We start from the raw sequence: 141,593 nt of genomic DNA on the forward strand, positions 1-141,593 counted from the left end.
CACAGTTGGCACTCAATGAATATAGGCTATTATTACTTTTCAGACATGCCATCAGGCAGTAAAACCAAGTATCAAGCATTTAGTGTCAAGTCAGAAAACCATAACTCCAGTTTATCCCTTCCGAATTCAGTTGTGCAGTAGTGGGTGTTATTTTTCATTCACTACATGATTATTACAGCTTATAAGTAGGCATCTCATGGACTGATTGAAAGTGGAATAAAATGGAAAAATCTGGAAGTCCAAAGATAAAGATGATTTAAGGACCTTGGAGCTGCATTTGAACTTAGGAGTTTGGAATGAAGAGGAAAGGATTAACACATGGTAGAAATAGAAAGCCTAGTAAAGGAGGCAGTGATGGAGGGATGGAAGCAGGGGAACAAGGGATGTTGAGAGATAGGAAAGTACAGGGATCTTTGAGCAGTGTGATGCAAGGGTTCAGAGCCAGACTGCCTGGCTCCATCACTGACAATCTGTGTGACCTGTGGAGGTATTTTCCTGCTGTGACTCAGTTCCCTCAACTATACTAACAAATAAGGATAAGTCACTAGTCATCATCACCACGTGGAATTGTTTGGACAGTTAAATAGATTTACACTTGAAGTGCTCAAAACAATACCTGGCACAGTGCAAGTGCAGTGGATGTGTTCACTATTTTTTTTTTCCTAAGACTTGCCTTGCCTTCCTCCATTCTTATTTTTACACTCTAGACTCTCTTTTTGACATTGCTTCATTTAAAAACATTTCTCAGATGAATATGAGGGAAGGCACTAGATAAACTCTAGGTTCTATCAACAATATGTTTTAAGTAGGATAATGTTAAATTGTAAGGAGTGTGAGGGAAGTAGAAAAGAATTCCAAGGAATAGGAATGGAAGGAAAATACCATTGACTGTTTAAAAGCTGTTCAAACTGAAACCATTTGCTTGAATGGATTTAGTCTAGGAGAAAAATCTATATTGTTTCTAATTAGGTGGACGCTAAAAACATGATGATTCCAATATAATCTGATTAATAGTATTTCTTCTATGTTCCAGACATGTTTTCTCATCTTGTATTGTACTAGAAATTCCCAAAGGATGACACCTCTTTTTATATTAGTCTTGCTTTTCCTGTAGTATCCAGCAGAGAGCAATCAGACACCCAACAAATACTTGTTGATTCATTGATTAGATCTATGACTCTGGGTAGACACAATAAAAGTGTCTCCTTCATCTTCCTCTCTGATTTCTGTTTGTATTATTTCAGTGATTCGTTTATATACACAATAAATAGCTGAACTTTCCTGGTGGCACAGTGGATAAGAATTTGCCTGCCAATGCAGGAGACACAGGTTCAATCCCTGATCCGAGGAGATTCCACATGTGCCGGGGTCCAGCCCCAGCAGGATCCAGGGGTACCCTCAGGATGATGGCATCAGCGATAAGGAAAGTAAAAAAAAGGGGAGAGAAAGAGGCTTGATCTTCCTTGGTTTACACAGAAAGCCAATAAAGCTCCTGGCACAGAACTTGCTTTGTTCACGGAGGCTGTAGGTGCCCTCTCGGTGGGGTGAGGATGCAGGATGCCCCCTCCCTGGTGAAGACGCAGGGTGCCTTCCCGATTGGGTCTTAGAAGCCCAGGCAAAAAAGTGAATTCAGAGAGCCCCTGTGCCCCAAGGAGTCATCCTGAAAGAAGAACAGAGGGAGAAAGAAAGAAAAGGAAAGAAAGAATGACACGGGGAGACCAAGCTTCAGTAAGTGAGGCCCATAACTTTATTTTCAAAAGGAACTTTTATACCTTGACTTGTACATAGAGGGAAATGAAAGATGCAAAGTCATGCAGAATCAGCCCAAACATTACATCTGTTTTGTCTTTATTGAAAACAGGATTTTTTCTGCATACCTTTCCCATAAACAATGTTGTGTACATTATCTTCTGGCTTTGGAGGCCTGCGGACATTTTATGACCCTTTTTTGATAAGGGCTGCTCAATCAGAAAACTTATTTTCCCTCAAGTGTTTTTTCTTTATATTTCTAATCTATGTCAGCCTCAGAAAGTGCTAAACAGAGTTATATTCTCACGGAGCAAAGGCGCAGTGAGTTACAACAAAGAAAGAACCAATTAGCTCAAAGGTCTGATGTGGTTAATTCCAAGGCTACCACTTGTTTTTCTTACATTCCAACTATGTTAACTAATGCACTCCCAGGTGCACAATGGATAAGAGATATGGGCACTTAGCAGCAAGCATTGGCTCAACAATGAAATCTTACACCAGCACTACTCTAACAGTTTTTAACTCTTCGGAAGGCTCTATATTTTTAGAATGTTTTAAGCTTCCCATGTCTCTCATGGTTGGGAGGCTGTGAACAATCACATGTGTAGCTGCAAGAGTCTGGATAAACCTATCAGGCAAGCTAGAAAGCCATCAGAGGGATTTGAATTGAAACACTCCTATCATGCCCAGGAGACTTATTAACTAAAGCCCTAAGTTGACTTTTTCCAGAGAAAGGTGGTTGGGGATAACCCCCCTGTTAATGTCAGAAGAGTTGGTGAAAGGCACAAAATAGTAAGACAGACAGATTCTGGTTTTGGGGTAGATGCTCAAGCAGATTCAGGGGGTCCCTCGAGTTCTGATCTGCCTTGCTCGTCAGATCTCTTCCACATGACCTTGTCATGGGTGGGGTCTCCCGTGATGGCTCCCGGCACACATGCTGCCAAGCAACTAAGCCTGTGTTCCACAACTACTGAGCCTGCAGTCTAGAGACTGTGCCCTGAAACAAGAGAAACTGCTGCAATGAGAAGTGCATGCACTGAAAGGAAGAGTAGACCTTGCTTGCCACAAATAGAGAAAGCCTGTGCAAAGTAACAAAGACCCAGCACAGCCATAAAATTAAAAAAAAAAAAAACAACCCTCAAATCCTGGATACATCAGGAATATACCTTAAGACACAGAAGTGCATGCAGGACACCAGCTGAGAGCAGACAGGAGTACCTGACCAGCAGAAAAAAGAATATATAGACCCATGCAAAACTCGAGATCAAGCCCTGAGCCTTTGGAGTGGAAGCACTGACTCCAAGACCCTAGAATACCAGAGAACTAACCCTAGGGAGTATCAAATAGTGAGAATTCACACAAAGGAAACCTCTTGAATACAAGACGTGGCATCACCCAACCACCAATAGCACCCTGTGCAGGACACTGCATCTAAACAACAAACAAACCAAAATACACACCCAATCATCAGCAGACAGGATTAGCATCTCACTCACCTTGCCCATCACAGGAAAAACAAACAGAAACAGAAAAGCTCAGCACAAATCTCACCCTAGACAAAGCTTACACAAACCACTGGACCAACCTTAGAGGGCAGAAACTAAAAGGAAGAATGAATTCAGCCTTGAAGCCTGGAAATAGGAGACCTCAAATACAATAAGTTAAAAAAAAAAAAGTGAAAAGGCAGAGAAATACTACACAAATGAAGGAACAAATCAGAAACACAGAAGTCCAAATAAATGAAGAGGAAATAGGCAAACTACCTGAAAAAGAATTCAGAATAATGATAGTAAAGATCATCAAAAACCTTGAAAACAAAATGGATAAAATGCAAGAATCGATTAAAAAGACAAAAAGAATTAAAGAATAAACATACAGAGACACATAACACAATTATGGAAATTAAAAATACTCTAGAAGGAATCAATAGCAGAATATCTAAAGCAGAAGAATGAATCATTGATCTGGAAGATAAAATGGTGGAAATAACTTCTGAAGTGCAGAATAAAGTAAAATGAATAAAGTAAAAAGAACTGAGGATAGTCTCAGAGACCTCTGGGACAATATCAAAGGCACCAGTATTCAAATTATAGGAGTCCAGAAGAAGATGCGAAAAAGAAAGGGAATGAGAAAATATTTGAAGAGATTATCATTGAAAATTTCCCCAACATGGAAAAGGAAATAGTCATTCAAGTCCCAGAGGCACAGAGTCCCATACAGGGTAAGCCCAAGGAGAAACACACCAAGACACATACTGATCAAACTAACAAAGACTAAATACAAGGAAAGAATATTAAAAGCAGCAAGGGAGAAGCAACAAGTAACATTCAAGGGAAATCCCATACACTTAACAGGTGATCTTTCAGCAGAAACTCTGCAGGCCAGAAGGGAATGACAGGATATATTTAAAGTACTGAAAGGCAAAAATCTACAACCAAGATTACTGTACCTGGCAAAGACCTCATTCAAAATTGATAGAGAAATCAATCAATTTTGTTTCTCAGATGAGCAAAAGTTAAGAGAATTCAGTACCACCAAACCAGCTTTACAACAAATGTTAAAGGGACTTATATAGTCAAGAAACACAAGAGAAGAAAACAGATCTACAAAATCAACCCCAAACAATGAAGAAAATGGGAATAGAAACAGATATGTCAATAATTACTTTAAATGTAAATGGACTAAATGCTTCAACCAAAAGACACAGACTGGCTGAGCGGATACAAAAACAAGACCCATATACATGCTATCTACAAGAAACCCACTTCAGACCTCAAGACACATATAGACTGAAAGTGAGAGGATGGAAAAAGATATTCCATGAAAATGGGAAGCAAAAGAAAGCTGGAGTAGCAATCCTCATATCAGACAAAATAGACCTTAAAATAAAGAATATAACAAGAGATAAGGAAGGTCACTACATGATGATCAAGGAATCAATCCAAGAGGAAGACACAACAATTGTAAATGTCTGTGCACCCAACATAGGAGCACCTCAATACATAAGACAAACACTAACAGACATAAAAGGAGAAGTTGACAGTAACACCATTATAGTAGGAGACTTTGACACTCCACTCACACCAATGTACTGATCATCAAAACAGAAAATTAATAAGGAAACACAAATCTTAAATGATACATTAGATGAGATGTCTCATCGACATCTTCAGGACATTCCATCCAAATGCAGGAGAATGCACCTTCTTCTCAAGTGCACATGGAACATTCTCTAGGATAGACCATATCTTGGGGTCACAAATCAAGCCTCAGTAAATTTAAGAAAATTGAAATCATATCAAGCATCTTCTCCAACCACAATGCTATGAGACTAGATATCAATTACAAGAAAAAAAAACTGTAAGAAACACAAACACATAGAGATTAAACAACATGTTTCTAAATAACCAACAGGTTACTGAAGAAATCAAAAGGGAAATTAAAAAATTTCTAGAAACAAATGACATGAAAACACAACTCAAAACCTAAGGGATGCAGGAAAACAGTTTTAAGAGGAAAGTTTATAGCAATACAATTCTACCTCAAGAAACAAGAAAAACATGGAATAGACAACCTAACTTTACACCTAAAACAACTGGAAAAAGAAGAATGAAAAACCCCTGAAATTAGCAGAAGGAAAGAAATCATAAAGATCTGAGCAGAAATAAATGAAAAAGAAATGAAATAAGCAATAGTAAAGATTAATAAAACTAAAAGCTGGTTCTTTGAGAAGATAAACAAAATTGATAAAGCTTTATCCAGACTCATCAAGAAAAAGAGAGAAGAATCAAATCAACAAAATTAGAAATGAAAAAGGAGAGGTTACAGCAGACAATGCAGAAATACAAAGGATTGTAAGAGATTATTATGAACAACTATATGGCAATAAAATGGATAACCTGGAAGAAATGGACATATTATTAGAAAAGTTTAATCTTCCAAGACTGAACCAGGAAGAAATAGAAATTATGAACAACCCAATTATACATACTGAAATCGAAGCTGTGATCAAAAAATCTCCCAAAAACCAAAATCACAGGACCAGATGGCTTCACGGGAGAATTCTATCAAACATTTAGAGAAGAGCTAATGCCTATCCTTCTAAAACTCTTTCAAAAAATTGCAGAGGAAGGAACACTTCCAAACTCATTCTATGAGGCCACCATCACTCCAATATCAAAACCAAAGAAAACCCCAAAAAAGAAAACTACAGGCCAATATCACTGATGAACATATATGCAAAAATCCTCAACTAAATTTTAGCAAACAGAATTCAGCAACACATCAAAAAGTTCATACACTATGATCAAGTTGGGTTTATTCCAGGAAGGCAAAGATTCTTCCATATAAGCAAATCAATCAATGTGATATACCATATTAACAAATTGAAAGATTAAAACCATATGATCATCTCAATAGATGCAGAAAAAGCCTTTGACAAAATTCAGCACCCATTTATGATTAAAACTCTTCAAAAAATGGGCATATAAAGAACCTACCTCAACACAGTAAAAGCCATATATGATAATCCTACAGCAAACATTATTCTGGATGGTGAGAAACTGAATGCATTCCCCCTAAGATTAGGAACAAGACGAGGGTGTCCACTTTCACCACTGTTATTCGACATAGTTCTGGAAATCCTAGCTATAGCCATCAGAGAAGAAAAAGACATAAAAGGAATCCATATTGGAAAAGAAGAAGTATGCTGTCACTGTTTGCAGATGACATGATATTGCCCATAGAAAACCCTAAAGATAGTATCAGAAAATTACTATGGCTAATCAGTGAATTTGGCCACCTCATGCAAAGAGTTGACTCATTGGAAAAGACTCTGATGCTGGGAGGGATTGGGGGCAGGAGGAGAAGGGGATGACAAAGGATGAGATGGCTGGATGGCATCATTGACTTGATGGACGTGAGTCTGAGTGAACTCCAGGAGTTGGTGATGGACAGGGAGGCCTGGCGTGCTGCAATTCATGGGGTCGCAAAAAGTCGGACACTACTGAGCGACTAAACTGAACTGAATCACTGAATTTAGCAAAGTCACAGGATACAAGATCAACACACAGAAATCACTTGCATTTCTATATATTAACAATGAAAAATCAGAAAACAATGTTAAGAAATCAATCCCATTCTTCATTGCAACAAAAAGAATTGAATATCAAGGAATAAATTTACCTAAGGACACAAAAGAACTGTAAACAGAAAATTATAAGACACCAATGAAAGAAATCAAAGACAACATAAACAGATGGAGAGATTCCATGTTCCTGGGTAGGAAGAATCAATACTGTGAAAATGACTATACTACCAAATGCAATCTACGGATTCAATGCGATCTCTATCAAATTACCAAAGGCATTTTTCACAGAAGTAGAACAAAAAAATTTCACAAATCATATGGAAACACAAAAGACCCTGAATAACCAAAGCAGTCCTGAGAAAGAAGAATGGAGCTGGAGGAATCAACCCTCCTGACTTCAGATTATACTAAAAAGCTACAGTCATCAAGACAGTATGGTACTGGCACAAAAACAGAAATATACACCAATGAAACAAGATAGAAAGGCCAGAAATAAACCCATGCACCTATGGGTACCTTCTTTTTGACAAGGGAGGCAAGAATATACAAAGGGGCAAAGACAGCCTTTTCAGTAAATGGTGCTGGGAAAACTGGACAGCTACATGTAAAAGAATGAAATTAGAACACTTCTTAACACCATACACAAGATAAACTCAAAATGGATTAAAAACCTAAATGTAAGACCAGAAACTATAAAACTCTTGGAGGAAAACATAGGCAGAACACTTGATGACATAAATCAAAGCAAGATCCTCTAGGACCCACCTCCTAGAGTAGTGGAAATAAAAACAGAAGTAAACAAATGGGACCTGATTAAACTTAAAAGCTTTTGCACAGCAAAGGAAACTATAAGCAAGGTGAAAAGACAACCCTCAGAATGGGAGAAAACAATAGCAACTGAAACAACTGACAAATGATTAATTTCAAAATATACAAGCAGCTCATACAACTCAATGCCAGAAAAACAAACAACCCAATCAAAAAGTGGGAATAAAGTGGGAATATGATCTAAACAGACATTTCTCCAAAGAAGACATACAGATGGCTAACAAACATATGAAAAGATGCTGAACATTGTTCATTATTTAAGAAATGCAAATCAAAACAACAATGAGATATTGCCTCACACTGGTCAGAATGGCCATCATCAAAAAGTCTACAAACAGTAAATGCTGGAGAGGGTGTGGAGAAAAGGGAATGTAAATTGATACAGCCATTATAGAAGACAGTATGGAGATTCCTTTAAAAACTAGGAATAAAACCACCATATGACCCAGCAGTCCCACTCCTAGGCATATACCTGGAGGAAACAAGGGTTGAAAAAAGACACATGTATCCCATTGTTCATTGCAGCGCTATTTACAATAGCTAGAACATGGAAGCAACCTAGATGTCCATCGACAGATGAATGGATAAAGAAGTTGTGGTACATAAGTACAATGGGATATTACTCAGCCATAAAGAGGAATGCATTTGAGTCAGTTCTGATGAGGTGGATGAACCTAGAACCTATTATACAGAGTGAAGTGAGTCAGAAAGAGAAAGAATAATATCATATTCTAATGCACATATATAGAATCTAGAAAAATGGTTCTGAAGAATTTATCTACAGGGCAGCAATGGAGAAACAGACAGAGAAAATAGACTTGTGGACATGGGGAGAGGAGAGGAGAGGGTGAGATGTATGGAAAGAGTAACATGGAAATTTACATCGCCATATGTAAAATAGATAGTCAACGGGAATTTGCTGTATGGCTCAGGAAACTCAAACAGGGGCTCTGTATCAACCTAGAGGGGTGGGATGGGGAGGGAGATGGGAGGGAGTTTCAAAAGGGAGGGGATATATGTATACCTATGGGTGATTCATGTTGAGATTTGACAGAAAACAACAAAATTCTATAAAGCAATTATCCTTCAATAAAAAATAAATAAATTTTTTTAAAAGGGAGGGGATATATGTATCCCTGTGGCTGATTCATGTTGATGTTGACAGAAAAAAAACAAAATTCTGTAAAGCAATTATCGTTCATTAAAAATATATATAAAACTAAAAAAGTTAAAAGGCTCAAATCCAAGAGTTCCAATGAATTTATTTAAAAAGAAAGAAAGAAAGAAATGTTTATGCTCCTTCAGGCATTGTGCTAACACTAGGGTTTCAGTAATGAGTAGAGTGCTCATGGAGCAAAGTTGTTTTATTTGGGTCGTGGGCATTAAATATTAGATTAAAATCACACAGTTAATGAAGGAAGAAAAAAAAGTATGATGTGGAAAGAACATTCGGGCCCAGTTGAGGCTTGGAGCAGCCTGGGAGCTACCAGACAAGCACAGTGGCTGGACGGTGGTGAAGGAGGCTGGGGACTTATGGAGCACCCACACCATGCCAGATCTCACAGGCCATGTTAAAGTTGTATCATCGTGTGTAGCATCTGTCATTGGGTCAAGCAGAAGACAGTTAATTCCTCAGGGAAGTTCCACCTGCACAGCTAGTCCTCTGCACAGAGAAGGGTCCTTTCTACAGAATAGTCCATAGGATGACAAGTTAGAACTTCAAAAAAAACATATAACTTTTCCCTCTTTTGGTTAATATAATACATGTTTGTTGTAAAGAAAAGCATGGAGAAGGGAAAAATATCCAAAATACTGTCAGCTGTGGAATTGGAATCACACTGTGTATTCGGCACAGTGCTTTTTTTCATTTGATAATATATCATACTCTTTTTTGATGTAATATTTTTTCTCTAGTTACAACTGGAAAAAAAAAAAAAAAAAAACCTACATGTCTGTTACTCCCCTGATGGCTGGCGCAGTCATGGTCCAAGATGTTATCTCTCCCCACATAGTTTTCGAAAGATATCCGACACACATTTCATGAACTGCTAACTCTTCCTGCTGAAGTTCTATTTAAATTGGTCTGTGGTATTCTTAGTATTTCGTGTCTCTATCTTGCTCTCCAGTTTTTGAAAGGGAAGGAAAGGCAAAGGAATCAGTTATCTGGGCAAAGGTCTCAAACAGCAAACATGAATGTTCATAAAACTGTCTACCCACATAACCTTAAATAAAAGTCAGAGTCTCAGGACACACTCCACATTGCCCTATTTACACCTACTTAGCCCCATCCAGGGTTTCATTTATTTGTTCTACACATTTTTATAGGGTCTATTCTGTGCTATCATATAAGCTACTCTCTGGAGACATACAGATAAATAAGATACAGTTCTGGACTTCTCTGGTGATCCAGTGGTTAGTAATCCTCCTGCCAATGTGGGGGGCATGGATTTGATCATTGGTCCAGGAAGATTCCACATACCAAGGGCCAGCTAAGCCCATGTACCACAAGAGAAGCCACTGCAATGAGAAGCCCATGCTTTGAAACTATAAAATTGCTGCTCACCATAACTAGAGAAAGCCCACACACAGCAACAAAGACTCAGAGCAGCCAAAAAAGAAAATAAAAAAAGAAGCCGTATTAAAAAAAAAAATGCAGTCTTGGTCCTGATGGAACTCAAAGACCAAGTGAAGAGATAAATATAGAAATTTAATTGTAACGATATGGAGGAGACTATGTATACACATGTGCGAATCCCACAAAAGGATATCTACCTCAGTCTGATGGTGGCAGTGGACAGGTAATTGGAAAGGATGCTTAGAGAAGGTGACCCTTGAGCTGAGTAAAATAAGTCAGATTCTTTTGTGCAAGCTCAGTGGTTGGACATGCATGCACAAAAATACTCTAAACTCAGCAGATGAATTAGGAAGTGGTTTTTGTATTAAAAGTATTTTTATCCTTCGAGGAGCATATGTGTCTGGGGCCCTTTGATTACCAGAAGGCTGTGATAACCACAGAAGGGTTATCACCCTACAGTTGAACACTAAAAACCCAATTAAATGGGTGACCTTTTTGTACATGAATACCATGGATAGTCTCTCAAAGTTGCTGAGGAAGTGAAACAGAGATATTGTTACATTTTTAGTTATTATTATGGAGCCCCTGTTTTAAAGCCTGTGTATCATTGAATTCCCATAACAGTCTTCTGGGTTAGTTCCATCTGAACAGCTGGCTCATCTACTCAGATATTATTATGATATACATTTTGTTAAAAAGTAAATTGCAACTTGGAGGATTATAGCATGCCAGAGCTGATAAATGAAGAAGAGGGGGTTCAAACTCAAGTTTAGCTGAAATGACCATACTAAAATGTGGGTTTTCCATTAAATTCATTAAAAAGCACTTTCTGGAAAAAGAAGAAGTGGTCCTTCTGACCCCCTTCTCTTGATTTTCTGGTGAATATTCCATGCATGAACTCTGGTAATTAAAGATGAATCAAGAGAGAAACTAAATCAAGCTACTTCTTGTATCAAGACTAATAACAGCTTCACACATTCTCCAGGTTGATTTCCCCTACAATATTCTAGAGTCAAGAGCACCAAACACAGAATAAAAATACAAATTTAGCATTCAAAATACCACCTGTAGTTCAGAAAAGTACTCCTTCCAGTTAATTAAGCTTTTTATTTAAGGATTAAGCAATTTGTGCAGTCAGGCCTCTTAGACCAATATCCAGCTATGTAATAGCATTCCCATCAACAACCATTTATTGAATGTCTGTTACATGTAGAACATTGTTCTAGGACTTGGGACTTCACAAAGTTATGACACTTGGTCTGCTAAGTCTGCATGGAACAATGCCTCTAGGACCTTTCAATCTAGTTGGAGATATAAGCCAGACGCAAATAAAGGAGAAAAGCCTAAATGAAAGAATGCATGCCCAGGAGGATAATTAGGGCCACCAGGGTTCAGGAGAGAGCAGCTATGAGCTAGGGCGCATGAAGGGTACAGAACTGGAGGTGCATCTTGTGGTTTCTGCTCCAAACCCACAAGTCAGGGCGAGGTCAGCCTCATGTGGCTCACACAAACAGACAGCTTGTTCTATCACATTTGACTCTGAACAACATCAAAGTATTAATTCATGTTACATGTGTAATTTACCATTGGCTCTTGGTATCTATGGTCCTTCCACATTCGGTTGGGGATTCAGCCAACAACAGTCCATGTAACACTGTAGTATTTACTACTGAAAAATATCTGCATATAAGAGGATCCAGCCAGTTCAAATGTATATTATTCAAGGGTCAAGTGTATTTCTTAAAGTGCTAATATTTATTGGGTTTTAGAAATTTAACAACTTCAGATTAAGAAGAGAAGAATTGCAGGGGAGAAATGTATTCTACATTTCCAACACAGATACAGACAAACACACACACATATGTACACACACTGTACATACACTTTTTTTTTTTAAGAGTGTTATTTTTAACTATGGGAGCTTCCCACATGGCTTAGTGGTAAATAATCTGCATGCCAATGCAGGAGACGTAGGAGACATGGGTTCCATCCCTGAATCGGGAAGACCCCTTAGCCAGGGAAATGACAACCCCCTCCAGTATTGTTGCCTGGAGGATCTGATAGTCAGAGGAACCTGTTGGGTTACAGTCCATAGGGTCACAAAGAGTCAGACACGACTGAAGTGAATGAGCACACACATACACACATTTTTTTTACTGTAATGAATGTATGAATCTGGTGAATATACAAGTTTTCCTTTTTCTTTATTGCTTGCCCCTATTATAAGTTCCTAAAGTCAGATTCAAATGTATGTCCTTCTTTGAGACCCTAGACTTGCACTGGCAGGAACAGTCTGAACACTATTAAGGGGCCAGTATCAGGCCAATTTCAGCTTAGGGCTGAGTCCATGGAGACTGAATGAGGGAAACCCTAGGGGCCAGTGATTGGGGAGTCCGGGACCAAATCCTGAAGGAGATCAGGAGCCAAAACCCTGAGGCTACAAACAGCATCAAGGCTAAATCGTAGGCGAGGAGGCCAAGGGAGACTGGGCAGACAGACTAGAATGCAAGAGAGGAGCCTACAGTCTTTCTTGGTTGGCTTAAGTCCAGGAAGGTCAGAATGGTCAGGAAGGTCAAGGAAGGTAAACACCCTCTGCTTCACTCTAAAAGGAAAGTTTCACAAAGGATTTGGAGAATGGGAGTGATTCTGGTTTGGCATCAGCAGTAACTCTTCAAGTACTTGAAGGACTGCTGTGTGGAAAAGGATCTATATTTTCTGTGACACCTGATGTGGTCGGCATGGGACCAGCACACAGCTAAAGGCTGTACAGGCAGCGGCAGGCTCTGTAAGAAAAGCAAGGCTGTGGCCTTTCATCTGAGTGCCAGGTACTCTGGCCAACCATAAGTACCTCCTCTGCTGGTTGGGCCTGAACCCCACGCTCCCTTAGAAGACTGTACATTTCTCCAGTGCAGGCACTCTGTCTTAGGCACTTTTGTAACCTCTGGCTCTTAGTGTACTTACTAAAAACCTATTCAAGTCACATCAGATTCCTGGCATCTGAGAAGTTTTCTCTCTCAGCCAGCCATCTATTCAGAGCAGTGATACTGTCTTTGCCTGTAACACTCAATGCTCTTCCATAGCCCTGGTTGGACTGGCACCCTCTCCACAGCCTGCGTTAGCCCATAGCTCACAGAATGTTCTTGCATTCAGAGCCATGAACCCCTTGTCCTCTTCCACCACATGCTTTTCAGTTGAACAAAAATGTATAGAATTGAAGGAAGTACTAGGTCTTTTTTCTTTAACAGATAGATTGTGTGTGTGCGTGTTCAGGTGCTAAGTTGTGTCTGACTCTTTGTGAGCCTGTGGACTGCAGCACACTGGTATTGTGGGAAATGACTCCCTGAACAGTGTCTCTGCTCTGAAACTGGGACTCAGAAGAGCCTGCTTATGCAGTCTGACCAAGCGAGTTCTTACACAGAGGATGTAGAGTTCCCAGGCATAATTAGAACAAATGCAGCTTTAATTGTGGCTTCTACTGGCCTGAGGGTAACCCTGAGTGAGTCCTACAAGGATAGGTAATTTTGAATTATGCTTCAAAATTATTTGCATGTAAATTTAAAAATTGCTTCCTTTCCTTGTGAATATCTTTGTTATAAAAATGTGCAATTTATTGAAATACATGTAAATTCTGGCCATGGCATTAAACAATAGATTATCATAACATAGAGAAATGGGAAAATGGCAGCTGTATAAAACCACTTAGCTGGAAGTAATCAAATCAAGCCCAAATTTTTAATCTTCAAATAATTCCATGTTCCTGGCTCCTGATAAAAGGGAATTGTCTTACCAAGAGTTATAATAGTCTCCTAGGGATTTGCTCTCTTTTAACAATAAAGAGACAGGAAAAGGTGTAATTTGAGGTTTTAATTTGGCTTACTCATTCATGAGTAAACTATGTGTACCAAATGTTCTCTTTCTATAGCTAAAGTTTGTTGTTTTACTCTGTTATTACAGTAAAATTATGATTTTTAGCTCTTCTGTCAATGTAATTAATAAAACTTTCCACAGGAAGTCTTTTGCTGAAATGAAAATATAAAAGTAATATATTCTCTTATAAAGGATCCCTACCCATACAGAAAGTTTAAAAGAAAAGTGAAAATCATCCATTATATCACCTCACCCAAAGATAACCACTATTAACTTGGTAGGCTTTCAGAATTTTTTAATTCATATATTCAGAAAAATTTTTTCGACAAAACTAGATTACAGTTTTATTTTTATATTTTGGTTCTTAAAACTAAACCATATATTAAGGACATCTTTTCTTATTAATAAATATATACCTACATCAGCCTTCATAAGGGCTGCATAATATTCCATTATATAATATGCCATAACTTATTTAAAATATCCCATATTGATAAAAATCTTGCTATCATAAATAATACTGCAAAACATTGTAGGATATTTATATTTGCCTATATCTGTCCTATAATTTCTCTAGGAAAATTACTAGAAGTGGATTTACTAGGGCAAAACCTATGTGCATTTAAAATGTTGACAGAAACTATTTCATCGTTCTCCAGATAAAAATATAAATTTGAATTCTATCACTAGTAGGGTATGAAAGTGTTCATTTCTTCAGTTTTGCTCTAATGCTCACTTTATCAATTTTATAACTTAAGAAACTTGGCCAAACTGATAAATAACTACCAATTTAAGAAGCTTCACCAAACTGGTAAATAACTGCAACAAAAATTTCCTTTCTCTAATTTTTATGAAAAATTTTAAAATTTTCTAAATTTTATTAATTTTTCTCATTTTTATTTTAGATTACTAGAGTTTACCTAATCTGTAATATTTTGAGACTATAACACAAAAAACTGGGATACTTTCCACTTAACAAGCTTGGGGACTTTGGTACAGTCACTGGCAGTGAGGTATGAATGGTGGCAGGCTCAACAGAGGTGAAAAACGACAGAAAATATAGATGTCCAAGACATAAACATGAACTGCTCCATGGGTTTTTGGCTGCTGCTTTTGTAGTTATTCAGTTCTTGCCCATTTTTAAAAGATTATGTTATTTCTGGGGACTGCATTGTTAGACTTAAAGAGGAGAATTCAGATAAACATGTGAACCTGAATAATAAAAAAAAACCAAAACTCCATAAATACTCTGGAATACTTGGCACCCAAGTATCTTGGTTATCAAAATGAGTCATTGAACAAAATACATATTAACTCCAGCTGTGACATTAAACAATAGATCAAAATATAATAAAGAACTGGAAAAACAGCAACTATATAAAGTCACTTAGCTGAAAGTAATCACATCAAGTCTGAGTTTTTGAGGCTCAAATAATTCTATGGATTCTGGCCCTTGATAAGATGGAATTGTTTTTCTCAGAGATTTCTCAGAGGTTATGAGATGATGGGGACCCTGCATAACTCTAAATGAAACATTGGGGTCCTACTACTGCAAGGCAAGTTTAGGACTAGATGTTATTATCCAAGGGACGGAGTGGTTCTTTCTGAACAAAGTGGTCTGCTGGTAATCACTAAACGCCTTTTAGGTCGAATCCATTTTTTTCCAGTCTACTTTACTCAGAATGTCGAGCTTTCAGTAGTTGGTTTTTAACAAGTACCTGAGTTGTGTGGCCTTGGGAAAGTGGCTTATATTCCCTTAGTTCAACTTTCCTTATGTGAACTATGTAAACAATGAAGAGGTTGCATAATGTACCATGACCAATTGGGATTTGCCCCAGGAAGGCAAAATTGTTTTAACATTAGAAAATCAGTTATGTAATTCTCCATATTAAGAGAGTAAAGAAGAAAAGCATGTAAACTTCTCAATATACACAAAAAATGTTCAGTGAAATTCAACATCCATTTATTTAAAAACAATTAGAATGTTAGGAAACTTCTGTAATGTAATGTGTTATCTAAAAGAAAATCTTTATTAAGCATTATACTGAGTAGTGAAACACTGTAAACGTTCCCTTTAAGATCAGTAGTCAGACAAGATCCCACTGTTCCCGCTATTCAGTATTGCACTAGATGTCTTAGACAAGAAATAAAAAACAAAGATTACTCTAATTTCATTCTTTTACATGTAGCTGCCCAGTTTTTACAATACCACTTACTGAAGACACTGTCTTTTCATCATTGTATATTCTTGCCTCTTATGTTGCAGATTGACCATAAATACATGGGCTTCTTTCTGGGCTCTCTGTTCTGTCCCATTGATCTATGTGACTGTTTTTCTGTCAGTACCGTACTGTTTTGATTACTAGAGTTTTGTATTATAGTCTGAAGTCAGGAAGCATGATTCCTCAGGCTCTGTTTTTCTTTCTCAAAAATTTTTCCTATTCAGAGTCTTTTTGTTTCCATACAAATTTTAAAGTTAGTTCTGTGAAAAATGTCATTGGTCTTTTGGTAGGGATTGCACTGAATGTAGATTGCCTTGAATAATAAGGTCTTTTGGCAATATTAATTCTCCCTATCCAAGAACATGGTATATCTTTCCATCTGTTTGTATCATCTTAAGTTTCTTTCATCAGTGTCTTGCAGTTTACCAAGTATAGGCCTTTTACCTCCTCAGGTAGGTTTATTCCTAGATATTGTATTCTTTTTGACCCAATGGTAAATGAGATTGTTTTCTTAATTTCTTTTCCTGAGAGTTTGTTGTTAGTGTATAGAAATGTAGATTTCTATATATTAATTTTTTAATTTTTTTCTTGAAGGATAATTGCTTTACAGAATTTTGTTGGTTTCTGTCAAACCTCAATATGAATCAGCCATAGGTATATATATATCCTCTCCCTTTTGAACTTCCACCCATCTCCCTCTCCATCCCACCCCTCTAGGTTGATACAAAGCCCCTGTTTGAGTTTCCTGAGCCATACAGAAAATTCCCATTGGCTATCTATTTTACATATGCTAATGTAAGTTTCCATGTTACTGTTTCCATACATCTCACCCTCTCCTCCCCTCTCCCCATGTCCATAAGTCTATTTTCTCTGTCTGTTTCTCCATTGAGCTCTGTAAATAAGTTCTTCAGTAACACTCTTCTAGATTCCGTATATATGTATTAGAATATGATATTATTCTTTCTCTTTCTGATTCACTTCACTCTGTATAACAAGTTCTAGGTTCATCCACCTCATCAGAACTGACTCAAATGCATTCCTTTTTATGGCTGAGTAATATTCCATTGTGCATATGTACAACAACTTCTTTATCCATTCCATCTGTTGGTGGATATCTAGGTTGCGTCCATGTTCTAGCTATTGTAAATAGTGCTGCAGTGAACAATGGGATATATGTGTCTTTTTCAACCCTGGTTTCCTCAGGGTATATGCCTAGGAGTGGGATTGCTGGGTCATATGGTAGTTTTATTCCTAGTTTTTAAGGAATCTCCATACCATCTTCCATAGTGGCTGTATCAATTTACATTCCCACCAACAGTGTAAGAGCACTCCCTCTTCTCCACACCCTCTCCAGAATTTATTGTTTGTAGACATTTTGATGATGACCATTCTGACCACTGTGAGGTGATATCTCATTGTGGTTTTTATTTGCATTTCTCTAATAATGAATAATGTTCAGCATCTTTTCATGTGCTTGTTAGCCATCTGTATGTCTGTTTAGGTCTTTTCCCCACTTTTTGATTGGATTGTTTGTTTTCCTGGTATTGATTTGTATGAGCTGCTTGTACATTTTGGAAATTAATCCTCTGTCAGTTGCTTCAGTTGCTATTATTTTCTCCCATTCTGAGGGTTGTCTTTTCATCTTCCTTATACTTTCCTTTACTATACAAAAGCTTTTAAGTTTAATGAGGTCCCACTTGTTTACTTTTATTTTTATTTCTGCTACTCTAGGAGGTAGTCCCTAGAGGATCTTGCTTTGATTTATGTCATCAAGTGTTCTGCCTATCTTTTCTCTGAGAGTTTTATAGTTTCTGGTCTTACATTTAGGTCTTTAATCCATTTTGAGTTTATCTTTGTGTATGGTGTTAGGAAGTGTTCTAATTTCATTCTTTTACATATAGCTCCACCAGTTATCCCAGCACCATTTATTGAAGAGCCTGTCTTAGCCCCATTGTATATTCTTGCCTCCTTTGTCAAAAATAAGTCACCCATAGGTTCATGGGTTTATTTCTGGCCTTTCTATCTTGTTCCATTGGTGCATATTTTTATATTTGTTCCAGTACCATACTGGCTTGATGACTGTAACTTTGTAATATAATCTGAAGTCAGGAGGGTTGATTCCTCTAGCTCCATTCTTCTTTCTCAGGACTGCTTTGGTTATTCAGGGTCTTTTGTGTTTCCATATAAATTGCGAAATTTTTTTGTTCTAGTTCTGTGAAAAATGCCTTTGGTAATTTGATAGGATTGCATTGAATCTGTAGATTGCGTTTGGTAGTATAGTCATTTTCACAATATTGATTCTTCCTACCCAGGAACATGGAATATCTCTCCATCTGTTTATGTCATCTTTGATTCTTTCATTGGTGTCTTATCATTTTCTGTGTACAGTTCTTTTGTGTCCTTAGGTAAGTTTATTCCTAGATATTTAATTCTTTTTGTTGCAATGGTGAATGCAATTGATTCCTTAATTTCTCTTTCTGATTTTTCATTGTTAGTATATAGAAATGCAAGTGATTTGTGTATATTGATTTTGTATCCTGAGACTTTGCTAAATTCTCTGATTAGCCCTAGGAATTTTCTGATGCTCTCTTTAGGGTTTTCTATGGGCAGTATCATGTCATCTGCAAACAGTGAGAGCTTTACTTCTTCTTTTCTGATCTGCATTCCTTTTCTTTCTTTTTCTTCTCTGATTGCTGAGCTAGGACTTCCAGAACTATGTTGAATAATAGTGGTGAAAGTGGACACCCTAGTCTTGTTCCTAATATTAGGGGGAATGCATTCTGTTTCTCACCATTGAGAATAATGTTTGCTTTAGGATTATCATAGTAGGCCTTTACTATATTGAGGTAGGTTCCTTCTATGCCCATTTTTTGGAAGAATTTTAATCATCAATGGGTGCCGAATTTTGTCAAAGGCTTTTTCTGCATTTATTGAGATGATCATATGGTTTTTATCTTTCAATTTGATAATATGGTGTATCACATTGATTGATTTGTGTATATTGAAGAATTCTTGCATCTCTGGAATAAACCCAACTTGATCATGGTGTATGAGCTTTTTTATGTGTTGCTGAATTCTGTTTGCTAAAACTTTGTTGAGGACTTTTGCATCTATGTTCATCAGAGTCATTGGCCTGTAGTTGTGTGTGTGTGTGTGTGTGTGTTGTCTTTGTCTGGTTTGGTATCAGGGTGATGGTGGCCTCATAGAAAGAGTTTGGAAGTGTTCCTTCCTCTGCAATTTTTTGAAAGAGTTTTAGAAGGATAGGCATTAGCTCTTCTCTAAATGTTTGATAGAATTCTCCTGTGAAGCCATCTGGTCCTGCAATTTTGGTTTTTGGGAGATTTTTGATCAAAGCTTCAATTTCAGTACTTGTAATTGGCTTGTTCATAATTTCTATTTCTTCCTTGTTCAGTATTGGAAGTTTGAACTTTTATAAGAATCTGTCCATTTCCTCCAGGTTATCTATTTTATTGCCATATAGTTGTTCATAATAATCTCTTATAATCCTTTGTATTTCTGCATTGTCTGTTGTAACCTCTCCTTTTTCATTTCTAATTCTGTCGATTTGATTCTTCTCTCTGTTTTTCTTGATAAGTCTGCATAAAGTTTTATCAATTTTGTTTATCTTCTCAAAGAACCAGCTTTTAGTTTTATTAATCTTTACTATTACTTATTTCATTTCTTTTTCATTTATTTCTGCTCCGATCTTTATGATTTCTTTCCTTCTGCTAATTTTGGGGCTTTTTTGTTCTTTTTCCAGTTGTTTTATGTGTAAAGTTAGGTTGTCTATTTGATGCTTTTCTTGTTTCTTGAGGTAGGATTGTATTGCTATAAACTTTCCTCTTAAAACTGTTTTCCTGCATCCCTTAGATTTTGAGTTGTGTTTTCATTGTCATTTGTTTCTAGAATTTTTTTATTTCTTCAGTAAACTGATGGTTATTTGGAAACATGTTGTTTAATCAACACGTGTTTGTGTTTCTTACAGTATTTTTCTTGTAATTGATATGTAGTCTCATAGTGTTGTGGTCGGAGAAGATGCTTGATATGATTTCAATTTTCTTAAATTTACTGAGGTTTGATTTGTGACCCCAAGATATGGTCTATCCTGGAGAATGTTCCATGTGCACTTGAGAAGAAGGTGTATTCTCCTGCATTTGGATGGAATGTCCTGAAGATGTTGATGAGATCCATCTCATCTAATGTATCATTTAAGACTTGTGTTTCCTTATTAATTTTCTGTTTTGATGATCTGTCCATTGGTGTGAGTGGAGTGTCAAAGTCTCCTACTATAATTGTGTTACCGCCAACTTCTTTTTTGTCTGTTAGTGTTTGTCTTATGTATTGAGGTGCTCCTATGTTGGGTGCACAGACATTTACAATTGTTGTGTCTTCCTCTTGGAATGACCTCTTGATTATTATGTACTGTCCTTCCTTATCTCTTGTAATCTTCTTTATTTTAAGGTCTATTTTGTCTGATATGAGGATTGCTACTCCAGCTTTCTTTTGCTTCCCATTTTCATGGAATATCTTTTTCCATCCTCTCACTTTCAGTCTATATGTGTCTTGAGGTCTGAAGAGGGTTTCTTGTAGAGAGCATGTATATGGGTCTTGTTTTTGTATCCGCTCAGCCAGTCTGTGTCTTTTGGTTGAAGCATTTAGTCCATTTACATTTAAAGTAATTATTGACATATCTGTTTCTATTCCCATTTTCTTCATTGTTTGGGGTTGATTTTGTAGATCTGTTTTCTTCTCTTGTGTTTCTTGACTATATAAGTCCCTTTAACATTTGTTGTAAAGCTGGTTTGGTGGTACTGAATTCTCTTAACTTTTGCTCATCTGAGAAACAAAATTGATTGATTTCTCTATCAATTTTGAATGAGGTCTTTGCCAGGTACAGTAATCTTGGTTGTAGATTTTTGCCTTTCAGTACTTTAAATATATCCTGTCATTCCCTTCTGGCCTGCAGAGTTTCTGCTGAAAGATCACCTGTTAAGTGTATGGGATTTCCCTTGAATGTTACTTGTTGCTTCTCCCTTGCTGCTTTTAATATTCTTTCCTTGTATTTAGTCTTTGTTAGTTTGATCAGTATGTGTCTTGGTGTGTTTCTCCTTGGGCTTACCCTGTATGGGACTCTGTGCCTCTGGGACTTGAATGACTATTTCCTTTTCCATGTTGGGGAAATTTTCAATGATAATCTCTTCAAATATTTTCTCATTCCCTTTCTTTTTCGCATCTTCTTCTGGACTCCTATAATTTGAATACTGGTGCCTTTGATATTGTCCCAGAGGTCTCTGAGACTATCCTCAGTTCTTTTTACTTTATTCATTTTACTTTATTCTGCACTTCAGAAGTTATTTCCACCATTTTATCTTCCAGATCAATGATTCATTCTTCTGCTTTAGATATTCTGCTATTGATTCCTTCTAGAGTATTTTTAATTTCAGTAATTGTGTTATGTGTCTCTGTATGTTTATTCTTTAATTCTTTTTGTCTTTTTAATCGATTCTTGCATTTTATCCATTTTGTTTTCAAGGTTTTTGATGATCTTTACTATCATTATTCTGAATTCTTTTTCAGGTAGTTTGCCTATTTCCTCTTCATTTATTTGGACTTCTGTGTTTCTGATTTGTTCCTTCATTTGTGTAGTATTTCTCTGCCTTTTCACTTTTTTTTTTTAACTTATTGTATTTGAGGTCTCCTATTCCCAGGCTTCAAGGTTGAATTCTTTCTTCTTTTTAGTTTCTGCTTTCTAAGGTTGGTCCAGTGGTTTGTGTAAGCTTTGTCTAGGGTGAGATTTGTGCTGAGCTTTTCTGTTTCTGTTTGTTTGTTTTTCCTCTGATGGGCAAGACTGAGTGAGATGGTAATCCTGTCTGCTGATGATTGGGTGTGTATTTTTTTGCTTGTTGTTTAGATGAGGCATCCAGCACAGGGTGCTACTGGTTGGGTGATGCCGGGTCTTTTTTTACAGTGGCTTCCTTTGTGTGAATTCTCACTATTAGATACTACCTGGGGTGAATTCTCTGGGAGTCTAGGATCTTGTAGTCAGTGCTCCCACTCCAAAGGCTCTGGGCTTGATTTCTGGTCAGAAATGAAGATTCCACAAGTGGTTCATTATGGCATTAAGTGAGATTAAAACAAATATCAAAAACAAGAAACCAAAGGTGAACCACAAACAAATGACAGTTACAAAATCAGGTAAATAATAAGTAAAATAATGCTGTTGCTGCTAAGTCACTTCAGTCGTGTCCAACTCTGTGTGACCCCATAGAGGGCAGCCCACCAGGCTCCTCCATCCCCAGGATTCTCCCAGAAAGAACACTGGAGTGGGTTGCCATTTCCTTCTCCAGTGCATGAAAGAAAACTGAAAGTGAAGTTGCTCAGTCGTGTCTGACTCTTTGCGACCCTATGGACTGTAGCCTGCCAGGCTCCTCCATCCATGGGATTTTCCAGGCAAGAGTACTGGAGTGGGTTGCCATTTCCTTCTCCAATTAAAATAATGGAACATACACATATACATATACACCCATGAGCAAAGTCAAAACAGTCCAACAAAAATAAAGTACAGTAGATTGACCCAGTAAACAAAGGAAATCAAAGTTTATATTTACCAGTTAACAAAACTAACTAAAGTACAAACTGGAAAACAAAACTAAAGCAAGGTGCAAAGTAGGGAATAAGACAATGAAAACAAAACTAACAAACATGTTGAAAGAAAGAAAAGAAAGAATAGATATGCAAAGTTAAATAGAGGTAGATAAAGAAGAGTTATATGCATTAAAGATTAACTGCAAGGAGAAAAGAACAGTAGGAAAGGCAAACAAAGAAATAAATGTAGAAAAAATACAATAGGTTTTAAAAAATTAAAATTATAAAATAGAAAAAAGAAGGAAAAAGAAAGAAAAAAGAAGGAAAACTCCACAGAACTGCAGAAGCCCAACGTAGAGGCAGAGGTTTATAACAACAATAAAAAGTGTTACTGAATACACACATATATATATAAATGCCCATAAGGAAAATCAAAACAGTCCAACAAAAATAAAATACAGTAGGTTGAGCTGGTGAACAAAGAAAACCAAAAATTATACCTATCAGAACAAAACTAACTAAAGCACAAACTGGAAAACAAAACTAAAGCAAGGTGCCAATTGGGAAGTAAAGCAATGAAAATAAAACTAGTAAATATGTTAAGAGGAAAGGAAAGAAAGAATAGATATGAAAATTTAAATAGAGGTAGATAAGGAAGTACTGCACTTCGGACTCTTTTGTTGCCATGATGGCTACTCCATTTCTTCTAAGGGATTCCTGCCCACAGTAGTAGATATAATGGTCCTCTGAGTTAAATTCACCCATTCCAGTCCATTTTAGTTCGCTGATTCCTAGAATGTCGATGTTCACTCTTGCCATCTCCTGTCCCTGCTTATTTAACTTATATGTAGAGTACATCATGAGAAACGCTGGGCTGGAAGAAGCACAAGCTGGAATCAAGATTGCTGGGAGAAATATCAGTAACCTCAGATATGCAGATGACACCACCCTTATGGCAGAAAGTGAAGAGGAACTAAAGACTCTCTTGATGAAAGTGAAGAAGAGAGTGAAAATGTTGACCTAAAGCTCAACATTCAGAAAACTAAGATCATGGCATCTGGTCCCATCACTTCATGGGAAATAGATGGGGAAACAGTAGAAACAGTGTCAGACCTTACTTTGTGGGGCTCCAAAATCACTGCAGATGGTGACTGCAGCCATGAAATTAAAAGACGCTTACTCCTTGGAAGGAAAGTTATGACCAACCTAGATAGCATATTGAAAAGCAGAGATATTACTTTGCCAACAAAGGTCCATCTAGTCAAGGCTGTGGTTTTTCCAGTGGTCATGTATGGATGTGAGAGTTGGACTGTGAAGAAAGCTGAGCACCAAAGAGTTGATGCTTTTGAACTGTGGTGTTGGAGAAGACTCTTGAGAGTCCCTTGGACTGCAAGGACATCCAACCAGTCCATTCTAAAGGAGATCAGTCCTGAGTGTTCTTTGGAAGGACTGATGCTAAAGCTGAAACTCCAGTACTTTGGCCACCTCATGCAAAGAGTTGACTCATTGGAAAAGACTCTGATGCTGGCAGGGATTGGGGGCAGGAGGAGAAGGGGATGACAGAGGATGAGATGGCTGGATGGCATCACTCGATGGACATGAGTTTGAGTAAACTCCAGGAGTTGGTGATGGACAGGGAGGCCTGGTGTGCTGTGATTCATGGGGTTGCAAAGAGTTGGACACTACTGAGTGACTGAACTGAACTGAAGATAAGGAAGATTTATATACATTAAAGATTAACTGCAAGGAGAAAAGAACCATAAGAAAAGCAAACAGAGGAATAAATGTAGAAAAAATAGTAATAGGTTTTAAAAAAGAGAAAAGAAGGCGGGGGGAAGGAAAACTCCACAGAACTACAAAAGCCCAACATAGAGGCAGAGATTTATAACATCATGTGACTGGAGAAAAAAAAATGTGACTGAGAAAAAATATCTCAAAAGTTTAATTAGATTTAATAGTGCCAAGAAAATTGACAACTACAACAGAGGGAGGAAAGGGGGGTGGGGAAGAAAAATATCCAAAAGAATCTACAGAACAACTCAAAGCATAAGAATAATCAATGTTTTTCTTGAGTCACTGCTGTCAGGGTCCTTTCCCTTGCTGGGAGTCAAGTCCACCTCACCTCCCTAGGATGCCCTCCAACACTGTGCTGGTGGTCTCTGTACCTGCTGTGGGAACAGCTCAGATTCTAATCTGGTCCTACTCCTGTGTGTTCTTGCCTCCACACACAACTATCAGAACTAGTGTGTTTTCCTTTGTGGGAGCTCACGATGTGCTTTTATATATTCCATAGACACAGTCTGCCTAGTTGATAGTGTGGATTGAATCTGCAGCCTGAATAGCTTGTGGGAAGGTTTTGGGTCTTCTTCCTTAGCCACACTGCCCCTGGGTTTCAAGTGTGGTTTTATTTCCACCTCTGCATGTGGGTAGTCCACTGGGGTTTGCTCCTGAGGCTTCCCTGGAGGACTTGGGTCTGCCCCAGTGAGGGCCAGATGTGGAGGTGGTGCATCTGCTTGGGTCGCAGAGGTTCTGGTAGCACGAGGTACTCAGGGGAGTTGGCAGCTAGGGCAGCAGGAACTATAGTGCTCTAGAAGGGTATGGCAACCAGTATTTGCCAATACACTCCAGTATTCTTGCCTGGAGAACCCCCCCTCCCTGACAGAGAAGCCAGGCAGGCCACAGTGTACAGGGTCTCAAAGAGTCAGATACTACCGAAGCGACCCTGTGAGTATAGATGCAAGACTTTTTTTGCCTGTGGCATCTCTGCCCTAGTGAGCTTGAAAGTAGCACAGCTGCTTGACTTGCCAGGACCCTGGCAGCGCCAAGTGTGCAGGGACACAGACCGCCTCTGCCGCAGGAGTTATGGCTCTATCAGAGTCTTTTTTCAACCCTCTTGTAGCTGGCGATAAGAAGGTCTCTTTGGCCAATCTTTCTCCATAGCTCCGCCTGTTCAGGCACTTAGAAGGCTCCCTTGCCTGGGGTCCTTTTCTGTGGTTCAGTACATCAGTCACTTAAAGGAGCACCCTTTCAGGGCAGACACTTAAAGGGCACCCTGGGTCAGACACTTAAAGGGCACCCTGGGTGGGGTCCTACTCTGTAGTTCAGTGCGGTCAGGCGTTTGATGGGCCAGCCTCTCTATTTTTCGGCCGCGGATGCTGGCGTGTGGAGACAGAGAGGCTGTGGTGATGGCTCCATCCCCTACGTGTGACTCAGCAGTATTGCCTTGCTTCCATGGCTGCCCAACTTTCCTCTACAGGCATTTCCCACCACAGTCTCCTCCCTCACATCCCCTCTATCCGTCTTTCCACAGTCAACAGCAGCCCTTGCCCTGGGATTGCTCCACAATCCCTAAACTCCAGCTCCCAGCTGCTGCACCTTCCAGGGGACCTGTGTCCCTGTCTGGGGTATGTATAGCTGCGACAAGTACTGTCTGATTCTCATTCCATTTAGGCTGCTACAGATCAGCTGTTTCACTTTCAGCCTTAAATGTTTCTCCTCTGACTCAGACAATCGCCCCAGTGTTGGGATTGGACCCCTGCTTCAGTTCCCCCACCAGTGGAGAGCAGGTCCAGTCCTACTAACACTCCTGTTTTCCCCCTACTTCTTTCATCCTACTGAGTTTTCCATGAGTCTATATATTCTTTCCCACTCGTCAGGTACTCCTGTCTGCTCTCATCTGGTATTCTGCATGCACTTCTGTGTCTGCAGGTGTATTCCTGTATTCCATGTATCCGTGAAGAGAGATGCATTCCACGTCCAACTGCTCCTCCACCATCTTGTTCTCTCTTCTTTATATTAATTTTGTATCCTACAACTTTACTGAATTCATTTGTAAGCTCTAATAGTTTTCTGGTGGCATCTTTAGAATTTTCTATGTGTCATATCAAATCATCTGCAAATAGTGACAATTTTACTTCTTTTCCAATTAGAATTCCATTCATTTCTTTTTCTTCTCTGATTGCTATAGCTAGGACTTCCAATACTGCCTTGAATAAAAATGGCAAGTGTGAACATCATAGTCTTATTCCTGATCTTAAAGGAAATGCCTTTAACTTTTCACCATTGAGTATATTAACTGTGGGTTTGTCATGCATGACCTTTATCTTGTTGAAGTATGTTCTCTCTATACCCACTTTCTGGACACTTTTTATCATAAATGGATGCTTAATTTTATCAAAAGCATTTTCTTTATCTATTGAGGTGATCATATATGATTGCTATTCTTCAGTTTGTTAATGTGATCTGCTATTTGCAACAATGTCAATGGACCTGGAGGGTATGGTGCAAAGTGAAGTCAGGCAGAGAAAGACAAATACTGTATGATATCACTTACATGTGAAATATTAAAAAAGTACAATAAACTAGTGGATGTAACAAAAAAGAAACAGACTCACAGATATAAAAAACAAATTAGTGTTTACCAGTGGGGAGAGCAAAGAGGGGAGGGACAACATGGAGCTAGGGGGTTAAAAGTACAAACTACTAGGTATCAAATAACTTGCAAGGATATATTGTACAACACAGGGAATATAGGCAATATTTTATAATTATAAATGGAGTATAATCTTTAAAAATTGTGAGTCAATATATAATAACTATAACTATATAATATTGTACATTAACTATAGTTTTAAAAAAAGACAGGGAATAAAAGGAAAAAAGATATAAGGACTGGAGAGTGAGAAACAAAATCATCTTTATTTGCAAATGATATAATTGAGTAGAAAACCTCAGTGAAATTACAGATAAGTTATTAGGACTAAGGACAATTTTAAGAGGTGACTCAATAATCAAATAATATACAAAGTTAAGCTGCAATTCTAAGCATCAACACAAAGAACCAGAAAATGTGATGTTTTTCTAAAAAGGCTTTACAATATTATAAAAATTTTGGATACCTAGGAATAAACCTAACAAAAGATGTGTGGAGCCTTATAGCAAAAAATTATAAAGCTTTATTGAAAAAATTACAGAAAACATAAAAGTATATTTATGAATCATAAAATATAAATACTCCTAAAATTAATCTAATCCTATATAACTCTAATTTTAATAAAAATCTCAGTGGATTTTTTTGTTATATGTATTTTTTTATTTTTATAGTTATTAACTTAATAACTGTTTACTGATTACCTAGTCCTTGCCAGATGCTGTACTAGGCATGATAGAACATAGCAATGAGCATGATGTATCCTTATCTTTATGGACCATCATCTAGAGGGAAAAACTGACTTAAAATGAGCCAACATTAGTATGCGATATTGATTATAGGCTGTGTGCAGGACATTTTGCTGATGATAAAATTGAAGCTTAAGCACATTAGTTGCCTTGTTCAGGATTGTAGAGCTGATACCAGACCCTCTTCTTAAATCAAAGTCATGAAGTCTGACTTCAAAGATCCAGGCCTCCTCATGTCACCATACAGGTTTCCAAGATCCCCTTTGGCCAAAAGTTCAGCCACTGCATATTCTTCTGTATATCTTTATGGAGCCACAGATGCTTCTGAAACATCCACAGAGTATACATGACCTGGACACAAAGCTGCGTAAGAGTTGCAGCAGCGACAAAGTGCCTGCAGTGTTCACTATGCCGGCGCCACTGGGCTCTGTGTTTAGACATAGTTGGCAGCTGCTGTGATGTGATTTCAAGGATGTTTCTCTAAAAGCTCTCCTTCCTGGACTATCTCAGTTTTTGAAAAATTCCACAATTAGAGAGTCAGGCTCCAGGATTTCTAGGAAGATTGTGCAATAAGGGAAAATGTCAGCAACCTTCTTGTCTCCAATGCTGTTACTTTAGTGGGGCTTTTTTTTTTTTTTTCCAGCGACTATGGTAATAATGACACAAAGGCTCAACCTTATATCATAACTAAGATTTTTCCACAGCCTGGCTTTATCTCCTGTAACTTGCCTAACCTTAGTACCCAAATGCATTGTGAAGGGAACATCCTTGCATAAACATGCTTCGGAAATGGGATCTGAGACCTGTTCCCCCAGTCCTAACTAATGAAACCCTACAACTCACCTGGCTGGAGTCCTGGGCTAACTACCCCATCTCACCTTCTGCCTTGACCTTGCTGTAGGAAGCTTCAGTAGGTAATTTAAGGCAAATGCTTAAAATTCTCTTTTCAGGTTTCTGAATGACAGTGAACACCAATAAGTCAAACTGATGGAGACTAAATAGGAAGGAGAAGAAATGCTTCTAATAAATAGGAATCAAGCCAAGAGCTGAGAAAAGCCTTTCTCTAGAGAGTGTTTTAATTCATAAACCTGAAAAATCAGGAGATTATTTTAAACAACTGGTTGTTTATTATGTCCAGTGAGAAAAAAAGAGAATATGGCATCAGGGACAGGTGTGAGAAAAAAACAAGCTCAGCAATATGTGGTGGAGCAAAGAAAATAATGGCTGTAAACTGTAAAACTTTAAAAAGCAGAATTGTTACTGCAGAAAAGCAAATCCAAAGGGTAATGTCTACGTTGTAATGATCAAGAACTTGTCTCTTCAATCAGATGGGTTTGGCTTTAATTGAATTGCAATTTGGCTTTAATTGAATTACAGTTCTGCCACTTGTCAGCTGTCTGACCTTCCGAAATTTATTAGGGCTCCACACATCATTCATAAAATAACAATAATGGAGGATTAAATAAGATAATGCATTTAGAGTGCTTCATGTAGTACCCAGCACATAGCAAATGCTCAAAAAACTAATGCCTATTATTATTTTTATTCTAACGGGTAAAGTTGACATTTATTCTTTGGATTTAGGCATTCAGGATCCACTGCTAAAATGATAATATCCCTGGGAAAGGTAGGTATTATTATTATTGTTGAGCATCTGCTTTGTACAAGGCAAGTTTATCAAATAACTAACTAAAAAGGAGGAAGAAACACCAGTATTTTGAAGACCTGTACCAGGCAGCCCGGGACTCCCACCAGGTGAGCTGCAGGGTTTCATTAGCCTGGAGTAGGGGTACCAGGGTAAGGTGTGTTTCCCTGATGTGACCATGGTAACATCAGGTCAAGGGAGATACAGGAAGAACACCAGTTTTCTCGCTCTTCCATGACCATGCACATGACTGACCTCACCATTGTGGAAGAATGCTGATGGTATTAGCAGACCACACTCTTTCGTGTGGAATTACAAATTTTTTTCCATTGCCTATAGAAGATTCATAGTCTCACTAGGGTTTCCTTTATATCACTAGGTTTGTCAACTCATATTCCCCTCCTTGGTGGTGGTGGTTTAGTCACTTAGTTGTGTCCGACTCTTGTGACCCCATGGACTGTAGCCTGCCAGGCTTCTCTGTCCATGAGATTCTCCAGGCAAGAATACTGGAGTGGGTTGCCATTTCCTTCTCCAATCCTTCTCCTTAGGAGATACTTAACCTCCAAGTATCTCTGACAGAAAGACACAATTTCCCATGAAAGGTCATAGCATCGTCTGGGAAAATTGCCTTATTCATACTAGCTCTAAGATCCCAACTGGGTTGATAAGTGATGGAGAAATAGTGGGAAATGACTGAGTTAAGTCATTTTTAGGTGGTGTGTATCTACTGATAAAGAAGAGGGCCATAATCCCAGGCATCTCAGTGAGCAATAGGAGACTGCAGATGATGATAAGGAGACTGGGGCAGGACTAGAAGCCAATTTAAACCATGTCACACCTGGGCCTGGTTCCAACTTTCTTTGGAGCAGCGAGATGGCAGCATCTTTTCCTGTCTTCAAGTACCTAGGGACTTAAACAGGAAGTTAGTTACACTGGCCTGGCAATCTTGGATGACAAAGAGTGGATTTGCTGTGTTTCCCACACAATGTTATATTTCCCCTGCTAACATCTCCCATTGTGGAAAACTACAAACAAATGAAAATTAACGGGAATCCAACATTTTCCTTCCTATAGTGAAAAGTTTCCTTAATAAACTCCTTTAGGAAACTCTATGTCAAGGGGTTAGGGAATTGGAGAAAGACAGCCTGAACACCACTGCAAAATTATTTTTCGCTCTATGTGTTGAAAATGAATATATAATGAAAAACTGTTGTGCATACAACAGGTTGCCTATAAAGCAATGATGATAAGCAATCTATACACCACAATACAGATGAGTCTCATAGATGAAATGCTGAGTGAAAGAAACCAACTGAAAAAGAGAACATATTGAAAGATCCTATAGATAGAAATAAAAAACATGTTGGACCAATATGTGCTGTTAGAAGTTGGGAGAGGGTTTACCTTGAGGAGGTTACCTTTGACTCTTAAGAGGTAATGAAGGGAAGATGCTCGGGTCTGGTAATGATGTTTCTTGATCTGGGTGCTAACTACAGGGATGTGTTCAGTTGGTGAAAATTCACCAAGCGGTACATTCTTGGGTGTGCATGTGTGCTAAGTTGCTTCAGTGGTGTCCTGAAGCAACACTATGGGCTGGGGCCTGCCAGGCTCCTCTGTCCATGGGATTCTCCAGGAGGGTTGCTGTGCCCTCTTTGGTACATTCTTGACATGTACCCATTGTCATGTGTATTTTATACTTTGAAAAAGTTCAAACAGTAATTAGCAGTCAAAACTACCTAAGTTAGCCTCAGCATTCTGGCTTGATCATGGTTTCATCTTTCTAAAAGAGAAACCATCAATCACTTTAAGAATGGGCAAATTTAGGGGGATATCAGAAGAGGAAGTTTTCAGAATTTAGGTTTATTGGATCATTTATTGAGTCATTAGGTTTATAGGTTTATTTTCCACAGATTATAGCAACATGGGTGTATTCCTCTATGCCAGCCCTTAAGGAATCAGAGCACTTTGTCTTTTTCTTCTGAAAAACAACCTCTGTTTCTATTACCTGAAAAAGCATTTAACCACAATTGGTAGACAGGTAAGGGCTTCCCTGGTAGCTCAGCTAGTAAAGAATCCTGGTAACTCAGCTGGTAAAGAATCCACCTGCAATGTGGGAGACCTGGCCTGGGTTGGGAAGAAGCCCTGGAAAAGGGAAAGGCTACCCACTCCAGTGTTCTGGCCTGAAGAATTCCATGTATAGTCCATGGGGTCACAGATTCAGACACGACTGAGCAATTTTCACTTCTGAATGGTTACAAGGCTTTGGCTTTTCCTTGTAACAAACCTCCCATGAAGATAGGTGTTTACTGCTGTTTATCTTATTTGATCTAAATCAAACTTTTTGAATTAAAAAATTTGAGTGTAATGTGAGATCTTTTGAAGCCAGAGGACTCATTCAATATTTAGTTGAAAAATTTAGTGGTTTTTAATGTATTTTCACACAGAGGTGAATCATGGAAAGATTTTTTTCACTGTGAATTTTTTTTCCCCTTGGACATTAGGTTCTCCCCACTACTGCCCCCCAAAGCCCCACTGAAGGATAATTTCTTAATCAAAGCCCAGTTTTTATAGTATTTTCCCAAGATTAAAAGGGTACTAGCATTTTTTATAATGATAAAATTAATAGATGATTCTTTAAAAAAAATTATATATTACAAAAAATCACAATAATAAAAATTTTAAAGTTGCTTGAACTCCTAGAAAATAGTGGTTAAGAATTTGATATAAAATAAATATGCATACATATTCTTAAAATTCTTTCCCTTTAAAATGCATGTATGGATTTTAATAAAAAGTGAGAGTCTAATGCCATTTGAATAAATAAATACATTACATGCTTTCACACCATGCCTTTCTTTTATACCCTTTATTATAGCAGTCATAAAATAGTGATTTACCTCATCATTAGTGTTGCTGGTAGTTAAGTGCCCTTTAGAGCTAGACTTCCTGGTTGTTACTCCCAGATCTGTCATTGACCAGAAATGTCATCCTGGACAAATTATTCTTGCGCATCAGCTTCTTCATCTGTAAAACAGAAAAGTAATATCTACCTCACAGGATTAGTGTGAGTATACCAAGGGAATATTTCATGCAAAGATGGACTTAATAAAGGACAGAAATGGTATGGACCTAAAAGAAGCAGAAGATATTAAAAAGAGATGGCAAGAATACACAGAAGAACTGTACAAAAAAGATCTTCATGACCCAGATAATCACAATGGTGTGATCACTCTCCTAGAGTCAGACATCCTGGAATGTGAAGTCAAGTGGGCCTTAGAAAGCATCACTACGAACAAAGCTAGTGGAGGTGATGGAATTCCAGTTGAGCTATTTCAAATCCTGAAAGATGATGCTGTGAAAGTGCCGCACTCAATATGCCAGCAAATTTGGAAAACTCAAAAGGTCAGTTTTCATTCCAATCGCAAAGAAAGGCAATGCCAAAGAATGCTCACACTACCGCACGATTGCACTCATCTCACACGCTACTAAAATAATGCTCAAAATTCTCCAAGCCAGGCTTCAACAATACGTGAACTGTGAACTTCCAGATGTTCAAGCTGGTTTTAGAAAAGGCAGAGGAACCAGAGGTCAAATTGCCAACATCTGCTGGATCATTGAAAAAGGAAGAGAGTTCCAGAAAAACATCTATTTCTGCTTTATTGACATGCCAAAGCCTTTGACTGTGTGGATCACAATAAACTGTGGAAAATTCTGAAAGAGATGGGAATACCAGACCACCTGACCTGCCTCTTGAGAAATCGGTATGCAGGTCAGGAAGCAACAGTTAGAACTGGACATGGAACGACAGACTGGTTCCAAATAGGAAAAGGAGTATGTCAAGGCTGTATATTGTCACCCTGCTTATTTAACTTATATGCAGAGTACGTCATGAGAAACGCTGGGCTGGAAGAAGCACAAGCTGGAATCAAGACTGCCGGGAGAAATATCAATAACCTCAGATATGCAGATGCCACCACCCTTATGGCAGCAAGTGAAGAGGAACTAAAAAGCCTCTTGATGAAAGTGAAAGAGGAGAGTGAAAAAGTGGGCTTAAAGCTCAACATTCAGAAAACTAAGATCATGGCAGCTGGTCCCATCACTTCATGGCAAATAGATGGGGAAACAGTGGAAACAGTGTCAGACTTTATTTTTCTGGGCTTCAAAATCACTGCAGATGGTGACTGCAGCCATGAAATTAAAAGACGCTTACTCCTTGGAAGGAAAGTTATGACCAACCTAGATAGCATATTCAAAAGCAGAGACATTTCTTTGCCAACAAAGGTCCGTCTAGTCCAGGCTATGGTTTTTCCAATAGTCATGTATGGATGTGAGAGTTGGTCTATAAAGAAAGCTGAGCGCTGAAGAGTTGATGCTTTTGAACTGTGGTTGGAGAAGACTCCTGAGAGTCCCTTGGACTGCAAGGAGATCCAACCAGCCCATCCTAAAGGAAATCAGTCCTGAATGTTCATTGGAAGGACTGATATTGAAGCTGAAACTCCAATACTTTGGGCACCTCATGCAAAGAGCTGACTTATTTGAAAAGACCCTGATGCAAGGAAAGATTGAGGGCAGAAGGAGAAGGGGAAGACAGAGTATGAGATGGTTGGATGGCATCACCGACTCGATGGACATGGGTTTGGGTGGACTCCGGGAGTTGGTGATGGACAGGGAGGCCTGATATGCTGCAGTTCATGGGGTCTCAAAGAGTCAGACACAACTGAGTGACTGAACTGAACAGAACTGAACCCTGACTTCCCACTTATAAAATGGAAATGGTAATTTCTTCTTGCAACATTGCTACATGGATTTGAGACAATTCTGTTAACTTATCAACAAAGAGTAACTATTTCTTGTACAAATATTACATTTTAGTGTCCAAAGTATTATACTGCGTATAACCCAAAGGGGCACAATTCATGTTGAATACATCAGAAATGGTGTTCTCTGGAATATGCACTGCAGGAGGTATCATAATATACTTTACAGTTGATAAGAATAACAAAATGGCCCTGTATTAGAGTTTCTCAGGGTAAGATATTTTGGGTGTCCAACAGCAATCCCACTGCTGGGCATATACCCCCAGGAAACCAGAACTGAAAAAACCTATGTAGCCCAATGCTCATTGTAGCACTATTTACATTAGCTAGGACATGGAAACAACCTTGATGTCAATCAGCAGATAAATGGATAAGGAAGTTGTGGTACATATACGTGTGAAATATTACTGAGCTACAAAAAGGAACCCATTTAAGTCAGTTCTAATGAGGTAGATGAAACTGGAGACTATTATACAGAGTGAAGTAAGTCAGAAAGAGAAAGAGAAAGAGAAATACTGCATATTAATGTGTATACATGGAATTTAGACGGATGGTACCAATGATCCTACTTGTAGGGCAGCAAAGGAGACATAGATATAAAGAACAGACTTTTGGACTCAGTGGGAGAAGGCAAAGCGTGGGATGATTTGAGAGAATAGCATTGAAACATATACATTACCATATGTAAAATAGATGACTAGTGAAAGTTTGTTGCATGAAGCAGGGCACTCAAAGCTGGTGCTCTGGGACAACCCAAGGGGTGAGGTGGAAAGAGAGGTGTGGGGGGTAGGGGTTCAGACTAGGAGAGACACATGTATACCTGTGGCCGATTCATGTTGATGTAAGGCAAAAGCTATCACAGTATTGTAAAATAATTATCTTCCAATTAAATTAAAAAAAATTTAAAAACCCACAATTTAGGGTTAACATTAGCTTCAGAGACCTTCTCTGACTATATATGCCCGCAATGCAGGAGACCAGGGTTCAATTCCTGGATCAGGAAGATCCCCTGGGGAAGGAAATGGCAATCCACTCTAGCACTCTTGCCTGGAAAATCCCATGGACGGAGGAGCCTGATAGGCTACAGTCCATGGGGTCGCAAAGAGTCGGACACGACTGAGCCACTTCACTTCACTTCAGAGACCATCTGAAGGTGATATTTCCATTTCCATGGAAAATAAAGGCATAGCTATAAATTCAGGCATACATGCATGCTCATTCATGTCCAACTCTTTGCAACCCCATGAACCAAAGCCCACCAGACTCCTCTGTCCTTGGTATTTTCCCAGCAAGAATACTGGGGCAGGTTGCCATTTCCTCCTCCTCAAGGGGATTTTCCTGACCCAGGGTTAGAACCTGCCTCTCCTGCATTGGCAGGTGGGTTCTTTACCACTGAGCCACAAGGGAAGCCCAGGACCTGGGGTTATGTTCAAGCCCTTTAAATTCCAAGTTCACTATTTTCTAAAACCTAATAAATACAGAGACATTTAACACTCTGTAACAGAGAACAAATGGCAAAAAAAAAAAAAAAAAAAAAAAAAAAACACCTGAATGGGGTTTCCCTGGTGGCTCAGTAGTAAAGAATCCACCTAATAATGCAGGATTCAGGAGTTAGATCCCTGATCTGGAAAGATCCCCCATGCTGTGGAGCAACTAAGCTGGCGAGAAACAACTACTCAAGCCTGCATGCCCAAAGCCCATGCTCTACAACAAGAGAATCCACCACAGTGAGAAGCAACTGGAGTTCAGTTCAGTTCAGTCGCTCAGTCGTGTCCGACTCTTTGCGACCCCATGAATCACAGCACACCAGGCCTTGCTGTCCATCACCAACTCCCAGAGTTCACTCAAACTCATGTCCATCGAGTCGGTAATGCCATCCAGCCATCTCATTCTTTGTCGTCCCCTTCTCCTCCTGCCCCCAATCCCTGCCAGCATCAGAGTCTTTTCCAATGAGTCAACTCTTCGCATGAGGTGGCCAAAGTATTGGAGTTTCAGCTTTAGCATCAGTCCTTCCAAAGAACACCCAGGACTGATCTCCTTTAGAATGGACTGGTTGGATCTTCTGGCAGTCCAAGGGACTCTCATGAGTCTTCTCCAACCACAGTTCAAAAGCAGTTCAAAATTCTTCGGTGCTCAGCTTTCTTCATAGTCCAACTCTCACACCCATACATCACCACTGGAAAAACCATAGCATTGACTAGACGGACCTTTGTTGGCAAAGAAATGTCTCTGATTTTTAATATGCTATCTAGGTTGGTCATAACTTTCCTTCCAAGGAGTAAGTGTCTTCTAATTTCATGGCTGCAGTCACCATCTGCAGTGATTTTGAAGCCCAGAAAAATAAAGTCTGACACTGTTTCCACTGTTTCCCCATCTATTTGCCATGAAGTGATGGGACCAGCTGCTATGATCTTAGTTTTCTGAATGTTGAGCTTTAAGCCCACTTTTTCACTCTCCTCTTTCACTTTCATCAAGAGGCTTTTTAGTTCCTCTTCACTTGCTGCCATAAGGGTGGTGGCATCTGCATATCTGAGGTTATTGATATTTCTCCCGGCAGTCTTGATTCCAGCTTGTGCTTCTTCCAGCCCAGCGTTTCTCATGACGTACTCTGCATATAAGTTAAATAAGCAGGGTGACAATATACAGCCTTGACATACTCCTTTTCCTATTTGGAACCAGTCTGTCGTTCCATGTCCAGTTCTAACTGTTGCTTCCTGACCTGCATACCGATTTCTCAAGAGGCAGGTCAGGTGGTCTGGTATTCCCATCTCTTTCAGAATTTTCCACAGTTTATTGTGATCCACACAGTCAAAGGCTTTGGCATGTCAATAAAGCAGAAATAGATGTTTTTCTGGAACTCTCTTCCTTTTTCAATGATCCAGCAGATGTTGGCAATTTGACCTCTGGTTCCTCTGCCTTTTTTAAAACCAGCTTGAACATCTGGAAGTTCACAGTTCACGTATTGTTGAAGCCTGGCTTGGAGAATTTTGAGCATTATTTTAGTAGCGTGTGAGATGAGTGCAATCGTGCGGTAGTGTGAGCATTCTTTGGCATTGCCTTTCTTTGCGATTGGAATGAAAACTGACCTTTTGAGTTTTCCAAATTTGCTGGCATATTGAATGCGGCACTTTCACAGCATCATCTTTCAGGATTTGAAATAGCTCAACTGGAATTCCATCACCTCCACTAGCTTTGTTCGTAGTGATGCTTTCTAAGGCCCACTTGACTTCACATTCCAGGATGTCTGACTCTAGGAGAGTGATCACACCATTGTGATTATCTGGGTCATGAAGATCTTTTTTGTACAGTTCTTCTGTGTATTCTTGCCATCTCTTTTTAATATCTTCTGCTTCTTTTAGGTCCATACCATTTCTATTCTTTATTGAGCCCATCTTTGGATGAAATGTTCACTTGATATCTCTAATTTTCTTGAAGAGATCTCTAGTCTTTCCCATTCTGTTGTTTTCCTCTATTTCTTTGCATTGGTCGCTGAGAAAGGCTTTCTTATCTCTTCTTGGTAGTATTTGGAACTCTGCATTCAGATGCTTATATCTTTCATTTTCTCCTTTGCTTTTCACTTCTCTTCCTTTCACAGGTATTTGTAAGGCCTCCCCAGACAGCCATTTTGGTTTTCTGCATTTCTTTTCCATGGGGATGGTCTTGATCCCTGTCTCCTGTACAATGTCACGAACCTCATTCCATAGTTCATCAGGCACTCTATCTATCAGATCTAGGCCCTTAAATCTATTTCTCACTTCCACTGTATAATCATAAGGGATTTGATTAGGTCATACCTGAATGGTCTAGTGGTTTTCCCTACTTTCTTCAATTTAAGTCTGAATTTGGCAATAAGGAGTTCATGATCTAAGCCACAGTCAACTCCTGGTCTTGTTTTTGCTGACTGTATAGAGCTTCTCCATCTTTGGCTGCAAAGAATATAAACAGTCTGATTTTGGTGTTGACCATCTGGTGATGTCCATGTGTAGAGTCTTCTCTTGTGTTGTTGGAAGACGGTGTTTGCTATGACCAGTGCATTCTCTTGGCAAAACTCTATTAGCCTTTGCCCTGCTTCATTCCGTACTCCAAGGTCAAATTTGCCTGTTACCCTAGGTGTTTCTTGACTTTCTACTTTTGCATTCCTGTCCCCTATAATGAAAAGGACATCTTTTTTGGGTGTTAGTTCTAAAAGGTCTTGTAGATCTTCATAGAACCATTCAACTTTAGCTTCTTCAGTGTTACTGGTTGGGGCATAGACTTGGATTACTCTGATATTGCATGGTTTGCCTTGGAAATGAACAGAGATCATTCTGTCGTTTTTGAGATTGCATCCAAGTACTGCATTTTGGACTCTTTTGTTGACCATGATGGCTACTCCATTTCTTCTAAGGGATTCCTGCCCACAATAGTACATATAATGGTCATCTAAGTTAAATTCACCCATTCCAGTCCATTTTAGTTAGCTGATTCCTAGAATATCGACGTTCACTCTTACCATTTCCTGTTTGACCACTTACAATTTGCCTTGATTCATGGACCTAACATTCCAGGTTCCTATGCAGTATTGTTCTTTACAGCATTGGACCTTGCTTCTATCAACAGTCACATCCACAACTGGATATTGTTTTTGCTTTGGCTCCATCCCTTCATTCTTTCTGGAGTATTTCTCCACTGATCTCCAGTAGCATATTGGGCACCTACTGACCTGGGGAGTTCCTTTCAGTATCCTATCATTTTGCCTTTTCATACTGTTCATGGGGTTCTCAAGGCAAGAATACTGAAGTGGTTTGCCATTCCCTTCTCCAGTGGACCACATTCTTTCAGACCTCTCCACCAAGACCCGCCTGTATTGGGTGGCCCCACATGGCATGGCTTAGTTGCATTGAGTTAGACAAGGCTGTGGTACGTGTGAGTAGATTGACTAGTTTTCTGTGATTATGGTTTCAATGTGTCTGCCCTCTGATGCCCTCTCGCAACACCTACCATCTTACTTGGGTTTCTCTTACCTTGGACAAGGGGTATCTCTTCACTGCCACCCCTCCTGACCTTGAACGTGGAGTAGCTCCTCTCGGCCCTCCTGTGCCAGAGAGTAGCCCCCATTTGCCACAACTAGAGAAAAGCCTGTGCATCAGTGAATAGGTTGTCCAGCACAGCCAAAAATAAATAAATTTTTAAAATTATTCTAAATCTCACATTTGTCTTTTTAAAAATCAAAATGAATAAAGTAGTGTCAATGTTTGTGCTAACTGCTGGTTTATCATTCAACATCGATCAGATGCTCCAGAGCAAAAGAACATCAACTCAATTCTACACCCCCATATCTGTCCTGCATCCTGGGGTAGATTCTGTTCAACTGATATTTGCAGTCAGGACAGAGTCTCAGAATACAAAGAGAATCTCCTATTCAATCAGATGAACAGGATATTTGGCAATAACAAGCTGCTTCTGAGGAAAAGTGAGTTTCTTGGCATGTTCCTTGTCACTATTACAAAGCTGAAAGTTAAATTTCTCTTCACTTATAGCAGCACACCCTGTTGCCTCAACATCTCGGTCATTTGCCTCTGCTATTGTTGCTGGGGGGTGGGGGGCATGAATCAGGACTTCAGCCCCCAGGTTTTCCCAGGACTTTCCTATAGGCAAAATCTAAAACTGATGAGTAGTCACAGGCTGACACACAAAAGGGCCAGCCTGGGGGCTGGAGAGCACTTGCTCAGGGAGTCCTCAGCAGAGCCCCAGGAATTCCATTTCAATAGAGCAGGAAGGGGAAGTGGTGGCCTATAACCTCAGGGAATATTTCCAGATGACCCACCCAATATTTCTCCTGCCTTGAGGAAGTGGCTTAGCCCAGAACAGCACCACCCATGAGAGAAATGCAAATCCTAACTAGGAGAAGCAGACCCTTACTGGGGTGGGAATAATTCAGGGTCATCACCAGATGCTGTTACAATTTTTAAAAGCACTCAAGTGTTGGCAAGAATAAATGATCTTGGGTTAACTGTAACTACAATATTGGCTTCCTCTGTATGGAAGTTTCAGTTCCCCCAAAGAACAGAAATACACTGAGGTTACAACAAGAGGAATTTAAGCAAGATATAAAGGAGAGCTTCCTGAATACTAGTTTAATTACATTTGGAACTTTTTTTTTTTCTAGAGAACTGTTCAGAGTCCTTCCTGAAGAAGGAATGTTAGAATGATCTTGTAGTTAACCGGACCTCTGCAAGGATTGGATCTGTTAGGTAGTTAGAATAGGAAACAAGAGTCCAAAATGGTGGAGGCTAAAAGACAAGGAAGGGAAAAGCCCACAAAAATAGAACAAACGAAGGTCAAAGAAAGGTCCGAGGACCAGAGTGAGGACTTCAGGTAGAACAAACAGCACTCCTGGCTGGCCCAATTTGCATAGGGCAGGCCCAGGGGGAGGAAAAAACATAAAAGGAGCCAAAGCGCTCTCTCTTTCTCTCTTCCCCGCATGTGTGCGCTCTTCTTCTCCACCCACCACCTGCAATGTGCGTGTGTTGTTTCTCTTTCTCTCTCTCTCTCTCCCGCCCGCGCTGGGGCACTCTTCGTGTCTTTGGGTCGACATGCCCTCACACCTGGAGGATGGATTCTCCTGCCATTTTCTAAATAAAATAGAGCTGTAACACTGATTTGTCTAAGAGCTATAACACGGTTTGTCCAAGACCCGAGAGCTGTGATGTGCTGATGGCTTTAATGTCTGTCGCTCCAAATCTTTGTTGTGATGAGACAGAACTGAGGAGCATACATTCGCCTGACAGATCCATGCTGATATGTACTCTGTTATTCCTGTAATTGGGACTTCTCTGATGGCTCAGTGGTAAAAAATTTGAATGTGATGCAGGAGACCACCTGCAGTTCAGGAGCTGTGGGTTCCTTCTCCAGGGATCTTCCCCACACAGGGACTTTCAATGAATATCCAGGACTGATTTTCTTTAGGATTGACTGCTTTGATCTCCTTGCTGTCCAAGGGATTCTCAAGAGTCTTCTCCAGCATCACAGTTCAAAAGCATCAATTCTTCAGCACTCAGCCTTCTTTATAGTCCAACTCTCATATCCATACATGACTACTGGAAAAACCATAGCTTTGACTGGCCAGACCTTTGTCAGCAAAGTGGTGTCTCTACTTTTTAATACACTGTCTAGGTTTGTCATGGAGAAGGCAATGGCACCCCACTCCAGTACTCTTGCTTGGAAAATCCCATGGACAGAGGAGCCTGTTAGGCTGCAGTCCATGGGGTCACTAAGAGTCGGACACGACTGAGCAACTTCACTTTCACTTTTCACTTTCATGCATTGGAGAAGGAAATGGCAGCCCACTCCAGTGTTCTTGCCTGGAGAATCCCAGGGACGGGGGAGCCTGGTGGGCTGCCGTCTATGGGGTCGCACAGAGTCGGACACGACTGAAGTGACTTAGCATAGGTTTGTCATAGCTTTTCTTCCATCTTTTAATTTCATGGCTGCAGTCACCATCTGCAGTGATTTTGGAACCCAAGAAAATGAAATCTGACAATGTTTCCACTTTTTCCCCATCTATTTGCCATGAAGTGATGGGACCAGCTGCCATGATCTTAGTTTTCTGAATGTTGAGCTTTAAGCCAACTTTTTCACTCTCCTCTTTCACTTTTATCAAGAGGCTGTTTAGTTCCTCTTCACTTTCTGTCATAAGGGTGGTGTCATCCGCATATCTGAAGTTATCAATATTTTTCCCAGAAGTCTTGATTCCAGCCTGTGTTTCATCTAGTCCAGCATTTATCATGATATACTCTACATATAGGCTAAATAAGCAGGGTGACAATATACAGCCTTAACGTACTCCTTTCCCAATTTTGAACTAGTCAGTTGTTCCATATTCAGTTCTATTCATCTGGTTTTTAAATCAAGGATATTTGGGGGATAGCTCTTCTTGTCATCTCCCTAGAAAAGGTTGAATATATTTGGAAAAAGTCTGATTTTTTTTTAATTGATAGAACACATCTGTAAAATTATTTGAGCCTGATATTTACTTTGTGGGAAAAGTTTTAACTCCAGATTCAAATTCTTTATTGATTATAGGAGACCATTCAGGTTTTTTAATTCTTTAGGAGTAAATAGAAACTCTGGCAAGTATATTTTTTCCAGCAAATTTGTTAGACTCTTACAAAATATATTTTTATTATTGAGTGGTTTAGTGTCACAAAGAAAATCATCCTTGATGCCACTAGATATATATCTTTTTGCTACTCCTAATTTTATGTATTTGTAGCATTTTTCTTTTTTTTTTTTTTTTGCTTGATCAGTTTGTCTACTTTTGGATCCTCTTTGTTTCTCTACTTCAATGCTGTGAAAGTGCCACACTTAATATGCCAGCAAATTTGGGAAACTCAGCAGTGGCCACGGGACTGGAAAAGGTCAGTTTTCATTCCAGTCCCAAAGAAAAGCAATGTCAAAGAATGTTCAAACTATGGCACAGTTTCACTCATCTCCCACACTAGCAAAGTAATGCTCAAAATTCTTCAAGCTAGGCTTCAAAGGTACATGAACTGAGAGCTTCAGATGTTCAAGCTGGATTTAGAAAAGCCAGAGGAACCAGAGATCAAATTGTCAACACCCATTGGATCATAGAAAAAGCAAGAGAGTTCCAGAAAAATATCTACATCTGCTTTATTGACTATGCTAAAGCCTTTAACTATGTGGATCACAACAAACTGTGGAAAATTCTTAAAGAGATGGGAATGCCAGACCACCTTACCTGCCTCCTGAGAAATCTGAATGCAGGTCAAGAAGCTACAGTTAGAACCAGACATGGAACAACATTGTTCACATGTTGCATTCAGGAATGAGAAGCTGCCACCACCAAAACAACCCCTAACCCATGACAAGGGACAGGAAAATTTTTAAGATAAGTAATGAGATTTTCACTTTCCTTTGGCCTTAGTCTTGTCTATCTAGTGACATTTGACATTTCATGAGATACAGACTTCCCTGTGTGACTCTGAAAGGTTTCAATGGAACTATGGTTTATTCCTAGACAGTATATTAAAAGACCGAGACATTACTTTGCTTACAAAGGTCTGCATAGTCAAAGCTGTGGTTTTTCCAGTAGTCATGTATAGATGTGAGAGTTGGACCATAAAGAAGGCTGAGGGCCAAAGAATTGATGCTTTTTGAACTGTGGTGTTGGAGAACTCTTGAGAGTCCCTTGGACTGTGAGGAGATCCAACCAGTCAATCCCAAAGGAAATCAGTCCTCCTGAATGTTCACTGGAAGGACTGATGCTGAAGCTGAAGCTCCAATACTTTGGCCACCTGATGTGAAAAGCCGACTGATTAGAAAAGACCCTGATGCTGGGAAAGATTGACCTCAGGGGAGAAGAGGATGACAGAGGATGAGATGGTTAGATGGCATCACTGACTCAATGGACATGAGTTTGAGCCAGCTCTGGGAGATGGTGAGGGACAGGGAAGCCTGGTGTGCTGCAATCCACAGGGTTGAAAAGAGTTGGACACCATTGAGTGACTGAATAGCAACAACAAAGGTTTACTCAACATCTTGGTATGAAGCTTGTTCCAAGTATCAGATCAAGTTGTAGTATGTCCAATACAAACAGTTCCAACAGCAACAGTAGTCATGATGGTGATACTAGCAGAATAACAGATTCTTTTCTTTAAGTTTATCATTTTAAACTTATTTTACTTGCATCCAATTATCTTATGTGGCATCCAAATCAAAATTGGGGAAAAAAAAAAAAAAACAAAACTCTTTTCTTAGGAATCCTCTAAGGCTGAAGGTGAGACCCTTCAGATTCAGACTCAGTGTTGGCAGAAACTTGAGCAGTAGTAATATGTAATGAGGCTGCTGTGCATAAAAAACAATGCAGGGAAGTTAGTTTTCTTTGCTCCTGTGAGAGTGTGACAAGGAAAAAGAGAAAGGTAATGAAGATAGAGAGGAATGAAAACAGAAAAGTTGTGAGAAGCAAGAACTCTGTAGGAGCATCCCAGCCTGTTAAGATCAATATAAATATTAAATGGTATGATTCCCCCAGCATTACACAAACCTGTAATCATGCTGGGGTTTCCCTGGTGGCTCATATGGTGAAGAATCCACTTGCAATGAGGGAGACCCAGTTTCAATCCCTATGTTGGGAAGATCCCCTGAAGAAAGGAATGGCGACCCACTCTAGTATTCTTGCCTGGAGAATCCCATGGATTCTGGAGCCTGGTGGGCTATAGTCAATGGAGTAGCAGAATCAGACACGACTGAGTGACTCTCACTGTCACTGTCACTGCAAACATTCTACTGCAAACATAGACCCGTATTCAGGTTGCTTTGAAGGAGGGGTTTAAGGTGAAGGGGCTGCTTCCTTAGTTTGGGAAAACAGCAGTTATGAAAAAATGGCCACAAAAAGCAAAGCTGGATCAAATATTTTGGCAGGGACTTCACTGGCAGTCTAGTTGTTGAGACTTCACCTTCCAATGCAGGGGATTCATGTTTGACTCCTGGTTGGTGAGCTAAGATCTCACATGCCTTGTGGCCAAAAATCCAAAACATAAAATGGGAGCAATTTCTAACAAATTAAATAAAGACTTTTTAATTTGATGGCCCACATTTAAAAAATCTTTTAAAAAATTACTTTGGCAGAAGCAAAATATTTAGAAGAAAAATAAGGGAATTTTAAGAAGTTTCAGAGAGGGTTTTGGGCTTCCACAATAAGTATTTTGATGCATTGTATAATCTATTAATGATAATCCATAAAATCCATTAATAATTGGGATTTTCAGGGGCAGAGAGACCCTACTTGACACCTGGGTTACACTCCTCATAGAATTTAGTCCTCAGCCACAGCTTTTATTATGACTATTTCAAATTTTAGGAAATTGAGACTTAAAGATGATAAATAACTTTAGTCCACACGACTAGTGTCTGTTTAACAGGAAAGGAAAGGTGATATTAAAAAGAGCTGGTGGGACTTTGCTGCTGGTCCAGTGGTTAAGAATCCACCTGCCAATTCAAGGAACATGAGTTCAATCTCTGGTCCTGGAAGATCCCACATGCCATGGTGCAACTAAGCCCATGCACCACAACTACTGAAGCCCACGAGCCCTAGAGCCTGTGCTCCACAATAAGAGAAGCCACTTCAATGAGAAGCCTGCACATCGCAACAAGAGAGTAGCCCGCCCTCACCACAACTAAAGAAAGCCCATGCTCAGTAGCGAAGACCCAGCACAACCAAGAATAAATACATATATATTTTTAAAAAAATAGCTGTGTGTGACAAGGACTTAATTTCCAAAATATACAAATAGCTCAAACAACTCAATACCAAAAACAAACAACACAATTTTAAAAATGGACAGAAGACCTAAATAGACATTTCTCCAAAGACAAACCGATGTCTAATAGCCACCTGAAAAGATGCTCAACACTACTAATTATCAGAGAAATACAAATCAAAACTACAATGAGGTATCACCCCATACCAGTCAGAATGGCCATCACTAAAAAGTCCACAAACAGTAAATGCTGGAGATGGTGTGAAGAACCGGAACATCCCTCCACTGTTGGTGGGAATGTAAATCGGTGCAGTCACTATGGAAAACAGAATGGAGGTTCCTTAAAAAAACTAAAAATAGAAGTGCCATATGATCCTGAGCATACATCCAGAGAAAACTCTAATTTGAAAAGATATGTGCACCCCAGAGTTCATAGAAGTACTATTTACAAGAGCCAAGGCATCAACCTGAATGTACATTGACAGAATGGACAAAGAAGATGTGATATATATATATATATATATATATATATATATATATATATATACACATATATACTCAGTAGAATTACTCAGCCATGAAAAGAATGAAATAATGCCATTTGCAGCAACATGGATAGAACTAGAGATTATATTAAGTAAAGTAAATCAGGCAGAGAAAGACAAATATCATATATCACTTACACATGAAATTTAAAGTATGATACAAATGGATTTATTTACAAAACAGAAACAGACTCACAGACACAGAAGACAAAGGGGGAAGGATAAATTAGGTTTTGGGGATTAGCAGATACAAACTACTATATAAAAAATAAACAAGAAGGTCCTACTGTATAGCATAGGGAGCTATATTCAATATCTTATAATGAAAAAAAATATATATATATACATATATATGTATAACTGAATCACTTTGCTGTACAGCAGAAACTAACACATTTAAAATAAATAATATAAAAAATAATACATTAAACTAACATTTAAAATAAATAAAATAAATTTTAAAATAAATAAAAGGAGCTATGTGTCCAATGTTGAAGAAAAAAGGTAATAAAAATTACTTAAAATAGATTTAACTTTAAGCACTAATGCTGAGCTGCTTGGGTAGGCTGAAAGAATGTGGCCATTCCCCAGTTCATGCCAAAATCACCCAAGAAAGTGACCTTGAGAGGCCAGGCTGTGTCTCTTTATCTCAGCATCCTTAGAACACACCCCATTATATGGAGGATGACAGATGCTCAATGTGGTTGCTTTTTTAATTTTAGTTACATGGGCATGTTTAGGGTAAAGAGCAGCCAGCAGCATAAGATTGTGGTCTTTAATTAACTGATAAATGTCTACTGAAAAGTCACTATTGTAAAAAATGTTACCAGGGGCCAAGTCCTGCCCTGAGGAACCCAGCATCTGGAGGGGAAGGAGAAGAACACCTCTAACTGCTTGTGGAGGCAGTGTGAACTCTGGCATGCCAAGTGTGCAAGCCCAGAGGTACTGCAGATCAGAAGAGAGAGGGGCCACTTGACAAAGGGCAGCAGAATTTACAGATAAAATAAATCTTGAGTGAGGTCTAGTTAGGAACCGGAGCTATCTAAGACAAAGATATGGAAGTCAGGGATATCAGACAGGCATACGGGCTTAGCAGAGAATCAGCAATGAATAGGCACAGAATATCTTTAAACTCCAGACTAACACATGTGAAGTTTACTTGGTAGTTTCTGGGAAAGGTTGAGCAAGAGAGGATAGAATTACAGTGATATTCTGGGAAGATTAGCGCTCTTAGGGGTTTAGGAGTGGAAAGAAACGGAAGCAGGGAGACAGGTCAGTAAATGTAATCATTCAAGCATGATAATGAGGGTGGAGCCAGGAAGATTCCAAAGTGAAACAGAATTAGGTTTTGGTCTCCGACTAGCTGGGGTCCAGGGACAGAAAGGGAAATGCAAGGGAGTATAACAAAGCATTCAGAAAGGAAAGACACAAAGACGCTGGTTAAAAATGGTTTATGCAAATATTCTTTTTTTTTTCAAAGATCTTGTAGGAAAGTCCCTCCTTTGTTATATTTCCTCTACATGAACATTTCTCCTTTATTCTTAATTTAGGACTAAGTCAAGGATATGACAAAATGACTTTGGATTCACGAAGGCAAGTGGAGCCTTCGTGGAGTCTGAGAATGGAAAAAGTCCCCAGACTAAAGAGCTCTTAGAGAGAGAGAAACATGGGTTTGAATCAATTCTGAACCCTTAAGGGAAGTGAAGTCACTCCATCGTGTCCGACTCTTTGAGACTTCATGTACTGTAGCCTGCCAAGCTCCTCCATCCATGGGATTTTTCCAGGCAAGAATACTAGAATGGGTTGCCATTTCCTTCTCCAAGGGATCTTCCTAACCCAGGGATCAAAACCAGGTCTCCTTCATTCCAGGCAGACTCTTTACCCTCTAAGCCACCAGGGAATCCTTAACTGAAAGCAATCTGTGTTTAGTTTCCACAAAGCAGTTTTGACAGAAACCCTCATGCAGACTGGCCTCCCATCTTGGTGTGCTGGGACCTGTCCATTGGGTTCACCTTTGATTACATGGTCAGTTTCATATGGATTTAGAGTGAACAGGCAGGAGGCAAGTTTGATGATATACGTGACACATGCACAATTGTGCTAATTACTTCTGAAGCACTGTGTGAATGTTCTCGAGAAATCAGTATATCTTTAGAAAGCATATACCCGAGGAGTAGTTTCCAAACTTTTTTGTTATAAGGAACATTCATTAATGTTTAAAAACTGCAGGATGGTAGTTATTTTCACTATCCACTAATTGAAAAAAATACAGATGTATATATGGATGTAAAAAATAAGGAACATTCATTAATGTTTAAAAACTGCAGAATGGTAGTTATTTTCACTATCCACTAGTTGAAAAAAATACAGATGCATATATGGATGTAAAAAATAAAAGTTCCTTACTCAGAAGGAATTTAAGGCCCAGAAGTTAGAAACTACTGTTTGTTCCTATACTGCAATGTGTTTAAAGAGCCCAACTTTATAGATATCAGGCCTCTCATCTTCATCAAAGAGTATACTCAACCACAGTCCTCATGCAAAAACACCTAAGTATGATTTCATGGACCTGTATAGAATACAACAATTGATCAATTCTATTACACATGGAACATGTATAGAAATAGATCATAGAATATAAAGCAAGTGTTAATAAGTTTTGAAAAATTAGAATTATACAGAAAAAAGCCTTTTCAAAGTTAAGAAGAAAAACTTTTAAAATCCCAGTATGCTTAATAATGTGAAAGTATTTAAACAACTCAAGTCAAAAAAAATCTCAAAGAGAATTTTGAATTATTATTAATTGAATAATATTTAAGATACTACATATTGATATTTCTGGGTATAGCAAAAGAAATGTCAAGGAAATTTTATCATTTTATTGTTTATTTATTTTTTAAAATCTTGAATGCATTTTATTTTTATATTATTTTTTTTTTTAGTTTACAATATTGTATTGGTTCTGCCACACATCAACATGAATCTGCCACGGGCGTACACATGTTCCCCATCCTGACCCCCCCTCCCACTTTCCTCTCTGTACCATCCCTCCGGGTCATCCCAGTGCTCCAGCCCCAAGGATCCTGTATCGAACCTGGACTGGCAATTCATTTCTTATATGATATTATACATGTTTCCAGGCCATTCCCCCAAATCATCCCACCCTCTCCCTCTCCCACAGAGTCCAAAAGACTGTTCTATACATCTGTGTCTCTTTTGCTGTCTCGCATACAGGGTTATTGTTACCATCTTTCTAAATTCCATATATATGTGTTGGTATACTGTATTGGTGTTTTTCTTTCTGGCTTACTTCACTTTGCATAATAGGCTCCAGTTTAATCCACCTCATTAGAACTGATTCAAATGTATTCTTTTTAATGGCTGAGTAATACTCCATTGTGTATATGTACCACAGCTTTCTTATCCATTCATCTGCTGATGGACATCTAGGTTGCTTCCATGTCCTGGCTATTATAAACAGTGCTGCGATGAACATTGGGGTACACGTGTCTCTTTCCCTTCTGGTTTCCTCAGTGTGTATGCCCAGCAGTGGGATTGCTGGATCATAAGGCAGTTCTATTTCCAGTTTTTTAAGGAATCTCCACACTGTTCTCCATAGTGGCTGTACTAGTTTGCATTCCCACCAACAGTGTAAGAGGGTTCCCTTTTCTCCACACCCTCTCCAGCATTTATTGCTTGTAGACTTTTAGATAGCAGTCATTCTGACTGGTGTGAACTAATCTCAAAAAAATACAAGCAACTCCTCCAGCTCAATTCCATAAAAATAAATGACCCAATCAAAAAATGAGCCAAAGAACTAAACAGACATTTCTCCAAAGAAGACATACAGATGGCTAACAAACACATGAAAAGATGCTCAACATCACTCATTATCAGAGAAAGGCAAATCAAAACCACAATGAGGTACCATTTCATGCCAGTCAGAATGGCTGCGATCCAAAAGTCTATTGTTTATTTTAGAAAAGTAAAATGACAAAAATTAAACACTTAAGAGTTAGAGGGAAAAATTATATTCAATAGAATAAGCCATAAGAAAGTAAAAAAGGAAAATAATAAATTTGAGAAAAAATTAACATATAGAAAAAAGAACAATAGAGAATCAGTTCAGTTTAGCTGCTCAGTCATGTCCAAGTCTTTGCAACCCCATGGACTGCAGCATACCAGCCTTCCCTGTCCCTTACCAACTCCCGGAGCTCACTCAAACTCATGTCTTTTGAGTCAGTGATGCCATCCAACCATCTCATCCTCTGTCATCCCCTTCTCCTCCTGCCTTCAGTCTTTCCCAGCATCAGGGTCTTTTCCAATGAGTCAGTTCTTCATATCAGGTGGCCAAAGTATTGGAGCTTCAGCTTCAGCATCAGTCCTTCCAGTGAACATTCAGGACTGATTTCCTTTGGGATTGACTGGTTGGATCTCCTTGCAGTCCAAGGAATTCTCAAGAGTCTTCTCCAACACCACAATTCAAAAAGCATCAATTCTTCAGCCTTCAGTCTTCTTTATGGTCCAACTCTCACATCTATACATAAGAACTAAAGAGCCTCTTGATGAAAGTGAAAGAGGAGAGTGAAAAAGTTGGCTTAAAGCTCAACATTCAGAAAACTAAGATCATGGCTTCCTTCCCATCACTTCACGGCAAATAGATGGGGAAACAGTGGATGACTTTATTTGGGGGGGCTCCAAAATCACTGCAGATGGTGATTGCAGCCATGAAATTAAAAGACGCTTACTCTTTGGAAGGAAAGTTATGACCAACCTAGATAGCATATTCAAATGCAGAGACATTAAGGTCCGTCTAGTCAAGGCTATGGTTTTTCCAGTGGTCATGTATGGATGTGAGAGTTGGACTATAAGGAAAGCTGAGTGCAGAAGAATTGATGCTTTTGAACTGTGGTGTTGGAGAAGACTCTTGAGAGTCCCTTGGACTGCAAGGAGATCCAACCAGTCCTTCCTAAAGGATATCAGTCCTGGGTGTTCATTGGAAGGACTGATGTTGAAGCTGAAACTCCAATACTTTGGCCACCTGATGCAAAGAGCTGACTCATTTGAAAAGATCCTGATGCTGGGAAAGATTGAGGGCAGGAGGAGAAGGGGATGACAGAGGATGAGATGGCTGGATGGCATCACTGACTCAATGGACATGAGTTTGGGTAAACTCCAGGAGCTGGTGATGGACAGGAAGGCCTGGCATGCTGTGGTTCATGGTTGCAAAGAGTCAGACACAATTGAAGACTGAACTGGAACTGGAACTGGAAAAATCACAGCTTTGACTATATGAACCTTTGTCAGCAAAGTAATGTCTTTGCTTTTTAATACACTGTCTAGGAATAAACCTTAGTTCCATTGAAACCTTTCAGAGTCACACAGGGAAGGCTCTTTATCATGAAATACCAAATGTCACTAGGTAGAGAAGACTATGGGCAAAGGAAAGTGAAAATCTCATTACTTACCCTAAAAATTTTCATATCCCTTGTCATGGGTTAGGGGTTGTTTTGGTGGTGATTCTTTCCTGAATGCAACATGTGAACAGAAGGAAGAACCAAATTGCTAGAGTCAGGAGAAGGGTAATTGCAGAACTTTGCACAAAAGGGGAAGTAAAGAGTTGAGTCAGCTGGCAGAGAATAGGAACCTTGATGGGGAAGAACATAGATGTCTAGAGGATAACTTTATTAATTTTCCACAGTATGACTTCAATATAAAACCTTTTCCTTGCTTCATCTCTTTCTCATTAACCTATTATGGAGTTAGATCTGTTTCAGATGTGTGACAAGAACACAGCACAGTCTTAGGGAGGCCAAGGGGTGGTGGGTAACACTCAGGGGACAGATTTATCAGAGCTAAAGTCATAAGATTAAACCTTACTTTAATAAAATATTTCTTGAGGAAACTAAAATAATATAGCACAGGTCCTCCAAGCTCTGGCAAACAAATCCAGAGGAAAGGATCATTCTATGTCCCTTGGATTCTATCAGTTTCATGAAGGCTGGTATTCTGGGTTATGGGAGAAATGGGTTATTTCATTTAATCTGGAGCATAACTGTGTGAGGAAGATGATGATATCCCTATTTCAAACTAAATCTGAAATTCAGAGAGGTTAATGACTTACAGGGTCACCCAATAGAGGTAGAGACTGGATCCCAACAAAGAGGGTCTGATTCTCCAACCCATCCCCTCCCATCTGACCCCAGCAAGGGCACAGGTAGTAGAGCTGACCTGTGGGGAAAATCCGAGCACTGGGTTGTGAGTGGGGCACAAGTAAAGGATCCCCTCTGGTTTCTAATCTCAGGAGAAGACCTCAGATCTGCTTGTGTTCAAGCTCTTGCTTAAGGCCAGAATCCTACACTACTGAATGCATGTAAGACAAGATTTGGGTGGAAAAAAAAAGTCTACATTTAAGGTTCAGTTCACAGAGCAATTTCATACCCAATCAGTGTAATAACCCTGTGAGGTAAGCAAGGCATACTTCATTCTTATACTAAGTCTTAGGGACGTTAAACCCAAGGTCTTTGAGGAATTTATTTTGTGAATCTTTATTTATGAACCTTCATGAAATGTCATGTGACATAATTCCTAAGATCATACAGTAGCCTCAGGGCTTAAACATAGGACTGTGTTTTTAAGTCTATATATCTTACCCCTAAGTAGCCACTTCTACTTGTGTTCTTTGATCTTGATATCTTAGTTGAATAAGCTCTTGCAATCAGGACTGCCCTGTGAGTCTGTGCAGGCTGTACCCTGCACAACTTTGAAGGATTTATTCTAAGCTACATGAATGTGAATGGCACATCCTCAATCTATGGTGCACGTCATGCAGAATTGTTTGCAACAGCCCTGACATAACGCAGAATCTGAAGTGGCTTTGACAAAGGAAAATGTAATCATTATGAAAAAATGATTCTCATAATGTGTACAAGTTTGTATGAAAGATGTATAGGCCATGGTGCAAGGAGTATTTCCAATGAGTTTTTAAACAGGAGCCTATTCTCTTATAAGAATTAAGCCCTTGACATTAGATGAGTATCTGTATGGGTCATAACATGCCATGGAGAAAGAGTTTGCTGCAACTGATTTTCACAGTACACTGTATTCTCTTTCTGATTTATTTGAATGCACATTTACTAAGCATCAAGTTATGAATTAGACATTCCAGGGACATGGCACAGTGTCTGCCTAAAAGGGGGTTAGAAATTCCCTGGGGAGAAAACACACTTAGGATTTAACTTAAAAAATAACAAACTAGGTAATATTTTATTTAAAAAATTGTATTTAAGTACAAAAAATGCATGTTACTAATCTTGCAGTAGGAGGCCAGGAAGGGGAGATTTCCAGTTTGGACTAGTTAAGGATTAGTTATGAAAACAGTGGTAAGGGTGGGGGATGCCTGAGATGAATCAGAAAGAGTAGATAGAATCAAGGTGGATACATAAGAGGATTGAGGGTGAGGAAGGAGGGGCATTTCAACCATGAGTCAAGACATCTCTTTCCTCTTGCTTTAGCTCTTCTGTATGACATCAAAGAGATGCCTGCAGCTGCCATTCTAGTGATGAGTGGTCATAAGAGAAACATCTGGATGGGGCTAATAAAAAAGAAACATTAAAAGCCCGATCCAAAAATAATAAAAAAAAATAAAACCAACAGTGCAGGCTTTTTCTTCTCTTCTTTTGTTTGGTGCTCATGAGCTGCTATATGTGGAAATGAGCCAACTGAAGAGAGATGGCTGAAGAAGGCAGGCGACTGGAGGCAGTTAAATGGGACGGCCTCTAATTATAGAGGCTGGGGCTACACTGCAAATAGGACTTTTCCTAGTTGGAGTAGATTCCCAGTACTACTCGAGCTGGAAAGCAAGGATAACACCATTTTATGAACTGCCCCCACAGTACACTGGAAGGACTAGGGAGATAAAGTGTGTTCTATAACAAAAGTGAGCCTATAGTTGCATATGTATCAAATTTTCACTATATTTAAAAGTATATGTCATCAGGTACAGCATGGAATTGAAGCTGGAAGCCAGAATCAAGAGAGAGAATGAAATCAGTGCATTTATATTCCATAGTAATCCTTTTTCCTGTGGTCTTGGTAGTCCATGGGAAAAAAGAATGAAAGGCTGAGCTATTAAACTCGCTGCTGCAGGCTGAAAGTTGAGGGATGGGAGAGGGAACAAAGCGGGAACAGAAGGAGCAGCTGGTCATGTTGAAAACTCTTCAGATATGCTGGGAGAGACACACTTCCTCTTCAGTGTAGAAGATGCCACCAGCAAAACTTCATGAGGGGATTTGAAGGATCCACTGACACTTTCATATCCGAAGAATTTTCTTTCAGAGCAGGTTGTTTAATATGCATCAACCGTGCTGAATGAAAAACCAGAGAAAATAAACTCAGAAACTGAAAAACTGAAAAACTTAAAGTGTTGGTGGTAAAGATAAATTGTCACTAAAGGTCAGAAGTAAAGGAACTCCATATTTCAGATGAGTTACAAGATGCAAGACATTCAATGAGGCACAGGAACGAGAAGTCAACCCCAAAGCCACGCTTCTCATCATTTCAGGTGCTTACCACCCAGACATGGTGCTAAAACACAGACCCTGTTCAGGTCTGGGGGGACCTGAGATTCTGCGTTTCTAACGAGTTCTTGGGTAATGCTCAAAGCAGCCAGACCTCAGAACCCACACGGAGAGAAATTTCGACGATATAGACTTTGTCTTCAGATCTAATGAACATGAAGGGCATTTTGATAGAATTTGAACAGTGGAAAGTCAGAAACGTAGAATAAGACATGTTTCAATGGAAAGAAAAATCAGAGAGAATCGAAACTCATGAAAGGTAGTACAATAGTGATTCTGAGGTCCTGATGCTGGTGGGATATGGTTTGAGGAGGTGATTAGTTTTGTGAGAAAAAAAACTGACACTTGTGTAGGTGTGAAACAATTGTCTTATTCTTGGAAAGAACAAGGGAGAACCAAATAGGGTAAGTCTTAATAACACCCTTCAAAAGAAGAACCAGATTCCGAGACTCTGCTCTCATGATGAACTGCCAGGGTAAACCACAGTTCAGCAGCTGCAAGCATGCTTGCCAATTACAGAGATAAAAATGTTTCTGAAAACAAAATTTCACGTATCCCCCCCCACCCCAACCCCCCACCTCTGAGGTTGGCATCGTATCTTCCTGTGTATCTTGGGTGTAGCTTTTACCAGGCAGAATTTAGACACTAGAAACCAAATGAGGTGATAAACAGAGCCAGTTTGCAGAAGAGTCAAAATAACCCAGCAAGAATTGAAACCACAAATGCCCTAAGAGTCAGTCATTCACCAACCAAATGCTAATAGGGATTGGCACAAAGGACTATGCAGGTTAGCTCAAGGACTTAAAACTGATATGCGGTGTTGTGTGTGATAGTGTTCACTTCACCTTTGGCTTGTTTTAGAAACACATCCTACCTCTGCCACCCCACCCTTCCTCAGTGTCATCACACAATGATTTCAGTGCAAAAAACTTACAACACTGGGGGAGGAGGGTATCTGGGACTTATTGTGTTGGTCAGAAAGTTCGCTTAGGTTTTTCCATAAGAACTTTTTATGGAAAAACCCAAACAAACTTTTTAACCAACCCAATACAACTCCAACCTGGGTGTCAAGAGACCTGAGTTCTAGAAGAACAGATGTTAAGATCTTCGGATCATGATGGGTGACCTAGATCATGGTCTTTAGATCTAGATGGGTGCAAATCTCAGCTCTGCCATTTATTAAGTGACCTCAGGTAGTTAAGTTCATTGGCCCACCACTTTAAAGTGGAAATATTAATAGTACCTACATTCACAGGCTTGTAGGCAATCTTTAATGATGTAAGACATATAAGACACTCAGAACAATGCACAGCATGGAATTAATGGTTGATAAATGTCTGTTATTATTGTAACTAACTCTGTCACTAATTCAGGCATTGTAAGAAAGATATTTAATAAAAAGGGAAATAAAAAATTCTAGAAACAAATGACAATGAAAACATGATGACCGAAAGCCTCTGGAATGCAGCAAAAGCAGTTCTAAGGGGGAAGTTTATAGCAATACAACCCTACCTCAAGAAAAAAACAACAACAACAAAAAACGTCAAATAGAACCTAACTTAACACCTAAAACAACTGGATAAAGAAGAACAAAGAAACCCCAAAGTTAGTAGAAGGACAGAAATCATAAAGATCAGAGCAGAAATAAATGAAAAAGAAAGTTAATTAGCTCAATTATCAAGAGAGTATGAACATCAAAATCCTTTCCATAACTAAAACTCTATGATTGTATGGTCACTCCGGGAGTTGGTGATGGACAGGGAGGCCTGGCATGCTGCGATTCATGGGGTCGCAAAGAGTCGGACACGACTGAGCGACTGAACTGAACTGAACTGATGGTCACTTTGGCCAATAAATTTGAAACATCCCAAGGTATCTGGGCAAATAATTCTTCTCTGCTAGGTCCTTCTGGAATGTCTGGTAAAGCATTCAAGACCTGTGTTGATGGAGCAAACCTTTCCTTCCAACTTCTGTTCACTGCTCCTGTTCACAGCCCACACTGTGGGCTCCAGGCAGCTCTACTCACTGGCCCCTGAAGGTGCTTCCAGAGTCCCAGGACCATGCCATTTACATCAGTTCCTCTCCAGACTGCCTTCCCTGCTTTCTGTCCATACCCCTAAATCCTATCTTTCAAAAACTAACCCAGGTTCCAGCTTCTCTATAAGGCTTTCTGCAATCACCATACTTCTGTATTGAAGAAGTCTTGTCTTCAATATAGAGTTAATTGACTATTACCATATTCTGCCTTCATTCTTCTGATTTTTTTTCCCTATATTTGTTAACTTTCTCAACCCACTCCAGTATTTTTGCCTGGAGAGTTCTATGAACAGAGGAACCTGGCAGGCTATAGTACATGGGGTGGCAAAGTCAGACACGACTGAGCTGTCACTCCTTCGCGTTTCAACTGGATAATAAACTCCCTGAGGTCATGCATAAGGATTTACTCCTCTTGGTACCTCAGTCAAGGCTAGTATTTCCCCAGCACACAGGTGTTTTAATAAACAGCTATTGATTGGTTTGTTGTAAAAACCTGTGAAGCACTTAATATGGCAATTAGCTTAATATGGAACTTCACTTAATGCTAATACTCTTTCTGCCAGCATCTCTTTCTGCCCCTCAAAGACATCTGAAAAATCGATCTGCTTCCATCTAGTGGCAATTAAAACACAGGTGGTTCCTGTGGCCAGAAAAGACTTTCACTCATGGGTGTGAGCATGAAAAAAATCTTTCTATCTTGTGGATTTCCTGCCCACGGAGATAGGGAGGTCAGCCTAGAGAAGGGTCAAGGACTCCCATCTACATTATCTAACGGGAGACAAGGAGGGCAATAAAAGAAACTTCATGGACCCTATGTCCCCATCCAGTTACCCCTCCTGACTCTCTCATCTCATCTCCTTCCAGCCAAGTTTTATAAAAGAGATGATGTATATATTCTGCCTCTACGTTTTCATCCCCACTGATTCCTCAACCCCTGGCTATAGGACTTGCATCATGAGCTCAACATTGAAAACAATTTCCCCACTGATACCCTTATATTATATCTAGTAGAAACTTACTGGTTCTCCTTGCAGTATTTGAAATCATTTTCATTTCCTGCTTTCCTTAGGATCATGACCCCATACTCTCCTCATTTTCCTTCTACCTTTCTGGCCACCTCTCCCTGTTCTCCTTTACCTTAGCTGACGTGTTGATATTGACCTTCCTCTGGCTCCTATCCTCTCTCCCCTATCCTCTCTCCCACATCCTCTTCCATCTCACACTGTACATACTCCCTTCCATTCTCACAGTGTACATACTCCTTTGGTGACTGTACGTGTTCCTAAGATATGGTTACCTCCTATAATGTGAGGACCTCCAGATCCATTTCTTCTGCCCCAAGGTAGCCCCTTTGGGGCAGATAGAACCAACGGACTGTGGTTGAACCACAGACACCTAAACCTTAACAGGTACAAAACTGAACTCGTGATCATCACCTCCAAAACTTCTCATTCTTTTGTGTACCCATCTCAGTAAATAATAAAACAGAGATGGTAACCATCCACCAGATCCCAGATCAGAACCATGGCAACTTATTTGAGTCTTCTCTCTCTCTCTCAGTCAATTAATAATCATAGTCAGTTGCTTCTACCACCAGTTATCTCACAAGCTCATCCTCATTGCTATTGCCCTAGACAGGCATCATTGGCTTTAACCTAATAACTTCTAATGCCTCCAAAACAGTTCTTTGCCCTCAGACTCACTCATCTCCCATGTTTACAAACTTTTATGGATAGTGATCCTCCCAAGATGCAAATTTCAGCATGACATTCACCTGCTTCAACGCCCTGTTAGTAACAACTCAATGACCTCAGGATTAAGTCCATACTCCTTTGTATGGCTTATAAATTACTTTATAATAGCCTCTGTTGCCTTCTGTCTCCCCAGGTTTTCTTTTGTACCCTAAGCTACAGCTCAGTAAACTACTAAGAACTTCTCAATAACAATCTGTGGTTCGTAGGGTGGTTGCCTGAACAAGAAACCAGCCTCCTCAGGGACCATCTTGCTTCATTTCCTCCAGCATTTGAAAAGGAGCCCAGTTGTCTGGCTTGGCACCTAGTCTGTCACCAAAGTCTCATCTCTGTTGTTCGTTTGACTTATACTTTCCTTCCTAAAACTTCAAAGTAAGTCACCAAACCCTGAAACTGAGAAATGTTTTGTTGTCTTCATTTCTGCCAGGTGGGGCCTTGTATTTTCATATGTGTGTGTTTTTGCAATTGAAGAAATCTGAGATTCAAGACCAAATCAAACAACTTCCCCTTCTTTGGGGGAAGCTGTAGGTAGAATTAATGCTCCCCACCTTTCCCACATTTCTGAAGGTCAGTGCTTATCAGAGGTCTTTTACCCTCTTGTGCTAGGTGCTGCAGGCTCAGGGTCTGGAATTATACCATTTTCTTAGAACCTGGGATTCATTAGTTTTTCAATAAATAAATCCTTGTTGACTTGATTGTTCACTGAATACTATATTTACCATTGCCCTCATGTTCAGTTGGGATAAGAAGAAAAAAAACCATAATACTTCCAATCCACAAAGAAAATTCTGAAGCAATCAGAAAAAGCTGTCTTTACATAAACTGTCCCTTCTTAATAGGTTATTACTTGTTCATTCATTCAGCTCCATTAGCACTGAAAAACCTGACAGCTATTAAGGAAGGTTAGCAGATTTATTACTTTGTCTGGAAACTTCATTTGGATGAGATCCCATGTAAATAACTGTGTGCTTGCGTGCTCAGTTGCTCAGTCATGTCCGACTCTTTGCAAAGCCACAGACTGCAGTCCATCCGGCTCCTCTATGTTAGTTTTCAGACAAGAATACTAGAGTGGGTTGCCATTTCCTCCTCCAGGGGCTCTTCCCTACCCAGGGACCAAACCCACGTCTCTTGCGTCTACGTCTCTCACATTGGCAAGAGCATTCATTATCACCGAGCCACCTGTGAAACCCATGTGAATAACTACTAAGGAGTTAATGTTTCTAGCTATAACAGGAAGTATCTTACAGAGGTAGAGAACAGATCAACAGATGTAGAAACTTCTTTCTGATCAAACTTACCTTCTCCGAGACTTTTTGCCTAAAAATAGAAGAGAAAAATGGTATCAGCAGAAATAGGCAATTTCACTATTTTTCACTTAGAAGAGAAGGGAGATTCCCTGTCTCAAAACAGTTTTTTGAAGAGTCTTATGTTAGGTGGACCTCATCGGTATCTAAGGGGATTTGAGGTCCTGGCTTAATGTTCTCATTTGAGCTTTGGTAGTTACTCATTCGGAACAGACCGATTAATGCAGATGCTTCTTAGAGCACCATTTCATCCTTGGTGCTGCTCATAAAGACAGAAGGCTAGTCTGAACTGTCTGATGATCAAGGCCCCATGTACCCATTCTTGTGTTTACCCATTCTGATCTGCCATCCCATCCTACCTACACAGTCTTCCCTAAGAGAGACAGCTGCAAATACTGTAAGAATATGTATCATTACACCTCATGTCATCTTCCCTGTGAGAATAAGCAAGAAAAATTTCACTCAGGTCTCAATAGTATGAACTACACACCTCATCTGTGTAACCATTGTGTTCTTATCTTACAAACATACTGAATAGCATTACTGCTTATGTGTCCTTCTTTGGCTGGCTGCAGGAAAACAGGTGTATCTGAAACCTCTTTGTCCCTGGCTCTAACTTATTTGTGGTATTCTAAACCTTGACCTCCTTTTTCTTATTTTTAAACTAATTTTAATTTGCTGTGTTGAATGCATTTGAGAAATTATCTTATATTCTTTTTGAAAAAAGGAGAGTATAAATAAGTGAATGAAACTGCAGGGTTAGGCTCCAGAGGAAACAAAAGCAAAAAATGCTTTTTGAGGAGGAAAAATATCACTAGGAGGCAATGTATTTCTGTGACTGTTAAGCTGGAACATGATGAAATCTGAGTCTGGGTCCCTTTTTGCCAACTTAAGTGTATCTTTGAATAACTAGTTATTCTCTCTAAGTTACCATTTCTTTATCTGTGAAAGAGGCCGATAATTGTTTTCCTCATTGAGTTGATAAAATGTACTCAAAATATTTAAGCCAGGGCCTAGAGCATAGACAGTGCTCAATTCTTGTTTTAAACTTTTAATTAGTTCTTCCAAAATTTAGCCTGCCAGTGACATGAGCCAAAAGCATTTGAGCAGGGAGAAATAAATGAGTGAATTTCAGATTCTGTTCATTTTCATACAAATATATTTTTCTCTCAGGAACAATGAAACACATAACAATACATGAGCAAGAAGCTGTTCCTATTGAGAGAGTTTCTTTTTCAAGAAAAAGGGAACTAAGGGGCATCTGTTCAGTTTTGTGCCCAATTCTCAGCCTGTGTGTTGGTTCAGGTGGAAAATTCTTCTGTTGGGGGGCGGAGGAGGAGAAAAATAGAGCCTCATTAATCTGAAGACCAGTGGTTTTAAGGGGCATATTTTGATGGAAGTCTGATCTCTGACCCTGGCCCCTGCTGATATGAAATTTTAGAGATATAGTCTAAAACAGCATTGCCTCAGTTTCCTCATTTACTGAATAGGGCCAGTGATGCTGACTAATCAGAAAATGATGACGCTAGGAGAAAATATATATATATTTCTCGACAAGCCCATACACAGGGAAGCATGTTTCTGGAGCCCACCTTTACTCCTTTCTTAGGAAAAAAATAAAGGAGCTGAAGTCTGAATATTAAGAAAACTCAGGCAGGGGCCAAAGTACAGGTTCAGAAGATCTATCTGACGACAGGATGGGGGTCAAGACTCTGGTCATTTTATTGTCTACTCTGCTCAAAATATTCACTTGTCCCTTTTTTCCAGCTTTCAGAACCCCGAAAGCCTATATACAATTCTCAGATTGATGAATACTGGATGCAGGCAGATTTATTGGCTTTGACCTTTCTTATACAGGCATCAGCTCTATTGTTTTAGAAAAGCTCTAGGGGCTTAACCTGGAAATCTATCCATCATTTATAATCATTGTCTCTAGAGGAAAAACATTTCTTTTTCCAATAACTAACAGCTAAAAATTTTTAGAAGATAAAGTCCCTTGAGAGTTAGCGATATCAGAAGGCATTTCACCAATGAGGACGACTGAGTGTGAGACTAAAGATGCCCTGACTTCCCTACAAAGTCAATGATCTCACAGGGCTTCTGTTCACTTATGCTTTTTGTTGGCATAACTGTAACTAGCCTAACTGCCCGTTATCTATTTCCTGTTTGCCCCACACTGATTCCCACAGTGGGGGCACGAAGTTTTCAAGGTATCAGTTTGAGATCTTGTACAGAAATGACTCCAAGGTTAAAAAAAAAAAAATTAAAAGCAACCCCACTGCTTTCTCACCACCGGTTAGAACACAGCCTTGGGTAGAACCTGCCTCCTGCACCCCACTACTAAATACACACTTCAATTCTGTTTTTTTTTTTATTCCACTAGCACTTATTGAAATATTTAGTCATTTGGGAATATCTCCTTACTAAGGAAGCTTCCAGCCCCACTGTCCTTAGTGGTTATTTAAATAATAGCCCTCTTATCCCAGAGGGCAGAGCTTAACTACCCCATCTATTCTCTACCACCTCACTTCTGCCAATGTCATCCAAGGAAGGAGGAAAGAAAGGATGTTTGTGCGACTGGCTTTCAGTCTTAAGGGAAAGGATAATCAACAGTAGGAGAAAAATCTCATTCTTCTCTTGCCTTAGTGTAATATTTAAGTAAATATCATAGTACTATAAGATGATGGGATACAGTCTCAGCTGAAGTTGCAAAAGCAGGAGCAGAGACCCTTTAACTGCTCAGGACTCTTCACTTTACAGTTAACGAAGTTCTTGCACATCAGGAGCACCCCCTTCCATTATGTTTCTGGGTTGGTTATAAAACTGATCTAGTACCCTTGGTCTGGGCTTCCCAGGTGGTGCTAGTGGTAAAGAACCCACCTGTCAATGCAGGAGATGCAGGAAATGCAGGTTTGATCTCTGAGTTGGGAAGGTCCCCCAGATAAGGGCATGGCAACCCACTCCAGTATTCTTGCCTGGAGAATCCAATGGACAGAGGAGCCTGGCGGGCTACAGTCCATGGGGTCGGGTCACAAGGAGTCAGACACGACTGAAGCAACTTAGCACACAGGCACCCTTAGTCTTCAATTTTGAATGAAAGATCAGATCATACCAGAAGACCACTAGGGATTGGCAGATAATATTCCTGCAATTTCCAGTGAGAATGGGTGGTGTAGCACTCTTTACATACTATATTCATGGAATATAATATATCCTAATTAATTTGATGGAAGTGAAATTAAAATGTCACTCAATTGACCCCATAGAGGTAACACAGAGAAGTTGGTTAGCCATTGTTCTGAGGTCCTTGATGGCCCCTGAAGTTGAAGCAAGGTTATCTTTAAATCTGCCTAATGTCTATATTCGTCATAATCTTGAATGTTTCTGCCTGATGACTTTGGCCAAATGTGGAAGCACATACCCAAGGCTTGCCTGACTATGGGCCTATAACCAGCAGGTTGGTTCCACTTAAGGGTTTGGACACACTCAGAAGGGCAGTGAGGGGAATGATGCTTCTGTTCTTCACTGATGGTGTTTTGCCTACTATGCTAAGCAACAGACACTAACTTCTTGAGGCAGCCCTCCTTATTATCTTTTCTTTTCCAGTCCAGAGTGGAGGGGAAGCATAAGTATGGGGTGCATTTGGTTAAACCTGTGACCTTGGTGAATAGACACAGGGAAGAAAATGTGGGGACTTCCCTAAGGGACAATGCAAAACTCCCACACATTAGGAGCCAGACAGGTGTCTGCCTCTTGACAAAGTTAGGTATATGGGAACAGTGCTTTGAAAACATTGTGTGCATGCTCAGTCGTGTCCGACTCTTTGCAACCGCATGCACTGTATCCCACCGGGCTCCTCTGTCCATGAGATTCTCCAGGCAAGAACGCTGGAGTGCATTGCCATTGCCTACTTCAGGGGATCTTCCCTATCTAGGGATCAGACCTGCATCTGCTCCATCTTTGGTGGATTCTTTACCACTGCACCACCTGGTAAACCCTGTGGGACATTAAATTCACTTCCTAGTAGAATTGCACTGAAATCAAAAGCATGTGGGCTCTTTTAGGACCAGTTCACACAATTCTTTTTTTTTTAAGAATTAAATAATAGCAAAGAACCATTACAATTTCTCATTTGTCTGTTAATACCCTAGCAAGATGTTCAGGTAGTAACAGGTGCTTGAAGATAGTAGGCATTTTAAAAAGACTTGTCAGATGAAAAGGAAAAATAAGCCAACTTATTGTAATGAAAGTGTATACTGGGCTGCTTCATGCATTTCTAGGGACTGATGTTTATAGAACCCAGAACTTGGTATTCTGCTTTAGTCAAAGCTCTCATACTTAATTTTCTGTGGGTTTGCACATTTTCTTCCACTTGAAAGTTGTATTATTTTTACATGAAGGTAAACTCACGTACTTTTTTTTTTTAATCTCCTTGCCAGCCAAATGATAAATGCCAACCCAGAGAACGCGGTAACCATGACTGCCACCGGGATGAAGAGGGGGTTATAATCACTCTCTTCGTTTATTGAGATAGTCCTGTTTATTTCTGAAAGAGAAATCAGTAAAGCATTTAGATGAGGCCACAAGCATTATTTCCTTAGTGCCTTTTCAAAACATTGAACTTTCTTCCTCCTTATATCTTCTAATAATTGTCCATTTGATGCTATTAGACAGATGAGAAAACTGGCCTGGGAAAACCCATGATGAGTGTATAGCAGAAGCAAAGACTAAACTAGGTTTTCTGGCTCAATGCCTACAGAATCTCAATCCTCAGATTTGTGAGTCATAGAATTCCTGGGAGATGTACCTAAATATTTTGGTAAAAAGTGGTCATCATTGTATTTAGCTCCATGATCTTGTTCACTGCCTAGGACTCAAACACAGAGAAGAACTAAAAAGTCTAGTACGACTACAGAAAAAATAAAACCAGTGATCTGAACCAGGTAACTTTTCAATCAAAGCAAAGTGTTAAGGCTTTGAAGCAGCTGTGCAAACACAGGCACATAAAATTACATGCCAAGGACTTGCACTAATTTGTCTTTCAAATGCTGTAGTTGTACCATTTCCCTCTACTTTCTTCACAAATAAATAAAAGGATACATCTATATATCCTCTCATAAGGGTGAACTAAGTTCATGTGGGGAACTTTATTGAAAAAATACTGATACGAAAAAATTTATCTTCTGATACCACCAGTTGAAGAAACTTACTTTTGCATATTGGCACAGGGTCTGACTGTCCCTTATTCTTCACATCACTTTGATGAATCCTTTCAAGGTGTTTTCATCCCCGCACCCAAATGTATAATGGAAAGGAGGTGCAATTGCCAGAGGGTTGTACCTATGGACTGTAGGAGGTTAAGGAGGCAGACACTAGCCCAGCCCTTAAAGGTAATGCCCCATAAGCCTGATGTACAGTCCTCCTCTAAAGACCCCATGCCACCTCCCCAACTCCCTACCCTACTTCCTGGCCCCAGACCACAGAGAGATCAGCTTCTCTGTGAGCTTCTACAGATCCTGCCACTTAAGGACTGCTGACATGGGATGAATTGGGAGAGTAGCACTGACATATTTACACTACCACGTGTGAATAGATAGCTAGTGGGAAGATGCTGTATAGCACAGGGAGCTCAGCTCAGTGCTCCGTGATGACCTAGAGGGTGGGATGGGGGTGGTTCAAGGGAGGCTGAGAGGGAGGGGATATGCGTATACTTAGAGTTGATTCATGTTGTTGTAAAGCAGAAGCTAACACAACATTGTAAAACATTTACACTCCAATAAAAATAGAGCCTTTAAAAAAGACAAAAATAAAGAATTCTTTCATTGGTGTAGTCTTGGGGCAGACGTGGGTAACTATTCTGTCAAATGCTAATTGAACATGGATTAATATAGCACCTATTGCCAGGCGCTGTGTCATGGGGAGGGTATACAGAGATGAGGAAGACACAGTTCTTCTTATGCACAGACAGATTTGGGAGGAATCAACCTTGTGATCATGGAGAAGTATCCGTTACTTTGAGAATTAGGTGATCATTGGTGACTTTTGTGGAGACATTTTAGTAGACTAACAGAGAAGTGAGATTGTACTGGAGTAGAAAAATGGATAAGAAATAAGTCAGTAGAGACAGTGAGTTTAGATGTTAAGGGAGGAGGAGTTGAGAACTGGCTGGAAAAAAAAGCAATAACTGTCATTGAAGGAAGAGGAAAGAGCAGCCAAGGATTTTATGGTAAATCAATGTGTATGAATTTATTTTTAAGCTACATATGTCTTAGCAACAAAACTTAAAAGTTTAATTTTTTTCCCACCATCTGCTTATTCATCAAATACCTCTTTAAGTCTTGAACAAAGTGGGCCAGACTTACTCACTTTGACATCTTGGACTAGGGCTGGACCAATTTCCAGACGATCCACAGATAGTTTTTTTCTCCCCAGTTAACTCAGCTTCTTCTGAACAACTGAAGGTGCATGTGGAGGAAAAGCCAAAGTCGACAAAGGGGTGATTACAGTCCATGGTTCCCAAATCGGGTTCTGTTAGAGGCTCACATTGAATCACTTCAATGAAAAAGAAAAAAAAATCAGTATTTCTGAGCAGAGACCCTCTGTGAGGAACAGCTTTTAGACAAACTGCCTAACTTAACTGGGGAACCATTGACATGAATCTGCTGCTGCTGCTGTTGCTGTTAAGTCGCGTCAGTTGTGTCCGACTCTGTGCGACCCCATAGACAACAGCCCAACAGGCTCCTCTCTCTGTCCCTGGAATTCTCCAGGCAAGAACACTGGAGTGGGTTGCCATTTCCTTCTCCAATCATGAAAGTGAAAAGTGAAAGTGAAGTCGCTCAGTCGTGTCCGACTCTTAGCAACCCCATGGACTGCAGCCTACCAGGCTCCTCCGTCCATGGGATTTTCCAAGCAAGAGTACTGGAGTGGGGTGCCATTGCCTTCTCCGGACATGAATCTAGACATTTCTAATTTCTAGAAATTACTTCTGATGATGCTTCCAGGCTTTCTTGTCTTGAGAATAATGGAGAGTGGTGAGTCAGAGGTAGAATGAGGAGAACCCAGAACGCCCATGGTGGGAGAGGAGCAGGGGGATTGGGGAGAGAAGGGGAGAGCTGGCTGTTCCATGTTGCTTCCCCAGCCCTGGCAACTCTCTAGCTCTTCCAGAAGCACCATGCTATGTGGCCTTGGCCTCAAGAGCTCTTATGGTGCATTATCAACGAAGACAGAGAATTTCCTGCCTTTTACCTGTTCTAACATCAATCCAAGAAGTTTTGAGAAACACCCCCATTCTCTGAAGCAAGTCCCTCAAATTTTGTAAAATTTAGCAGGTTGGTCAATTAGTTCTATGATTTCAAAAATGATTGAATAGTGCTTTTGGGAATTAAACCACTTAAACTAGTGAGTCAAAAGCATAAAGGTTGAATATGTAACCAAAACTTCACAAGTTTAGGTACCACCAGTTTTTTTCCCCTAAAGAGATGATCTTGACAGTAAATATGAAAAAAAAAAAAAAAGAAAAAAACCCCACAATGTTTCAAATGAAAAAAAAAATCAAGAGATTGTATGTTTGTTTTTCACAGAATTTGGTATTGTCCTGAGAGTTCATGGAAGAGGAAAGGTAAAACATGATTCTAAGAATAAACCAAATAAAACAATCAATAAAGACCTCTAACCCCACCACCCTGCAATAAGGAAATTGTTTGGTGTCAAGCGGGACACCACACAGAGAAGGCAATGGCACCCCATTCCGGTACTCTTGCCTGGAAAATCCCATGGACAGAGGAGCCTGGTCGCTGCAGTCCATGGGGTCGCTAGGAGTCGGACACGACTGAGCGACTTCACTTTCACTTTTCACTTTTATGCACTGGAGAAGGAAATGGCAACCCACTCCAGTGTTCTTGCCTGGAGAATCCCAGGGATGGCGGAGCCTGTTGGGCTGCTGTCTATGGGGTCGCACAGAGTCAGACACGACTGAAGTGACTTAGCAGCAGCAGCAGCAGAACACCACATAAAATCAGTGTTATTGAAAGGGGAGAACAACCAAAATTCAACAGCAGTTCAGCAAGACTAATTATTCCATAGCAATGAGAAAAATAAAAATAAAATAAAAAATACAGTATAACCACACTGTTCTGCTGAAAATTATATGTGCATGTGTGTATATATATATATATATATATATATATATATAGTGACGTAGTCACAGAGATAGTTGGTTGTTATTTTTTGTTTGTGGTTTTTCTTTTAAATTAGAAAAATAACACCTTTGAAAAGTATCACGGTAAAATCTAAGTTAGGTTAAATTATGTTTCAAAAGAGGATATAGAATTCTTAGTAAGGCTCCACCACATTTTCTTAGTTTATAAATCCAGGATTCCCACGATAAAGCCTCTGGTATGAACACAGGCTCACCTTGACAGGTTGGTTCTGGAGATGACCAATTTCCAAATGGTCCACAAGTGGTTTCTTCAACCCCAATTATGTCTGTTCCCTTAGAGCAGTTGAAGGCACACTGCGACATGAAGCTGAAGTTTCCCAAAGGGTGAGTACAGGCCATGGTACCCAGCCTTGGGGCCTCCAAAGGCACACACTGAGTCACTTCAATGAGAAAAGAAACAACACTCAACAGAGTTAAGAGGACCTGATGACCGGGTTTGAATCTTAGCTCTGATACTTGAAAACCAAGTATCTTTAAGCAAGGTGATTTAATCCTTCCAGCTTTAGGTTCTTTATCTATAAAAGAGGGATAATGATAAATGTATTGACTTCTCAGAGTTTGGTAATTAAATAATTTAATGCAAGTCAAGGATTTATTTATTTTGTGTGTGTGTGTGTGGTGTTTGCTTCCTTTTTCCAAGGAGAGAAAATACTGATAATCTGTAAAGGAAAATTTCTATACTTATGTTGAACCTGCTTTACATTTCCTAATCTTCTAAGATTAAATAATTATTAATAGAATTCAGATTTTCTTATATGTGCCTTTATATTCTTGCTCCTAAGTCTAGTGCCCTCTCTGCAGTTCTCTTCTCCTTTAACACTTGGATCAAATAGCTTCTTCCCCAAAACCTCTCCCCAAATTGCATTTCCTTTCTAGGATTTCAGTAGCCCTTTGTTTTACTACATTTTTTTTTAATTTTATTTTATTTTTAAACTTTACATAATTGTATTAGTTTTGCCAAATATCAAAATGAATCCGCCACAGGTATACATGTGTTCCCCATCCTGAACCCTCCTCCCTCCTCCCTCCCCATTCCATCCCTCTGGGTCGTCCCAGTGCACCAGCCCCAAACATCCAGTATCGTGCATCGAACCTGGACTGGCAACTTGTTTAATACATGATATTTTACATGTTTCAATGCCATTCTCCCAAATCTTCCCACCCTCTCCCTCTCTCTCAGAGTCCATAAGACTGTTCTATACATCAGTGTCTCTTTTGCTGTCTCGTACACAGGGTTATTGTTACCATCTTTCTAAATTCCATATATATGCGTTAGTATACTATATTGGTGTTTTTCTTTCTGGCTTACTTCACTCTGTATAATAGGCTCCAGTTTAATCCACCTCATTAGAACTGATTCAAATGTATTCTTTTTAATGGCTGAGTAATACTCCATTGTGTATATGTACCACAGCTTTCTTATCCATTCATCTGCTGATGGACATCTAGGTTGCTTCCATGTCCTGGCTATTATAAACAGTGCTGTGATGAACATTGGGGTACATGTGTCTGTTTCCCTTCTGGTTTCCTCAGTGTGTATGCCCAGCAGTGGGATTGCTGGATCATAAGGCAGTTTTTTTAGGAATTCCAGTTTTTTAAGGAATCTCCACACTGTTCTCCATAGTGGCTGTACTAGTTTGCATTCCCACCAACAGTGTAAGAGGATTCCCTTTTCTCCACACCCTCTCCAGCATTTATTACTTGTAGACTTTTGGATCGCAGCCATTCTGACTGGTGTGAAATGGTACCTCATAGTGGTTTTGATTTGCATTTCTCTGATAATGAGTGATGTTGAGCATCTTTTCATGTGTGTGTTAGCCATCTGTATGTCTTCTTTGGAGAAATGTCTATTTAGTTCTTTGGCCCATTTTTTGATTGGGTCATTTATTTTTCTGGAGTTGAGCTGTAGGAGTTGCTTGTATATTCTCGAGATTAGTTGTTTGTCAGTTGCTTCATTTGCTATTATCTTCTCCCATTCTGAAGGCTGTCTTTTCACCTTGCTAATAGTTTCTTTGATGTGCAGAAGCTTTTAAGGTTAATTAGGTCCCATTTGTTTATTTTTGCTTTTATTTCCAATATTCTGGGGGGTGGGTCATAGAGGATCCTGCTGTGATGTATGTCAGAGAATGTTTTGCCTATGTCCTCCTCTAGGAGTTTTATAGTTTCTGGTCTTATTAATCCATTTTGAGTTTATTTTTGTGTATGGTGTTAGAAAGTGTTCTAGTTTCATTCTTTTACAAGTGGTTGACCAGTTTTCCCAGCACCACTTGTTAAAGAGATTGTCTTTAATCCATTATATATTCTTGCCTCCTTTGTCAAAGATAAGGTGTCCATATGTGCGTGGATTTATCTCTGGGCTTTCTATTTTGTTCCATTGATCTATATTTCTAACTTTGTGCCAGTACCATACTGTCTTGATAACTGTGGTTTTGTAGTAGAGCCTGAAGTCAGGTAGGTTGATTCCTCCAGTTTCATTCTTCTTTCTCAAGATCGCTTTGGCTATTCGAGGTTTTTTGTATTTCCATACAAATTGTGAAATTATTTGTTCTAGCTCTGTGAAGAATACTGTTGGTAGCTTGATAGGGATTGCATTGAATCTATAAATTGCTTTGGGTAGTATACTCATTTTCACTATATTGATTCTTCCAATCCATGAACATGGTATATTTCTCCATCTGTTAGTGTCCTCTCAAGTCAAGGATTTAAAGTCTGGCTCATAGGACACTTTTAATGAAATATTAGCTAATCTGCATGGAAACAATCTTATTATCTTTGGCATTACCTGGACAGAGAACTTTCAAATGTAGACAGGTTTAAGTGGGAATGACCAGCTCAGTTTGGAAACAGTTGCCACATTAGAGACCCTAAGTATGCTAGAGTGTTGGAAGTAGGAGGTTCAGAGAAACACTGGGTATCCATAACTGTCTTCTTTACAATGGGGGAAGATAAAAGCTTTCAGTTCAGATCAATTCAGTTCAGTCGCTCAGTTGTGTCCGACTCTTTGCGGACACATGAATTGCAGCACGCCTGGCCTCCCTGTCCATCACCAACTCCCGGAGTTCACTCAGACTTACGTCCATCGAGTCAGTGATGCCATTCAGCCATCTCATTCTTTGTCATCCCCTTCTCCTCCTGCCCCCAATCCCTCCCAGCATCAGGGTCTTTTCCAATGAGTCAATTCTTTGCATGAGGTGGCCAAAGTATTAGAGTTTCAGCTTCAGCATCAGTCCTTCCAATGAACACCCAGGACTGATCTCCTTTAGGATGGACTTGTTGGATCTCCTTGCAGTCCAAGGGATTCTCAAGAGTCTTCTCCAACACCACACTTCAAAAGCAGCAATTCTTCAGTGCTCAGCTTTCTTCACAGTCCAACTCTCACATCCATACATGATCACTGGAAAAACCATAGCCTTGACTAGATGGACCTTTGTTGGCAAAGTAGTGTCTCTGCATTTGAATATGCTATCTAGGTTAGTCATAACTTTCCTTCCAAGGAGTAAGCGTCTTTTAATTTCTTGGCTACAGTCACCATCTGAAGTGATTTTGGAGCCCCCAAAAATAAAGTCTGACACTGTTTCCACTGTTTCCCCATCTATTTCCCATGAAATGATAGGACCAGATGCCATGATCTTAGTTTTCTGAATGTTGAACTTTAAGCCAACTTTTTCACTCTCCTCTTTCACTTTCAAGAGGCTTTTGAGTTCCTCTTCACTTTCTGCCATAAGGGTGGTGGCATCTGCATATCTGAGGTTATTGATATTTCTCCTGGCAATCTTGATTCCAGCTTGTGCTTCTTCCAGCCCAGTGTTTCTTGTGATGTACTCTGCATATAAGTTAAATAAGCAGGGTGACAATATACAGCCCTGACATTCTACTTTTCCTATTTGGAACCAGCCTGTCATTCCATGTCCAGTTCTAACTGTTGCTTCCTGACCTGCATACAGGTTTCTCAAGAGGCAGGTCAGGTGGTCTGGTATTCCCATCTCTTTCAGAATTTTCCACAGTTTATTGTGATCCACACAGTCAAAGGCTTTGGCATAGTCAATAAAGCAGAAATAGATGTTTTTCCAGAACTCTCTTGCTTTTTCCATGATCCAGCAGATGTTGGCAATTTGATCTCTGGTTCCTCTGCCTTTTCTAAAACCAGCTTGAACATCTGGAAGTTCACAGTTCACGTATTGCTGAAGCCTGGCTTGGAGAATTTTGAGCATCACTTTACCAGTGTGTGAGATGAGTGCAATTGTGCAGTAGTTTGAGCATTCTTTGGCATTGCCTTTCTTTGCGATTGGAATGAAAACTGACCTTTTCCAGTCCTATGGCCACTGCTGAGTTTTCCAAATTTGCTGGCATATTGAGTGCAGCACTTTCACAGCATCATCTTTCAGGATTTGGAATAGCTCCACTGGAATTCCATCACCTCCACTAGCTTTGTTCGTAGTGATGCTTTCTAAGGCCCACTTGACTTCACATTCCAGGATGTCTGGCTCTAGGTGAGTGATCACACCATCGTGATTATCTGGGTCATGAAGATCTTTTTTGTACAGTTCTTCTGTGTATTCTTGCCACCTCTTCTTAATAGCTTCTGCTTCTGTTAGATCCATACCATTTCTGTCCTTTATCAAGCCCATCTTTGCATGAAATGTTCCCTTGGTATCTCTAATTTTCTTGAAGAGATCTCTAGTCTTTCCCATTCTGTCGTTTTCCTCTATTTCTTTGCACTGATAGCTGAGGAAGGCTTTCTTATCTCTCCTTGCTATTCTTTGGAACTCTGCATTAAGATGCTTATATTTTTCCTTTTCTCTTTTGCTTTTCACTTCTCTTCTTTTCACAGTTATTTGTAAGGCGTCTCTAGACAGTCATTTTGCTTTTTTGCATTTCTTTTCCATGGGGATGGTCTTGATCCCTGTCTCCTGTACAATGTCACAAACCTCATTCCATAGTTCATCAAGTACTCTATCAGATCTAGTCCCTTAAATCTATTTCTCACTTCCACTTTATAAGGGATTTGATTTAGGTCATACCTGAATGGTCTAGTGGTTTTCCCTACTTTCTTCAATTTAAGTCTGAATTTGGCAATAAGGAGTTCATGATCTGAGCCACAGTCAGCTCCCGGTCTTGTTTTTGCTGACTGTATAGAGCTTCTCCATCTTTGGCTGCAAAGAATATAATCAATCTGATTTCAGTGTTGACCATCTGGTGATGTTCATGTGTAGAGTCTTCTCTTGTGTTGTTGGAAGAGGGTGTTTGCTATGACCAGTGCCTTCTCTTGGCAAAACTCTATTAGCCTTTGCCCTGCTTCATTCCGTACTCCAAGGCCAAATTTGCCTGTTACTCCAGGTGTTTCTTGACATTCTACTTTTGCATTCCAGTCCTCTATAATGAAAAGGACATCTTTTTTGGGTCTTAGTTCTAAAAGGTCTTGTAGGTCTTCATAGAACTGTTCAACTTCAGCTTCTTCAGCATTACTGGTGGGGCATAGGCTTTAGGAAGCATCTAAGCCTGGATTCTGTCTTCACTATCTCTAGCTCAGTTCCAGAACTTTAGTTCTTCTGATTTTGACAGTCCTCTGTAGAAAGTATGTCTACTTCCTTTCTCTGACCAGTGGCATAATAGATTAAATTAAGACTTGGAATTCAGTCTTCATATTTTAAGTCCTGCCACATCATTTAGGCAAATATTGAAACTCTTGTGTCTTATTCCTTATCAAATGTGAGCCATCAGTTTAACCTTGTTCTTAAGAGATCAATGAAGAATTGAAGGATTAATTCAAGAAATTAGAAGAATTTTAATATTTTCCATCTACAGTACAAGTCCAAATGAAAGTCACTTATTTGTCCAATTCAGTTCATGCCCACAAGCAGGTGCCTAAGTCTCAATCTTACAGATACAGTGATAAATAAAATACTGACTGATCTCAAGTTTCTGTCAGTCTGCTGAGGCATACAGACAACTAAATGGATGATTTCAACAAATGTCAGATAAATAAGAAACAAATATGTGGAGCTATTGGAACACAGAATAGGGATGCTTAGCCTGTCTTGGCATCCAAAGAAAACTTCTGGATAGAAATGGTCCCTGAACTGTTATCTTCCAGTTGAATAGGTATTTTATCCATGTGCAAAATGTGGAAGCCATGAGCAAGTCAATGAGCTACAAAGAAATATGGTAAGTGTGGAAGACTACAAGCATTTTAATGTTAAAACTAGGAGGAAAGAGGAGGCAGGGGATGATGTGAGATGAGATTAGATAGAAAGACAGGTGCTAAGGCAAAATGCCCCTATCTTTTCATCAGTTTAATGAGTATCTACTATATATCAAGCATTATTCTATGCCTTGAGGATTTCAGAGTTCAAATTTCATCCTATAGGACAAATGATAGGTAGAAATTAAATGGTGGGTGGCCACATATGTGTGATGTTTACTTGATTTTTTAAATTGATCAGACTGCCTATAGTATGAATAATATATTTGAGGGGAGCTAATTTAAAGATGTGGAACTCAGCTCAGAAATTATTGCAATAATCTAGGAAGAAGATAATGAAGGCAATAGTGTAGAGTTAACAAGTAGAAGACAAGTTGGAGAAACATTAAGTTATAAAAATGAGTAGTGTGTTACTTTGCATAAATGTAGGAGGAGGTGAGAGAGTTTTATACCAGGGTACCCATATAAATGGTGGTACCACACACTGAGATAAGGAATACAAAAAGGAAAGCTGGCTGGGGAAAATTGATTTTTCAATATTTGGGGCATACCAAAGATTATGCTTAGCATATTTGGAGTTCAGGGCTGGAAACAGATTTGTCTGTCCAAAGCTCACATAGATGTGTGCTTCCACAGACGTTTCTAGGTTTGACCAAAGGGGACATGTAAAGTGAGAAGAGCAATGGATGAAAGATGGAAGATAAGAAATAGCAATAAATATATGGGCTTGAGTAAGTGCCCATGAAGAAACCCAAGGAGAAACAATCATAGGTAGAAAGAAAACCAAGGAAGAGTTGTATGATGGAAACCAAGACAGAAAAAAAAAAAAAAAAAAGAATAAAATGTTCAAAAAGGAGTGAAATGGGCATGTTGATGATAAAATAATTTTTAAAAATTTAGAAATGGAGTGAATATAAAGTATTGGATAGAAGTCAGGGCTTAGGAATTGAGTGAAATGAGCCAGATCTGTTCCAGTTGGTTGATCATTTAAATTTGTTTGGCTTTAATTCCTTATTAATTGCAAACACTGCTCTTTTCTTATTATAATTTTCTATTTTATTCACCAGATACTTCAAATGTAGTTTTGAAACTCCACCAATATCAATCAAAGGACTTGAAGTTTTCTTTCAGTAGTGAGTTGACTAGGTCAAAGACTCCATGTCTTTCAATCTATGTATTCTTTCCTTTCTGTTTCTACCACCACGACTCAGAATGATTTCAGTGGACTCCTAATGATGCTTTCCATCATCACATCTTCTCTCTTTTTTGTTTTCCAGTCCATCTTATGCACTGCTTCTAAGATAATTGCCCTAAATGCTGGTGTTCAGATACTAAGTGGTTTCTCACTATCAAATAAAGGCTAGAGACTTTTATTAGGCAGTTTTCAGTCTTCCCAGGCTTCCTCCAGCATATCTGGCTTTCCATCAGATTAAATTATAAGCATGTGTAATTTCCACTGTGTGCATGCTCAGTTGCTAAGTCATATTTGACTCTCTATGACCCCATGGACTCTAGCCTGCCAGGCTCCCCTGTCCATGGGATTTCCCAGAGAAGAATACAGGAGTGCGTTGCCATTTTCTCTTCCAGGGTATCAAACCCCCGTCTCATTTCCTGCATTGGCAGGCAGATTCTCTACTGCTGAGCCATCAGGGAAACCCATAATTTCCACTAGTTAACTGTAAATCCTTTAAAGTAAGAATCTGTAATAGATTTATCCTCATCCCCTAAAATGCCAGCCAATGTATTGAATTTATTATTATATTTTCTGACAGATACTATATATCATTATGTGAATTTTTATTTTTGGTCTTGCCTTTGTCATGATCTTGAGGATAATGTAAAACGTAAGATGGGTGACTCAGCCTCCTAATGATAAATGGTATTGTTTCTTTCAGATTCAGAGTTCTAATGAATCCAACAAGCTCACTAGCTTATCCATTCCTTAACAGCCGGAATCTATCAGGCCTGATTCATGATTGTAATCCTTACAGCTTTTATTCCAATGCCAATGCTCTTGTGGCATTCAAAAGGACTTGTTGAGAAGTGAATTGAAACTTCATGCTGACTTATGAAATCTTTACGGAAAAGTAACAATATTGTGCAAGCATGGCCTACTGATCAAAACTTCTCATTTCTCAGAATGGCTAGTATCATTTTCCCCCATAACTTCCATAAACTATAATACTTTACATAGGAAGAAACAAAGAAACAAAAGCAGCTTACCGAATTGACACTCGGACCCGTAGTACCCCAAATCACAGTTGCAGGTGTAATTATTGATGACTTCCACACATTGTCCATGGCCGCTGCATGACCAGGGCTTACAAGAAGCTTTAAAGGGGTCAGAAATTATTTTTAGATGGGTACTTTTTTAATACTCCTAGTCATTTCTTTAAATATACACAACTTTTTGGCTGTGACTATTTTAACAAACAGGGAAAAGTATATTTGTACATTCATACCATTTTTGCATAAAAACCATATCCTAAAATTTTTATTTATACAATATAGTTGTCATACAGCCATAGACATTTGTTTTTAGAATGAACTTACTGAAGCTGATACTCTATAACATTCAGGGGAAACAGCGATATACATTGAAACTCTTAAAATTTCTTTTTGTTTTGTTTTTGAGGCAGTAAGTGGATTAAATGATAACCTGACCCCAATCACTTCCGTAGTATGCTTGGCAATCCCTTTCATCATAGAAAGTACTGAACAAAAATTAGAGTCTGAACTTACTGAATTAGTACGCACATGCGTGCTCAGTCGTGTTAAACTCTGTGAGCCTACGGACTGTAGCCCATGAGGCTCTTCTGTCCATGGAATTTTCCAGGCAAGAATAGTGGAGTGGGTTGCCATTACCTACTCCAAGGGATCTTCCCGACCCAAGGATTGAACCCGAGTCTCCTGTGTATTCTCCACTGGCAGGCAGATTCTTTACCACTGAACCTCCTGGGAAGAAGCCCTGCTAAATTGGTAGAGAGTCCAAGTGAACAAGAGATTGAATGAATGTTTCACTGTTAAAAATAACTTGGAAAAATACTGATTACTTTTGAACTGTCACCATTGTCTCTACAGAAATTTTCACATACCACAGATAATGAAACACTGCAAAGTTTCATTACATAGAATTCTGTAAGATTAGGACTCCCCAGATGACTCAGTGGTAAAGACTCTGCCTGCCAATGCAAGAGATGCCAGAGACGGGGGTTCGATCCTTGGGTCAGGAAGATCCCCTGGAGGAGGAAATGGTAACCACTCCAATATTCTTGCTTGGATAAGCCCATGGACAGAGGAACCTAATGGGCTGTATAGTCCATAGGGTCACAAAGAATGGGACATGACTGAGCACTATAAGATTAGGCCAAAAAGGAAACATGTAGCATCAAGTCGCCTACTTCATGAGGGAGGAAACAAGTGATGTGAGCATCAGCTCTTGGCCCTCTGCTTCCGCTTCCCTGCCTTATTATCAGGGACACTCACTGTCTAGCTCTTCCTCTTTACTTTCCACATGGATTTGTCATCTTAATGTAAACTGATTCAGGCATAAGGATTTTGGGCATAGGGCCTAGTCTCACCCACCAAATATGCTTAGAAGTGACATGATTCAAGCTTGTTTAGAGGACTGGCCTATTTCAGAATGCCCTAGCAGCTGCTCTGTGGTCCCAGGTTCCCATGGGGTTAGCACGTTCATTCTCTGCACTCTGCCCTCCCTGAGCAGTGCAGCAGTCTGGTCAGTCCCTACCTGTGTAGCAGAGGGCTGTCTTTGCTTTGTGGCAGGCATCATCATTCCATTTCCCCGAGTCTTTGATCCTCTTGATATAGATTTCCACACAGTCCTCCTTACTCTTCCTGTTGTTGGGCTCCCCTTCACCCCAGTTCTTTGCTTCTTCAGTGAGAGATTTGTTGGTTCCCACCCAAGTCCACACCCCTTCTACTTTCCGGATTCCAATCCAGTAGTAAGTACGGCTGAAGGGAAGCGTCTTATTCAGGTATTCGATCTCTCCCTTGTTTTGTATGGCAACTAAATCTGTGTAATTTCCCCTGCAGAATGCTCTAGCCTTTTCCCAGGGCATGGGTCTTTTAGAATAATGGTAAGTCCAGCAATCGGTGCCACGATGAGCAAAGAAATCTGAAAGACATCAGTGTGAATTGTGTAGCTGCATGGTTATAGCTGAAAAGAACCTAGAACTAATTCAAGCTGAGCCTGACATTTAGAGACGAGGAAGCTGACACCTCAGGAGGGTAAGCTACCTGCTTGAGGCTGTGGAATTAGTCATCTGCATATCTGAAGTAGAACCTAGAACTTCTAGTCCTAATCACTTTTCACCATAATATGGAATACTTTTGCTCATAGCTCTATTTTAGATGAATTTGGTGGCTTTCTAGATTTATTTTCATAAACTAGTTTTTCTCAAAAATTATTTCCAGTAAAATTTAACCAACATATTTTAGAAATTCATATTTCTTAGTGGCTCTCAGTCATTTAAAGTTAATTTCATTATAATATCATATAACTCTAAAATTTACTGCCTACTCTTTTATTCTGGGATAATTTCCTAAAGACCAATATTTATGTTTCTAAAGGTGAAGTAAAATAAGAACAGAAATAATGGCACACTTTGAAGTAATCTCTTTTATATAAAAAAGATAATGTTTTACCATAAAAGAGCTGCTTCTGGGAAAACAGACAGTCCAAGCCTTATATACAAAATAGAAAAAGGACAATTTACAAAACCAGATGAGGTAGGATTATGAAACTGATTTTAGATTTTGTTATACACACAAAGATACTCAACTGATGGTGTTTAATAATCACATGGGTGCTTCAAATATGAGGGCTTTGAAGAAATCAAAACAAACACATAATTACACAATGACACTATAGTAATACATGCCATTCTAAGCATGGTGTGATCTAAGTGAAACGCTATTATAGCACAAGGTTCAAGTTTTCGCGGCCATCACCATTTGCTGAGTTTTCACTGTGTAGGGCAAATACTATGGAGAAATACCAAAGAAAACACAGATTCAATTTTTACAGTTTTCTAAGGACTCTGAGCAAGGAATAACAGATGCAAAGAATACATAATTAATCTTGATCAAATGAAACATATATAAAATGTACAGAGAACTGGGAAACAGTTATGATTAAGGAATAAATAATGTCATAAAATAAACCCTGCAGCAAAGGTTGGGTCAAGGCTAGGAGTTCTCTGGGGAAGGAAATATTAAAGGTGAAAGGAAGAAAAGAGATGTTTGCAGAAAGGGTAGAATTAGCAGCTATCTACCTAATACTTTTACCTGCCACTTTACCTATGTACACTCAGTAGATACGTACCCAAAACTGAACATATGTTTTTTTAAAAGTTCAGCAATTTATAAAAATCATAACATACCACAACAGAGCATAATCCAGACCCACAGTTTAAAGACATTCCATAAGCCGCTCTGAGCATTTTGACATTTCCATGGACGTAGCTGCAAATAGAATACAAAATTTTACTCAGATTTATACTCTAAATCACCATTTTACAGGTACCTTGAAGAGGTACTTATCACTTTCTCAAAGTTCAAAGTGTAACACATATGCGTACTAACCTTGTCTGAGGTAAGAGATTTCTCAGACATGGGTGAACAGGTAGAATTAAATTTGCCTCAAAACTGGTGTATAGTTGGGTTTTTTTTTTTTCTCCTATTCTAGCCTCAAGTTGCTATTGCTGCCGTTCTGATATTTTTTTTCTACATTTCAGTAACTTTTTGCATCTACTTATCTGCTGAGCTGTCAGATAAAGCTATGTGATAGTACATATATTTTTTAAGTGTTCTTTGGTCCTTAATTGGAGAAGAAAATGGCAACCCACTCCAGTATTCTTGCCTGGAGAATCCCATGGACAGAGGAGCCTGGCAGGCTGCAGTCCATGGGGTTGCAAAGAGTTCCACACGATTGAGCAGCTAACACTTACATACTTAGTCCTTAATGAACTATTAGTGTCTAGATTTAATATTAAAATCTCACACTTAACTATGATGGGTCAGTACTCCAAATTCCTAAAAGAATAAGGTAACCAAACAGACACTACTGAAAGAAAGGAGTTCATTTTTTCTCAACTAAACAGAAATACATTTTGAGCAACTCAAATGACAAGACCATAAAGTTTCTTCACATCTTTACATCATATTTTCTGAAATGTTTCAATTCTCAGATAGTGCCAGTGTTCAGGCACAAGAGTGCCAATTTCTGCAAGATAGTGGTACTTCTTCAGGAACCCTCAGTAGAGACAAGTCAAGGAGAAGAAATCAGCACACGTGAGAAGAGAGATTCTAGGAACACTTTTTAATTTAGACTCAGCAATTTTAGTTTTGGATTTTTTAAACCAAAAAGTAAATGTGCTGCTTCTTGTCCTTTGCCACCTGCCTCTGCATCCCAAGACGAGGTTCTGTCTGAGCATCTGACATATTTTAGGCTGAAAAGCTTACCATGGCTTTGCTCCGTCCTTTTGTAGTCCTTCAGCCTCTCAGCTCAGCACCACAGGTCTGTGGATCCTTGCCCAAGGCTGGGTGTGCAGGGAGACTGCACTCACTGTCCCCAGAAAGGCTTACTTTCTTTCATATCTCTAACCAAGGCTCACACCCTCCCCTTCCCCTTCTTCCTCCCCTTACCCCACCTCTCTGCACCTCTTTCTCCACCCCTTTCCTAGTCTGCACTCTAACACCAACCCTAAGAGAAAAAGAACTGCTGACCCAAGACATGAGTGCTGGATTTTCCCTTCTTCTCTCCTTTGCTCCTTCCCTCTTTCCTTTCTCCCTTCCTTCCAACCTCCTCCCCACCTTCTTCTCCCCCTTCTTCTTCTTCCTCTCCTCCTCCTTTCTCTGTCTCTCTCTCCTTTCTTTTTGTAAGCATTAGACTAGCTCCTGGCTATCCATGGTAGAGAGCCCTGATAGTTTCAAGCACCACACACTCAAAACATTATTATTATTTTGGCCAGATTTGTAGTCTCAAACCTCAGCGTTTGTGTGCTCAATTGTATCCGACTCTTTTCGATCCCATGGACTGTAGCCCGCCAGGCTCCTCTGTCCTTGGAATTTTACCAGCAAGCATGTCCTTGCATTGGCAGATGGATTCTTTACCCCTGAGCTACTACATGCGGTGAAGTGAGTGAAGTTGCTCAGTCGTGTCGACTCTGCGACCCCATGGACTGTAGCCTATCACGCTCCTTCGTCCATGAGATTTTCCAGGCAAGAGGAGTACTGGAGTGGGGTGCCATTTCCTTCTCCAGAGGATCTTCCCAACCGCGGAGGCCCTGTTAAACTCCAGTGGAGCTAACCCAACAGACTGGATTAATGGTAACTCTTTCTCCTCCCTCTTTCCTTGCTCACCCCCTAGTGGACGTTCTTATTAATGGCACCTCCTGAAGATAGGCGACTCTAGCTTTTTGCCCCGGAGAAGGCAATGGCACCCCACTCCAGTACTCTTGCTTGAAAATCCCATGGACGGAGGAGCCTGGTGGGTTGCAGTCCATGGGATCGCGAAGAGTCGGACACGACTGAGCGACTTCACTTTCACTTTTCACTCCCATGCATTGGAGAAGGAAATGGCAACCCACTCCAGTGTTCTTGCCTGGAGAATCCCAGGGACGGGGGAGCCTGGCGGGCTGCCGTCTATGGGGTCGCACAGAGTCAGACACGACTGAAGTGACTTAGCAGCAGCAGCAGCAGCTTTTTGCCCTAGCGGGTATCAGGGCCTACAGGTACCTTTGTATTTCTAGACCTAAGATGTAAAGGAGATAGACTGCATATAAAATTAGGACCCATATGGTGGAGGGCAATGTAAAGGAAGAGTTACTGACATAGTCAGATTAACATTTTTAAAAAGACAGTACAAAAATTGTGTAGCGCTCAACACTCCATATTTATCACCTTATTTAACCTTTATAAAGCTTAATATCACTGCTCTCCAGTAATTATATTAATATATTACTTCTTTAATATTGTAATTATATTAAATAGTACTGCTTAAAATTATTATATTTAAGCAGTAATATTAAAACAATAATCCAGTAATTATATTAAATATTACTGCTCTCCAGTGGATGTAATTATTATCCCCATTTTTAAAAGTCTCAGAGAGGTTAAAAAAGTTGCTTCAGTCACAACGGTAGTAAGAGACAGGGCTGGGGTTTTGAACCAGGGTCAGTCAGTTCTGGAAACCATGCTGTTGACAGTTAAGCTGCAATTCTGGAAGGAACCCAGAAGACATGTTGAAGTGGGAACCAACCTGGGAGCTAAGAAGACCAAGAAGTGCCAGTGCTCCTGTTATATATACCCCAAAGACATGTCTAGACCTGTGTTTCTAAGTCCTTCCTTTTAATTCTCTGAACCCTTGTCCATCCAACCAGGCTTCCAACCACACACATCCCCAGACACAGCTCTTGCTGAGGTCCTTCACTTCACTGAAGCCAAAAGCCAGTTATCTGTCCTCATCTTATTTGACCAATCAGCTCCGGGATTTCACTTCCCTAGTGACTCAGCAGTAAAGAATCCACCTGCCAATGGAGGAAACTCAGGTTTGATCCCAGATTTGGGAAGATCTGCTGGAGGAGGAAATGGCAACCCACCCCAATATTCTTACCTGGGAAATCCCATGGACAGAGGACCCTGGTGTGCTACAGTTCATGGGGTCGCAAAGAGTTGGACATGACTGACCAATGGTGCACACATGCACTCCTGAGTTTCCTCCTACTTCCCTGACTAGTCCTTCTCTATTTCATTTGTTGATTCTCCCTCATCTCTCCAACCACCAGACCTTTGGAGTGCTCCACTGCTCACTGCTTTTTTTCTTCTTATTTACCTTCATGGACTTGACAATCCAATCCAGTCTCTACACTTTGATGACAGCTAGATGCTGATGACTTTCAAATTTATATTTCCAGCCAGGCCATCCTCGTGCCCTAGGAATGTTCCCCATTCCTAGCTAAATGCCTCCTTGATATTGCCATTTAGTTCCTCAATAAGCCTCTCAAATTGTGCATGTACTGAATTGAACTTCTGAACTTCCTCCATACCTGGTGGCTTCTTCCCACAGCCTTTCCCATTTCAGTAAATTATAACCCCCATCCTTCCAATTACTTAAGCCAAAGCTTTGGAGTTAATTGGGACACCTCTCTTTTTCTCACGACTCATATCCAATATGTCACCATCTTTTGTCTTTCTCATGAAAATATTTTCAGCATTCAATCACTTCTATTTTATTATGAATCCAAACCATCATCATCTCTCACCTATATTATTGTTGCAAAAGCCTCCCATCTGGACTCCATGTTTCTACTCTTTTCCTCTTATGGCCTGTTTTCAACAAAATAGTTTTAAGTGATTCAGTTAAAATGAGTTTCATTCAGGGGCCCATCCAGAAACAAAGCTGGCCCCAGATGAATGAATTCTTCCCCCACTGAAGAGCCTTTAATGGAGGGGCCACTTGCAACAGGTGAACAACAAGGTTAAGAAAACAAACAAGAGAAAATGAGTATCCAGAGACTGGCAATACAGGAAGCTATTACATCCTTGGGACTGAAAACTCAAGGAGAGGACATAATGTATCAGTGAGGACTAGGACCCTGGGGAGAAGTCCCCCATCAGAAGATGTAGTAGAGGAAGGAGGCAGCTGCTTCCAGAAATAGCACCAAAAAGGGAAAAGAGTGAGTAGGAAATAAACTGACCACTCTCTCTTCTCATTTTCTGGTCTCCTTTTGTTGTTGTTTAGTCATTCAATCATGTCCAACTCTGCAAACCCATGGACTGTAGCCCGCCAGGCTCTTCTGTCCATGGAAAATTCTCCAGGCAAGAAAAGTAGAGTGGGTTGCCAGTTCTTTCTCCAAGGGATCTTCCCTGACCCAGGGATTGAACCTTCATCTCCTCCATTGACAGGTGGGTTCTTTACCACTGAGCCACCAGGGAAGCCCACTGCATTGCCTCTTAATCCTACCTTATGGAATCTCTAGGCTTGCTGCATAACTGGATTTAAAATTTTTGCCTTCTGAGACAACTCATTCCATTTGTGAAAAGCAGTCCTGCTTCTTAGGATGAGCCCAAATCTGCTTTCGTTCATCCACTTATTTATTCATTCATTCCATAAATATTTGTTGAGTATCTACCATGTTTCAGGAATAGGCCAGGTTCTAAGATTTTAGCAATGAATAAGGTAATAAGTTCCTACTCCTAAGAAACAGAATCTAGTGGGGAAGACAGATGTTAAACAAATAATTATTTAATACCAATCAAAGAAAAGAAGAATATGGGCTCTGAGAACATTAAAGAGGGGACCTGGTCCAAGGCGTCAATTGTCATGAAGGGAAATTTAAGCAGAGAACCTGAAAGATGAGGAGGAATCAGGGACACAAAGAGTAGGGGCTTTCTAGATGGGGAAGGGGAGTAACTGCAGACAGAAGAAGTTAATGTCTCCAAGGCAGGCAGAAAAACTTCTCCATTGTGGATGGAGTACAATTCCTGAAGTGCTGGAGTGAAATGTGTTTGGGAAGTGAGCAAAGACTAGATTTGTGTGCTGGCTGTGTCAATGACTTGAAACCATAGTGCATCCTAACAGCCAACTGAGAACCTAGAAACTAATGAGTTTGTGGGGATTTTATCAAGTAGTCCAGGGGTGGTAATAAAGACCCATTCTGAGGGCTCTCAGTGGGAATCAGTTGATGAAAGTTATTAAAATAGCTATTGATAGGATTTTGCACCATTGGGAGATCAAGGAAAAGAAAACATCTCCTTGATTTTAGACTTTAATCTTATAAACCAGCAGCCTGACTACATATGTGCATAACTGAAGAGAGCAATATTTTAATTTCTCTTGGCTTAGAATCTTTTGGGAGAAGGCAGTTAAAGTTTTAAGGTACAAACTATATTTTTTCGAACTGAAAGAGGACCATGAGCTCTTCCTGTTTAGGTAGATTTTTGTTTTCTTTCGTTAAAAACTTCTTTTCTAATCTTTTAATCTGCTGACACCAAGAATTGTTCCACTTGGCAATACTGTATGCGCTCTACTTGTCTACATCCGTTTGACTTGGGTATCTTCTGAATACATTTAATTTGTTCAGTTTTCTCTTTGGGGGAACCTGGGAAAGCTAATATTCCTGCTTCCTCTGCATTTCTAGCTGAAGTCTCAAGTGTGTACCCATTTCAGTCCTACATGAAAACATCCCTAATTAGCAGGATCTATACTGTTTTTCGCCTTTTCTTTAACTTTATCTTTAGTACTTTGAGCTAAGAAGAAGTATAAAATCAAAGTGAAAAAAACTTTTAGCCTGTAACAATGTTATAGCCACTTTTTTTTTTTTTTTTTAGTCTGGCTAACCAAGCCAAACATTAAACCCTGTTTTCTTAGGAATTTTAGATATTCCAATTATTTGATAACAATGAGATTCACAAGGTGGTTTTTAGCTGGGTACACACAAGGCATTTTGCGTTGACACTATTTTAGCAAAGAGAAGGCACACGTTCTCTGTAGGAAAAACTAGTGTCTCTAACCCTGGAGAATAACTGAGTCTGGAGGATAAAACAAGGTGAATTGGTTGACTTGAGTAACCTAGAATTGAAGCTAGCATGATGCACAGACTCCAGAAGTCTTTGTTTCATTGTGCTTAATGATTGTTTTTAGATTATTAATATTTTTCCAACAACTGTACAGTCTTGAAGCCAAAACCCATATGTATACTATTTCATACACACTAGAGTGGTGATAATCAAAATGACAGGCAATAATAAGTACTGAAAAGAATGTAGAGAAATAGGAACCTTCACACATTGCAGGTGGGATTGTGAAAGGGTACTGCCCTTTTGGGAAACAATTTGGCAATTCCACAAAACGTGAAGCATGAAGTTACCATATGACCCAACAATTCCTCTTCTGGGTATATGACCAAGAGAACTGAAAATATAAGTCTACTCTAAAACTTGAACATGAATGTTCATAGCAGTGTTAGTCACAATAGTCAAGAAACAGAAACAATCCAAATGTCCATCATTTGATGAATGGAAAAAGAACATGAGGCATATTCAAACAGTAGAGTATTATTCAGTAATGAAAAGGAATGGAGTACTGATACATGATAGAAAAAAATGGCTGAATCTTGAAAGTTCAGTTCAGTTCAGTCATTCAGTCATGTCCAACTCTTTGTGACCCCATGAATTGCAGCACACCAGGCCTCCCTGTCCATCACCAACTCCCGGAGTTCACCCAAACTCATATCCATCAAGTCAGTGATGCCATCCAGCCATCTCATCCTCTGTCCTCCCCTTCTCCTCCTGCCCCCAATCCCTCTGAGCATCAAAGTCTTTTCCAATGAGTCAACTCTTCGCATAAGGTGGCCAAAGTATTGGAGTTTCAGCTTTAGAATCAGTCCTTCCAAAGAACACCCAGGACTGATCTCCTTTAGGAAGGACTGGTTGGATCTCCTTGCAGTCCAAGGGACTCTCAAGAGTCTTCTCCAACACCACAGTTCAAAAGCATCAATTCTTCAGTGCTCAGCTTTCTTCACAGTCTAACTTTCACATCCATACATGGTCACTGGAAAAACCATAGCCTTGACTAGATGGACCTTTGTTGGCAAAGTAATGTCTCTGCTTTTGAATATGCTATCTAGGTTGGTCATAACTTTCCTTCCAAGGAGAGAGCGTCTTTTAATTTCATGGCTGCAATCACCATCTGCAGTGATTTTGGAACCCAAAAAATATTATGCTAAACAAAAGATGCTGGACATAACAGGCCACATATTGTAGGATGATTCTATTTTTATGAAATGTCCAGAAAGGTAAATTTATAGAAGGAAAAAGTAGGTAAGTAGTTATCAGGGACTGGGGAAGATGGAGAGTGACTACTGTTGGGTCCTGTGTTTCTTTTGAGGGGTGATAGAAATGTTCCAGAGTTAGATAGCAGTGAAGGTCACAGGATCTTGTGAATATACCGAAATCCATTGGATTTTATATTTATAAACAGTGAATTTTATGGTATGTGATTTTTACCTAAATAAAATAGATTTTTAAGAGCCATTACACAGGATAAATATAAACATGTTTATTATCAAACTTTACAGTGCCATGTTACATACAATAGTTGTGATTGTAGACATTTGTTGTTTAGTCACTAAGTTATGTCCGACTGTTTTACAACCCCATGGACTATATATAGCCCACCAGGCTTATCTGTCCATGGGATTCTCCATGCAAGAATTCTAGAGTGGGTTGCCATTTGCTTTTCCAGGGGATCTTCCTATCTCAGGGATCGAACCCACATCTCCTGCTTGGGAGATGGATTCTTTACCACTGAGCCACCTGGTAAGCCCAGGTATGACATTAGCTTAATAAATACGTACATAAAACATTTAAAATAATAACTTAAAATACTTGTACTGAATTAAGACTTAAGGCATTTATACTATATTCAATGCAAGCAAAAAGAACACAACCTCTAAAAGCACATTAGTGCTTAGTTGCTCAGTCGTGTCCAACTCTGTGACCCCATGGACTGTAGCCTGCCAGGCTCCTCTGTCTATGGGATTTCCCAGGCAAGAATACTGGAGTGGGTTGCCATTTCCTTCTCCAAGGAATCTTCCCTACAAAGGTATTGAACCCACGTCTCTTGCATCTCCTGCAGTGGAGGCGGATTCTTTACCGCTGTGTCACCGGGAAGGTAAAAACACTTTAAAAAACACCAAATCCCACAAGGATCAAAGTGACTGAGACTGTACTTGCTGTGCTAAATAGAATTTTCACTATTAACAACTTTTCACATGTCATCACCCTGTGGCATTAAACTTTTGTCATTTTCCCCCAAGTCTATTAATAGAATATCTATGACCAATTAGTTTCCTCTAAATTCTTGACAATTATTCATCCCCATAACAGCAACTACAGAGTCAGCAGCTGAAACACCATGAGGGACAAAAGAAAGAAACAGTGCCACTAAATATTGTATTACCCCCACAAGATTTCAAAGTGAGTGAAGGGTGAGTTAGGAAAGGAATCCTGAGATTCTAGAGCCTTAGTCTCTTTGCTTTTGCATGGACAAGAATATCCTTCCCTTCCAGGAGCCATCCTTCCCTTCCAGTAGCCAGCGCTGGAAAGGAGAGAATTGAGTCTTTTTTGGTGGCAGACTGGACTTGCTCGTTGGATTTTGTCCACTGAAGTCCTCATGGGTACCATGGCCCCACCTGTAAATGTAGCCAGTGGATGCAGTAGGAGAGAAGAGCTGGAGACCCAAGCAGACCTCTCTGTCTCTGCCATCTTCAGGGTATTGCTCTAGTTCCCTAATTTGCTTGTGCTCCTGCAATGAGAGTGCATAACATCAGGATCCTTAATATTTTGCATACTAACAGCAACAACAAAATTCCCCTTCTAGCACAGACAGCTGTGTGTACTCTCACGAGGCTAGTCCAAATATGAACAGCAAATAGGAACGCTATCCTATTCAGTTGGGATAGTGAAACGATTCTGTACGATACTGTAATGATGGATACATGTCATTATATATTTGTCAAAACCCACAGAATGTACAGAACCAGGATTGAACCCTAATGTAAACTTTGGGATTTAGTTAATAATGATGTATCAAAACTGGCCCATCAATTTTAACAAAATACCATACTAATGTAAGATGTCAATGATAGAGGAAATCAGAGGGTATGAGGGAGGGATGTTGGAACTCTGTTCTTTCTACCAATTTTTTTCTGTAAACCTAAAACTGCATACATAAAAATGTCTATTAATTTAAAAAAAAATCTATTCAGAGGCAACTTGAACCTTCAAAATTCTCACAAAGCAAAGTAGAGTGTTTTTAAGAATACAGATTTTAGAGCCAGACCGCCTGAGTATGATTCCTGACTATACAACTTAATAGTTTTGAGATTTTAGCCATTACTCAACTTCCCTGTGCCTCATTTTCTTCATATATATAATAATAAATACAATAGCCCTTATCTCATAGAATTCCTAGCTTAGAGTGGTTCCTAGAATATAGTAAGTGCCATAGAATGGTTAACTATCATTATTATCATTAATGTTCATAAATGAAATTATTCATTGAAGGCAAGATTCTTGTTCCTTTCCTCTCCTACAAAAAAAAAAAAAAAAAGAAACAACTTTCCATAAAATAACACCAAGGTGGTGATATCCCCCCTAGAAACTAGCAGGTTTGGAGGGTTCAAGAAACAATAGAATATGTGGAGAAGATGTCTTTTTTCAAAACCATATGTGATTTTCAAATCTTACCTGATTCCTTTGGACTTAAATTAACTTGGAAGGTGTTGAGTAGCATCCATCTGATTTCAGGCTTGAGCAGCTGCTGTGGAACACATGAGAACACCAAGGTAAAGCACTGGTTTCCAACATGAAGAGAAAAATGTGTAAAATGTTCAATGGCATGCTTTACAATTAGGTTGGTACAAAAGTATTTGTAGTTTCAGACTGTGAATTTTAAATAATAACTAGGCTTCAAACACATCGTTAGCAATCAAAATAGGAACGTTACAATCAACACGTTTTTACCAATGAGAAATAAGTTGCTCTATTCCTGTAGCATAAAAATTTGTGCTTTGGTATTCAGTGAACTCTTGGCAAGGATTTTCTGCCTCAGGCTGGTTGTAGAAGCATTTTCCCTGCAAAAAGTTGTAAAGCTGCTTAATGAAGTGCTAGTTGGTTGGCAAGAGGTCAGCTGAATATGGTGAATGAAGCAAAACTTCATAGCCCAATGTGTTCAACTTTTGAAGCATTGGTTGTGTGATGCATGGTCCAGCATCATGGAGAAGAACTGGGCCCGTTCTGTTGACTAATGCTGGCTGCAGACATTGCAGTTTTGGGTGCATCTCATCAATTTGCTGAGTATACTTCTCAGATGTAATGGTTTCACTGGGATTCAGAAAGTTGTAGTGGATCAGACAGGCACCAGACCACCAAACAGTGACCATGACCTTTTTTTGTGCAAGTCTGGCTTTTGAAAGTGCTTTGGAGCTTCTTCCTCAGTCCAGCCACTGAGCTGGTTGTCATATAAAATCCACTTTTCATTGCATGTCACAATCTGATTGAGAAATGGTTTGTTGTTGTTGTGTAGAATAATAGAAGACAACAGTTTAAATTGATGTGTTTTTTTTGATTTGTGGTTAGCTCACTTATTGAGCCTTTTCACCTTTCCAATTTGCTTCAAATGCCAAATGACCATAGAATGGTCGACATTGAGTTCTTTGGCAGCTTTTCACGTAGTTAGTTGTTAGAGGATCAGCTTTGGTGACGCTGTCAATTGGTCATTGTCAACTTCCGATGGCAGGCCACTATGCTTCTCAGCTTCAAGGCTGCCTTCTTTGCAAAACGTCTTGAACCACCACCGCACTGTGTGTTCATTAGCAGTTTCTGGGCCAAATGTGTTGATGTTGCAAGTTGTCTCCGCTGCTTTACAATCCATTTTGAACTTGAATTAAAAAATCACTTTAATTTGAGTTTTGCCTAACATCATTTCTGTAGTCCAAAATAGCAAGTTTGATGCATGAAGCAGGGCACTCAAAGCTGGTGCTCTGAATAGGGGGATTCAGGATGCGGGGACACATGTGCACCTGTGGGTGATTCATGTTGATGTATGGCAAAAACCACCACAATATTGTAGAGAAATTATCCTCTAATTAAAATAAATTAATTAATTTAAAAAAAGAGCAAATAGCAACAGAGTAGCAAACTATTGCTGTTCATTATAAATAAATAAATAAATAGCAAGTAATGCCATTAGCAGGGCTTTCCTAGGGGGCACTAGTGGTAAAGAACCTGTCTGTCAATGCAGAAGACATAAGAGACTCAGGTTAGATCCCTGGGTTGGAAATATCTCCTCCAGTATTTTTGCCTGGAGAATCCCATGGATAGAGGAGCCTGGTGGACTATTGTTCATAGGGCTCCAAAGAGTCAGACACAATTGTGGTGACTTAGCACACACAATGTCATTAGCAAAAACACATAAATGAGAGAAATGTGAGAAATGTGCATTAAAATAATGTATAACATAACCACATTTATTTAAGAATGTATTCCAATATCAAACAGCAAATTTCAACAGTGCAAAACCACAATTACTTTTGCACCAACCTAAATTCAAGAATGCAGCTTACCTGGCAGGAGAAAATTTTTTTGCTGCAAGAGAAAGAGAACTATTAATTTGGGCTAAGTGACTTTCAGGGACATTTTAAATCCTGAAGCAATATGACTCTATTTATCAGGGATTGCAAACTCAAGGCCTTCAAGGCCCCTATAATTATCAGAACACAAACATATCTTGGTGACAACAGGGCAGGGTGAATGCAAAGTGTACATTCATGCAAAGAGGACAGCAGCTTCCTAAGGCAGGCAGATAGTCTATAGGCTCCACCTGCCAAGTTTGTCTGTCTTCCAGTTGGTCATGAGAAATCTCAAATCAGATTTGATATGAAATTTCCTATTTCATAAATGTCAGAGTTTAGTTCGAAAAAATTTCAAGACTCTGTAGGCCAAACAGATCAAGAGTGTAGTGAGATGTGTTTGCATATTCTCTGTGTGTGCTTAGTTGCTCCATCATATCCAACTGTTTGTGACCCTGTGGACTGTAGCCCACCAGACTCCTCTATCTATGATTTTTTCCTGGCAAGAATACTGCATATTTCCTGAGATGCTCCCAAATTTAAGCCTGTATTCCAAATACAATTTTTGGAAACATTTTCTTCATTTTCCCAGGAACACTAATTATGGCAGCCTCAGTGCAGCAACTCCTCGGACCACAGAGTTCAAAGTGAATAGCACCCCCTGGAGCTGTACAATGTTAGCACGCTAACATTTGTATTAAAACTCTTTTCCTAAGATTTCTGCTTCTTTATCCTGCAGTTTATTCATGTTTATCATTAAATGACTAATGATTTGATTCTGATTACTTTTTAACCTGTGAGAGACAACATGACTCATCAATGAGAAAAAAAATTTTTTTCACAAAACCTTTTTGGAGTACATTCATAAATGCGCTCACCTTTCTTCTGAAGGCGTTTCAGAAGCCAGAAGAGAAATGATGGTATTGTCACAAGGGAGACTCCAGCAGTAGAAAGTCCAACTGCCAAGGGAGTTTGGGACACAGTGGGAGCTAAGGAAACGGGGTAAACAGTCATGAGAAGAAATTAAATTTAAAGTCTTCCTGTTCTGTCCATTTGCCCTTTTCTTTGTACACTGGTTATAATGTGCAAAGCAGAAGAGTCATCTAGTCCAATACATGAGGCAGAGACATGGTACTAAGGGCCTTTCAGATCAGCCCAAATCTCTTTGTGAGCTTATCTCCCAGCACGGTCAGACAGAGCTCTAACTTGCCAAGCTTCTACAGCACACCTTGGTTAACTTCTGTCTCTCTTTCTCTCTTTTTCACTCATTTTCCTTTCCCCTCCAATTTCTCGCACTAGCTCTCCTTTCTCCAATTATCAAAATTCCATCAGCATGTCACTCCTGTTTTCTCTCTTCCCCATAGAATGAAATATCCATCCCTTAAATGTTAACCTGGGTAACCTTTCTGACCTTCCTGGTTTGGATATACTGGATAGTTCATTACTGTAGCCAGATAGCTTCCTTTCTTTGCTCGCTTTCTTCTCTCTGATTCTCCCGCCCCAGACAACCACCATCACTCAGTGCTTCACCTTCACAGGTTGGCAGCATCCCAGACCAGTGTCCTGTAGCACCGCAGGTCAGCACTACAGAGCCATTGAGCGTCCATCTTTCAGGACATGCAAACGTACACTCAGTGCCAAGCATGGGCTCCCCACTGCAGTTCATGCTGAGCTTTCCAGAAACGTCCAGACGTGAACATCGTACCACTGAAAATGAGAGCATATGGGTAGCAGTTAAGAAAAATCGACTGGAAGACTTCTGAAACTGACAGAAAGTCACCAATAAGTTTAAGTACTACATAGTTTTCAGCATGTAGGAAATTAGAATCAAGTCCTTTGGGGCAATCTGCAAAGCAAATAAATTGTATGTGGCTGCCTCTTCATTGGGCTTCCCTAGTGACTCGGTTGGTAAAGAAACTGCCCTCGGTTCAGGAGATCCAGGTTCGATCCCCGGGTCAGGAAGATCCCCTGGAGAAGGAAAAGGCAACCCACTCCAGTATTCTTGCATGGAGAATTCCATGGACAGAGGAGCAAGGCAGGCTTCAGTCCATGGGATTGCAAAGAGTCGGACACAACTGTGCCTCTTCATTAGTCCCTGGACAAATGGGAAAATGGCCGTTGTTTTCTTTTTTTTTTTTTATTCCAGTGCCTCTGTTGATAATGGTACTAGACAGCCTTTTACAGGACCAATGGCTCCTGAGCTCTGTTCTGACATGTGATGAAGTTAGGGTCAGGAGAAATATTTTAGGTAGCCAGAGAGCAACTTATGAGTCTTGAGTACTTACAGATGAGGCCAAAAAGAAAGGAAGATAAGAAGGCAGCCACATCAAATTTATCTGCTTTACAGTTTGGTTTTTGTCTTGTGGTTTTTTGCAACTAGAAATAACTCTGTGCTGTATTTGGCTACAAAAATGTTAGTACCTGATAGTGAAACTTGCTTGTTTTCAGTATTCTCGCTCTTGCTTTATTAAACTAAACTTCAGTGCTTATGTATGTTTTAAGGGTGTTTCTTTAGATGAGACCATACTTGAAACATTTTCCTCACTGCTAGTTATAAGCAGTTTCAGAAGAAGGGCATGACAAGAGTTTTAGAGTCAAATGATAAGGAGAAGGGGGTGGCAGAGGATGAGTTGGTTAGATAGCATCACCAACTCAATGGACATGAATTTGAGCAAACTCCGGGAGATAGTGAAGGACAGGGAAGCCTGGAGTGCTGCAGTCCATGGGGTCTCAAAGAGTCAGACACGTCTTAGCAGCTGAACAACAACAACAACAGCATGTTCTCATAATTCTATTTTGTAAATTTTCTAATGTGATTTCCCTTTAGATTAAGCTTTCTGCTTACCGATGCCAATGTTTATGTGGGCTCAGTCCCTGGGTTGGGAAGATCCCCAGGAGGAGGGCATGGCAACCCACCTCAGTATTCTTGCCTGGGAAATCCCATGGACAGAAGAGCCTGGCGGGCTACAGTCTGTGGAGTTGCAAAGTTATATTAGCCCAGGACAATTAAGAAACCAGCAAAGCATCCACTCTTATTCCTGGACAAGCATCAGTTCTTTTATATGCATCTCAAAAACATAAGATGATTGTTGCCCATCAGATCTGGTTATTATAGTTAATGTAGGCAGCTGGTTTCATTTTAAGTGCCCACATGTGCAGACTGCTGTTCTTTGAGAAAGGAGACTCTCAGGCTTACCTTCACAAGCTGGGACCTGCTGTGTCCATTGTCCCTGGGCAGTGCATTCAACCTGAGTTGGCCCCTGCAACGTGAAGCCCTCTGCACAGGTGAAGTGGCAGGATGACTTGAAGGCAAAATCTCCAACCAAGGAGTGGCTACAGTTCACAGTGCCGTTCTGAGGATGGCTGATGGCTGCACAGGTTACAGCTGCAACACATGTCCCAATTTATATTAGCAGGTCAGACTTGCCCATTTGGAGAATAGGTTGAGATGTTACAGTAAATCTTGATGTGGAGCCACCTTACCTTTACATGTTGGCTGCTTGTTGTCCCAAATCCCAGAGGAGGTACACTGTAGGTGCTGGGGTCCAGTGAGTTTATATCCTTCCTGACACTCAAACGTACAGGTGGTGTTCCATGGGAGGCTTCCATGGTTTGGGGAACAGTTTACAACTCCGTTGTCCGGATTTGACAAAGCATCACACTTAACCACTAGGGATTTGAAAGAACACCATGAAATTTTAAAGAAGAGTAAGATATTCACTTCTTCTTGAACTGGAGTTTATAACACAGTAAGGAAACTACCTTCAGAGGGTAGAACTCAAAGCCCGAGGTTAACTTCTGGGGACACGCACACCACAATAAAGTTGTTATGTTTTTTTTCTTGATATCTTCATCCTCTCTGATTGACTTTGACTATGCTAAGTGGTTCCTGATCATTTTACCTGGCTTATTTTACAACAGGCAAAAACAAAGAAAAGTAGCAGATTCTAGATCAGGATTTATGACTAGTTGTGATAAAAAAAAAAAAAAAAATCCAAGCATACACAGAACATTCATTTATTTTAGCCCAGCAAGACCTGGAGAATGGAGAAGGAAATGGCAACCCACTCCAGTATTCTTGCCTGGGAAATCCCACAGACAGAGGAGCTACAGTCTATGGGGTCACAAAAGAGTCGGACATGACTTGGCAGCTAAACAATAAGACCTGGAGGAAAGAGTTTTTCTGTCTTTGACCTAGGAAGATAAAACAGAGAGAAAAGGATATATTGAGGGTGCTTGGTTATCATGATCTTCAATGGTCCAATTGCATGGATGAAATTAAACAGAGAAAGGAGAGAGGAAGTCATTCAGATTTTGAGGGGGCAGTTCCACAGTTCTGTGTTCCCTTACATATCATGAGAGCCTCAGAAACACTCATGTCAAAAACAGGATCAAAACTTTTCTCAAAGCCAGCTGGTACCATATTGGCCCTATATACACTGGCTGAGAGAACAAGTTGAATTAGAACTTGTTTAATTAGGATAAGTTTAGAAGGAACTTTCCCTGAAGTGCTGAAAATGGCACAGTGAAGTGAAGTGAAGTGAAGTGGCTCAGTCGTGTCTGACTCTTTGTGATCCTATGGACTATAGCCTACAAAGCTCCCCTGTCCATGGAATTTTCCAAGCAAGAGTACTGGAGTGGGTTGCCATTTCCTTCTCCAGGGGATCTTCCCCACCCAGGGATCAAACCCGGGTCTCCTGCATTGCAGGCAGACGCTTTACTGTCTGAGCCACCAGGGAACCAAGGGGGTGAGAGATGAATTGAAGAATGCTCTATGCTTTCTGAGAGAAACTTACCATTGCATTTTGGGAGAGGAGTGCTCCATTCTCCAGAGGACATGCACCAAGTGGCCTCTGTGCTGCTTGGGAGGTAGCCATCTGCACAGCTGATGGAGCAGGAAGAGTTGTAGGTGAATTTCCCCAAAGGGTTGCAAACCAGATGTCCATGCTCAGGATGTTTCTGTGCTGGACAGGTCACAACTGAAAAAGGAAAACAAATCAGTTCTGCTCCTCTCTCACCCTGTAGCATGTGGGAAGAACCCTGGAAACCAGAACTACTATTTATCAAACGTCAGGCACCAGGCTTCCCAGGTGGCACTAGTGGTAAAGAACCTGCCTGCCAATGCAGGAGACAAAAGAGACCTGGGTTCGATCCCTGGGTTGGGAAGTTCCCCTGGAGGAAGGCACAGCAACCCATTCCAGTATTCTTGCCTGGAGAACCCCATGGACAGAGGAACCTGGCAGGCTACAGTCCATGGAGTCGCAGAGAGTCATACATGGCTAAAGGGATTCAGCAAAGAACAGGCACCATGAAAATGTCGTGTCTGCATTTGTTCACATCATCCAAACCATAAGCCTATGAAGTTGGTACTCTACTGTCCTCGTTTTACAATGAGAAACCTGGGACTTGAGAGTTTTCCTCCCTGTTATCAAGGTGCCATAACTACTAAGTGGTGGATCTGGGATTCAAACGCAGGAGAAAAGATTTCACAGCTTCAGCTCTTAACCTCCTTCTGACTCCATATGCTCCAGGGAAGGCAAAGCATGCAGACCTGACGCCAAAACCAGCTGGGACATAAAATGCTCCTACAATTTCAAGTGAAGGAAAAGCTGAGACCACGCCTTACCTTGCTCACATTTGAGGCCCTTGAAGCCAGGGTGGCACTGGCAAGTGTAGTTGTTGATGGTCTCTACACATTCACCATGGCTGCCGCAGGGTGTGGGGTTACAGGCGGCTGTGGAAAAGACAATCCGTGATGACTCTTGTTGTTATGCTTCAACGGAGTTTCTTTGAATTTGGGATCAATGATGTGTAACAGGGATGTCACCAATGATACAGAGTGTCAGAGATTTTAATGGAGGTGCTTGATGAAATGCCCAAGATGAGTCTTAAGCTTAAACATTTCAAACCCTGATGTTAATATCAGAGGTAGAGCTGTAACTGGCACCCAAAATAGAAAATTCACTTTATCACCAATTCTGAACAGAATTCTCCTACTGCGAATAAATAACAAGTAACTAAAAAGTGTGTTATATGTGTGCATACACACTGTATATAAGTATGTGGTGGTTTAGTCGCTAAGTCATGTCTGACTCTTTGAGACTCCATGGACTGTAACCTGCCAGGCTCCTCTGTCCATGGGATTCTCTAGGCAAGAATACTCGAGTGGGTTGCCATTTCCTTCTCCAGGGGATCTTCTGCACCCAGAGATTGAACCTGAGTCTCCTGCATTGCAGGTGGTTTCTTTACCAACTGAGTCACTGGGGAAGCCTATATTTATATATACATATATGCATATATTTAGGTCTATACTTATATATGGCTTCCCTGGTGGCTCAGTAGGTAAAGAATCTGCCTGCAATGCAAGAGACTCAGGTTCAATCCCTGGATGGGGAAGACCCCTGGAGGAGGAAATGGCAACCCACTCCAGTATTCTTGCCTGGGAAATCCCATGAACAGAGAAGTCTTGTGGGCTACAGTCCATGGGGCACAAGAGTCAGACACAACTTAGCAACTAAATCACCACCATACATAAATACATTCTTAACTACATTCACACAAAGAAACAAAAAGAGGCAAATTTCAGGTGTTTAAACATTTCAAATAGACTGTTTAAAAACTGTATCTTTTTAGAACATAAAATCCACACAATAGAGATCAGTTTTTGTATACAGTCAACAATCTGTCAAGATGCTCACACACAACATCTCCCTCCCACTGCTGCCGCAGACTCCTTACCTTTGTAACACAAAGCGAGTTTCTGTTTGGTGCATTTCTCATCATTCCACTTGCCTGAGTCCTTTTCTCTCTTAATGTAGATCTCTACACAGTCCTCATCACTTTGCTTATTGTTTGGTTCACCTGGAGCCCAGTTTGTGGCTTCTTTGGTCAAAGACTTATTGGTCCCTATCCAGGTCCATGTACCATTGATCTTTCTGATTCCAATCCAGTAGTAACTTGGTGAATAGCTGAATGTGGAGTTCAGGTATTCAATCTCTTCCTGGTTTTGAATTGCAACTAGAGCTGTGTAAGTTTTCTGGCAATAATCTCTGGCCTCCTCAAAAGTCATGATTTCCATGGATGCATGGTAAGACCAGGTTCTACTTTCTTTAAACAGGAGAAGCACTAAGGGGGAAAACATGAAAGGAATGGGAAAGTTTAGCCCTGCTGTGGTTTGAGTCTGTTAGGTGAATCTTTTGTTGTCATATTTTTGGCATCTAGCAGCCTTTGTGTGTGTGCCTGCTCAGTGGCTTCAGTCGCGTCTGACTCTTTGCGGCCCCATGGACCGTAGCCCGCCAGTCTCCTGTCCATGAGATTCTCCAGGCAAGAATACTGGAGTGGGTCGCCATGCGCTTCTCCAGGGGATCTTCCTGACCCAGGGATCGAACCCACGTCTCCTGCATTGCGGGTGGATTCTTTACTGCTGAGCCACCAGGGAAGCCTCCTAGTGGCCTTTGGGATGATTCAATTGTTTTTCCAAAGTAAGAATTTCTTGGAAAAATTTTTTCCAAAGTAAAAATGGGTACGAATGGAGACACTACCATTTACTGTATTTCTCTTTTGTAATTGACCTTCCACTTGGTGCTTACCCACTATAACCTATCAATACACCTACCTAATAGTAGAATAATAGAATAACTAAGCTTTTTTGAGCACTAAATATGCACCATCAAGCACTGTCTGAGGCACTTCACATGAGCCATGATATTGAATCCTCAAAAGGCCTCTGGGAAATAGATAATTTATGATCACTCTTTATACCTAAGGGATCTGAGACACAAAGAGGTAAATGGCTCCTAGCCCAGGGTACAACACATTATGAGGAGGAGCCCAGGATGCTGCTAAACAACCTACATTACACTTGGAAGCCCACCCCAAGGAAGACTTATCTGGTCCAAAATGCCAGTAGTGCTAAGGATAAGAAATTTTAGTCTATCAACTGACATTGACTTACCGAAAGTGAGAGCAGAGAGATACTGTGACACAATCATGACTTCAAGAGTTCTTTTGATCCAAAGATTAGACTTGAAAATGCTTTTCTGGGGGGAAGGGAGGGAGGTACAAAATTAATTCTAGAATGAATTCCCAGGCTACCAGATACCCAGATCATTCTACAATGATGTGTAAAGTGGCATCATAAGATGTTTAGATTAAAGGATTATAATCTTTTGCCACAAGGTTTATTTCAAAGAAGTTTGCCCAAAGGAATAAATACAGAAGTTAAGATTTTCATCATTTCAGTCAAAAAGAAAAGCCAGGTTTTAAGCAGTCTGAATACAATAAGAGCTTGCACAGATCTTCTATGGAAGGAGTTTTGCGTATCTGTTCATATTCATGATCTGTGCTTCATGGTCAAGACTGCTCTTGTAAAGATTTCTTGCACTTACTGTTCAGTATCAGATTCCTCCCGTGTTGCTGCTGCTTCTGTTTTGTGCCACTCCTGCAGGTTTGATGTGAAGTCAGCCAAGAACAGTGGAGCCCTGCTCCTGCTGGAACCATCCTTTATAAGATGCTCACTTCCTGTGAGTAATACAAAGATATGTCCAAACCCAGTAAAGAGGAATTCCCAGCAATTCCACAGTGCTAAAAATTACAATGATGTCAACATGAATTCTCCTTTTTAATGTGCCTTTCTATTTTAGATGAATTCTATTAATATGACATAAATGCACGGTTTTAATTCTATTAACATAAAATCCATGTCTTTAGAAAGTTTTAAAACGTGGCTTATTAGCAGTTCCTTTTCTGAAATTGTGGTAGTAATCAGAATTTTATCAACTGAAGTGAACTAAGAATAGTTTTGTCATCTATGGGCTATTACTCTTGATTTTCTTACTACATACCAGTCAATAATGGGTTTTCTCTTTCTCACCTTCCAACTCAACTCATTTTAAGGTACACTGTCTCACAGAGGTAATGTTAATCACGAAAAAATGTTAATCCTCAGATTCTATGCATAGTTTTGGCTAAATTACTAGAAATAGTATCTCCCGCTTACATGTCTGAAATAATTCCTTGTTTCTTAAATATAAGAAAAATGAGAAACAGATATTCCATCTGGAAAGTGTTCATGATTTATTCAGTGAGAAAATAAAGATGAAAACTATACATATTTGTATTTAATTGAACCAAATTTGGTTTGAAAAAATTTAAATGTGAATTGCAAAAAAAAAAAAAAAAAAAAAATTTTTAAATGTATCAAAATGTCAACAGTAATTTCTAGAGGACAGAATTTAGGGGTTATTTTTATAAGCTTCATGATTATTTTCAGCATTTTGCAGTTTTTGCAATGACCCTCTATTACTTTTATAGTAAAATGAACACAGTTTAAAGAATTCTGTATCAAATATAACTATATATATAGTTACCACCTTCATATATGTATATATAATATCACTGATTCCTGCTCTTTATATTGGCATTTCTTTGGGGGGATTATATACAATATAATCACCATTCCCCATCTCTGCATCCCATCTAATTCAAATGGTAGAGACAGTAAATGGGAATCTTTTAATTTCCATATTCTGTAGAGATCAAGTGAAGCTAATATTCTATAGTTACAGCTTTTAAAAATAAGACAGCTAACAATGTACTCTCAGCAGACATGAAGTAGTAGTGAGGGGATTGAGGGGGACATAACAGGTTTATTTCTTGCATTACTTGTTAGTGCCCTGGTTCTTTCTGTGTACATAAAGACCCAAACCAAACAGAAAAAGAGAAGAAAAATTCCAATAAATACAACTGACTTAAAAAGTAAATGTATAATCCAGTTAGCTAATTTAATTCCTAAATATGCCCAAATTTAACAGAGAATATATACCATCCACCCTCCAACTGTCCTATATTTTCCAGATGTTAGCATTATTTTAACTTTTTATCAAACTTTACTTTTGTAAATGTGGTTGCTGTTGCTCAGTAAATGTGGAAAGTAATCAGCCACAAGTGTTTGTTTAGATTTTAGAGAAAGATGTGAAGCTGGGTTAATATTAATATTGTTAATCTATATGCATATTAATTTTCAATAAGTTGTGAACACATGATTTGTCACTTAAAAATGTGTACTGTAGGCAGATCTTTATCTGACACAATAATAAAGTACCTAATAATTATTTTGAAAATAGTAGTTAGTCATAACAGCCCAAGATAACTACATTTACTATTATGATTTTTTCATAACTAAATTAAGTTTGTCTTTTTCCTTTCTCATTAGTTCACAAATATCTAAAAATACCTCCAATGGTGGTACAGTCCCTATTTCATTGACTATATATGTCCTGGATGCCCCAGTTATAATCTGTAACATATATTGAACCTTCATCTTGTGCCAGGCCCTGTTCTAAGTTTTTTACATATTCATCTACATATGTATTTAATTCTTACAATAGCCTATGAAATAGGTGCTCTTATGATCCCCACAACACAGATGAAGAAATTGAGGAACAAGGATTTTACGGGTCTCAACTAAAAGCACAGAGCTAAGGAGTTGAAACCTGGGCAGTCAGTCTCCGGAGCCAGCTTTCTTAACTGCTATATTCCAGTCTGTGGTTTCTCTTGTTATTTTGCTCCACAATGAGCCTCCCTATTCTTCCCAAGTCTCCAGTCTTCCCTTGCCGTCTTCTTCCCAAGCCTCCAATCTCTTTCTTCTTCCCAAGAGCAGTGTGATAGTCCCAGCTCTCCCTCAGAGAGGCTCTGTCCTGCGTTCTGAGACGTGAAGGCAGGAAGGGAACTAGGGGGCAGTAAGCAGTAGACAGAAGATACAGTGAAAGTAGACTCTAGGTTCTCCGCTGTGGTGGGGAAGTGGATGAAGGGACAAGCAAGGCAGGCTGAGCTACACCAGGGAAAGTTTTGATCCCTGTATCACACTTTCCAGGAGATCCTGATTTTAAAGCAGATTCTCTCTATGGCTAAAGGGTGCAGGGACATACCCCAATACCAAAAAAAAGGGATATGAAAAATAAGGAATAGAAGCGACTGTGAGTAAAGATAACTTATTGTTATTACCACCAGAAGTATAATATTCCAAACTCACTCACCCTTACAGTTATCCTGCATTCTCCCAGAATATTTTCCACACGCCTGTCATCTGAGGTTGGGACCACAAATCAAGTACCTGGCCACTAAGAGTGGAGGGGCTTTATTTTGACTGTAGAGTTGCTGAAAGAGGCCATAGACAGACCTCATTTGCCTCTCATAGAGAGAGGCCAGCATAGTGAGGGCCAGGAGTGGGCTGACAGCTGGACTGTAGCTTCTTCACCTGCTTTTTTTGTACCAGAATCTGATGAGGGGGGCACCCTCACTTGGAGGATAGGAGAATGAGTTGAAGAGGAAATCAGGTGAGCACTGAATAGCTGGGAGTGTTGAATATTATCTCCCCTTCCCCAAATGAACCTAATGCCCCCACATAGCAGGCTGATTAGAGGTGCCTCGAGGCCACATGGAATCTCCCAAGCTCAGAAGATGCAGGCTCCATTTTCAACCCTGGCCTCATATGGACACCCCCTCACAATCTCCAGCTTGGGGAGGCAAGGAGAAAAAGAAAGAAGATAATCCAAACACGGGCAGCCCTCAGGCTCTGTCCACCACCAGGGCTATTTTGTCTGAGGTGCCGCCCTTCCTGGCATTATCATCACTTTCCTGAAAGTGCCCTGCCTGGCATCTCCACATCCTGTCATGGGGCACCAAGGACTTTAAACACTTTTGCTGCTGCCCCCCAGGCAAACTCATTCTCATCTTTATGGTGAAGGGACATCCCTGAGGGAGTGAGGGAGAGCCGGAAAGAGGATGTCAAGGTTCCCAAGGCAAATGTTACAGTTTTACTCGAGGCCATCCAGTTCATCTTCCATAGCAAGGGACAATAAAAGCTATGGACAGGAGATTGTTGGGTTGAATGGGAAGTAGCATGGGCCGTAAGTACATATGGCAAGACCACCTGTTAAAGTGTGAATTTAGCTTTGGTTCCTCAGTTCCCTCAGCTGAAAGGAACTATGATCCATGGGCAGTAGCCTTCCTGAGGTTCTGGGTTCCCTCACCTCTGGGCAGTGTTGCAAGATGCTTCTTTTTGAAAGCCTTGGTAACTTGCCCCCAAATTTGACTCTGCTAACATCTAAAGTACTTCTGTAGAGTCTAAGGTAGGGAGTGCGTGTGTGCTAAGTTGTTTCAGTCATGTCCAGTTCTTTGCGACCCTTTGGACTATAGCTCACCAGGCTTCCCTGCCCTTGGGATTCTCCAGGCAAGAATACTGGAGTGGGTTTCCATGCCCTCCTCCAAGGGATCTTCCCGACCCAGGGATCGAACCTGGGTTCGATGTCACCTGCTTTGGCAGGCAGGTTCCTTACCACTAGTGCCACCTGGGAAGCCCAAGGTAGGGAGGGGAAATCCTAATAAAGATTCAATCCTACTTGGAGTATACAAATATGATATTTCTTGCACACTCAAAATTGTAAAGTTAAATTAATCAACAGTGCTCCATCATGGAGTAGAATGGCATTTCTTGCATGATTGAAACATGAGTATATTTGATAGAAAATGAGTCTGGTTCCCTCTAAATTCATTCTGCAGAAAGGCATGTTCACTTCTTTGGGATGTGTAGCCATCTCAAAACACCTGGGTCAGGTAGGAGCCTTGGGCTCTCAATCTGCACTCCCAATCCTAGGGAGAAGTGGAGTTTTCAGACCTCTCATATGAAGAAGACTCACCTGAGCAGCTCATTTAAAATGTGTATGTGGGGTTTCCCTGGTGGGTCAGTGGTAAAGACCTCTCCTACCAATGCAAGAGACAGGGGTTTGGTCCCTGCTCTGGGAAGATCCCATGTGCCACTGAACGGCTGAGCCTGTGTACCACAACTGCCGGGCCTGTGCTCTAGGACCTGGGAGCTGCTACTGTTGAGCCCACATGCTGCAACTACTGAAGCCTGCACATCTAGAGCCTGTGCTCTGCAACAAGAGAAATCACCTCTATGAGAAGCCAATGCACCATAACCAGAGAGAAGCTCCACTCATCACAGCTAGAGAAAGCCTGAATGCAGCAATGAAGACCCAGTGCAACAACAACAACAAAACTAATGTCTTTTAAAAAATAAAATGTGTATCTTGGGCTTCCCTGGTGGTCCAGTGGTTAAAAGTCTGCCTTACAATACTGGACACATGGGTTCAATCCCTAGACTGGGAAGATCCCACATGCCATGGAGCAGCTAAGCTTGTGTACCGCAACTATTGAAGCCTGCAACCCTAGCAACCAGAGCTGGTGCTCTGCAACAAGAGAAACCATGGCAGAGAGAAGCCCGTACACTGAAACTAGAGAGTAGCCTCCACTCACCGCAACTAGAGAAAGTCCGAGTGCAGCAATGAACACCCAGGGCAACCAAAAAATAAATAAGCAAAATAAAATAAAGTGCATTATCTTCAAGCCCAACACTTAGAGACTCTGACTCAGTAGGTTTAGGGTTGGGACCAGGAATCTGTAGTTTAAATGAATATTCAGGTGATTCTTATACAAATGCCCCAGTTCTACCATGCTTTGAGATATGTTGGTCCAGTGTCACCTGATTTGGGAAAGAATACCAAGAAGACCCTGTGGCTGGTGCTCAGCTCTCAGTAGAATTTTGACCCAAATGTCAGTACAGTTACTGACACCCTCTCTACTGGAAGACTAGAGGCACCATTGGTAACAGTGCTGGGCAAATACAGAAAATAAGTAGGATGAGTTGTTTTGATTTCTCATACATGGAAAGTAATTTTTTTTAATTTTTAATTGGAAGATAATTGCGTGATAATGTTGTGTTGGTTTTTGCCATACAATAGCATTAATCAGCCATAAGTATATATGTATCCCCTCTCTCTTAAACCTCCCTCCTACCCCTCACCCCATCCCACCCCTCTAGATTGTCACAGAGCACGGGGTTGAGCTCTCTGTGTTATACAGCAACTTTCCACTAGCTATCTATTTTACATATGGTAATGTATATGTTTCAATGCTACTCTCTCCATTTCCCCTGCTGTGTCTACAAGTCTGTTCTCTATGTCTGCTTCTCTATTCCTGCCCTACAAATAAACTACTTAGGAGTAAACCTACCTAAGGAGACAAAAAAACATGTACACAGAAAAGTATAAGACACTCATGAAACAAATCAAAGACAACATAAACAGATGGAGAGATATATCATGTTCTTGGGTTGGAAGAATCAATATTGTAAAAATGACTATACTACTCAAAGGTATATACAGATTCAGTGCAATCCCTATCAAATAACCAATGGCATTTTTCACAGAACTTGAACAAAATATTTCACAATTTGCATGGAAACACAAAAGACCCCAAATAGCCAAAGCAATATTGAGAAAGAAAAATGGAGCTGGAGGAATCAACCTTGCTGACTTCAAACTATACTACAAAGCTATAGTCATCAAGACAGTGTGTTACTGGCACAAAAACAGAAATATTGACCAATGGAACAAGATACAAAACTGAGAGATAAACCCATGCACCTATGGGCACCTTATCTTTGACAAAGGAGGCAAGCGTATACAATGGAGAATAGACAGTCTCTTCAGTAAGTGGTGCTGGACAGCTATGTGTAAAAGAATGAAATTAGAACACTTCTTAACACCATACACAAAAGTAAAATCAAAATGGAATAAAGACCTACAGGTAAGGCCAGAAACTATAAAACTCTTAGAGGAAAACATAGGCAGAACACTCTGACATGAACCACAGCAAGATCTTCTATGACCCATCTGCTAGAGTAATGGAAATAAAAATAAACAAATGGGACCTAATTAAAGTTAAAAGCTTTTGCACGGCAAAGGAAACCATAAACAAGATGAAAAAACAACCCGCAGAATGGAAGAAAATAATTGCAAGTGAAGAAACTGACAAAGGATTAAGCTCCAGAATATATAAGCAGCTCATGCAGTTCAATATTAGGAAAACAAACTGCCCCATCAAAAAATGGGCAGAAGACCTAAACAGACATTTCTCCAAAGAAGTAAATGGTTTTTAACCAAAGAAAGCAAGTTGCTTTAAAGAAGTACCATAAGTATGTATATATTTATTCTCCTTTCTCCTCTGATTCAAGAGGACTCAGTAATTCCACTAATTTCCCTTTTTAAACTTCTAACATGATTCTGAGATTTCAATTCTAATGTGTTTCCTTGCGTCCTGCTTGGCAGCACCTTATCTTTTTATTGTTCAGTCGCTAAGTCATGTCCAAATCTTTGCAGCCTCATGAACTGCAGCACACCACGTCCTTCACTATCTCCTGGAGTTTGCTCAAACTCATGTCTGTTAAGTCGGTGATGCCATCCAACCATCTCATCCTCTGTCATCCCCTTCTCCTCCTGCCCTCAATCTTTCCCAGCAACAGGGCCTTTTCCAGTGACCCTTCAGTTCTTCGCATCAGTTGGCCAAAGTATTAGAGTTTCAATTTCAGCATTAGTCCTTCCAATTTAGGGTTGATCTCCTTTAAGATTGACTGGTTTGATCTCCTTGCAGTCCAAGGGACTCTCAAGAGTCTTCTCCAGCACCACAATTCGAAAGCATCAGTTCTTGGCTCTCAGCCTTCATTGTGGTCCAACTGTCACATACATGACACTGAAAAAACTGTAGCTTTAAATATGTGAACCTTTGTCTCCAAAGTGATGTCTCATACACTATCTAGGTTTGTCATAGCTTTCCTTCCAAGGAACAAGCGTCTTTTAATTTCATGGCTGCAGTCACCATCGACAGGGATTTGGGAGCCCAAATAAATAAAATTGGTCACTGTTTCCCTTTCTGTTTTCCATGGAGTTATGGGACCGGATGCCATGAACTTAGTTTTAAGTTTAATGTTGAGTTTTAAGCCAGCTTTTTCACTCTCCTCTTTCACCCTCATCAAGAGGCTCTTAAGTTCCTCTTCTTGTTCTTGATGATACCATTAGAGTGGTATCATCTGCATATCTGAGGTTGTTTATAGTTCCCAGCAATCTTGAAGCTCCATTTTCCATTTTGGAATCTAAGAAAAAACTAGTGGGAATATCTTCAAAATGAGCCAAGCCCAGTGAGTTCCCAAAGCAGAAGAAATACAGGCGGATGGGCTGATAGATTGACAGAATCCTTCCTGAATGTAGCCAGGCTGTTTGCCGTCTGTCATTAACAAAGAAGGGAAAATCCTCCTGGATTTTAGAAAACTTTCTTTGCTTGTTTTCCTTGGCCATTGTGCTGCTGGTTTTGTAATCAGAAATTTCCTAAATAATTATTATTAGCTTTGCTCTCAGAGCCCTACATCAGGAGAAAAACCTGGCTTTGTCACTTTTGGAATAAAAAGATCAACTCTGTTTCCCTTGTATATTGTTATAATTTTTGAGCATGTGAACGTACTATCAAAAAAAAAAGAAAAAACCATCTGCTGTTTTACACCATCACTGTGACTTGGAGCAAGCTTCTTATCCTATTTAAGTCTCAGATCTCTCATCTAGAACTAAAGGTGTTTGACCCCAGTCCCTGCCAGCTGTAATATATTATGATATAACATAAATACAGGAAGAAACTCTAAATCCAAGTATTCCTCATTTTTCCTTGCTGTGATGTTTATAGCTAATGATTAATAATGATATCATGTACTATTGGCATACATGTGTGCCTAGTGTGTGCCAAGCACTTTACCTGCATTACTTCATGCAAATTTCACAAAATGAAAAGTAGATATTATTAATTCCATTTACAGAGGATGAAACACAGACCTCAAAAAGTTAAGTAACCAGCCTGTTTTTTCAGCTAATATGTGGTCAAGCAGGGAATCAAATCCCTGTTTTTATTATTCCAAAGCCCATCTTTGTGTTGATTCCATGCCTGCTCAGATTGAAACCTTAGAAGGAAAATATACTTTAGTTTTTGCATTAAAAAAATGTTATAGCAACTTCCTTGGCTTCCTGTACCTCCAACCAGCCCTGTAAGTTCAGTGTCTTAGATTGAGTTCCTTCTGAAGCAGACCCAGCCACAAGCGTGTAGGTGTAAGTCAATTATTTGCGAGGTGATCCCAGGAAGTACTAGTAGGGGAGTGAGAAAGTGAGACAAGCAAAGGAAGGAATCTAGTAAAGTGTGTGCTAATCAGCAGGTAACCACTGTGGAAACCAGGATTCAGCCCCACTAGAGTACTGGGAGATACCTCAAAGTATTCTCAAGGAAGGGCAAGGGAGCTGAGGGATGTACCTATTAATTCCAGTCATCATTGGCTAGAGGCTGATCCTAGCGGGAGGGAGGGCATGGTTAATTCTCCTGCTCTTCCAAGTGGATTCCTGAGGCCAGAGAGAGCCCTCCACAAAGAGATGCAGGTGTTTGTGGTTGGAAATGACATGATTTGACCTGGGTTTTATAAACTGTGAAAGTGAAGTGAAGTTGCTCAGTCGTGTCCGACTCTTTGCAACCCCATGGACTGTAGCCTACCAGGGTCCTCCCTCCATGGGATTCTCCAAGCAAGCGTACTGGAGTGGGTTGCCATTTCCTTCTCCAGGGGATCTTCCCGACCCAGGGATCGAATCCTGGTCTCCCGCATTCCAGGCAGACGCTTTAACCTCTGAGCCACCAGGGAAGCGGACATAATAGGCATGTTAGTTTTCTATCACTGCTTTAACAGAATACTACAAATCTAGTGGGTGAAAACAACCCCAATTGATTATTTCATTGTTTCTGTAGGGCAAAAGTATGGGATGCTCTGCTCTGGGTTTCACATTGCCAAAGTCATGAAGTCAGCCAGCTGGGCTTTTCTTGGGGGAGTCTGGGGAAAATATACTTCCAAGATCATCCAACTTGTTGGTAGAATCTAGTTCCTTGTGGTTGTCAGACTGGGATCCCCATTTTCTTGCTGGCTGTCAGGAGTCACTTTCAGCTGCTGCTACTAAGTCGCTTCAGTCGTGTCCGACTCTATGCGACCCCAGAGACTAGCGGCAATTTGCATTCCTTGGTTTCTGGCTCTCTTCACTGTCCAAAATGGCAGTTTGTCCTCCTCTCTTCAAATCTCTCCAACTTCCCCTTCTGCTTCATCACTTGTTGGCCTACAATTTCTGCCACATATCTCTGCCTTATTCTTCTGCCACCACTTTACTACTAAGGGTTCATGTGATTACACTGGGCTCACTCAAATTATCCAGGATAATCTCCCTATTTTAAAGTCAATACATTAATAACTGAATTCCACCTGCAAATCCCTTCCCGACAGTACCTAGATTTGATTGGATAATCAAAATATTTGATTAGATAATCAAAGAGGAGAAGGGAATTTGTTGGGATGGAAGAAGACATCTTTAGCATTTTGCCTATCAGAATAGGGACTTGGTCACAGGGATGCAGTACAGGAACCAGGTAAATGGCTAGCTTAAATTAGTGCTGCTGTGCTAAGGCCAATTCTGTTGTGATGTTTTCTCCTCTATAGTAAGTCCCCTATATACAAATAAGTTCCATTCTGAGAGCATGTTCATTAAGTCCAATTTGTTTGAAAGTCAACCAAGTTAGCCAAAGTACCCAACTAACACAGTTGCCTATCTAGTATTGTATTGTAACATGTTTATAATACTTTTCATACAACTAATACAAAAAAAAAACTAAAAATAAAGAAAACATTTTAAATCTTATTTTAACTTTGAAAAGTACAGTAGTACCAGCTACATCGAGTGAGTGAGTGAGTGAAGTCACTCAGTCGGGTCTGACTCTTTGTGACCCCGTGGACTGTAGCTCCCCAGGCTCCTCCGTCCATGGGATTCTCCAGGCAAGAATACTGGAGTGGGTTGCCATTTCTTTCTCCAGGGAACATTACCAGCTACATTACCACTGCTTTTACGCTTGCTTCTGGACTTGCTGAGCTTGAAATAATAAAGATACTGTACTACTGTACTCGATACATTACTGTACAGTAAAAGACACAAACGTGCAACCACTTATAGAGGATGCACACACTTGACAGTGTACACCATACACATGAACTAACTTACGTGATTGGTCATGAGAATACACTCTGAATCTTTGAAAGTTCTCATGTAGGAGACTTACTGTACTTAGAACTGGGACTAATTCCCTGAATCCAAGAATGTTACAGACCTTTAAGTGGGGATTAAATATACATAGAGATTTATAGCTTGTAGAATCCAGGACTGGCTCACCTCAGACCAAACAATTAAGAGGAAGGGAGCACAGCCCCATCCATCAGCAGACAATTGGATTAAAGATTTACTGAGCATAGCCCTTCCCACCAGACCAAGACCCAGTTTTCCTCACAGCCAATCTCTCCCATCAGGAAGCTTGCACAAGCCTCTTATCCTCATCCATCAGAGGGCAGACAGAAGAGACAAGAACTACAGCCTCCAGAACAAAAACCACAATCACAGAAAGCCAACCAATATGATCATAGGGATCACAGCCCTATCGTGGTGAAGGTGCTTACATAACTCACTGAAGCTATGAGACGTGTGGTGCAGAGCCAGTGAAGACAGATGGGTCATGGTGGAGAGTTCTGACAAAAAGTGGTCCGCTGGAGAAGGGAATGACAAACCACTCCAGTATTCTTGCCTCAAGAACCCCATAAACAGTACGAAAAGGCAAAAAGATATGACAAGGGAAGATTAGTCCCCCAGGTCTGTAGATATCCAATATGCCACTCAGAAAGAACAGAGAAATAGCTCCAGAAAGAATAAAGAGGCTGGGCCCAAACGGAAATGATACTCATTTGTGGATGTGTCTGGTGGTGAAAGTAAAGTCCAATGCTATAAAGAACAATATTGTGTAGGAACCTGGAATGTTAGGTCCATGAATCAAGGTAAATTGGACATGGTCAAGCAGGAGATGGCAAGAGTGAATATCTACATTTTAGGTATCAGGGAGCTAAAATGGATGGGAATGGGCTAAATTAATTTAATTCAGATTACCGTTGTATCTACTACTTGTAGATTCTTGTGGGCAAGAATCCCTTAAGAGAAATGGAGTAGCCCTCATAGTCAACAAGAGTCCGAAATGTGGTAATTGGGTGCAATCTCAAAAATGACAGAATGATCTCAGTTTGATTCCAAGGCAAACCATTCAATGTCACAGTAATTGAAGTCTATGCCCCCAACCACTAATGTCGAAGAAGTTGAGGTTGAATAGTTGTATGAAGACATACAAGACCTTCTAGAACTAACACCAAAAAATGATGTTCTTTTCATCATAAGGAATTAGAATGCAAATATAGGAAGTCAGGAGATACCTGTAGTAGCAGGAAAGTTTGGCCTCGGAGTACAAAATGAAGCAAGGCAAAGTCTAACAGAGTTTTGCCAAGAGAATGCACTGGTCATAGCAAACACCCTCTTCCAACAGCATAAGAGACCACTCTACACATGGACATCACCAGATGGACATCTGATGGAAATCAGATTGTGGAGGTGAAACAATCAACAGTTACTTATTGAATGAATAAATGAAGTCACTTGAAACATGTAAAACATTTGTTAATGTGTCCTACTCATGAGTTTTAGAAAAGTTGGCATCCTAATAAAAGTGCATGTGCTATTCTGTCCACTTTAATTTTTTGTGATTGTAAAAACAGAAAAGCATCTGGGAAAAGCTGTCAGCCTCAGTGTCTCCTAAAAACAAAATGAGTGCTTGAGTGAGAGGGTTGCTGAGCCTCACCCACATGCCTCACCATGCTGAGAGCCCTGTGGGTAGTCAGATCACAGGAGATCAGAGGGCACCCCTCCAGGGGCACAGTTCCACACTGAAAATAATTAGGCTCAAATATTAGATGCATGGGGCTTCCCTGGTAACTCAGCTCTTAAAGAATCTGCCTGCAATGCAGGAGACCCTGGTTCAATTCCTGGGTCGGAAAGTTCCCCTGGAAAAGGGATAGGCTACGTACTTCAATATTCTTGGGCTTCTCTGGTGGCTCAGATGGTAAAGAATCTGCCTGCAATGTGGGAGACCTGGGTTTGATCCCTGGGTTGGGAAGATCCCCTAGAGGAGGGCATGGAAACCCACTCCAGTATTCTTGCCTGGAGAATCCTCATGGACAGAGGAGCCTGGCAGGCTACAGTTCAATCGATCACAAAGAGACTCGAATGTATGGACTAAGCACAGCACAGCACAGCATTAGATGCATAGCTAAAATATTTTTTTATATTTAAAGGCATAAAGAGGATTGCTCAATAAAGAATGACTCTGATTTATAGCATCTGCAAACCCTCTTTAATACTTTATTTATTTTTTGCCACATCTTTGGGCTTATGGGGATCTTAGTTCCTTGACCAGGAATTGAACACGGGTCCTTGGTAGTAAAAGTGGTCAGTCTTAACCACTGGACCACTAGGTAATTCCCTGAAACCATCTTTGAAATATCTTAATCCAACTAATTATTAATCCAATTTATCCAACTAATTATAGGAGGGCTACCACAAAAGTTGGAAACTATTTTTTTTTTTTTTTAAGGAAACCAATCTTTGGACATCTAGAAAAAAGAGTCTTAATCTGGAAACCCCACCTGAGTCAACCATCCTGGCATTGCCTCTGTGTGTCTTGTCTACACACAATAGTCATCTATGTAAAACATAGGAGTCAGGGTAATCAACCACATTCCTTTCATCTAAATGGCCAGTGTTATAGGTTGAAAAGTTAGTGCTTATGTGGGGCAGAGCATCTGTAGTTATGAAATGATAAACCTGACAATGAGGAGTTTGCATGCATTGTTCAGGAAAGAAACTGTGAAAGAAGATTTAGGGTTGACTTTCAAAATGGAATTTCCTCGCTCTCTGGGTGTTGGCTTCCTTGGCCTTTGATGGTTAGAAGTTCATTTTGTTGTTCAACAATGTTGATTTTGGAGAGAAAATAGCATTTGAAAACCCAGAGGTCATTTTCTAGAGACTGTTACAGGAATACAGAGGGCAGTTTCATGAAGCCGGTAAGGCTTCTTCTTGGCTTCTAATAGATAGGAAGAGAGGAAGAGATGAACAATACATTTTTAAGAAGTTCAGCTTTATTTCCTAAAAAGATGCCTCCGGTCAGTCTGGCTAAATGTAACTGGCATGGGAACATCTTTATGATTCTAAAAAGTAGAATGTTTTCCTTAATTAAGAAAGTCTTGTGTGACTCGGGGAAAATGAAACAGTTTCTCAGATATGAGTGGACCATAATCCCCACTAAAAAGACCCAAATAAGGGCAGTTGTCTGGAGTATCAGAAATGAGTCATATTCAGAAAACTGAAGCAAAACTATATATTTTTTGCATTTTCTTTGTCTAACAGATAATTTTTTGTTTATAAAATATAATTTTATCTTTGCTACTCTGCTGTCATATAAGGCATAACATTTTCACAAAACTCTTTTGGACCTACTGTCAATGATTAGCAACACACAATAGTGGTCCAACTCTCTAAACAATAATCACTGGACACACAGGATGCCCTCTCACATGCACAAATCTGCATCAGATCAGATCAGATCAGTCGCTCAGTCGTGTCTGACTCTTTGCAACCCCATGAATCGCAGCACACCAGGCCTCCCTGTCCGTCACCAACTCCCGGAGTTCACTCAGACTCACGTCCATCGAGTCAGTGATGCCATCCAGCCGTCTCATCCTCTGTCGTCCCCTTCTCCTCCTGCCCCCAATCACTCCCAGCATCAGAGTCTTTTCCAATGAGTCAACTCTTCGCATGAGGTGGCCAAAGTACTGGAGTTTCAGCTTTAGTATCATTCCTTCCAAAGAAATCCCAGGGCTGATCTCCTTCAGAATGGACTGGTTGGATCTCCTTGCAGTCCAAGAGTCTTCTCCAACACCACAGTTCAAAAGCATCAATTCTTCAGCATTCAGCCTTCTTCACAGTCCAACTCTCATATCCATACATGACCACAGGAAAAACCATAGCCTTGATTAGACGAACCTTTGTTGGCAAAGTAATGTCTCTACTTTTGAATATGCTATCTAGGTTGGTCATAACTTTCCTTCCAAGAAGTAAGCGTCTTTTAATTTCATGGCTGCAATCGCCATCTGCAGTGATTTTGGAGCCCAGAAAAATAAAGTCGGACACTGTTTCCACTGTTTTCCCATCTATTTCCCATGAAGTGATGGGACCGGATGCCATGATCTTCGTTTTCTGAATGTTGAGCTTTAAGCCAACTTTTTCACTCTTCACTTTCACTTTCATCAAGAGGCTTTTTAGTTCCTCTTCACTTTCTGCCATAAGGGTGGTGGCATCTGCATATCTGAGGTTATTGATATTTCTCCCAGCAATCTTGATTCCAGCTTGTGTTTCTTCCAGTCCAGCATTTCTCATGATGTACTCTGCATATAAGTTAAATAAACAGGGTGACAATATACAGCCTTGACGTACTCCTTTTCCTCTTTGGAACCAGTCTGTTGTTCCATGTCCAGTTCTAACTGTTGCTTCCTGACTTGCATACAGGTTTCTCAAGAGGCAGATCAGGTGTTCTGGTATTCCCATTTCTTTCAGAATTTTCCACAGTTTATTGTGATCCACACAGTCAAAGGCTTTGGCATAGTCAATAAAGCAGAAATAGATGTTTTTCTGGAACTCTCTTGCTTTTTCCATGATCCGGTAGATGTTGGCAATTTGATCTCTGGTTCCTCTGCCTTTTCTAAAACCAGCTTGAACATCAGGAAGTTCACGGTTCACATATTGCTGAAGCCTGGCTTGGAGAATTTTGAGCATTCCTTTACTAGCATGTGAGATGAGTGCAATTGTGCAGTAGTTTGAGCATTCTTTGGCATTGCCTTTCTTTGCGATTGGAATGAAAACTGACCTTTTCCAGTCCTGTGGCCACTGCTGAGTTTTCCAAATTTGCTGGCATATTGAGTGCAGCACTTTCACAGCATCATCTTTCAGGATTTGGAACAGCTCCACTGGAATTCCATCACCTCCACTAGCTTTGTTCGTAGTGATGCTTTCTAAGGCCCGCTAGACTTCACATTCCAGGATGTCTGGCTCTAGGTCAGTGATCACACCATCGTGATTATCTAGGTCGTGAAGTACTAAATTTTTGACTCACACTTGTGTACTGTGACTTATTTCCCCTTTCTAGTGTATTAAGAAATGACATGCACTCCAATTTGCCAAAAGCAGTGCTTGTATTTTGACATCAACAGGTTACTTCTATTACATGGTGAAGTGAATACCAGTACTTCAAAAGCAGCAGGTGTAAGTGAAGTGAATTTTTATTGGGAAGAGAAGTTGTCAACTTAAATAGCAGCAAATGAAGAGTGTATAAGGAAACTCTCTGTTGTCATAGATCCACCACACCTCCATCATATATGACACAGGAGGCATTTCAGTTTGTGATCCCCAGCCCAGAAATGTTGAATGATTTTCCATTCAATCTGATACTTTTGGATTCCTACCAGTAAGGAATACATTAAGAATATGGAAAGCTACTTACTGAAAGGAAACCCTTGAAGAAAAGTAAGAGATGAAATACAGAAATTAAGAAGCTATGGGGACTTACCTGGTGGTCTAGTGGCTAAGACTTCATGTTCCCGGTGCAGGGGATCTGGGTTCAATCCCTGGTCAGGTAACTAGATAGTGCTGCTGCTAAGTCACCTAAGTCATGTCTGACTCTATGTGACCCCATAGACGGAAGCCCACCAGGCTTCCCTGTCCCTGGGATTCTCCAGGTAAGAACACTGGAGTGGGTTGCCATTTCATTCTCCAATGCATGAAAGTGAAAAGTGAAAGTGAAGTTGCTCAGTGGTGTCGGACTCTTCACGACCCCATGGACTGCAGCCTACCAGGCAGGCTCCTCCGCCCATGGGATTTTCCAGGCAAGAGTATTGGAGTGGGGTGCCATTGCCTTCTCCACATTAAAATGCTAAAACTTGGTAAATCCAACCTTAGCAAGTTTGGTGCAGATATGGAACATTGGAAACTCATGTCTCACTGGTAGGAGTACAAATTGGCTCAAGCAGTTTGAATTTGACAGTACTTAAATTATAGGGGAAAAAATCACCTTCTTTCAGGCAAGTGTTATGAATGGATGTATTACTACTGGGTAAAGATACTATTCAGTAAAGAGAATGAGGTATGTATACAGTTTTAAGGTAACACCCTAAAGATAAATTATTCATTACAGATGGGGAGAGGTGTCTTTACACAGAGGAAATCTGACAGATACCGCCTTAAGTCTACTGATCAAACTTAATGTCACCAATAAGGCATCAAATTGAATCATGTGTCTCTTTATATGATATCATGCTTAGGAAAGATACAAATTATCAGTGTGATACTCTTCTGTGTTGGGCAGTACTCAAGGTACAGAAGAGCTTTATTACTTACTTTCCCAGGTTGTTGGTTTTAATCCATTTTGAGGATCTCAGATTGTCTTTTCTTGTCAATTCAGTAATTCATTTAAGAAAAAGGCTTTTACATTTTATTCAGTATCTTGGTTGTTTTAATGTGGAGAGTCTTTCAAAGTTTCTAACTCACCAAATTACCAGGACTGGGAAACAGGATGGTTTCCTTTGAAAATATCTAACTCTGCACTTACTTATGTGTGTCACTTAGATTCATAGAGCCCTTTTGCCTAATAATGTGGCACCGTGTGGAAAGGGCTATAAAAAAAAAACAAACCCTTTTATTCAATAATATGGCTCTTGAGAGTTTATTCTAAGGAAATAATTTAGTAGCAACAAAACACTTAGCACAAAACGTAATTTGATTTGGACAACCAAATACTGGAAAGAACCTAAATGCCCATTGGGGAAATCATTTACTCTGCAACCAATAAAACACTCATTATGAAGACTGTGGTAACACAGATAATGGTTCTGATGATAAATTTTAAAAGTGAACATAAAATGTGCTTATAGGCCAATCACAACTTCTAGAAAAACATGTGCACATGAGATTAAGATGGTACTGTGAAATGGAATGTTTCCTGCGATAGCGGTAAACAAGGATGTCACAGTCTTCACTGGGATTCCAGCCTCCTGAATGTACATTTCCGAGCCCAGGAAGAACAATGCTGCTATCCAGCAGCTATGCAGCAGCCACCAGTTATCCCCCACGGTAAGAAGTAAGCGCTGAGAGGCTGGGTGTGGGAGCGAGCAGGATGTGAGAAAGCGCAAAGGCAGCCATCAGGCCATATCCGAATTTCTCATTTACAGTAAGGGGTGGTGGACGTGGCGGATGACTACCTCTTGTGTTTTTCGGGTCCCTCCAGCTCCTCAAGCTGCCGTTAGTGTTAATATAATCATACATAATGGCCTGCCTCGGGGAATCCTGCCCCCCTCCCTGACATTTTAAAAAATTTTATTTTTTAATTGAAGGATTATTGCTTTACAGAATTTTGTTGTTTTCTGTCAAACCTCAACATGAATCTATATAACTTCCTTTGTTCAGCTCAGTTCAGTTCAGTTCAGTTCAGTCACTCAGTCGTGTCCGACTCTTTGCAACCCCATGAATCGCAGCGCCAGGCCTCCCTGTCCATCACCAACTCCCGGAGTTCACTCAGACTCAAGTCCATTAAGTCAGTGATGCCAACCAGCCATCTCATCCTCTGTCGTCCCCTTCTCCTCCTGCCCCCAATCCCTCCCAGCATCAGAGTCTTTTCCAATGAGTCAGCTCTTCGCATGAGGTGGCCAAAGTACTGGAGTTTCAGCTTCAGCATCATTCCCTCCAAAGAAATCCCAGGGCTGATCTCCTTCAGAATGGACTGGTTGGATCTCCTTGCAGTCCAAGAGTCTTCTCCAACACCACAGTTCAAAGGCATCAGTTCTTCAATGCTCAGCCTTCTTCACAGTCCAACTCTTACATCCATACATGACCACAGGAAAAACCATAGCCTTGATTAGATGGACCTTGGTTGGCAAAGTAATGTCTCTGCTTTTGAATATGCTATCTAGGTTGGTCATAACCTTCCTTCCAAGGAGTAAGCGGCTTTTAATTTCATGGCTGCAGTCACCATCTGAAGTGATTTTGGAGCCCAGAAAAATAAAGTCTGACACTGTTTCCACTGTTTTCCCATCTATTTCCCATGAAGTGATGGGACCGGATGCCATGATCTTTGTTTTCTGAATGTTGAGCTTTAAGCCCACTTTTTCACTCTTCACTTTCACTTTCATCAAGAGGCTTTTTAGTTCTTCTTCACTTTCTGCCATAAGGGTGGTGTCATCTGCATATCTGAGGTTATTGATATTTCTCCTGGCAATCTTGATTCCAGCTTGTGCTTCTTCCAGTCCAGCATTTCTCATGATGTACTCTGCATTGAAGTTAAATAAGCAGGGTGACAATATACAGCCTTGACGTACTCCTTTTCCTCTTTGGAACCAGTCTGTTGTTCCATGTCCAGTTCTAACTGTTGCTTCCTGACCTGCATACAGATTTCTCAAGAGGCAGGTCAGGTGGTCTGGTATTCCCATTTCTTTCAGAATTTTCCACAGTTTATTGTGATCCACACAGTCAAAGGTTTTGGCATAGTCAATAAAGCAGAAATACATGTTTTTCTGGAACTCTCTTGCTTTTTCCATGATCCAGCGGATGTTGGCAATTTGATCTCTGGTTCCTCTGCCTTTTCTAAAACCCACTTGAACATCAGGAAGTTCACGGTTCACATATTGCTGAAGCCTGGCTTGGAGAATTTTGAGCATTTCTAGCGTGTGAGATGAGTGCAATTGTGCAGTAGTTTGAGCATTCTTTGGCATTGCCTTTCTTTGGGATTGGAATGAAAACTGACCTTCTCCAGTCCTGTGGCCACTGTTGAGTTTTCCAAATTTGCTGGCATATTGAGTGCAGCACTTTCACAGCATCATCTTTCAGGATTTGGAATAGCTCCACTGGAATTCCATCACCTCCACTAGCTTTGTTCGTAGTGATTCTTTCTAAGGCACACTGGACTTCACATTCCAGGATGTCTGGCTCTAGGTCAGTGATCACACCATCATGATTATCTGGGTCATGAAGATCTTTTTTGTACAGTTCTTCTGTATATTCTTGCCACCTCTTCTTAATATCTTCTGCTTCTGTTAGGTCCATACCATTTCTGTCCTTTATCGAGCCCATCTTTGCATGAAATGTTCCCTTGGTATCTCTAATTTTCTTGAAGAGATCTCTAGTCTTTCCCATTCTGTTGTTTTCCTCTATTTCTTTGCATTGATCGCTGAAGAAGGCTTTCTTATCTCTTCTTGCTATTCTTTGGAACTCTGCATTCAGATGCTTATATTTTTCCTTTTCTCCTTTGCTTTTCGCTTCTCTTCTTTTCACAGCTATTTGTAAGGCCTCCCCAGACAGCCATTTTGGTTTTCTGCATTTCTTTTCCATGGGGATGGTCTTGATCCCTGTCTCCTGTACAATGTCACGAACCTCATTCCATAGTTCATCAGGCACTCTATCTATCAGATCTAGGCCCTTAAATCTATTTCTCACTTCCACTGTATAATCATAAGGGATATGATTTAGGTCATACCTGAATGGTCTAGTGATTTTCCCTACTTTCTTCAATTTAAGTCTGAATTTGGTGATAAGGAGTTCATGATCTGAGCCACAGTCAGCTCCCGGTCTTGTTTTTGTTGACTGTATAGAGCTTCTCCATCTTTGGCTGCAAAGAACATAATCAATCTGATTTCAGTGTTGACCATCTGATGATGTCCATGTGTAGAGTCTTCTCTTGTGTTGTTGGAAGAGGGTGTTTGCTATGACCAGTGCATTTTCTTGGCAAAACTCTGTTAGTCTTTGCCCTGCTTCATTCTGTATTCCAAGGCCAAATTTGCCTGTTACTCCAGGTGTTTCTTCACTTCCTACTTTTGCATTCCTGTCCCCTATAATGAAAAGGACATCTTTTTTGGGTGTTAGATCTAAAAGGGAACACTGCCCCCCCCCCCTGACATTTTTAAAATTTTTATTGATTTTTTAATTGAAGGATTATTGCTTTACAGAATTTTGTTGTTTTCTGTCAAACCTCAACATGAATCTACATAACTTCCTTTGTTCAGTTCACAGGGAGATAATCTGACCCTGCCCATTTGTGAATGGCTGCCAGAATGAAAAGATTAACACATTCCTTCCCTGAGGTTGGCCATTCCAGGAGATATTTGCAAGATAATGGCCTTCACTTCCTAAGATCCTCCCTCTCTCTGCTCTATAAAGGAACCTGGCATTCAGGCCCCAACACAATGGTTATTTTGAGACATTAGTCTGCCATCTTCTCAGTCAGCTGGCTTTCCAAATGAAGTTATCTCCATGCCTTGCCTCAACACCTTGTCTCTTGGATTCATTGGCCTGTCATGTGGCAAGCAGAGGGAACTTGGACTAGTAACAGAATGAAAGTAGAGGAAACGAAAACAAGTTTACTCTTAGCTATTTGCTGTGCTGTTTAATCGGACTTTAGTCTTTCTCTTCAGCTCAAGCTAGGATGTGGGTCTGAGTTTAAGTCCTTGTTTAGCCACTTAGAAAGTGACCCTGGGCAAGATACTTGTATTCTTTAAGCCTCCATTTCTTCATTTGTAAAACAGGGATATTAATGTACACCCCACTTGTCTTGCAAGTGTTTTGCAAGGCCTCTAACCTAAACATAGTTAAGTCACTATTATCTTTATGTTGGTAAACTATTCTGAGATACGATAACAAAAATGTTTGGTGTCATTCCACTGGGATATTCCAAGTTCAAAAGATGGAATTAAAAGGCCTTATCCTTAAAAAGTGACTTCCTTCCTACTTTTGCATCCCCATTCATCACCACCAAGCCCTCATGAAATGGCAAGTTTTGCATGGTTAATAATAAATCTTATTGAGTATTTGACATCCACATATTCAAACCATATTTTGAAAAACTTGCTATATTTGTCCTTTCCCTATAGAAATCAGGGAGATATTATAGAAGAGAGAGAGGACTGCACATTTTTTTCAGCAAGTATTGCATCTTTTACAAAATGTCCCAACATCAATTCCTGTGAGAGAGATTAGTGGCCAAGGATTAATGGCTATAAAGAGTACTAAGATGTGGATGAATGGGGCAGTCAAAATGGAGTTCCTTGTGTGAGAACAAATGGATGCTCTAAATAAAAAGATAGGAGGTTGTGAAAAATTTGTGGGTGTAAAAATTGTTGCAATGGATTCTGGAGGAAACTTTGTCAATAGTTATCAGATTTTTACCAATTGACCCAGCAATTCCATTTCTTTCTTCAGAAATATTCATGTAGATAAACATATAATAAGTTGTTCATTGCAGTAATAACAACAACAACAACAACAAAAAATCAGAAACAACCTAAATGGTAGTACATATAGGTCATCAAAATACTATACCACCATTAAAAATGTTAATGTAGGCATACATTTTTGGTGAATTTGGCTTTGGTCTTCAGCAACCGACTTTTTAACATTGCTCACAGAATTGGACTTCGCCACTTAAGTCTCTGACCTCAAATGGCCAACACAAGGTTTGTCCAGCAGGGGCAATGCCTATACCATATATCACTGAGTAGGACACAAATTCCCTATGGACAAGCAAATCCCAAAGAGAAGATAGGGAGGGACTGAAACACTGTGGGGTCAACTCCTTCTCGTGATCTCTCCAATAAAAGAAGATGGACAGTTGCTGGAAAAATTTCTCTAGTGAACATCTCATCACAATAGCCCTTTGCCTGAATCTCTAGTGTTGCACTCATTTCATGCCCTCTCAAGTATAATATCTATTTCATCTACTTTCTGCAACAGTTAGCACAGTGGCTGATACAAGAAAAACAAAAGGCTCAGTAACAGCTGGGTGAGTTAACTAATAGCACCACTGAAAATGAGAATAGCTGACCTCATAGAATGAGCCAAGTATTGACATCATCCTGAAAGCCGATTTAGTATATGAAGATAGCAGTTGTTTAGAATGTAGGGAATGTGGGTTATGGTCAGTAAGAAAATATCTTTGTATTGTCTTTGTTGTTTGTTGTTTAGTTGCTAAGCATGTCCTACTCTTTTGCAACCCCTTGGACTGTAGCCCTCCAGGCTCCTCTGTTCATGAGATTTCCCAGGCAAGAATACTGGAGTGGGTTTCCATTTCATCTAGGGGATCTTCCCAACCCAGAGACCAAGCCTGAGTCTCTTGCATTGGCAGGCGGATTCTTTACCACTGAACCACCAGGGAAGCCCCTTTGTATTATCTTACCCAACCATATTATCGGTTCCACAAGTCACTGAGGCTTTTTTCTTTTTCTTTCTTCTGTTTTTCTCTGTTGTATGCAATCTTTCTGTTCTTCGGACTGTGTAATTCTTATTTAGCTAACTTCAAGTTCATTCATTCTATTTGGTCATCTCCAATCTACTGTTAAGTCCAGTCAGTGAATTTAAAAATTTTAGACATGTTGTTTTCTAGTTCTAGAACACCCATACTTTCTTGTAGTTTCCATTTCTCTGTGGAGATTTCCTATTTGTTCATTAATTATGACCATATTTTCCTCTACAGTATTGAAAATAATTATAATAGCTAACCTAAAATCTTTGTCTCAGTTTCCAACACCTGAGTTATTTTGGAAACAGTCTCTATTACACTGCCTTTTTTAAAAAAGTGTGGATCATATATTCTGGTTTATTCATATGTACAATAATTTTTTGGTGCTACCTGAACATTTTGAACTGTTCATTGTGAAAAATAAGTTCAACTGGATTCCCTGAGGCGTATGGAATATTTTTTTCTATCAGGCAGGCAACTCAATCAAACTCACACTCCAAACTCACTGCTTCATAATGGGCAGCAGCATAAATCTTTGTTCAATTGTTTGAACCTTAGTCATATGCTTGACATCTGCCATTCACACAGTAGTTCATGAGTAGCTAGAGATGTGGGGACATTATATACAGAATTTGGGACTCCATTTCTCTGGATTTCTCCTTTTCTAGAATTTTTCCTTCTAGTTGTTATGGTTGCCCTAAACTTTGCCTTCTGATTCTTCAGGTCAGTAAGATTTTAGATTTTCTATCTAAGTTTTAGCCTTGTTTGAAGCAAAAAGTTGACAAAAATGGGAACGTTTTTTATCTCGGGGCTATTCCCTTCCTCCAAGTATAGATGGCACCCCTCCCCACCCGGATGTCTACCTGCTTTGGGTTGCTCTCCAGAGTCCAAAATTTATGGTTGTAAATAAATTTTTCAACTCTTGAAGAACTGAGTTGAAGGGACTACTTCTCCATAATTGGAAGTTTGAATCCTCTAGATATAACTGGACTTTAAATAGTGTTCTTCTTTGGAAAGGACTTATAGCTACTTCATGTGTACCTTCTTAGTTTCTGTTTTCCTCAGCCATAAACTTATTTCCTAGCTTCTTAGTCGGGTATATTTCTGCTTGAAGGTTCAGTGATTGTTATCAAGTGTCCTCTGTATCGTTAAATATAATTCCCTTCACTTTGTATTTATAAAAAGGAATATGTATTTTTGTTTATTAGAGAAGACAGTATGCATGCATGTGTGCATGCTAAGTTGCTTCAGTCATGTCTGACTCTTTGCAACCCTATGGACTGCAGCCCGCCAGGCTCCTCTGTCCATGGGATTCTCCAGGCAAGAATACTGGAATGGGTTGCCCAACCAGGAATTGAACTGGAAGATGTCTCTTATATAAGTCTCCTGCATTGGCAAGCAGGTTCCTAAAGACAGTATGCTGCTGCTAAGTCACTTCAGTCGTGTCCGACTCTATGCGACCCCATAGATGGCAGCCCGCCAGGCTCCCCCGTCCCTGGGATTCTCCAGGCAAGAGTACTGGAGTGGGGTGCCATTGCCTTCTCCAAAGACAGTATAGTATAATTTAAAAAAAGTACTTGGTCTTCTCAGCCAGGGAATAAATGTTAGCATCTCAGGTTCTCACTTATTAACTGAATGACCTTGACAAACTCATTTATTCTGGACAAGTAACAGTTTTCTAATTTGTAGGACAAAGTTCAGTTCAGTTCAGTTCATTTGCTCAGTTGTGTCCGACTCTTTGCGACCCCATGAACCACAGCACGCCAGGCCTCCCTGTCCATCACCAACTCCCGGAGCCTACCCAAACTCATGTTCATTGAGTCAGTGATGCCATCCAACCATCTCATCCTCTGTCGTCCCCTTCTCCTCCTGCCCTCAATCTTTCCCAGCATCAGGGTCTTTTCAAATGAGTCAGCTCTTCTCATCAGGTGGCCAAGTATTGGAGCTTCAGCTTCAACATCAGTCCTTCCAATGAACACCCAGGACTGATCTCCTTTAGGATGGACTGGGTGGATCTCCTTGCAGTCCAAAGGACTCTCCAACACCATAGTTCAAAAGCATCAATTCTTTGGTGCTCAGCTTTCTTTATAGTCTAAATCTCACATCCATCCATGACTACTGGAAAAACCATAGCCTTGACTAGATGGACCTTTGTTGGCAAAGTAATGTCTCTTCTTTTCAATATGCTGTCTAGGTTGGTCATAACTTTCCTTCCAAGAAGTAAGTATCTTTTAATTTCATGGCTGCAGTCACCATCTGCAGTGATTTTGGAGCCCCCCCAAAAAGTTAATAGCATCTATTTTAGGACAAGAGATAGCTTACATAGATTGGCCTGGTGTCTGACAAAAAATAGGTGCTCAGAAAATAGTAGCAATGGCATTTTTAAAGATAGGCTTCATTTTAGAGTACTTTTAGGCTCATAGGAAAACTGAGCTCAATGTACAGAGCTTCCATAAAACTCCTTACCACTTTCCATGCACAACCTACCCCATCATCCATAGGCCCCATCACTCTAGGGTACAACGTAGGGTTGATGAACCTACGTTGACAAATCATTGTATCACTGTCACCCAAAGTTCGAAATATACCTTAGGGTTCACTGTTAGTGTCTTACTATGGGTTTGGACGAATTTCTAATGATATGTATCTACCATTGTGGTGTTATACAGAATAGTTCCACTGCCCTAAAGAGCCTCTGTGTCTCCAAACCTGTGGCAACCAATAATCTTTTTTTTTTGTCTCTATAGTTTAACCTTTTCTAGAATTTCATATAGTTGGAATCATATAATACGTAATCTTGAAAGATGGTTTCTTTCACTTAGTATTATACATTCAAGTTTTTTTCATATCTTTTCATGGTTTGATAGTGCACTTCTTTTTAGTACTCTCTACTTTCTGAGTGTCCCATAGTTTGTTTATCCATTCGCCTACTGAAGGACACGTTGATCATTTTCAGGTTTTGACAAATGTGAATAAAGCTGCTATAAACATCTGTGTGCAGGTTTTTATGTGGACATAAGTTTTCAATTCATTTGAATAAATACCAACAAGCAAGATTATTGGATCATATGATAAGGGTAAATTTAGTTCTGTAAGGAATTGCCAAACTGCATTTCAAAATAGCTGTATAGTTTTGTATTTCCATTAGCAATGAGAAAGTTCCTGTAACTCCACGTCCTCACCAGCATTTGGTTTTGTCACTTTGAGTATTATATTTTATGTAATTTTCCCTAGTTTTTCCTTGTTCAAAGAAGATAACAGAAAACAGAGAAAGAATATATAATGGCAATGCTATCTTTTATTTGTAGTCCATCAATTAACAAGATGTTCTCGTCACAGCTGATATTACTAACTCTGATCCTCTTCTCCCACTACCAGCACCACCCCTGCTGATGATGTATACAAGAAAGAAAGGAAGATTTCCTACATCTCAGGCTTGCATTGGTTGTGTCATTCTTAGGCTCACTGTAAGTGAAGCATGACTTTTGCTTTGATTAAATGAAATATTGCTCTGCATTATTACCAAACTATTTGAAGTGTCATATCTCCTGAATTAAATAATAAGCTCTTGTAGAGCAAAACTTGTATTTATGGATGCTAGTGTCACACCATAGCACATATCATATGTCCTTACGTATTGTTACATGAATTGATTCTTTCTAAATTAAAGGTAACTCCCACAGTAGTCCATATACATTATTAATTCCTCATCTGACACCCAGATCCTGATAATTGAATCAGCATAGGAGTTAGAGATGGATGACCATGTACCACAGTTATGGTTGTTGGAGAGTCTCCTATGTCATCAGTTGCCTCCCAGGCCTCCTCTTCTTGTGGACAATATGTGGCACAAGAGAAAATTCAGCAGATAAACTTGCTCAATGCACAAATTCTTTGTCACCTCTTACAGTTCACAAATGAAAAAGGCCAGAACATCCAATGCCTTATAAATTGTCTGATATATAAAAGGCACTAAATAAATGTTTGTTGAAAAAATACATAAATGAATGAATGAGTTCTTACCTTTAGATAATTTAACAGGCACAGTAGTGGACCTCCGCAAATGCTCAAACTCAAATTCTTGGAATTTGTCTGTTGCATGAAATGGCAAGAGAGAATTTCCTGATGTAATGAAGGGTATGGACCTCGAGATTGTGAGATTATGCTGGATTACCTATGTGGGCCCAGTCTAATCACATGAGATCTTAAAGGCAGAAAACATGTCCTGGCTAAGTTATAAAAGGATGAGATAGAGGGGAGAAGAGAAGAGAGTCAAAGTGAGAGAATGAGTTTTCCCACTATTGCTGGCTTTGAAGATGGAGGAAGGGAGCCACAAACTTAGGAAAGTGAATAGCCTTGAGAAACTGGGAAAAGCCCTGAGTTGACGGCAAGCAAGAAATCAGGAACCTTAGCTAAAGCACAAGGAGCTGAATTCTATCAACAGCTCGAATGAGCAGGGAAGTGGATCTTCCCCTAGAACCTTCAGAAAGGAATGCAGCCCTGTGACACCTTGATTTTAGCCAGGAGAGACCTGTCAGACTTCTGACCTACAAGATTATAAGATAATACATTTATGATCATTTATTACTGCATCAGTGGAAAGTTAACACAGAAAGACTTAAGCGAGAGTGAGTGAGCTCTTTCCTGAAAATTTTGCAGGTGTCTGGGCCTATGCCAGACAAACTTCTCAGAAGATTAGCTGATTGTGCAGCAAACTATTATGTCTAGTTCTCCAGCCTCACTTTCTTAGGCTCACTGTATGTCCAGTATATCCACAGGAAAGTCAAACCTGGATGCTGAGTAGCTGGGAAGAAAAGATGGATTGGAAATGAGCTGTGCTCCAAGCAAGAAGACAAGAGGTAGGATCCTGGCCTCTTTCTCATGTCTAAGGCTGCAGTCTTATGAATGTTTTCCCTTTGCAGCTGTCGGTGACAGTCCAGTAACGTGATGGGACCTGGTTATTACAGAAATAATGGCTCTGGCATCCAAGGACTCCAATGTCCCATAGGACTCATTGAACAAAACTGGCTGGAAATGAGCTTAAATGGGGAATTTCCTGAACATATTCCCCACTGTTACAAAGCTGTGTTGGCTTCCTCACCTACAATTATGCCAAGCGGTCACACTACACAGTCTCCAGGGACACGATATTACTAATTGCTTTCAATATAAGCAGTTTCTTAATAGACATTTATACTAAATGCAAAAGAGATGATGGCTTTTTCACCAGAAGTGGAATTGGCTACCCAACTGGAAAAGAAGACAGGAAGAGGGTAACATAGGAGACTCTCCACCAGTCATAACTGTGGTGTATGTGTTCTGGCCACAGTTGGTATTGCTAACTCTGATCCTCGTCTCCCACCTCAGGAAGACAAGGAAAGGATCATCTCCAAGAAATGGACAGTAATCTCCACTAAGTGTATCGGCACCTGACTCTTCATTGTACATTTCTTTATTTGACTTCTCAGCACTGACAGGGCCTTTATTTCAGAATGTCAATTTGATGAGTGTTAAGTCATGTCTCTGAGAATTTGATCTAAGGATAATTTGTTCTTTGGACAAAGAAGACATAGTTTGGAGCCTGGGGTCATGTGGTTGACCTAACTAGGTAAGAATAGTTAGTAACAGCAGTGAGGTATGTCAAATGGCCAGAGTATTGACCAGAAACAAGTGTGCCCTGGCTCATCTCACAAACAACTTGAAAATTTCTTCAAAAGTTTTAAATGTAGATATTTAGTTCCTGAGCCATCAAGGCACAATTATCATTAATATTAGCTAAATTCCTTGGTGACTTTTACACATTATTATGGGCTCCCGTGTAGCTCAGTCAGTAAAGAATCTGCCTGCAATGCAGGAGACCCAGGTTCGATTCCTGGGTCAGGAAGATCCCCTGGAGAAGGAAATGACAATCCACTCCAGTATTCTTGCCTGGAGAATCCCATGGACAGAGGAGCCTGGCAGGCTGCAGTCCATGGGGTCACAAGAGTCAGACACAACTTAGCAACTAAACCATCACCACACATTATTATAACTAACAGTGGATCTAAGCCAGCAAACTGGGCCACATATGATTGTTTGACAGTCTCCACACTGCTAAAATACTTGTTTCATAAATATAGTAAAATTTATTTGCAGTTTTGACCCAGATAGAAGTCTAGAGCTCTTCCCAGAATAAATCTGTGTTTTCCATTCTGCTACTATACAGAGGGTTTTAAGTTCACTTGGCAATTTAGACCTACTTATATGTGACCAGTGAGCCTATTTCACTTCTCCATACCATAAGCATTAATATACCTACCAACTCTAAAATACCTGTGCTTAATTTGACAAGGAAGTACCCCAAGCTAGGATATCATTATGTTAATGCTTAGATAGTTATAATTATTGGTAGATAATAATGATCTGTCTTCTCTGTTTGAAAGACAAGAGTTAAAATGGGCCTATCCAAGTTTTGGATTTAATGTGGAAATAGATGAGAAAGAGGAATCCAAGGTGGCTCTCAGTGTCTACATTGGGTAGTAAATGGTTATGTTAGTGAAGACAGAAAATAAAAGAGGATTACTGGTATGTAAGGGAAGATAATGAACTCACATTTTAACATGCTGAGCTTCAGGATGGGAGATATCCAAGGCAATTTGCCCAATAAGCAGTTGGAATCAAAGGTCTGGAGCTTAAGAGAGAAGCATAGCCTAAAGGTGGGAGGATTGTAAAATGATATAGATGCTCTGGAAAATAGTTTGGCAGTTTCCTAAACTAAGCATGTACTTACCATACAACTCAGGAATTAAAGTCCTGAGCATTTATCCCAGGGTTGGGGGGAAACATGTTTACACAAGAACTTGTAATTGAATATTTTTAGAAGCTTTATTCATTAAAAACTGGAAGCAATCCAATGTCCTTTAATGAGTATGGTTAAGCACATTTGGTATATCCATTCAATACATACCATGGACTATTTACTCAGCCATAAAAAAAAAAAAGAATGAAATTTTGCCATTTGTAACAATATGGATGGACTTGGAGGGTATTACACTTAGTGAAACAAGTCAGATAAAGACAAATGTTATATGTTATTATTTATATGTGAAATCTAAAAACAAGTGAATGGATACAATAAAACAGAAACAGAAGCAGCTTCATTTGTAACAGCCCCTTAACAGGAAGCAAACCAAATATCCATCAATAAGTGAATGCATAAACAAATTGTTGTTATCCATAAAATGAAAGGTGGCTCAGAGGTTAAAGCATCTGCCTGCAATGCAGGAGACCTGGGTTCGATCCCTGGTCGGGAAGATCCCCTGGAGAAGGAAATGGCAACCCACTCCAGTATTCTTGCCTGGACAATCCCATGGACGGAGGAGCCTGGTAGGCTACAGTCTATGGGATCACAAAGAGTCGAACATGACTGAGTGACTTCACTTCACTTCATAAAATGAAATGCTACTCAGCAATAAAAATAATTAAATTATTGATAGACACAGCAAGGTTGGATCTAAAAACAATAATGTGAAATGAATAAAGTTAGATGAGAAAGAATATATACTGTATGATTCCATTAACATGAAACTCTAGAGAATGAAAACTAATCTATAGTGAGAAAAAGCAAAACAATTGTTGTCTAGGTGGGGATGGGGGTGAGAGTTACAGAATTTTTGAGGTGGAAGGATGGATTAAAAAGGTAGCCTAAGAAACTTTAGGATGATGGGTATGCTTATGATCTTATTTGTGATGAGGTTTCATGGCTGTATACATATGTGAAAATTCACCAAATTGCAGACTTTAAAACATTCTGTTTGCCATATATCTATTCTTCACCAAAGCTGTTGGAAGGAAGGGAGGAGTGGAGGAAATTCCCAATCTTAAAGATCTTCGAGTCTTGATTTAGAATTGTTGAAGGACATTGAGACTTGGTGCATATAAAGAATATAGGGAGAGGAGTCCACAAAGAGCACTAGAAGCTCAGCAACTTTAATCTTTTAAGGAAAGGACTTATGGCACCTTCCTAACGTGTGGCATCACCACCACTGGTGGCTATCCTTCGCCTCTGAATACTCTTTTCCAAGCCACTTGCCTAATTTAAGCCTTCCCTTTATACCTTATGAGAGACTCCAAACTAGTTTCTTTACCTCCAGTTTCTCCTCCTTCTAATAGATCCTGTATTCCATGACAAGATAAGTTTTTTTCTTAAATTGAATTTGCAGTATATTACTTGTACGGTGACAGATTTTTAACATTTTCCCACTATCTACAGGTAAAAGACTTTGACCCCTTAGGTGGGGCAACAGAGCTCTCCCCAAGCAGACCTCAAGCTGATTTTGTGGCAATAATTCCTCTGCAGTACTTGTCTACTCACTGGCCCTGTGCTTCTTGCTTACATCTGCTCTGTCACAGTTTCTAGAGAAATGTCCTTTCTTCATCTTGGTTACTCAACTGCATTCAACCTCCAAAGCCATATTCTTATCCTATCTCCTACAAAGCTTTCCCTGACTACTTCAGCCCACTGTGATTTTTACCTATTCTGAACTGCAGGATATTCTTTTGACTATTTTTTAAAATTTATGTTTAATTGGAGGATAATTGCTTTGCAATAGTGTGTTGGTTTCTGCCATATATCAACATGGATCAGCCATAGGTATGTCCCCTCCTTTTGACTCTTTAATTCATATTTACTCACAAATGATCTTATGATGGGCTTCCCAGGTGGAGCTACTGGTAAAGAACCCACATGGCAGTGCAGGTAGATGTAACAGATGTGGGTTTGATCCTTGGGTTGGAAAGATCCCCTGGAGAAGAAAATGGCAACCCACTCCAGTATTTTTGCCTGGAGAATCCCATGGACTGACAACCTGGTGGGCTACAGTTCATGGAGTCTCAAGAGTCGGACATGACTTAGAAACTAAACCACTACCACGTTTTGTGATAGGAGAAGCTTTAGTGAACAGAGCAGGGATAACAGTCCAAATCCTTTCTGGGATTTGTAGAAAGACACTTGTGAGATTCGAGTGAACGTATATATATGATGATATTTGCTTGTTTTTTCCTCCTCAGCTGTCTGCCCTGAAAAAATGTTTTCTTACAAATGGAAAATTCCCATTTAGTTCAAAGGATGTTTCCCAGTTTAAATTAATCACAAGTCTAATTTTGACTTAGAAATGTACTCATGAAACTTGATAATTAGAGCCCAATTCCCGAAAACGCCCATTCCTTAGAAAACAAGCAGTGAAAAGCAAAGGGGCCCAAGGGCAGAGGGGTAAAGAATTAAAAGTCATCAGTTTTCATAGGAAACACCTTGCTTAACCTAACCTTCAAAACTTTTATTACTATATTAGTCACTACAACTGCCTTCTGATTGCTATGGTAATAGACTATTTAAAACAAGCCTTCCTTAAGAATTGTCACACCATTGTCTCAGTGAGAACTCCCAACATTTTTCTTGTTATTGGCATTTGTGGAAACATCCACAGTTCCAAGAAGACAAGGAGACCTCTAAACTTTCTAAATGAGGACTTCAAACTTTCTGGTCTGAATAGGAAGCTGTTGAGGAAGATTATCTATCAACCACCAACACAGAGGAACTGAACCCCAAGCTAAGAGTTAAAAGTTTAAGTAGAAATAAGTCAGGCAAAGATGAATACAGAGTGGGGAGAGAATCCAAAGAAAGAACAACACAGGTGAAACTCCAGAAGTGGTGAGTAGTGACAGTACCTGACCAAAGCTAAGGAGAGTTCGGAGCATCTGAGCAGTGAATGATAAGGCTAGATAAGGAAGCAGGGTCTCCCACATTGTAGGCAGATGCTTTACCGGCTGAGCCATTGCTGAACCTTATCCTAAATGCACTAGGGAGCAGCTAAAGAGTCTTTCAACCAGTTGCTCAACAAATATTGACTGAGAGCCTTTTACGTGCAGGCATCCTCCTAAACATTGAGGATATAACAATGAATAGGATGAATAAAGTTCCAGATTCCTGACATTCCAGAGAGGGAGAGAAAGACAGTAAATAAGGAAACATATACTTGAACAAGGTGATTTCAGACAATGGTTTCTATTGTCCAAGGCTATGGCCAGAGAGAAAGTAAAGGAAGGAAAGATACTTCACTTTGGATAGGCTATCTGAGAAGGGAACCACATTTGAACTGAGACCCAAAGGATATCAAGAATGTGCAAAGATGTGGGACACATGTTCAGAGTGAATAATAAGGGTAAATACCCTGAGGTGGGAGCTAGCTTGGTCTCTGCTCAAGGAACAAAAAAGTCAGTGTGCCTTTACTGTAGTCAGTTAGGAAGGAAAAAGTGGTATATGCTGAGGCTAGAATTATAAAGAGTCCCTTATAGGTCATGATAAGAAAATTAGATTTTATTCCAAGGGCATCTGAAACCATTAGAGGTTTTAAGCTAGGATGGATGGGATATTTGATTTATATTTTTAAAAGATAATCATGGAGAATTAATAATGAAGAGGCAGATGTAAAATAAACTAGGGTCTATTTTTAGAATTATAGTAGTGGAAATAAATGAAAGTGGGACAAATTTAAGACTTATTTTAGAGGTAACGTTAATACGATTGGTTTATAAATCATTAATAGGAGTAGTGAAAAGGAAGAAATTGATAATGATTCCTAGGTTTATGCCTGAGAAACTGAATGAATGGGAGCTATAAATTGAGATAAGGAAGTTGGGAGAGAGAATAGGGATCACAAGCTTTGTTTTGCTACATTAATATTGAAAGCCTATAAATATTCAAGTGGAGATTTTAAGCAAGCAGGTGCTTTCCCATGAGCTGAGTTTAGATAAAAGATAAGGGACAAAGGCAATAACTTGAGGGTCATTAGTGTATGCAAGGCATTTAAAGGCATAAGAGTAGATGAGATACTTACTCTGAATAGATGAAGATAAAGAAGTGATGAAAGCCTGGCACTCTGGGACGCATTTAGATGGTTATCAGGGGAATAGGTGGAGAAGGCGATGGCACCCCACTCCAGTACTCTTGCCTGGAAAATCCCATGGACGGAGGAGCCTGGTAGGCTGCAGTCCATAGGGTCGCTAGGAGTCGGACACGACTGAGCGACTTCACTTTCACTTTTCACTTTCATACATTGGAGAAGGAAATGGCAACCCACTTCAGTGTTCTTGCCTGGAGAATCCCAGGGATGGGGGAGCCTGGTGGGCTGCCGTCTATGGGGTCACACAGAGTTGGACACGACTGAAGCAACTTAGCAGCAGCAGCAGCAGAGGAATAGGAACTGGAAAAGGAGACTGAGACTGAGCAGGCAATGGAGTGGAGCAGAAAATTGGGAAAGTATAGCATCATAGATATAATGGGCATCTGAGTTAAATTCACCCATTCTAGTCCATTTTACTTAGCTGATCTTCCAGATGTTCAAGCTGGTTTTAGAAAAGGCAGAGGAACCAGAGATCAAATTGCCAACATCTGTTGAATCATGGAAAAAGCAAGAGAGTTCCAGAAAAACATCTATTTCTGCTTTATTGACTATGCCAAAGCCTTTGACTGCGTGGGTCACAATACACTGTGGAAAATTCTGAAAGAGATGGGAATACCAGACCACCTGACCTGCCTCTTGAGAAACCTGTATGCAGGTCAGGAGGCAACAGTTAGAACTGGACATGGAACAACAGACTGGTTCCAAAGAGGAAAAGGAGTATGTCAAGGTTGTATACTGTCACCCTGCTTATTTAATTTATATGCAGAGTACATCATGAGAAACGCTGGGCTGGAAGAAGCACAAGCTGGAATCAAGATTACCAGGAGAAATATCAATAACCTCAGATATGCAGATGACACCACCCTTATGGCAGAAAGTGAAGAGGAACTAAAAAGCCTCTTGATGAAAGTGAAAGTGGAGAGTGAAAAAGTTGGCTTAAAGCTCAACATTCAGAAAACGAAGATCATGGCATCTGGTCCCATCACTTCATGGGAAATAGATGGGAAAACAGTGGAAACAGTGTCAGACTTTATTTTCTTGGGCTCCAAAATCACTGCAGGTGGTGATTGCAGCCATGAAATTAAAAGCCACTTACTCCTTGGAAGGAAAGTTATGACCAACCTAGATAACATATTGAAAAGCAGAGACATTACTTTGCCAACAAACGTCCGTCTAGTCAAGGCTATGGTTTTTCCAGTGGTCATGTATGGATGTGAGAGTTGGACTGTGAAGAAAGCTGAGCATCGAAGAACTGATGCTTTTGAACTGTGGTGTTGGAGAAGACTCTTGAGAGTCCATTGGACTGCAAAGAGATCAACCAGTCCATTCTAAAGGAGATCAGTCCTGGGTGTTCTTTGGAAGGAATGATGCTAAAGCTCAAACTCCAGTACTTTGGCCACCTCATGCGAAGAGTTGACTCATTGGAAAAGACTCAGATGCTGGGAGGGATTGGGGGCAGAAGGAGAAGGGGATGACAGAGGATGAGATGGCTGGATGGCATCACCAACTTGATGGACATGAGTTTGAGGAGTTGGTGATGGACAGGGAGGCCTGGCGTGCTGCAATTCATGGAGTTGCAAAGAGTCAAACACAACTGAGCAACTGAACTGAACTGAGCATCATAGAAGACAGGAGAAGGAAGGATTTTAAAAAGGCTGTTGTCAACCCCTGAGCTGTTGAGTAACGTAAGGACAGAAAAGTGACCACTACTGGATTTGGAAATATGGAGTAATGAGCTATTTGTGTAGAGTGATGAGTGCATGCAAGCTAAGTCACTTCAGTCATGTCCAACTCTTGTTGAGACCCTATGGACCATAGCCCACCCGGCTCCACTGTCCATGCAATTCTCCAGGCAAGAATACTAGAGCAGGTTGCCATGTTTTCTTACATGGTATCATTCCCAACCCAGGGATCGAACCCACATCTCTTATGTATCCTGCATTGGCAGTCAGGCTCTTTACCTCTAGTGGCACCTGGGAGGACCGTAGAGTGGTGAGAAAGAAGCTCAATTAGAAGAGCTTGAGGAAATAGGAAAAATGAGGCAATGTAACATGTGAGTGTAAATATTTTGGAGACATTTTTCTGTAAAAAGGAAGAGTGAGATGGAGTCAGCATGGCTTGTCTTTCCATGGGAAATGTAAACAGTTTGAGACCGGGAATAGTATTTTATTATTCTTTTTATACTTCTGGGTTTCCTTGGTGGCTCATATGGTGAGGAATTCACTTGCAATGCAGGAGACCCAGATTTGATCCCTGGGTTGGGAAGATCCCCTGGAGAAGGGAATGGCTACCCACTCCAGTATTCTTGCCTGGAGAATCCCATGGATAGAGGAGCTGGTAGGCTACAGTCCATGGGGTTGCTGAGTCAGACACAACTGAACCAACACATCCTACTTAGCATACAACTATACTCCTAAGTCGGAGAAGGCAATGGCACCCCACTCCAGTACTCTTGCCTGGAAAATCCCATGGGTGGAGGAGCCTGGTGGGCTGCAGTCCATGGGGTTGCAAAGAGTCAGACACGACTGAGTGACTTCACTTTCACTTTTCCCTTTCATGCATTGGAGAAGGAAATGGCAACCCACTCCAGTGTTCTTGCCTGGAGACTCCCAGGGATGGGGGAGCCTGGTGGGCTGCCCGTCTATGGGGTCACACAGAGTCGGACACGACTGAAATGACTTGGCATACTCCTAAGTGTGTTAATTCTTACTGGCTGAATGCCTGGATAAGTGGATAGATGGATAGATGACTTATGACTTGCCAAGAGGACACTTGCAACAGAAACAAAGCAACAATGGAGATAGGAGGCTTTAAATTTTTGTTCTAACTTTGATGCCAGTCAAACATGAAACTCAGCTCATGAAGGTTCCCTAGAAAATTATTGTTGTTGTTTAGTCACTAAGTCGTGTCCAACTCTTTTGTGACCCCCAGACTATATCCTGCCGGGCTCCTCTGTCCATAGGACTTCCCAGGCAAGAATACTGGACTGGGTTGCCATTTCCTTCTTCAAGTGATCTTCCCAAACCAGGTATTAAACCTGTGTCTCCTGCATTGGCAGGCAGATTCTTTACCACTGAGCCACCAGGAAAGCCCTCCATAGAGAATTAGATGCAATTATTTGCTTAGAATTTCAAAAAGTGATCATTGATACTAGCATGTTTCTCGTGGAAAAGTTTTGGTGTTTCATTGGTTGTGGTTAGTATCTTGCAAAATTGCTTCCTGTTCAAGATAAAAAGCTGAAAGCCTCATTTGCATAGCCCCAAGGTTCCCAGGGGTCCTTAGGACAAACTGTTTCCAAAACTCTGACAGTAACAAGAAAATCGTTGATATACTTGACTGGTCTAAACAATGGAAAGACAATTCTCAAACAAAATTTGTTTTAAGACACTTTCCATAGCAATCACAGTGATCCTCAGTGACTAACATGGTCAGACAAAGGCTGTTAGCTCTTTGCCCCAACCTCTTGGCTTGCTGTATCTTACTTTTCCTAAAATTGTTTCTGAAACTGTCAAATCCATGAACTTACCAGGGGTTAACTAGCCTCTGGGGAATTACATACATGCAGGAAACTTACAATGGACATATTTATGTGCCAGGGGAATAACTAATAGGAAAAAGTTTGAACTGAAAATAAGTTTTTTATTTGCAAATGGGTTCCCTTTCTCAGAGCAACTACTGGGGAAATTGTCATGCAATAAAAATGAATCTTTGGAGTTCCCCTTTCCCTTTTTTTATATGTGTTTTTTCCGTTCATAGGCACCAGATGTATTGTGTTCTCCGAATCTTACCTTCACAGAAAAAGAATAAAGTGATTTGACAAAATAATTTACAAGGAAGTATTATTGTTCTAATGTAATTGTATTTTCAGAGATCCCAAGGAGAGTGATAACCTAAGTGTCCATCAACAATGAATGAATAAAAAAAATGTGGTACACACACACACACACACACAGGAATACTACACAGCCATGGAAAAGAAATGAAATCCTGCTATTTGAGACAACATAGATAAACTATGAAGGCATTATGCTGAATAAAATAAGTGAGGCAGAGACGAATGCTGTATGATCTCACTTATATGTGTAATCTTAAAAAAAAAATCTCATAGAAAAAAAGATCAGATTTGTGATTACCAGAGGCAAGAGTTTGGGGGGAGGGGGTGGAGGGTGGTTGGAGAATTGGATGAAGGTGGTCAAAAGTTACAAACATCCATTTTATACATGGAAAACAAATAAGTATGGGGGATGGAATGTACAACACGATGGCATAGTTAACACTGGTCTACAGGATATTTAAAAGTTGCCAAGAGAGCAAATCCTGAAGGTTCTCACCACAAGGGGAAAAATATATATATACTTTTTCTTTTCTTTCCTTTTTTCCCATATTTATATGAGATGATGGGTGTTAACTAAACTTGTGGTAATCATTCACAATGTATGTGAATTAGGGTCATTATGCTTGACTTGAGATCTGTATACCTTAAACTTACACTGTGCTGTATGTTAATTATATCTCAATAAAACTGGCAGAAGAGGGGGACTTTTCCTGCAGTCCAGTGATTAAGATCCTGTGTTTCCATTGTGGGAGGCATGGGTTCAATCCCTGGTCAGGGAACTAAGATACCACATGCTGCATGGCACAGCCAAAATATAAAAATTATCCAGCTAAAAAACTGATAGAAGAAATAAAATTTAAAAACAGAGAAAGAGAAGGGAACCCAGGTGGTCGTAATGAGGTGTGTGTTAAGTCACTTCAGTTGCGTCCAACTCTGTGCGACCCCATGGACTGTATGTAGCCCGTCAGGTTCCTCTGTCCATGAGGTTGTCCAAGAGAAGGAGGAGATTCTCTAGGCAAGAATACTGGAGTGGGTTGCCATTTCCTTCTCTAGGGGATCTTCCCAATCCAGGATCAAACCTGTGTCTCTTATGTCTCCTACCACTAGCGCCACCTTGTACATCCATGATGGGGTAAGTAACCTTTCATAATGAAAGATTGCTTTAGGAGGAATAGTTATAGCAGTGTTCTAGAGACAGCATGGAAATGGTAGTTTTGGCTAAATTAAGGACAGTCTTGAATGCAGACTAAGAGATTTAAACTTCACTCTTGAGATAATAAAGAGTTACTGAAAGTTTTTGAGTAAAGAAGTGATCAAATAAAACACTGACCCATTTCTCAAGCACTCAGGCCTTTCTCCAGAGTAGGGGGAGGCTACTCTTGGAATAATCAAATATACCAAAGTAAGTTCTCAAAATTTCCCCTGGAAAGTCTCCCGTGGTAACCCCAAGACATCCTGGTCCTCTTTTCTATACATGAGGCTCTTATGGTTCTGCTGCTGCTGCCGCTAAGTCACTTCAGTCGTGTCCGACTCTGTGCGACGCCATAGACGGCAGCCCAGCAGGCTCTGCCATCCCTGGGATTCTCCAGTCAAGAACACTGGAGTGGGTTGCCATTTCCTTCTCCAATGCATGAAAGTGAAAAGTCAAAGTGAAGTCTCTCAGTCATGTCCGACCCTCAGCGACCCCATGGACTGCAGCCCACCAGGCTACTCCGTCCATGGGATTTTCCAGGCAAGAGTACTGGAGTGGGGTGCCATCACCTTCTCCATGTGTCCAACTCTTTACGACCCCATAGACTGTAGCCTACTAGGCTTCTCCATCTATAGGATTTTCCAGGCAAGGATACTGGAGTGGGTTGCCATTTCCTTCTGCAGGGGATCTTCCCAACACAGGAATCAAACCTGGGTCTTCCACATTGCAGGCAGACACTTTACCATTGAGGCAGAGAAAATTATGATGGCAGAGTATTAGGAGATTATGCTGAACTCCTGGTGTGTCTTATGCTATGGGAAATCAATCAATAATTAATTTCTTTGTTATGTTGTAGAGTTTAAAAAATCTACTGCAAATGTATGGTCTAATATTTTCTTCCTTTCTCATTACAATGAGGATATTTTATGCCCACTTTGGAGACCACAATATTTGAAAATGGGAAGCTATTAAAGATGGTAATGAGGAAGAAATGAAACTGGTGTGCTATGAAAACTATCATTATAATCTGGTGTTATGATTTGAATGGATTCAGTTCAGTTCAGTTCAGTACAGTCGTTCAGTCTGTCCGACTCTTTGCAACCCCATGAATCACAGCATGCCAGGCCTCCCTGTCCATCACCAACTCCCGGAGTTCACTCAGACTCACATCCATCGAGTCAGTGATGCCATCCAGCCGTCTCATCCTCTGTCGTCCCCTTCTCTCCTGCCCCTAATCCCTCCCAGCATCAGAGTCTTTTCCAATGAGTCAACTCTTCACATGAGGTGGCCAAAGTACTGGAGTTTCAGCTTCAGCATCATTCCTTCCAAAGAAATCCCAGGGCTGATCTCCTTCAGAATGGACTGGTTGGATCTTCTCACAGTCCAAGGGACTCTCAAGAGTCTTCTCCAACACCACAGTTCAAAAGCATCAGTTCTTCGATGCTCAGCTTTCTTCACAGTCCAACTCTCACATCCATACATGACCACTGGAAAAACCATAGCCTTGACTAGACGGATGTTTATTGGCAAAGTAACATCTCTGCTTTTCAATATGCTATCTAGGTTGATCATAACTTTCCTTCCAAGGAGTAAGCGTCTTTTAATTTCATGGCTGCAGTCACCATCTGCAGTGATTTTGGAGCCCAAAAAAATAAAGTCTGACACTGTTTCCATTGTTTCCCCATCTATTTCCCATGAAGTGATGGGACCAGATACCATGATCTTCGTTTTCTGAATGTTGAGCTTTAAGCCAACTTTTTCAATCTCCTCTTTCACTTTCATCAAGAGGCTTTTGAATTCCTCTTCACTTTCTGCCATAAGGGTGGTGTCATCTGCATATCTGAGGTGATTGATATTTCTCCCGGCAATCTTGATTCCAGCTTGTGTTTCTTCCAGTCCAGCGCTTCTCATGATGTACTCTGCATATAAGTTAAATAAGCAGGGTGACCTACAAGACTGTCTCAATTTTGAAATTAGAAGTAAAAAAAAGAAAGGCAGGATTTCCTAACTCTGTGACGCATCTTCCAACCTCTATTTCTGTGTGAAAAATTACGAAGTCACCATCAGATGATTAACATTTGGAAATACCCATCTTTTCTCATTTCTATCCACTTTCTCCCTAATATACACCATTACAGGCAGATGGTCTTATATGCAAAGTATCTAAGAACTGAATGAATGTATATGTATAACTGATTCACTTTGATGTACAGCAGAAATTAACACCACATAGTAAATCAACTATACTCCAATACAATTTTTTAAAAGAAAAAAGGAAAAGAAACCTGTACAGTGTGCATGATGAAAGAGGTTCACTAGTTGTGTTACTACTTCTACCCCACACTGGAAGCTACCTAAAACACAGTACATATTACTTTATATTCCGTTGTCAAGCTCAGTGTCTGACATTAGATAAGAGGTGCATTTTGCTTGATTCCTGGGTGTAGGTTTTTAAAAAGACTGAACTTGGAAGTTAATATTGATTTATTGAGTGGTTTTTTCCCATTGTGACTTACTCCACAAAATTATAAGGTTAAGGATAGTGCTACAGGGTTGGTATAAACAATCATATCATTATCATTCAAATCAGGAGAGTTGAGAATGCTAGAATGTTAAACCAGATAAGACACTGGGGCAGTGAGTGTGGACCTAGGACTGTGTCAGGGCCACTGGGATGTGTGGTCATTCTAGGTTTGAAGCTCAGCAGTATTGTCCCATAAAACCAAATCTCCAATGGGGATGAAATGCTAGGGGTATAGCCAGGTCACTTGGAGCTGCCATAAAATGCTTTTCCTTGGCCTCTTACCATAATCACGTGACTTTGTTCCTTCATTGTCTTTTCTGCTGTGAGTCACCAGGA

At 40.1% G+C, this 141,593-nt stretch overlaps 2 protein-coding genes across 6 annotated transcripts; both read right to left on the reverse strand.

Annotated features, from left to right (window-relative positions):
• Window positions 1-53,397: 53,397 nt before the first annotated feature.
• On the reverse strand, window positions 53,398-81,065 carry SELL (selectin L). 5 transcript variants are annotated; one of them, XM_055582194.1, is made up of 9 exons: window positions 80,936-81,065; window positions 79,855-79,936; window positions 78,201-78,587; window positions 76,676-76,783; window positions 68,445-68,630; window positions 66,399-66,584; window positions 64,447-64,578; window positions 60,027-60,045; window positions 53,398-54,727 (listed from the first exon to the last, which is right to left on the reverse strand). In XM_055582194.1, exons 1-9 carry the CDS (start codon window positions 80,936-80,938, stop codon window positions 54,709-54,711), a joined length of 1,122 nt encoding a protein of 373 aa, XP_055438169.1. In that variant the 5' UTR covers window positions 80,939-81,065; the 3' UTR covers window positions 53,398-54,708. The 5 variants fall into 5 exon arrangements, 1 of the variants encoding a protein (XP_055438169.1); XR_008714891.1 differs by lacking the exons at window positions 60,027-60,045; window positions 64,447-64,578; window positions 66,399-66,584; ... (3 more) ...; window positions 79,855-79,936; window positions 80,936-81,065 and adding an exon at window positions 57,997-58,268; XR_008714892.1 differs by lacking the exons at window positions 60,027-60,045; window positions 64,447-64,578; window positions 66,399-66,584; ... (3 more) ...; window positions 79,855-79,936; window positions 80,936-81,065 and adding an exon at window positions 56,967-57,095.
• An 8,675-nt stretch (window positions 81,066-89,740) lies between these two features.
• SELE (selectin E) lies at window positions 89,741-99,599 on the reverse strand. Its single transcript, XM_055583586.1, has 10 exons — window positions 99,563-99,599; window positions 98,347-98,733; window positions 97,235-97,342; window positions 96,405-96,587; window positions 95,092-95,277; window positions 94,805-94,993; window positions 93,139-93,315; window positions 92,487-92,597; window positions 91,603-91,624; window positions 89,741-89,798 (listed from the first exon to the last, which is right to left on the reverse strand). Exons 1-10 carry the CDS (start codon window positions 99,597-99,599, stop codon window positions 89,741-89,743), a joined length of 1,458 nt encoding a protein of 485 aa, XP_055439561.1.
• Window positions 99,600-141,593: the final 41,994 nt, after the last annotated feature.

The sequence above is a fragment of the Bubalus kerabau genome, chromosome 5 (assembly GCF_029407905.1).
Source record: "Bubalus kerabau isolate K-KA32 ecotype Philippines breed swamp buffalo chromosome 5, PCC_UOA_SB_1v2, whole genome shotgun sequence".
Taxonomy (NCBI): Eukaryota; Metazoa; Chordata; class Mammalia; order Artiodactyla; family Bovidae; genus Bubalus; species Bubalus kerabau.

What these genes read in the sequence shown, in the direction of transcription:
- SELL (XM_055582194.1), bottom strand. An exon ending in TCCAGAACCAACCTGTCAAG is followed by an intron (nt 66,585 to 68,444) that starts GTGAGCCTGTGT and finishes TTTTCATTGAAG; the next exon opens with TGATTCAATGTGAGCCTCTA. An exon ending in CCCTAGTCCAAGATGTCAAA is followed by an intron (nt 64,579 to 66,398) that starts GTGAGTAAGTCT and finishes TTTCTCTTTCAG; the next exon opens with AAATAAACAGGACTATCTCA.
- SELE (XM_055583586.1), bottom strand. Translation starts at nt 99,599, where the DNA reads ATGATTGTGTCACAGTATCTCTCTGCTCTCACTTTCG. An exon ending in GATGCTGCCAACCTGTGAAG is followed by an intron (nt 92,598 to 93,138) that starts GTGAAGCACTGA and finishes CCGTTTCCTTAG; the next exon opens with CTCCCACTGTGTCCCAAACT. An exon ending in AAAAAATTTTCTCCTGCCAG is followed by an intron (nt 89,799 to 91,602) that starts GTAAGCTGCATT and finishes TGTGTTCCACAG; the next exon opens with CAGCTGCTCAAGCCTGAAAT.